Source organism: Dreissena polymorpha, chromosome 13 (genome assembly GCF_020536995.1).
Source record: "Dreissena polymorpha isolate Duluth1 chromosome 13, UMN_Dpol_1.0, whole genome shotgun sequence".
NCBI classification, from domain to species: domain Eukaryota; kingdom Metazoa; phylum Mollusca; class Bivalvia; order Myida; family Dreissenidae; genus Dreissena; species Dreissena polymorpha.
In genome coordinates, this window is record NC_068367.1 from 74,057,212 (window position 1) to 74,178,144 (window position 120,933).

The following is a 120,933-nucleotide window of genomic DNA, read 5'->3' on the forward strand; positions in this document are numbered from 1 at the left end:
AAACATAAAAAGCTTATCGTACAAAATGTCATACCTTTCACTGGAACTAAAATTTTGACGGGGATTTTCACTGGAACTCCAACTGTCTTTACGACTGGAATAAACTGCTTCTGCACAGGTATGGGGACTACAAATAAAGCCCGTGCATACATAAGACATAACAAACCGGACTTGTGTTCAGCAAATTGGATAGTTTGGAACTCAAAAAAATATCCGAAAATTTAGACGTGCATAAATAAAACGATCGGTTAGTTCACATTGTACATTATTAAAAGATTCGGAATATCATTGAGCACGTGTTCCATAAAAAGCTCATTCCTGTGATAATTATTGAGTTTTGATATACAAACATTGGTGCTATGGAATATAAATCAAATGCTAAGTGTCTTAATTTCTATATTTTAAACTCTAAGAATAACAACAAACGTCCAAGTTATAATAGAACCCTAAATGAATCACGATAACAAACGTATTGTTTTCTTCTTAAACAATAACCATTAATACGGAAAGAACAAATGTAATTTCGTTGGGTTTCTTCAAGGACAGAGCGGCATTCTATACTTATAAGTATATGCTTAAGAAAATTTTAGAGAACTGTTTAGAAACACGTTGTATTCAGAAACGCACGTACGTCCTGTGAACGTAATAAATAAGTGCCTAAACGAAATTAGAGCATTTTAAGATCTACTTGCTTATCACGTCACGTCATGTGTAGTTGTGTATCTTAAACAAATCGTTTTTGTAAGATTGTTTTGTTTAAAAAAGGAATTTAAAATAAAGTGTGACTTACCAACAAAGGCCTGGGTAAGTGCTGAAAAACAAGGGATAAAATGTTGTTATAAATGAAAAAACAAACAGAAGCCAAAGAATTCGTTACATAAATAACGTCCATAATGTGTATGAGTATTATATGCGTATTCTAAGCAAACATGATGTTATAACATGCACTGTTGCTTTTTTAATCATGCATCAAACATTGTAAAAAAACACACTGTTTTATGTAACAGTAAATGAGTGTCCTTTTTAAGTCCTTTGAATAATGTTTAGACACATTATCAACATGGACAATTATTGCTTCAGCCATGTATTTATTAAATTAATGAATGCTCCATTTTGAATAAAATAGTTACACTATATTTTGTGTTTTTCTGATGACAGTTAAACATTAAAACATATGTAACCTAGAGAATTATAAAATAAATGCGACTTAAGTTGACGGTATACACAATATGCACGATCTCTAAACATTTACAAATATCAAAAGATAGCTTCACAAGAAGAACTGAACGGGTGATTTTTTAGCGTGTTGTAAGTCAACAAAATATTTATATCAGATCCAAGAAACAACAGCGTAAAGTCACTTACCAGCAAGGCACAGAAGACCGAGTACTTTCACGAACATTGTTGCGACAGAAAGGCTTACTTATTCCGAACTGGCAAAGAGCGATTTGCAAAATGTACGGCGGGCCTTATATACCCGTTCCTTTCCCGACCCAGACGGGTCTTGACCGGCCCCTGTCTCATGAGTCACGCCGGTCATTTGTCAGTGTCGTATGGTCAATTTATGTATTGTATTGTGTGGTATATTGCTTGAAAAGTACCCTTCTTCTTGTCACGGTAATGTGTTAACTGTCTCTGGAGAAAAGGGTCCGCTGACAGATTGTGGGGACAGCCTCATAAACAAACTGTTGTTCTCATGTCTTCGGGTTGAGTTTTTAATTATAGATTGTATGAGTCAAAAATGCATTCTAATAACTTTCTGTAAATTTGCACCTGTACTGCAGGTAATTGAAAGCAACACATTCTTATTGACTTCTATTGATAGAACCCTTGTAAAAAAATAATCATATAACGAACCAATATTTAGTATATTTTCACATTTTAGACTACAACTTAATTAAAGTAGCAAAACACAATTTGAATATTTAAATGATAAATATCTAAATGTGAAGCATTTTCAGTATAAATGTATTCAAATGCTTAAACAGAAGTATGATTAACGTAAAAAAGTATGTTTAAGTAATCAATGAATATATGTGCATTTATAAAGGAGACCTTTCTTTCAACGGCAAGCATGATTATAAAAGGCTGCGCCAAAACCCAATAAAATTGCCAGCCAGCTAATGCATTTTTTTAACAATATTCACGTTAGGATCACATGCACCATTATATCTAACAACTACTATTAAGTGTTTTGAATGTATTGATGTTACCATATTTGTTTAAAGCTGGAATAGACATATGTATCCGAAAGATATAAATAATCTAGAGTACGGATACAAAAGGTTATTCGTATGTATATACAATATTTTACCGCCACTAACTGATGATAAACATTTCATTATTTATACTAGGACTCCATAAATTATAAATGTTCTGGCTTTTTATGTCCAATTATTGTTCATACACTCCAACCTTACCTGACATTTTTTCGTATCTAATGTCTAAACAAATACGACACAAATGATCAGAAACATGTGTTAATATCAGTTTATAGGGACATATATATTTGTATTTCTGTACCTTGATAAACACATATATTTTTATTATTATCATTCATTGTTAAAACTGCATGCTCAATAATGAAATAATTTTTACGTGCGTACGATTTGGTTTTGACCTTTATATTTTAGATCTGATGCAACGAAGGCCTGTGGCTTTTAGAGACACTTTTGAGTCCATTACCTGGGTAGAACCAGATGTGTCTGTCTAAATAATTCTGCCAGATTTATTTTGAGCTCAGGACTGAATTTTTAAATTCCTGTGCATTTGATAGAAACATAAACATCGCAAACATATATAACATATCTATATAATTTACCGCATGCGTTTTTTTGTAACTCACTAGTTTTCGTCGCTCTGGTGATATTCCGTTCAATTAACATATTAACGAATAATTTGAATTGCGTAAATCAATGGAACATATGGGCTGGCTATGCAATAATACCAAAAAAAACTATAATTATCGAAATCATCATCATCATCATCATCATCATCATCATCATCATCATCATCATCATCATCATCATCATCATCATCATCATCATCATCCATTTATCAACATCATGAAATTATCATCATCGCCATTATCATCATCAGCTGCATCACTACCACCACCACCACCGACATCATCATCATCATCATCATCATCATCATCATCATCATCATCATCATCATCATCATCATCAAATTATCATTATTATTATCAATATAATAATAATCATATCAAAGAATGGATTAATGTCATTAGTGAAATATCAGTGCATCAGTCGAACGGATACATGATATTCTGATGGAATGATGTCTGTTAATATGCATACTACAAAGTCATCGTAGAAACACGTGACTTAAAGTTGTATAAATAAAGCATATATTTTCTCCTCCGTGTCAGCGTGTGCCATATTTCTTTTATTCCCAAGTTATTATGAAATATACAGTATTTTATAACATAAAAATAGACATCAAAGAGGGCTTTAAAGGGATGTTAAGCGATTTATTTGCACTGTCATTTCGACTATTAACAACAAAGCGTGTCAAACAATTTCGCTACAGGCCAGTCAGTCGCATGCACACACAAGTACACGTCATTAGTCACAGAGAATTGGTACTATGCGTTTGCATTTGGAAAGTGTATAATCATATGAGTCGTGTTCTGAGAAAACTGGGCATAATGCATGAGCGGAAAGTGTCGTCCTAGATTAGCCTGCGCAGCCCGCACAGGCTAATCAGGGACGAGGAAAGTGTCGTCCCAGATTAGCCTGTGCAGCCCGCACAGGCTAATCAGGGACGAGGAAAGTGTCGTCCCAGATTAGCCTGTGCAGCCCGCACAGGCTAATCAGGGACGACACTTTCCGCCTAAATTGGATTTTTGCTAAGAAGAGACTTCATTCAAATGAAAAATATCATAAAAGCGGAAAGTGTCGTTCCTGAGTAGCCTGTGCGGACTGCACAGGATAATCCTGGACGACACTTCACGCACATGCATTATGCCCAGTTTTCTCAGACCACGACTCAAATTACCAATTGTTGTTACAGATTCCAAAAAAAAAAAAAACTTATATAAAATGTGACGGAATAACCATACGCGCATTATAAGTATACTTTATATAAAGGATATATAAGTAAACTATTTTTATATTACTATTTACCACTTGCAATATTGTAAATTTTGACGGGTTTGCAACCCAACACGATACTAGCGCTTCATTTATGTTGTTTGGTTTATAAGTGAAACACGTACACGTTCTTATTATTTTATACAAATGGATTTTGATTTGTATCAATCGGACAGACCGATTGATATAGACATTAGCCTTCCAATCAACAGGTCCCCGGTTTGAACTGAGATGAAAACAACAACACATTTATTTCTCGCTGATATAATGAAGCTATTTAGTACCGGTATTGAACTGTGTCGAATTACGCGTATATTGCTATACTTAAAACGTATGAAAAAAGTTATAAGACTCTTAAATTCGACATTTTACATACAACCACATGTTCGTAAGTTCTTGAGCGTATGTTTTATCTTAGAAACTAATTCTCAATATATCGTTGATAATTCCACGTATGACTGAATATTAATATATATTTGTACAAAATGCAATGTTGATAGAATATTTGTTTACATGGTTATTACTAAAAACATTACACAGTCTATGATGTACATATTTGTACACCGATTTTTCGCTGTTTTTCATGTACAATTTATTACAGTAATACAATTTCAGCCACACACTTATTGGATCTTGCGTAGCCAATAATCGAAGTAAGTAGTAAATGCACGTAATTAAGCTCGGACTTTAAAACTGCATAACTTGTATCAGGGGACAGGCTTTAAATAGTTCATCGTCAAACTCTACTTACCCCTCATGTAGTTTATTACCCCGAAATATTTCCTAAAATTAAAGCGGGTATATACGATCTTGTCAAATATTTAGTAATAAATATAAAATGTGTAAAAAACTTATTATACATATATTTCAATATAAACTAAAATAAAAGTTAAGAAGAACATGTGTCGAAAAATGCTAAATAAGCCAGATATTTAATTCTGAAATCGAAAAAGGCTGTACAGCCGAATTCGCCAGCATGTATATCATGCATGTACGATGTGAATCTAAATTTAGTTTAACGGTTCATTTGAAATTTCTGCAGCGATATCGATTCATACGACACATGAACACTTACAAAAAAGACGAATGCATCGGTTATTGTAGGAAAATAATTACGAATTATCTTCGTCACAATCGGCTCGGGGCGCTAATTTGTATTTGCTGTATTTTATGAAATTCGTCTTAAATGTATCATTTTTCTTGCATAGTGTGTGTTATTATAACATATTTGTATCAATATTTTACAATTCAGCACATATAACAATCGTATATACCCGCTTTAAGGCCCTGTACCGCCCAAACTGAACTCACGGGTTCGATCCCCACCGTGGGAGCGTTTTTTAGATCTAAACCTTGACACCAAGTTCTGATGCTAGTCCCAGGAAATGGACTCGAGAGTGTTTCAATATGCCACAGCCTTTAAAAGCAAACGAGCAAGAATAAATAGGTTAAAACTAAACAACTGAATTATATATAAAATATATCGAATTCTAATACGGTACCATACTAAAAAACACATAATATATCAAAACATATACATTAAATGATTGCTTTATAATTATTAGTATGTATGTTTTGCTTTCATTATGGCTGATGGAAATATTCTTTTGTATCTTTATAAAATGTTGTATCGAGGGCGAGGGAAAATAAGTAAATTTTAACAACTTTGGTGAACATTGAAGAACAATTCTTGCTTTTTCATCAATAAATCATTAACATGTTAACAATAATTACATGCATACATGAGCGGGAATATGAATTGGTTAACGTGTCTATATATTCGGGAAACCGGCGGTATGTCTTAGTTAAGGAAAGTGTAACTACAACAGAAGAATGAGATCTTTTTTGGATGAGTATTTGGTTACTTTTAGGTCAGTTGCCGCTGTCAAACGCGTCGATAAACATGAACTGAATATAGGTCAGTTAGTGCTGTCACATTGTGAGAAATATATGGATCTGTTGCTGTCAAAAGCGTGTCATTTCGTGTCATTGAGTGACATGACCAGCTGCTTTATTTATTTCCGCGCAAGGATGACTTTTATAACGAGTTTCACATAAAGACGGCGTAAAAATCGACATCTTTGTTGCGAGTTTTTTTTACAAGAAACAGACACATTGTAATAAGATGCAAGAAATACGTCTTTTGTTGCGTCCAAAAGGAGAGCTGACAAATGTTTGGGCTGTACAAATGATTACCCTGTTCTCTTATTCGCCTTTTTTACATTTTTTAATCAACATCATCATCATCATCATCATCATCATCATCATCATCAAATGTGCAGTGGTAACAAAGAATTGAAAATTCAGACACAGGCATTGTTCGGCGCTTAAAGCGGGTATATACGATTGTTATATGTGCTGAATTGTAAAATATTGATACAAATATGTTATAATAACACACACTATGCAAGAAAAATGATACATTTAAGACGAATTTCATAAAATACAGCAAATACAAATTAGCGCCCCGAGCCGATTGTGACGAAGATAATTCGTAATTATTTTCCTACAATAACCGATGCATTCGTCTTTTTTGTAAGTGTTCATGTGTCGTATGAAGGTTATATTACACTAATTCCGATTCCCATAGGGTCCCATTATAAAACTGACAACTTTCACAGCATTTTTCTTGCCTTTCCGACGTATCAATTTTTCCGAACCTGGTATCATTTTAAAGATGGATCTGTCATCTTCCAATAATTGCAATCAAAAACATACCGTCTCGCAACTTCTAAGAAAGTAAATCGCTGTCGAATGAACCCACCGTAGAAAAACGTGTTTCGGAATCCTAATTTCGACAAAAGCCCCACACAATAGAAAACACACCCTCAAAAGTTCATCTTTTAAGTTAGCTTCCAATCCAAGGCATCAAAGTACTCCAGACACATACAGGATATTACAAATAACCACAAAAGACATGTCTCACATTGTTAAATGGCCTATATTCAAGAAGAGAAAAGGAACTCTTTAGAAATAGGCACTACTTTCGAATGGACCACGGAGGGATACACAATGATTTAGTGTAATGTAACCTTTAAGGGAACTCAACTTTGTCCTATCTTTTTCAAACTTTCTCCACATGAGATTTCAACTATTTCCACAATGAATATGCAATTTCAGTGCATTCGGATGGGGGTAAAGGCCTTAAAATGGCCATTTAAAGCGGTGACTAAATTGGCCGCAGTCAAGTCGGAATGCATGATTTTTAGTCTAAGTGACGACAGCTGATTTTGCGTCTCCAATTATTGTTACGCGTAACTTTCATGGCAAAAACTGGTATCATTGCATGCGAAATTCACCAATATATCAGCAAAAGGCCCAAATAAATGTATTGATTGTGAATCAGTGTACTTTTCTTGATGAAATAGGAGACTTTTTTAAAATTTTAAGCACTTTTTTCAATAAAAAACTCACTGAGAGCATATAAAATCATGTTTTTTAAGAAAATTATTATTAAAAGCTTCACTTACAATCTAAACATACACATTGCAATTACAAAAATTAATGCTATTATGATGAGAGGCATAATTTGCAGCTTTCAAGCCGATACAAGCCGGCTACCCAAAATTAACACTTAAAAAGGCGCAAATCGCTCCGTCAACAGCTTACGACACAAAGTGACACTTAATGCGCATCCAGATAGTCTCTCTCATATAAATAAGTCCTGTTAGCGACATTTTATTAAGTATTCTCTTTAAAATCCAGTGTTGAAAGCGTAAGTTTTGCAAAAATGTCCACAGTCACCATGCAAAAGAGCATGTTTGCTAAGGAATTCCTACGCGAGTGGCCACACTAATGTCGTGGCAGGAAAGTCATTTGGGTGTGATTCCTCTGTAGTTCAGTGAACATTCATTCCACTACCTGGGGATGACTATCAGGATCAATTTTCCCAGCTTGGTGTAGTGTTGACCTTTCAGGATGTTGATGGATCGTCCACAAGCGCTGCACGTCTGCGGCCTCTGTTCAGGACACAGAGTCGGATTGAGGTGTACACAAACCCGCAGTCAGGCAAGGATCATCCAGACCTTTAATAAAATAAAATGTTTAGGCCCCCGAAACTGGCAATTATGTTCAACACTGAGATAAGGAAACACATAGAGGAGACATCATGCCATGGCTTTCTCATTATTGACACGGCAAACTCGAGCAGCCGGGGACTTGGCTCTAAACAAAAACAGGTATGCTCCATCAATGTGAGCAAGATGGCATGTCAGAGTTAAAAAGGGCAAACAAACATACAAAAGAGATATGTATGAAATTAGAAATTAAATGCCAGAAGTAATTTTAAGTATTGTTTTTCTGTCTGCAAGGGTTGCTGTGGAAAATAGTGCTTAACGCATAGTTTGGCCTGTAGGGGTTCTGCTAGCAAGAACAAATCGAAGTCATATCTGCCCGCGAACTGTAAGCTTGAGATAACCATATCTGATGAAGTACTGCTTTGAGAATGCATTCTTATTGTACTTTAACCAGATCGCATTGACAGCACAAGGCTTCAGACCCCCCAAAAGTGTGAGGCTTTCAATAGTGCTTACCTGATACCAGACCGCATTGCCCAAGACAGTGACTTTCTCCCGGAACTGCACAGGCTGCATCCGCAGCACAACCCTTAAGCTCAATCATGGTCTGGCTGACTCTGAAATAGTGAAATCTGAATTTACAGATGCTCATTTGTCTAAAGGTTATGAGTTTATTGCCTATCTTATTAAAAGCAAACACAATGACATGCTTAAGAAGACATGTGCATTTCTGAAAAGACATACAGCTGCCCGATACTTGACTAGGAAAAGGCGCTATGGTCTTCACTCTGAAATTCATTACTCTAAGGGCTTAACAGAACAAAAGCCAGATCTTACAGCTAATTGGCCCCACCTACAGCTAAATATGCTTTATAGGTTGAAAATAAAGTTATTTGTCTGAAGAACTAGTGCTATTAACTCATCAGCTATGTTGCTCCACTGGCCGCAATTCTGTAAACATAGTGTATATATGGAAATACCTAGTCTACCACCTGCAACGCACCACTACGTCCACTGTAAAAATACACAGCTAAGTTAGTACTTTAACGAACAAACTGAAATTCATGTGTTAATTAAACAATCAGTATGATGACTCACATTGAAATCATGTCCAGTGCACCAGTCAGAGCAAGACATCTAGCGGATTGTTGACCATCTACGGCTCAAGGACAAACGGTCAGGCCTACAAACAAAGAGAAAAATGGCATAAATGGGTTGCATGCATGTAATTTTGCATATTTTTCATCTTGCTCTCCACCTGAAACTTCAATCTATGGACATAATAATATTTACATTTAAGATTTGTTGGAAATGTTACCCTTACTTGTCCATACCAGGTCCCCCACCCATCCGGAACAGTCCAAAACCACCTAAAACATCCAATAGGACCAAAATATTGACACCTCTCATCTATTTTAGCACCCAAATCATCAAAACATTCATTAAAATTCATTTTCTACTTGTCTCGCTTGCAGACGAATCCATGTGACCTTGACATTGCAGTAAATGTGCTTTTTAAAGGTTATATTACACTAATTCCGATTCCCATAGGGTCCCATTATAAAACTGACAACTTTCACAGCATTTTTCTTGCCTTTCCGACGTATCAATTTTTCCGAACCTGGTATCATTTTAAAGATGGATCTGTCATCTTCCAATAATTGCAATCAAAAACATACCGTCTCGCAACTTCTAAGAAAGTAAATCGCTGTCGAATGAACCCACCGTAGAAAAACGTGTTTCGGAATCCTAATTTCGACAAAAGCCCCACACAATAGAAAACACACCCTCAAAAGTTCATCTTTTAAGTTAGCTTCCAATCCAAGGCATCAAAGTACTCCAGACACATACAGGATATTACAAATAACCACAAAAGACATGTCTCACATTGTTAAATGGCCTATATTCAAGAAGAGAAAAGGAACTCTTTAGAAATAGGCACTACTTTCGAATGGACCACGGAGGGATACACAATGATTTAGTGTAATGTAACCTATGAATCGATATCGCTGCAGAAATTTCAAATGAACCGTTAAACTAAATTTAGATTCACATCGTACATGCATGATATACATGCAATCGTGATACATCGGCTATCTCGGATTCCTCCGTAAGATAGGCCTCGTGGCTAACGGTCGCCATATTGCCTTGTACTACTACTTTACTACCCAAAAGGTTGTCAGTCTATTGTTATGAGGCTGTATACATGCGCGTTGAACTAGCGCCAAACTTTTTACCGAAACTTTGATATAAATAGCACTGTTAACGTTCATTTGTGTTGCTTTTTGACCTATTATCCAAGTGATTTACTTTTCCATTATTATTTAATCACCCTATCATCCAATTTTTAAGATGAAATTACGGTGTTTACAAAACCAACCAAACCGAAAGTGAAACTGGATGCATTACGTTTCGCGATGTAAACATTAAATATTTGTTCAGTTTGAGGAAGCGAATCAATAATAGACGTTGGAATATGTATGCAATACAGACTATCATTGCCGATTGTAGTACTGGCTAAAAAATACCTTTTATGACAGGTCATGTATAGAACGTTAATCAATTGTTACCATAAATCACTACAAATGTCTGCGTTGTTCATTAATATAATTAATGCACGTTTCTGATCTAATTGCCTGTATCTAGTTGTAATTAACACGATATTGATAAAATTAAAACGTTTTTTTCATAAATTAACATTACGTGTTTTATTTTTATCATTTAGGGAATATATAATTGTATCATTATCATCATTAAATATTCTGAAAATGATCTAAATTATCATGATTACTTTAAAGTAGAATTTTTAAATTTTACTCATTGTTTTTAATGAATTTGCACATTTGCTTGATTCAAAATAAAATGTATTAATAAGGGTTTCAGTTGTTAGTTTTAACCCATTTTTAGTTCGATTAAATTTAAAGTACTAACTACGTACATGTATGTGAAATGCTCTCGAGTTCGTTTCCTGGGTGTCCAGTCATTACACCCCCTGGACGTTACACCCCTGGTCATTACACCCACCAAGCCTGGTCATTACACCCACCAAGCCTGGACATTACACCCACTCTTGAGATTAGTGAGTAGGTTGTACGGTGCGGCTGAATATAAAGTATAGAAATTGTCTAGAATCGTGAAATCTCACTAGTAGGAAGTGTATATACTGTTTAAAGTGAAATGGGATTTCTTGGCAATATTATTTTAGTTTTGTTATTTCTGTCTGTATATTCCTGAAAAAAAGTATTAATGATTTAGATGCATATTATTACATTTTGGTGAAATAAAAAGAAATGTATAAATTTAAGATTGTGTTTTGTTTATTCTTAATATTTTTTTTATTTATCATTTTTTGAAATTTATTTTCAAAGTTTTTTCTGTCTGATTATTCTTGAAAAAATTATTTATGATTTAGATGCATATTATAACATTATGGTAACATAAAAATAAATGTATATGAATTAAGATTGTGTTTTGTTTATTCTAAATAATTATTGTATTTATCATTATTTTATTGTGTTTTCAAAGTTTTTTCTGTCTGTATATTCTTGAAAAAATTATTTATGATGTAGATGCATATTATTACATTATGGTGAAATAAAAATAAATGTATATGAATTAAGATTGTGTTTTGTTTATTCTAAATATTTATTTAATTTATCTTTATTTTTATTTCTTCAAGTTTTTTTGTCTGTATATTCTTGAAAAAAGTATTTATTATTTAGATGCATATTGTTACAATCATTAAATAATTTGAGCAACCATTAATCTCATCAGTGTCATCTTACATGACAAATCCAATTAGTGGTTCATAAGTTGATAACACCTTTCTAATCTAATCAATATCTTGGTGGGTGTAATGTCCAGGCTTAGTGGGTGTAATGACCAGGCTTGGTGGGTGTAATGACCAGGGGTGTAACGTCCAGGGGGTGTAACGACTGGAAACCGTTTCCTGGGCCTAGAACCAGTACTTGGGTGTCTCTTGGAGATTTCTTAAGAATGCTCCCACACTGGGGATCAAACCAGTGACCTCCAGATCATTAGGTGGACACCACATCCATTACACATCAGCGACCTTTAATTAGTAAATTACTTTAGTATTGCAGCATTATATAATGTAATGTTGCTACATATTTTTGGAAAATGATTAATGTGCAGTACTAAATAAATCTAAATGCATACAATTTTAATTGTGTATATTGTGTGATTATTAGTTACAAATTCCCTTTTTACAGGTATACTGGATTATGAAAGACTGATAAACATAAAATTGACAACTCATCTCCCCAACGATACTTTGTGTGGCTCATTCTCGGAACAAACCCATAGTCAGTGAGAAAACTACAGTGTAAAAACCCCACTTGATTGTGACAATTATGGCTGACCAAGCAAATGTTATCATTTAAAATAAAGAAAACTTCCAGTTCAATATACATTTTATACCAATTTATATGACATTGGCCAACACAGAAAATAATTATAAGGTTGATTTTCTCAAAATTGACTGTTACAATTGGATACTGTTTTAAGCTTCACTCTACTTTGTCTGAAAATAAAAGTCCTAAATGATGTAATAGAAACATACATATTTAATTTTTAGTTTTACAAGGATATATATATATATATATACATATATTATAATATCTTTTTATCGATGGTCAATCAATTTAAGTTTAACTAATATATACATACACATTTTATACATGTGTATGCTTTGATTTTTTTCTATTGAAGCCAAATTTATATCCTATTAGATAGATAGATAATATCACAGCAGTATTCCTAGTTTGTCTGCAAGTACTGCAGAAATCATGGATTATTATTTTACTGAGTCAGCCTTAATCTTTATATTATAATTGTTAAAACAGATTAAGATGTGCATTATACAATTGAGGATGCATCAAGATTAAAAAATGGTACATGTATAAATTAATAAAGAATTAATAACAATCAGAAACTGTGCATTTTTTTCAGTATTGTGTGAAAGGATTTGAAGTAATTATGTGTTTTTGAAATATGATTTATGTGAATTTGAATAAATATATAAAATTTAGTTATTTTCTCCGACAAAACTTTTAATTACATACTAAAGTATTCAGAATGTATTATTGTAATATTCATTCGAATTTTTTAGTACAAAAAGCACTTTTCCCTGGCATTTGTATTTATAGTAATTGCATATTTTATAATTCTGACAGCATTTATAAACTGTGTTCATGCAAGCATGAAACCGGTTTCATTTTTTGAGTATTTAAACAAGAGGGCCATGATGGGCCTGTATCGCTCCACTGCTGAAAAAGGCTGAAACAAATTTCTCTGCATGTGCAAATACTTAAATATAGGCCCTATTTAAGCACATGTACACTTTTGTGACCTTCTGGGCTAAGTTAAATTTAACCCCAGGGGCATAATTTGAGCAAATTTTGTAGAGGACTACTATATCTCACTACATACAATATGTGGTAGCCCTAGGTCCTAGAGTTAAGGACAAGAATATTTTTAAAGTTTTCACAAAATAAGCAAGATATAAGCGTATATAATGTTCAATTTTGTGACATGCGGGTCAGGATCAAATTTGACCCAAAGGGCATAATTTGAACAAACTTGGTAGAGGACTATAAGATGTTACTGAATACCAAATTTGATAGCCATAGTCCAAATGGTTTTCGACAAGAAGATTTTTAAAGATTTCACAAAATAGGCGCTTTAAAAGCGTTTATTCAATTGTGTGACCCCCGGGGCAGGGTCAAAGTTGACCCCAGAGGCATTATTTGAACAAATTTGGTAGAGGTTTATTAGATGTCACTACATACCAAATTTGGTAGCCCTAGGCCCAATGGTTATGGACAACAAGATTTTTAAAGTTTTCACAAAATAGGCCCCATATAAGTGTATGTTCAGTTTTGTGACCCCGGGCAGGGTCAAATTTGACCCAAGGGGCATAATTTGAACAAACTTGGTAGAGAACTATAACATGTCACTACATACCAAATTTGGTAGCCCTATGCCTTATGGTTAAGGACAAGAAGAGTTATAAAATTTTCACAAAATAGGCACTATATAAGCATATAATTGATTTTGTGGCCCCCGGGGCAGGGTCAAATTTGACCCCTGGGGCATAATTTGAACAAACTAAGTAGAGGACTATACAATGTCACTACATACCAAATTGTGTAGCCCTAGGCCTAATGGTTATGGACAAGATTTTTTTTTAAGTTATCACAAAATAGGCATTATATAAGCATATGTTCAATTTTGTGACCCCCGGGGCAGGGTCAAATTTGACCCAAGGGATTAAATTTGAACAAATTTGGTAGAGGACTATTAGATGTCACTATATACCAAATTTGATAGCCCTAGGCCGGATTGTTATGGACAAGAATTTTTTTGAAGTTTTCACAAAATAGGCCTTATATAAGCATATGTTCAATTTTGTGACCCTCGGGGCAGGGTCAAACTTGACCCTAGGGGCATAATTTGAACAAACTTGGTAGAGGACTATAAGATGCCACTACATACCAAATTTGGTAGCCCTAGGCCCAATGGTTATGGACGAGAGGATTTGTAAAGTTTTCACAAAATATACCCTATATAAGCATATGTTCAATTTTGTGACCCCCGGGGCAGGGTCAAATTTGACCCCAAGGGTATAATTTGAACAAATTTGGTAGAGGACTATTAGATGTCTCTACATACCAAATTTGAAAGCCCTAGGCCCAATGGTTATGGACGGGAGATTTTGAAAGTTTTCACAAAATAGGCCTTATTTAAGCAAATTTTCAATTTTGTGACCCCCAGGGCAGAGTCAAATTTGACCCCAGGGGCATAATTTGAACAAATTTGAAAGAGGTTCACCCCAGGAACATTCTTAAGAAATTTAATCAGAATTGGATCAGTAGTTTAGGAGAAGATGTTTAAAGGAAAAGTTTATGCATGGATGCACAATGGACACAGGACCTTTGGCCAGTGGAGCTAAAATTCAAATTAAACATTTAGTTTTGATGTAAAATCAGTTTTTATATGCAAGTGTCTATTTCACTTATAAATTAAAACAACATATTATTCATTATTGAAAAGATTATTCCAAGCTTGATGTTATATTTCAACTTTGCATAGTGTAGTTAATTGAACATTGTATTGAACTGTATGGGCAGCTATATTTTTTAATTTATGTATGTTGTATTATACAAAATGCATTATTTCTACCACAAGTAGACCATATAAGGCCTACTGCTACTAAATAGGCACTGGTATGAATTTGACACTGTTTTTGATGCTCATACAAAACTTTAATTATTACTACACTTTAGTATATTAAATATTTTCAAGTTTTTGTTCAACATTTTTTGCAAAAGAAAAGAGTGTCTTAATGCATTTGAAAATATACTTAAAACAAACTAAAAATGCATTTTAACATACCTTTTTCCTGGTAAAGTGTATTTGGGATGATAAAAAATACACTTGAAGAGTATTTATGCTGGAAAAATGCAGAAAAAAAATACATTTGTTTCTGTTAGAAGTGTGTCTTGTCTGCATTTTTAAGTGTATTAAATGCACATCAAATGCAGATAAATACAATGCCAATACTGTTACATGTATTGTAATGGACATAAAATGCACTTGTTCTTGTAATTAAATGCTTTAGTGAATTGAAATAACCTTTTATAACGTTTTAACAATTAATAATACCTTTTTATATAAATTTTCTTTTGAAATGTGACACTTAAATGATTTTTGCACCACTAGTAAGAGGTATAATTTGTGCTCATAATGCTTTATCATTACACTATATAATATCATTTGTTGTATGAAAATTGCCCGTAAAATTCATGTGAAAGCTCAAGAGATCAATAGCAGCGTGCTATACCCTGCTCCTTTTTACATGACTTGATGGTATTTAGTCCCCAATTCTACATGGCTAAGGGAAAATTAATGTGCAGATTTGACAAATAAGTCTTAACTGGGATCCAATAGGCAGACTTTCATATTACTTGTATTTAATTTAAATCATGATCTGAATTGCTCTTTGGCAAATCTTTGTTGGTCACAGTATTCAACTGAATTTTGTTCACTTTGTAGTGATTATATTTTCTATATTTATCAGACAACATCTTTCTTCAAAAGTTTAACATGATTGCTTGGTTAATTTAGAAACAAGATCAATGCATCATAACATAAACTGAAAATATGTGTAATAGTAAAAATGGCAGCAAAAAAGCACTAGATTATCTGCCTTAAATCTGAGACGATATGTTGATGTATTGGAATTTCTCATAAATAATGTGTTCCATAGTTGTATAATTGTATAGTCGCATGCATGAGTGGTGTCAATGTCACAATACCAATTAAAGCCTATAATTTACTAAAACAATTTGAAGTTTGATGTGTGTTTTTTTCAAGATCTGTTATGTATAATTATATATACATGTATATATATATTGTTGAAAAGTTAACATGCAATAAGTTTACTGTAATTAAGTGACAAATAGTTTTACTGATTTGGTTGGATGCATATATGCAGATATATCATGGTTTGTGCAGAGGACAGTAGCAAAAACAAGAGCTGTCTCCGTAGGATGACATATGCCCCCGATAAACGCTTTAATAAAAGTTATGAGCATTTTTCAAAACCTAAACGCCGACCCTTAGTTCAAGGTCAAAGGGGTCAAAATTTGTGTGTGTATGAGAAGGCCTTGTCCATATACACATGCATACCAAATATGAATGTTACATCTGAAGCGACATAGAAGTTATGAGCATTTTTTCGAAACCTAAATGCAAAGTGTGACGGATAGACAGACGGACAGTGCGATCACTATATGCCCTCCTTTGGGGGCATAAAAATGTGTTTCACATTGTTTTGGTAAATTAGTTATGCAGTTAAAAGAACAGAATCATCAATTATAAAGTTATTGATTATAAAGTGTTGCTGGCATATTTGATGCATTCATTTAGCTATAAGAAGGTCCCTGTTTTATCCCCACTGGCACCGAGTGAGGGTTCTCAAAATCTTTAAACAATATGAATAACTACATATAGGGTCAAGAGCCTTGTTGATATGGGGGCTAAACACCTGAAATCAAAGCGACCCAGGTTAAAGGCCGAGGCCAAATAAATAAACCAGAGGCCGCATGAGCCTGCTATACTCTGAACAAGTATTGTTTCTTCTCAGAAAACTGGCTTAAGTGTCTTACTAAGCTTTAGACTTTGAGTTTCAGTGCAATCAATCTAAAATAAATTGGTCAAATTAAATAATAATTTGTAAAAAATAAACATTCTGCACAAATTCAATTATTTACTTTACCTGTGTGCATGAATCATTTCAGTCTTGATGGTTAGTGAACTATGTCAAAAGCACCATAGCTATGAAACACTTGTATTTTGAATAGTGCAATGTTCCACAGAAATGATGCTGATGATAATTCTACACGATGATGAATTATTAGATATATTTCTAAATTCCATTTCCACCAACAAATCGGTTATTCCACTACCAGTTCACATGCTTCATACACAGTTGAAAATAACACTATTTCACTCAACAACCGTGACACATGTACTCAATTTTTCAACTTTTCGCAATTAAACTTGTCTCCTACTGTTATTGTTGTTGTTGTACTTTTTAAAGTAGTTCGAAAGATGGCGACCATTAACCCAGAGATTGATTTATGAAATAAATCGTCTGCTGATCCAGAGTGGATATACATGCTGGCGAATTCGGCTGTACAGCCTTTTTCGATTTCAGAATTAAATATCTGGCTTATTTAGCATTTTTCGACACATGTTCTTCTTAACTTTTATTTTAGTTTATATTGAAATATATGTATAATAAGTTTTTTACACATTTTATATTTATTACTAAATATTTGACAAGATCGTATATACCCGCTTTAAAGGCACCTGTTGAGAAAAACTTGACATGTACTTTAACGGTGGACTACCTTATGATTAATTATTTTTTGAATGATATGTGTTATTTTAATTGGCAGATGGTTTTTTATTCCATGTTTACGGATATTTGAACAAAAACAGAACTTGCAAACCATTTAGCTACATGCTCCCAAAACCCTTAAAATGTAGTTTTTTTCCATACCTGAATAGTGAATTAGTCATACATGTGTAATCACACGTGTATAAAAGACGGAGCAAAATGCACGTGAAGGTCATCGTATTATTCCTCCTGTACACTTTGAGACTTTTCTAACGCAACACGTAATGAAATCAATATAGCTCACTTATTTTCAAATGGATTTTGTCGAGGTTTCGACTCAGACTTATTCAAAACATATATAATACTAAATGTAAATTTAAATGTAAATTGATTAAAAAATAAAATATCAAGCATAACAAATTTGAAAAAATCACTATAAAACTAAAATTCTCAAAATCTTACAACGTAAAATAATAATGTGAAAAGTAAAACGCATTAACTTACACGTCTTAATGACGGATTGCAACATTGCGCTCCTGAATATGTATACGAGTCATATTTTTTTAATTAATGTTATGTTTTCCTGGTGTAAAAACCCACCTAGAATGATGAAATTGAAATTAAATTGGATGTATATAGCGTTGTACAACACTTGATGACTTTTCTAATGCAACATTTTCAAACTTAAATATCTCAGTTACAAATAAATATTTTGATTTAAAAGTGTACAAGTGATCAGTATACTACAGTATGCGCAAGCAAACGATACAGTCATTCATCCGGGACGATCGGATGCTTGAGCAAGTGGGAAAGGTAGCCTGCAACATGCCGATATCGCGGTTGAGCTCCTAAATTTGTATACGAAATGATTTTATTTTAAAATTATTTTTATGTTTTCCTGGTGTACCAAACCACCTTAAATGAATAAATTGAAATAAAATTATAATCATAAAGCGTTTCACCATTTCCACGTGCAAAGATGAAACCATACCTACCCCGTGTGCAAAGCGTCCGATTGTCAAGGATGAATGCTTAAAATAATCGTTATATTGCGAAGAAAATAGTAATATGATTACATATGTAATTTTAAATCAAAATCTTAACTCATTAATTAGATATTTAAGTTTCAAAAGAGTTGCGTTAGAAAAGTCTCCAAGTGTATTGTAACATTATTATGCTACTATAACTTCTAACATTTCAGTTTTACCATGATCACAGCTGTTGCCAGCGGACTAAGCAGAGGCAACAAAAAGTGTTGACTACATTCCACACACTTGCAGTTCATGTGTTGCGCGTGTAAATCTACCTATTTCCTAATGCGCTAGTGGTGGTAAATGGCGAAATAATCTAAGATGAAGAAATGAAACCATATTGGACCTTGTCATAGAGTCGTTTCATACTTTTCAAAGAAAGGGACGAAAGAGAGTATGTTTCATAAGTCAGTGCCAAGAAGCAATGATTGCTTGACAATCAAATCAAAGGGATCATGATTATGTCATCATTGAGCAGAAAAAACGAAATCCTTGATCTTAAAAACATGTCATAAAATCTGTTCGGTTCTGTTAAGCCTGTCATGTGATATTCTCCGACAAAGTTCACTTTTGTAAATTCAGACGTGTGTGGCTCGTTACCACAGCGGGTTGAAATCAAAGTAGAGTTTTATCTGTATTGTATGATGTTGCACCTACTGATGATTTTCCTTCTTTTTTAACATAGATATTGACCTAACTGGCCGCAACTGTAATGCCAACCAAGGTGTGCATGTAAGCAATATTCAAACGACACCTCCGCCAAAACTCAACTTATTGAGTGTGAAATAGGTTTTTATTAAATTTCTAGTAAAAGTGACCTTGACCGTATTTGCCCACAAATGCAAATCATTGATCCGCATGTAACCTACCTTCACCTTATATGTTCATTCTTACTGAATTTTATAAACGCATGTTTTTTGGCGTAGTTGTCTAATCCAGCTTTTCACCTTAAATGACCGTTTAAAACAGCCTATACACTATTGGTGAAATTTCCTGCCAGTACACCGGAATGAATAGATCCGAATATGTCATTGGCTGATTTGAGAGAAGTCCTCGAGAAGATTTACCATACTGCGTCTTTGTAGAGCGCAAAGTTCAGTACAGGGAAATCCGGACTACTCTCTGCATTTTCAAACGACACATAGACACAAATTTTGACAAAGGTACAGTTACATATTAAATTTCATCTTGTAGAATTACCCTAAATATCCGTAAATGCCACTTATTTGCATTGTGAGAAAAAAACTACCGAAATAGTAGTATCATGATAAGTTGTTTTCGTTGAAACATCTAACTATACATGTTTGATATACGCGGTCAGCCTGTCTGGAATTGTTTCCTGAAACTAGAACAGGCTACCAACATGTGCAAGTTTGCTATTAATAACACCGTCTGACTTCAATTATATATCGAAAAGTATCGTGGTGAGATGTTCCATTTTCAAGTCGCAACAAGATATTTATAAAGATTTAGTTCGTGTTATGCGAACATGGGTACTGGCATATGCGTCTAGCGTAGCTCCAGCTTAGCCTGTGAGACCACAAACCATTATAGTCGCGTTCTGATAAAACTGGGCATACTGCATGTGCGTAAAGTGTCGTCCCAGATTAGCCTGTGCAGTCCGCTAATAGATAGAGATATAAAGTAGTTGCACTCAAACGCTGACCAGAATTGTACTAAAAGGCCATAATTCTGCTAAACTGCAGGTGCACGTTTTATGACTTGGTCAGTTACACCACAAAATTATGAAGAACACATGTGACAGCGTTTACATTTTATATATGTAGTAGAAACAGTGATGTAGGGATGTTTTCCTTAACTCATTTATATCTAGCGTCTAGAAAAAAAGGCCTTGGCAAACAGCGTAGACCCAAATGAGACGCCGCATGATGCATGATCTCATCAGGGTCTACGCTGATTGCTTAAAAGAATTTCTGTAAGAAATATTCTAAATATAGAAATAAATATACTAGACATCCCTAATTTTGGAAGTGTTGTTGATTTATATGACAGGGGCATTTAATTTGGCCCTGGCATAAAAAACATGTACTTTAAAGTTACGGTCACCCACAAGTGTAAAATTACATGACCCTGTGATCAATATGTTAACTGTCAGTAGCTTATGACAGCTCGGCTACGATTTTGTCTTTATTGTCAAATGCTCAGACCGGCTGTCAAAACATATTTGTTTTGCACGATTTGACCACGGAATTCGGTGTAATTGCAGGCCTTTTTTGTCACGAGAAGAATATTCAATCAATCGTGCACGTTTTTTATCAGATGAATGAGATATTTTATGCACATTCTTTCGCACTTAATTACAACGTCGTGGAAATTCTACTTGCATAGAATACAACTACTTTTTGCATTGACAACAAATACCATCAGTGAAAGAAATTTAAACGTAGACATAAACGTTTTATCGTTTTTCTGGTTTAATTTAACAAAATTACATTTCATGGGGACAGTTTCAAAAAGTGTACACTTCAAATTGGCAAACTTTTAGAGTGCAGTAGGAGCAAAATAGCAGATATAAATAGAGTTGTGATTATTTAATGTTTTACAGAAACGGCTGTTACAGTCATAAATCCTTCTTTTTAATGGATGGCATCTCTGCATGACATTAAAGGCAATCTCAGTTTGTTTTTTTATTTCATGAGCGGAATCCTTTGTTTCTATAATAAGATATTTAAACATTGTCCCAAATTCGCCTCAAGTTCAATCCAAACTTAAGTGTTAATACAATCTATCGATGTTCACAGATTCATGAAAACACCCTTACCATACCGCGGTACGTGAACAGGAAGTAACACTTACATAGACCACAGCCACTCCAATCGCACTCCCCGGTAAGTTCAGAATCCCATCCGTCCATGTGCAATCCCAATCCATTTAATAATATAAGGTATCAAAATGAAGTTCCATTAAATAGCCCAATCTGCTATCAATATATTAAGCACCAACAATTTGTTCATGAACTTGATCCCCCCTCCCAACCCATATAAAATATCATGCTTAGTTTGAATATCATAATTGAGCCGCGCTCTGTGAAAAGGGGGTTTAATGCATGTGGTTTAATGCAAGTGTCGTCCCAGATTAGCCTTTGCAGCGCACAAGCTAATCAGGGACGACAATCTCCGCTTAAACTGGATTTTTTGCGAAGAAATGACACTGTGTAAACGAAAATATCATAAAAGCGGAATGTGTCGTCCCTGATCCCTGATTAGCCTGTGCGGACTGGGACCACACTTTACGCACATGCATTTACCCCCTTCTCACAGCTCATATATAATTGCACGGAGTAATCTTACATTAAAACACGTTCTTCTCGAATTATTATGCGGGAACCATTAGGCATAAACTACTTAAGTAAACGTGACTTTGAACCTGTCCGTTCCACACTAAATCATGCGGGTTAATAAAAAGTAATTTGAACGTAAAGTTTGATTGACATGCTCACATTTGTTCTTTAGAAATTGAGAGCAAACATCAGTCTCAAAAATCCTTAATCAGTCTATATAGCTTCTAAGTAAGTGTGGGAATGGCCTTAATTTAGATTATTTTCTGTGAAATATTTCCAAATATGGCCGATGTATTAAATTTAATATGGAAGTTACACAAAAATCTTATGATGACGCGAGTATGCGAGTATTATTTTCCGCCTTTTGTTTAACAAATCCAACTTAACATTTAGAACATGCTTTGCATAACATTATATTATAAGCATACATTTGTGCAGATTATTCGACTTTAAAAGACATATAATGATTTAAGATTGAGGTAGTGATGACTGAATACAATTGAACATTACCTCAAGTCGCATTCAAAGGTTTAACCTTTTGCACAAAGCCATTAAGTCATGTTTTGTTCCCAAAAATGTCAAAAAATTGACAATGGCGTCTTCAATATGTCATAATTATAACCAAATGAGAGATCATCTAGAGGGAATAAGCATTAAGTCCGGTTTACACAACGTTGTCCATGATTAAGCGAGTGCTTGTATTTTTAAACTGTTCGCGTGTATGGAATGTATGTGTACTCATTGATATCTTGTTCACCGGAATTTCCCATGTTTATATCGTCCCCAGCTGGGTTGACCCATTTATGCCTAGTGGACTCTCCCATCCTTCTAATTAAATTGGATCAATTTATTTCCAATATTAGGGATTTTTAGTATATGTATTTCTATATTTAGAACATTTCTTACATAACTTCTTTGAAGCAAACAGCGCAGACCCTGATGAGACGCCGCATCATGACCTTTTTTCTAGATGCTAGGCACAAATGGGTTAAAGTTCAAAGTGCAGGAGACGTCCCTTCTAGAGACGACCCTTGGTCTTTCCAGTGTCCGGGGTAAAGCACCTAGTGTACTGCTGCATGGCTATCGACACAAGAAAGACGTCAGGAGCTCTGAGCCCATTGTGAAAGTACTAGACCACGAGTTATCTCCCTTATATAATACGTGAAGTAAGTCTCATAAAACAGCAAAGATGTGAATGACAACTGAGCGTGACAGCATGGACGTAAAATAATGAAATGCATGTTCAGAGTATAAAAGTATGTTTGCTTCAAATCAGAATTAAGTAAACAATGAATCTTAATTCAATGACGTTCAATCATGTTGAACGATTTTCATTGTTAAACATAACACACGTTAAATGTATATTTTCCAGTTTATTACGTTATCCCATGCATGTACATATTACAATTCATGGAAAGAACTACAACACATTTGCAATGATATTGCACATTAAGTTTTCAAATTATAATTCATTCTAGTAACAGCAAGTGTCGAATATATAAGATACGATTTAATGCCACCAAACATAAGCATGGTTTTCTTATAAACGTTGTGTTCAGAAAAAATACATGGTATTCTTTGAAAAAGTTTGATTACTAGGACAAATCAACTATAGAGCACAGACCCCATCCCTTGGGTGCCTTATGACAGAATATCCAAAACACAGTACCTAAATTTCAAAAACAGGTGTACTCATGTGCCTTAAATTCAAAAATAAAATGCTCAGTGGTTTAAGTTTGAAGAAATTTTTATCATAGACAATTTACATTTTAAAAAATCAACCCATTTCCAACTGCAGGCTTTGTTCTTGTGCATTCAAAACATCCTAAAGGCAAGGCCTGGGGCATGCTTGGGTGTTATTTTGATAAAAAAATCGTCCATGAATATTCGACAGAACATTTATTTAATAGATGTAGATTTCAGGAATTAATTAGATTCTTATATATAGATATGAAAAATGATGATGTACAATATTGAATTAAAAATTACTATGTTACAAAACCAGAAATTTAGGCGATTATCTTCAGCAAAAGATATAGAGATATCCAGACATGTGAATCAAAAAATGTCCCCCTGATAAATCTTGACATTGGCATTTTACAGAAGTTTGTAATGTTGTGGAAATCTTAAACCATTCTTAATTGACACCATAACATTATTGTTGGACATCATATGTTTCTGTGATTGATAAAATGAAGATAGTTACACATCCTTGATGTTACAACAGTCATTCACAGTTTCTACTTCTCTCTTATTTCACAGTTTCAAGACTGTTGGAACGACTTCAGTCAGCATGTCTTGAAGATGTTGAGAAAAGGTTCATCAGTTTTTCCACTTGGTATGTAGACAATTCACAATTTCAACTATGTATACAGGTATTGGTTATAATGCGACGCCACCTCCGGACCACTCAATTCTCTGAAAACACAAGCGTACACACAATGTGTATCTTAATTCAAGTTTATTTTTCTCACTATCATGCAGTCCAAAGGAAGGCAATATACCCTGACTTGATCCTTTTCACCTTTCAGAGTGACCTTGACCTTGGTTCATATCGCATGACTGCCTCATTCTACTGCACATTGCCACAATGGGATAAACATTTGATGAACGTTTGATGACATTCATAAAGGGCAAGGCCATATAAATTAGACACAAAAATACTGGCTCAAACATTGAACTTTAGTTTCGTTTTAACCTATTTTTGTATTAATTGCATCGAAAGCCTCAGGCTTATTGATACGCTCTCAGATCTGTTTCCAGGGCCTAAAACAAGTACTTGGTGTCTTTTGGGGAGATCTAAAGAAAGCTCCCAGTGGGGATCAAACCCGTGACCGCCCCATCGCTAGTCAGACACCATATCCATTACACCACCTTGACACTGAACATTGAACTTTCAAGTGTGACATTCAGCTGGACTGAGTGCCTCCTGCATTTTAATGGCCTAAACATTTGAGCTAAGTTTCATGACAATCCTTCAGAGCGTTAAAGGGACCGTCAACCAGATTGAAGAAACAAAGAAAAGTTCTAAACTACCGTATTTTTTACAATTATTAGTTTTTATTGATTAAAATAGCACGACTGGTAAATTACATTACTTGAAAAAATTTCATATTATCAGTATATTCCATAATAAAAATTTTCTATGTGAAACTAAAAGTACATCGTGAAAATAGGTGACATAACCATAAACACACTATAAATAATGCAAGTAGATTGATCATTTTATATATAAAATATATACAACTCACTATGCATGCACAATTTGCATTCCTGGGTTTACCATGTGACAATGATGATCAATCTACTTGCGTTATTTAAAGTTAACTGGTAGTTACCTGGTACACATACTCAGTAAAATTTTATTACAGAATATACTGAAAATATGAAAACTTAGCAAATTTTTCAAGTAATGTAATATACCAGTCGTGATATTTTAATCAATATCAACTAATAATTGTAAAAAAAATATGGTATATTAGAACTTTTCTTTTTTTCGTCAATTTGGTTGACGGTCCCTTTAACAAGATATTGAGCTGACCAAACAATGGAGGCTTAAAGCATGTTACCTTCTCCGACAGCCTAAGTGACTTTCCCTAATGCATATTGACTCAATAAACTTACCTTTAACTCAACTCTACTCAACTCAGTTTATTAAGTAAATAAAGACCATTAGCAATGTACACAGTATTTGACACAAAAGATAACATATTTTTGTAGTTGCAAACGCATTTACTTACTTATAAAATATATCAACCTATAACATTGTGTTAATGTTAATATAAAATATATCAGCTTATTAAATTTTGATGATACACATACAAACATAATTTCAAAAGTTTTTCATTATCTGTTATGCTCTTCAAAATTATTAAAGTCATATACAGTATTTCCACCAATATACCAGTTACATGTACAGAGAAATTTTCTACGGACCACTTCATATTTACTTTTTACAATTTCATGAAAGTCCTGGTAAAGATATAAGGCATATGAAGCTGGCACTAAAATATTTAAGATTAACAGAATAAAGCATTCCCATATGAAGGCATTATAAAGTCAGACTCAATCTCATTTAAACTCATGACACTTTATGCAAATGATCCCTTCACCACTTAGATACGTATTTTGATGCATTTGTAGTCCCTGAGAAGGTTAAATTTAATCAAAGACCTTTCTTACTAGATTCAAGTTTTTAAGGCTTCATTTCCAACCCTAAGACACTGATGAGCATCAAAAAGCATAAAAACCTGAACATACTGCAAGTTACTCGCAGGCTGTTCTGGTTTTAAGCTGTTTGCACATAGCCATTTTCACTTTGCTTCTGAGTGGGAAAGGGTTAATGCAAATACAACTTTACTTCACAGTTTTGGAAATAGTTTATCCATATCATTAAATGATAAAGATATCAAGACATTTACTGATATTAAACTGTGAAAAATTAACACACTCAATCCACCATTGCATAATGGTTACCTTGACAGATTGAATTTACCCATATTTGTTTTTCGTCTTTGGGGGGAAAGGTGGCCAGGCCTTTAAGAATGGGAAGTTCTTGACAAAAGTGCTTTTTTTTCTTAATAATGATAAGTTTTTTCCTTTAAAAAATAAATTAACATAATTTGATTGATCTGCTACAATGCTAAACTAGTTCTTAATCAGACTGGTTAGAAGAAATTGTTTGAATCATGTACAAAAAAGCTTCTTATTTATTCATGTTTGTCTTAGTTTAGTTTTCTTTTTTTTCATAATAAATCATTCACTGTGGTGGGGAATTATTAGGCATTACAGTGAAAAAAAATATTTTGAGCAGGGCAGTGGGCTAACATTTCAACCCCAAATAAGAATTAGAACAAGTGCACCGCATAACAGGTGCCAACGCTCAGCTACGGGTGCAGTTTTGAATAAATAAAAGCCTGTCAGATTTTTTTTAGAGGTCACAGTGCCCTTGACTTTTGACCTAGTGACCCAAAAATAGGTGTGGCGTGAAGAACTCATATAGGTGCATCTACATATGAACTTTCAAAGTTGTAGGTGGAAGCACTTTGATATAAGTGCAAAATGTCATGGTTTAAGCACAACGCCGGCGGACGACGACACCACAAGCTGGCTATTACAATAACTCGGGTTTTCTCACTGCAACAATTGCATAATGCTAAGCTTTCAGGTACCTTTTGTGCTTCCAAGAAAGCCAGCCAATCAGAAGACGTAGTTGGTAAAAGTCCCATGGTCTGACACTTGTATACGGCCAGTCCGAGACAGACCACATTGCCCAGTATGTAAACAAACTTCTGTATGAGATGCTGTGGTCCTTCTATCATCTTAAAGATTGCTGGAGGAAAGAGGGGGAAATAGTAAAACATGTCATAACTGTTAAATCTAATAAAACACTGATGAATGTTCTTCCATTAAGTTGTCAACCAACATAAGCTCTTTAACATCTCACAATTCTCTCCCTTGCATTCACAACAAGACTGGAGGAGTATTTCCCCTTACATTGTGAATAATATATTAAACTGTACAAAGTTAACAATAAATTCAAAAATAACAACATGAGGGGAAAGATCTCAGATCACTAGAATGTAGAATCACTAAGATCAAGGTTCACTTGCATTTCCGATATCTAGAATCTAGAATCACTAGGATCTGATTCACATGCATTACCAATATCTAGAATCAAGAATCACTAAGATCTGATTCACTTGCATTTTGGATCACTAGGATCTAGGATCATTAGAATCCAAAAAAGTACAAGGTGCTGATTAAAAAGGGGCAGGTTGGATAGTCAAACAGACGGTGAATATTTTTTTGCTTATTTCATTTGAATTTCTTAGCTGTTCTTGCACGCAACAGTGTAATATAATATTAATGATAGGCAATTTTATTTTTGCAAAATATATAGCTTCTTTTTCATATGTTAACATTCAATAGCCTAGAAAAACGTGACGGGATGACCAACAAGAGCTGTCAGAAGACAGAGGGCTCGACTATTCCAGTGCTTGACAGTATAACGTAAGCCATCATGGGGAAATTGTTCATATTTAATAAGGTCATGGTAATATAGTCATATTTTAAGTGGAAGAGGACCATAATTGAAACATATTGATCGCTTATGTTTTAAAGAAGTTGTACTTTATAGACGATTCTGAGTTCAGGTATATTTTCCACAATCTATTGAACATTTGTTAAGACATAAAACAAAGTAATAAGATTTTATTTCAAGTTTGATAGCAATAGCTTGGGTGGGATGGTCCTTCAAAAATGAAATAAACAAGGCTATTGTCAAGCAGTATTGTCCCCTACCGGCTCCACCATTGTCAGAAATTCCACCATTTTCAGATTTTTTGTTTGGTTTTTGGTTGCCATAGCAACCACAATTTTTGACGTAGGAACGAAATGAAATGACGTGCATAATGTCCATATTGCCATCTATCCATGTTGCAAGTTTCATGACAAAATATTAAGAACTTTTAAAGTTATTGCAGGATCCAGAAAACCACCATTTTCAGCAGTATTTCTAGTCTATTTGTTGCCATAGCAACCAGAATTTTTGACGTAGGAACAAAATAAAATGACTTGCATAATGTCCATATTGCCATCTATCCATGTTTTAAGTTTCATGAAAAAATATTAAGAACATTTAAAGTTATCGCAGGATCCAGAAAAGTGTGACAGACAGACTCACAGACAGACAGACGGACACACAGAGCGCAAACCATAAGTCCCCTCCGGTGAAACCGGTAGGGGACAATAAATATTTGTTTGTTTTTTAACCATGTTTCAAAAAAAATAATCTTTTAAAGTGGGGGGTGGGGGGTGGAGAGGGGGGTATAATGTGGAGAGGGTGGTAATTTATTAGATTATCTTTCTAAAATAAGAAAAAAAAGGAAAACAAAAACTTTTTTGGGGGGGGGGATTCTAGGGTGGGGCGTGGAGGATGGTTTGAGTGGAGTCCATTGTGGTATGTCAGGTAAGCGTTGTTTTGTCAAAGTATGAATCAAATCTGATCATAAATAAAGAAGTTAAGGCAATTTAAGCAAAATTCAACTTGCCAGGTACAGTACCCTCATGATAATAAGAAAGTATTTGAAGTTTGAAAGCAATAGTCTTGATACTTTAGAAGTAAAGTGAATCTAAACACAAAATTAAAAAAAAATATTCAAAGTGACTAAGTAAAAAAGGGCCATAATTCAAATAAAATGCCAACAAGAGTTATGCAACTTTTCCTGTACAGTCCCCTTATGATAGTAAGCAAGTGTTCCAAGTCTGAAAGCAATTAGAACTTTGTCACAGGCGTGATATATACCCCCACGTGTCGCATTGACACAGACTTTTTTGCATGCTGTCTTCACAAAACAAGAGAATCTAATTTATGGCAATTTTTAAGAATTATTAAATTATTATCATTTATGGCCATTTTTGACCTTTGAACTCAAAGTTTGACCTTGACCTTGGAGATATCGACATAATTCTTTTGTGCGACACACCGTCCAATGATGGTGAACAAATGATTTTAAAATCTCACAATGAACAACATAGTTATGGCCCGGTCAAGCTCATTTGTGGCCATTTTTGACCTTTAAACTCAGTGTGATCTTGACCTTGGAGATATCCACGTAATTCTTTCGCGCAACACACCGTCCAACGGTGATGAACAAATGTGCCAAATGATTTAAAAATCTCACAATGAACGACATAGTTATGGCCCGGACAAGCTAATTTATGGCCATTTTTGACCTTTGAACTCAAAGTATTACCTTGACCTTTGAGATATTGACGTAATTCTTTCGCGCGACATACCGTCCAATGATGGTGAACAAATATGCAAAATGATTTTAAAATCTCACAATGAACAACATAGTTATTGCCCGGACAAGATTTTGGGACAGACTGACCGACAGACAGATTGACAAAGTAACTCCTATATAGCCCCCATTACCAATGGTAATGGGGGAATAATTATAGCTATGATACTTTAAAGAGTAAAATGGACCAACACACAATACTTAACCAAATGTTCAATTATCTAAGTATAAAAGGGGCCATAATTCTGTCAAAATACCAGTCAGAGTAACATAACTTTACCTGCACAGTCCACTTATTATAGTTAATAAGTGTTGCAAGTATGAAAGCAATAGCTTTGATTTTTTAGGAATAAAGTGGACCTGAACACAAAAAATAACCAAATTTTCAATTTTCTGTGAAAAAATGAAAAAAGGGCCATAATCCTTACAAAATACTTGATACACTTGTCTGCTCTTGTTTAAAGATTGGTAAAGAAGTATGCAAAATATAAAAGCAATATGTCTAGGAACATAGAAAATATTTGAGGTGTGAGGTGGTACGCAAACTTTTACATTTCCACGCTCACGCTGACGTGAGTAGGATAGCTCCACTATATATATATATATATATATATATATATATATATATATATATATATATATATATATATATATATATATATATATATATATATATAGCTTATTAGCTTAAAAGGAGCAGGATGCAGAATCTTTACCTAAACATGGTTAGAAGGACATACAGTACATAATCACATTTATATTCAGAATTAACTTACCGTTAATTTGTTTCACTCAGAAAGGAATATATTTATTTTTTTGATTTAATACTGAAATCTCAGTTTGTTTTTTTAACTTGGCCGGAAAACTGCTGAAAATCTTGTAAACAACCATACAGAATCTTTCATTGAGAAACTCATTGTTTTAATTTATTTAAACTATGCCCGGATGTGAGGTGTCAGTCTGTAAAAGGTCATAAGGCAGGGGATCCATTTTTACAACTACTCACGAGAGAACAATATCCTTAAGAGAAATCACCTTAAAGGAGGCATTATCACACCTGTACATATTACAAAACTTGCTGTTTTAACAAGACTTGAAGTATTTCAAGGCAGTTACATAGCCTTATTTCCTGGGTAATCTGCTTTATCAGAACTTAGTGCACATACTTATGCAATGGCCAGATGTGAGTCAGAGGGCGAAGTTAACCCATTTATGCCTAGTGGACTCTCCCATCCTTGTAAATTGGATCAATTTATTTCCAAAATTAGGGATGTCTAGTGTATTTATATCTATATTTAGAATAATTCTTACAAAAATTCCTTTAAGCAAACAGCTTAGACCAAGATGAGAATCTGGGTCTACGCTGTTTGTCAAGGCCTTTGTTCTATTTTTAAAATAGCTGTAGAAAAAGTTTCATGACCAGTCAGGACACAAAGTGCATTGCTTTACCAGGAATCGAACCCTAAAACTCACTCAAGTGCTAGGCTCTTCGCAAAAAAGTAAGCTACAGGATGTTACACTTTAACCAGCTTTTAATACATTGGGAATAGAACTGGTGCTTGGCCATTTGGGAAAACAAGTAGACCATGGACCCTAAGTCGCTCACCTGAGACCTACAGAAACTTGACTATTCTGAAAAAGAATGAGCTGATTCATAAAGATTAGACCAAAAAAGTGACTTCTAGAGTATTAACACGTTTTTTTAATTGACCTAGTGACCTAGTTTTTGAGCTCACATGACCCAGTTTCAATCTGAGATTTCATTGGGACAAATGTTTTGACAAAGTGTCATGAAGATTAGCCATTACATCTGGCAAAATATAGCATCAACAAGTTTTCATTTAAGCCATATAAGAAAAACTGCCCATCCTCCGGGCTGCAATGTCTTTTTTAACAAACCAGAATAATTTTCTTACTTGACATCATTAGAACAAATATTACTGACTAAATTTGATTTAGCACTAAAATGTGACTTCTAGAGTGTTAACAAGGTTTCAATAAAGCCATAAAAGGAAAATGTTCCCAGCCCCTGGCTGCGATGATTTTGAAAAACCATAACCATTTTTGAACACAGCCAAGCTATCATTAGCATGGTTTTACTTAAGCAATTTAAGAAAAAATGCCCCGCCCCTAGGCGGCCATGCTTTTCAACAGGACCAAAAACGTTTTCGAAGTCAGCCAAGATATCATAAGAACAAATGTTTAGTAACTTCTAGAGTGTTAAAAAGGTTTTATTATAGAAATATAACGAACAATGTCCCGCCTCCTGATGGCCATGTTTTGCAACCAACCAAACTATTTTCAAACTAATCAAAGATATCATTTGAACTTATGCTCTGACCAACTCTTCCAAGACATTATTGGGACACGTGTTCTGATCATAAGCATGCTCAGGTGAGCTAAAAATAAACATGAAAAAAAAACATGAATTAGAAAAATTGGCATGGCAAAATCTTTAGAATGGCACAAACCTATGTAAATGTCTACTTCCTTTTTTCTGAAATGTTCAGTTTTAGTGCTCATTTTCTTTGTTTACTTGTTAATAATGCACTTTTGGAACAAAATTGATGCAACTTTCCTTCCTTTTGAGAATGGGGAATTTTGAAATTTTTCCTTGATTCGGAAAGTTCCTTTTGCAGGCACTTTATAACGAAAGAAAAGAGACGCTGTTGACTTACTGTTGGAGGCAGACATAAGGGCCTGAATGGGCCTGAAGAACATCATGCCCACCATCATGATGGGGAAGATAGAGATCGTGTTGCCTGCCATCCACAAGATGAAGAAGTTCATGGGGATCTGTTTAATCGGTCCCAAAGCAATGTTCCAGCCTTTCTGAATGATGAACATTAAATTGTTAACAATTTGATAAGGATCTTTGTCTTCAGTCACATGGCAATATTAACCCTTTCAGTGCGGGAACCGAATTTTGAAGGCCTTTGCAAACAGTTTGGATCCAGATGAGACGCCACAGAACGTGGCGTCTCATCAGGATCCAAACTGTTTGCTATTCGGATACTATTCTTTGAAAAAAACACAAAGAAAATTCTTATTTTAAATTCAGCAGACGACATTTTTAGCTGAAGACAAATTTCCCAGCATGCAAAGGGTTAAAGCCTTTCGGAATGGCAAAAAAAGTTTAAAACATAAGATAATCAATATCAATTTTATTGACCGGACAAGACATAATTCCAACCTTCTTGAATATGAACATTATATTGTTTACAATCTAAGAGCTAATTGACAAGAGCACACTTGACTTTTCATAAACCCGTCAGAATGTCAGGCCTTTTTTCTAAAACAAACTGTTTGTATGGTAGGTAAAATATCTTAGCTATCAAAGAATTATCAATTTTTCTAATTACAAATCCTTGAGAGAAAAAAGCTTGACTTTGAGTGGAAATTATTTTGCTTTATTTACTGACACAGAATGTACCTGGTGACCTTGACTAAATATGAACCATATGCAAACAAAATTTAATTTGTCTTAAAACATAACAAATTATATATGCTTGTATTGAGTAAATGCTAAATTTTGTGCTTATATATGATATTCATGATATTTGTTTAAAGAAGCCGCGCTCTGTGAAAAGGGGGTTAAATGCATGTGTGTAAAGTGTTGTCCCAGATTAGCCTATGCAGTATACACATGCTAATCTGGGACAACTCTTTCATCCTTAATTTGATTTTTGCGAAGAAGAGAATTTCATGAAACAAATAATATCGTAGAGGCGGAAAGTGTTGCCCCTGATTAGTCTGTGCCCACTGACACTTTATGCACACGCATGAAACCCGTTTTTAACGCAGCACATATATTGAGTAACAGTTACCTTGACCTTGATTACTGTCATAGTTTGGAAGATCAAAACATGGATGGATGTAGTCAATATATATTGGTAAAGAAATAAATAGTGCCTTCTATATGGAAATCAGGCCTATCATCACGCTTTCAGCATTTCAACATTTTTATGAATACTCTTTTTGCTTATAAAGGCTTAACTGTTCATTGAAACTATTTTTTCACCTACTTAAGTACATCAAATTCAAGTTAATCCAGAAGAAAATTAACCGTCACTCTAGGAAATGGGCTTTCAAGCATGGGAGTAGTGTCATCCCAGATAAGCCTGTGCAGTCTGCACAGGTTAATCAGGGACAACAGTTTCTGCCTAAACTGGATTTTGTTTAGAAGAGAGAGTGAGGTCCATGAATAGCCGGTGCTGACTGCATAAGCTTATTTGGGACGGCACTTTCCTAATATGCATTAAGCCCAGTATTCCCATAACAAGACTCAGATGGTTGACACTTCAAATAACCTTGATAATGAGATGCTCGTCCTGTTCCTGCCTCTCTGTTTCCTTCCTGCTGCTTAGCTCTGAGTACCCGTAGGGATTCTGGACAGTGGTGTGAGACAATGAGATCTGCTTCTCCCCTTTCATCCTGCAAATAACATGATGAATCGTTGAAAAATAGTATGAGCAGTGGCACAAATGCTGCTGATGTGGCTCCAGAGAAGCCTGCGCTATTGCAGAGTCTGGTCAGGTGATACCCTGTTTGCTATAAAGACAGCTCTAACGGTCTCATTAGCAGACAAAGTAGCTCTAAATCAGACCATTAGAATGAGCAGGCTGGGCTGGAGCAATCATGGCCACATACATGTGTATGTCATAAGACCTGTTTTGCATAACACGGATCATATCCCCTCAACTTGGTCATGTTAGGGGAGAAGTTGTGTGGCGGCCTGGTTAGCTCAGGCGGGAGAGCACTCGCCCTGTTAGAGAGGTGTCCCGGATTCGTGTTCCGGACTGGCCGTACAATTTTCTCACCCTGTAACATATAAAACTTAAAATATTTAGATGTTTTCATTAATAGGGCTGATACTAAGGTAGTCCATATAAACGGACTCCCAGAGCCTTTGATAATTTTTGCTATGGCGGCTCTGGCAGTCCATATGCACCCCTTCATAAACATGGGTGCAGTTCAGCGCACGGAATCCGTGCGCTTCACTAAACAGACGTCCTTCAAGATAAATTGAGGAAAATAACGAATAAACTTCATAAACATGTTAAATTTACCTGAATGGCAACCTACGGAGGTTATCCTTTGCATGCACCCTATAAAAACACGACGATGTTTCAACACACTTTTCTCGCTGACATTATTATATTTAAATTTGAAACAGTGTATTCTGTATCAAAAACCACATCGTTATCGACTTTAATAGGCTCCATCACATAACCCGACGTGCAAAATATTGGTGTATACTGCGACCTAACCAATATTGGGTCAATTTTCCTATATGGCCAATACAGCGTACAAAAGAAAAACTAAGTCAATAAAAAACAATTATTTCTTGCTTTAATGGTACCATTTGGATGAGATTGTGGTTTAGACAGGTAAACTTTAATAAGTTCTTGCAGTTTCAGTGTTCCTTAACCCTTGCATTGTTGATAACATTTTGTACCCATGCACAAAAGAGAGCGCATTGCAACTCTTAGCAACCCATTGTGTTATAAAGCTGAGAGTTGAATTATTGCAACTAATACTATGGATGCCCAAGGATGCTACTACTTAGCAATCATTAACACGCTGTTTTTTTAACTGTATAAGTTTGATGGAGATCCAGCCATAAGTTAAATAGGAGTTTAAAACACAAGCTTGGGGACTAGAGCGATTAATGCATCCCTCTCCGTGAGTAAGGGTGTCACGGTACTCCGTCGGACGGTATATCCTTATAGTCTCCCCTCGGTACGGTTCACGATACGCCTCCGAGTCTGTACGGTACGGCATTTTCCATGACGCATTTCAAGGGAAGTAACTGTAATTCACCCAAAAAATGGCGGAAGTTGAATTAAAATTACCTCCAGCAAGCTTCTAATAAAAAATATGGAATCTTTTTGTGTTATCAGTAAGAAAGTGGTAGGCCTTTATTTCGTATAAACATTTGCTTTATATCACGACTTTAGTCGCTACGAGTTTCCTAAGCAGGAGCTGTAATTGTGTGATTCCGCTGAGAATTTCGCAAATTCTTTGAAACCATTAAAATTAATTTTCAATCACTCAAAAATGTACTGTCTTGCCTACGTCATGAAACAAGGTGCACTATTCGACTGGTTCTATGAATTGCGCTTGGAGTTTTTTACGGCACAAGCAAAGATAGCCAGTTTCACTAGTTGGTAAGGTTAACAGTCAACTCGTACCTAAGTCAACTTGCACGGTAGTCAACTCGCACGTTGTTTGGTTAACTCGCACGGAAGTCAACTCGTACCTAAGTCAACTCGCATGGTAGTCAAACTATTGATGTGTTATTGGGTTCTAAATGAGTTATTTATGCATAAAAACAAATGAGAAATACTTTCAGAGTTTAGTTCAATACTTTTTATTGCAATATTTTCACAAAATAACAACAACAAAAATTCACAAAATATTGTTTACACCATAGTTACATTATCGGCACATTAAAACAGATAGTAAAAGTTCTTTTCTTTTAACTATTATTATTAATTAGTCTATTATGTGAAGTTGGAAAACGACATTAATTCTAGAATGGACTGTTTCAGCTTCATTTGCTTTGTTTTGACCATGCAAATGTCAGTGGTCATAAAAACAAAGATTAAAGCCATAGAGTACAGAGTTCTCTATTAAAAATAGATGGACCTTTGCTCATGCACTGTATGGGCAAACCCTCTTTGCTCATACACAGCATGGGCATATCCCATTTGCTCATGCACCGTATGGGCAAATCCCCTTTGCTCATACACCTTCTGGGCAAACCCTCTTTGCTCATACACCGCATGGGCATACCCCCTTTGCTCATACACCGTCTGGGCAAACACCCTTTGCTCATACACCGTCTGGGCAAACCTTCTTTGCTCGACACTAAACATGCATGGATCAGGCTCCATTAGCAATAGTTGCTCATATATGTATGAACAAACAATATGCAATTGATTTATGCTGAATGATTATGTGAAATAAAGATAGGATATTTGTTGTTTTTTGGTAAAGAGATCACAGAAACAGAAATTATTCTTTTCGTGAGTGGCGAAGCAACAAGTGAAAGTATTTACTTTCAATGATCACGAGTTAATAAAATTAGATAGTCTATTGAAACTAACACATTTTCTTAGTATTTTATGCCAAGTTGACAAACTTACTGCTATAAAATCCATGTTTATCAGAAAATTCTGCGGGAATCTGAATTATATGACGCTACGTCATTTCACAATTTTGCATTTACTGTAACAAAAAACAATGAAAAATTACAGTGAGAAATAATGATATTTTTCACTGTTTGAACAGTGAAATATACAGTTTTTGTCACACATATTTCACTGTAAATCATCAAAGAGCATAAATTGATATGCTGTTATTGTATAATTTGTTAACACATCTGGATGTGTTATTTAAAAAATAAGAACAACAATTTTCAATTTTCAAAGTCATATTTTATTGTTTTCCCTGGTTTATTTCATTTGGAAAGTTTTTGACATGTATGGAGACTTGTACATTAGGTTTAATTTTTTGAAATTTTTTTTTTAAAGAACAACATGCACTCTTCGAAGTAAGTTTTTTATTTTTGGTTGTAATAGATGACCATTTTTTTCATCAACAATCATTAATACAGTTTATTCCATTTTATGTGCATTTAATTGATGAAAAAAAGAAAGCAATTCAAATTTTAAACAATTCTATAAGCATGCTTTTAACCATTATTTTCTATAATTCATGATGAAAATTACTGGAAAACCGATAATTTCATAGGATGAAAAATATTTTTTTTCATAATACATAAAATAACACAGAAACAGAAAAATTAATTAACAGTCTTGCAATGTTAACAATGATGTACAATTCATTGTGTTTTTAAATAATGAAATTTTTGTATGAAAATTGACATTTGTCTCACTCAGGTTTGATAAAGACTTCAAATTTAATAATGTAAAAAAATTACTGTTAATGCACTGCGTAATTTGACCTATAATTAGTAAATTCACCAAAAAGATATTTTAAGCAGATTAGTATGTAAATGTGACAAACATATTGTAAGGTAGACAAATCTGTTTAAAATAATAAAAATACATAGATTATATATGACATTATCAACATGTACAGTCGTTTACAGTCATTCCAATAAAATATTAAAATCTATTTCAGGAACTTGACGGTAGAATGTATATTAAAAAAATCACACATGTGATTGTTTTAAAGCAAAACCATAATAAATTTATATATAGCACATACACATTAATTATAGAAAAACCAACAAGTTAAAATAAATAGATTGAAATATATAACAATATTGATTGGAAGTTCACATATAACTTTGTTTTTAAAAACTCCAAAGATACATTATATACAATGGCTTCAAACTAGAATTGTACACAGAATCGTGGGTACAAAATATCTGTTATTTAATAATATTGATTAGAAATTTACACATAACTTTGTTTTTTAAAACTCCAGAGATACATATATACAATTTCTTCAAACTAGAATTGTACACAGAATCTTTGGTACAAAATCTCTGTTATATATGAAATGAAAAGTTTAAATGACAATCTATCATGTTATTTTTGTAAAAAACATGAGGAAACCTTAACTCATCTCTTCAATCCATTTTCAACTATATAAAACATTCAATGATTCTGAACAACATCAATTTGCCCAACAGTTCTTGCCAACATGTGCTCGTTGGAATTTTTTTATGAAGAATTGACCCCATCATTATTTTATTTTATTCTTGAAATAAAATGGTATGTTTTTATTTGTAAAAAAAATAGTAAAATCCCAACATGTCCAGGGCTAGGAAAGACTTTTCAACTAGCATGGGAAATTCAAAAGCACACCATTTCCCTAGACTCGGAATTTCCAAATTGGTCAGTTGTTGCATTATTTATGCTATGGACCCATAACGAAAAAATGTCCTTGTGTTAAATTGATGTGCACTGAAATGAATATTTGAACTATACACTGTGGTGTTGGTATCACATTTTCTTTTCAAATCTGTATTTACCATTTACACGAGAAAACAGTGATTGTATTACAAATTTCCATATTATGTTACTATAATTAAGATCCCTGTCTTATATAGAAAGTATAGTTACTACATGTTGTACTTGTATTTTTTGTGCTTTTACAAAGATTTACTAAGTACACATGCATACATTGTACACTTCTTATAAACTTGCATTCTGTTTATAAACTTGCAAACCATGTAGCTGTATACAAACACAACAGTTTCTGTATTCAAATACTACTTGTTTGTAAGGTATGAAGTAGGATCGACCACTCCTTCACAAAGTTTATCCTATTTCTACATAAAAACCGATAGAATAACTACTGATACTATAAACTTGAGCTCTAAACTATTGATATTTGTTGAGCATGTTTTTTTGCGATCTCTACTTTTAAAACACTGTATGATACAACATGATGTCATAACAAATGATGATGTTTAAAGTAAACAAATAGCTCATTGCAAATATTGGGAAAGCATTGCTATTGCTTTGATTTTAGGGCGATAAACGACCACAAATTAATCGGATAAATATAATATTATGTGAGGGTCGGATAGAGATCAAGATTATAACGCTTGGCTTGAAGCTTGCACGATAAACTTGATCTCTATTGGACACTCACATAATATACCCTATTTATTATGCAAGACAGACACCATAACCACTACACCACTGCCACCACATGCAGAGGTTGATATGCACACACTTAATCACACTTCTATCATTACTTTTATTTCCTCTGCTCTTATGCTTTTGTTGGTGTGAAACAAATAAACTATTATCATAAATCCATGTTTGACACAAAGTGTTTTCTTTAAAAGATTGAGGAATTTTTTTTGCTTTTGAATTTCATTAACCAGTTAAGGCATACAATTATTAACCTTGCATACCACGGTAATCAATTATCATTATGAAAACAGAAATCCATGTTTTCAGATGATACTCTTATTAGTTTAAGGCGAATGACCAATTGCCACAAAAAAATGTTTCTATGTTTTGCATTTTTTCACGCCACTTGTTTTCTATATACAGAAATCAAGTGTGGGTTATTCTGCAATAATTATGTATTTAATTGCTATTAACACATTATGTTTGTAAGATGTGGAGTAGGAAGGCCTCGACATACGCATACTTATTGAGGATGTAAATAAAGTTTGTTTAAATAAAAATAAACATTTTAAGTAAAACAAACTTGCTGTTTGCCATTGCCTTAAAAAGAAAAAAAGAAAGTATATCCTATTTTTTATTTGTTATGAAACGTAATTAAAAAACATTAAGAGCATATCAGCTTGTCAGTAGCATCAATAAACATGACTTCATTTAGTTTCTACGATGTTTGTTCTGAATTAAAGTTAAGTCATGAGCAAAATATTTATGAATGAAAACAACTTCATATGTTAGTACAATTCAATGACGTCACTAAAAAGGGAACTTTGTACTTAGAAGGGCGAAGCATTGAAAACTATAGTTTATGTTCAAAAGCTTGAACCAATCAATCTGAATCATGTTAGAATCTAATTAATATTTTTTTATGAGTGTTTGTTGTTGAATAACCCACAGTAAGGAGTATAGATGCATGTTATCAAATCGCTCGTGCTGTGGGTTATTCGACAAAAAATCATCATAGAAAATTGTATTTCTTAATAAGAAGTGTGATTAAGTGTTTGTAGATGCTCTAGTCAAAATAAACATCTACCTGATCCTTAATGTGTTTGGGCAAGTGCCCAGAAGGGGTAAGACTGAACCCTCTGCACCAGATGACATTGGTGTTCACAGTTTCAACAAAGGGTTCAGTCTTACCACCTTTGCAGCCTTTCATTCTCCTACTTGCAGGAGTCCAGGCCACCACAGAGCATATTTTTCCACTCTTCAACCTCCAAAAATATTATTATTTGACACTTTCAAGGAGGTTCGTTTTACGGCCTTACATAAAAAGCAGGTAAAATCCCTGCCTCAAAATACAAAACCTGGTGACGTTCTAAATTTTGACCCTCATTATTTGTTTGATATTTCTTCAAAAGGCATGAAGGAATAAAAAGAAAATTTGTTTGATTCAGTGTAAGATTGCATTTTATCCCATTTTATACTGGCATTGACTGTATAACACAGCATGGAATAAACTAGGCTGTATACCACCTTGATACACAAAAAAAGGCTCATGCTCCCTGTGTTCTAAGCCTCGCGACATAAACTTCTCTCTATATTCAACGCTAACCTAGTATTCTATATATATTTCATTCTTGGTATCAGAAACTAGATACAGAAACTTATATAAAACAATTGTTTGTATGAAACATGTAAATTAACACAAATTAAGATGAAAATGATGATTATAAAAATAATATAAAACCATAATTCTATACATGTACATGCAACTGTGAAATTACTAAGATTATACTGTTTTGATACAGGAAGGTGGATGTAGAAGTTTATGTTGGGCTTACGCCCAGAGAAGCCATGTTTGTTGGATCATGGCACAACATACAATGTTCACAGAAGCCAATGAACTTCCAGGTAAATAAAGAAATTACATAGTGATGAGTACAATTGTTCACAGGAAAGTCCGTGCGCTTTACATTTTCTTAGGTTGGCAAAATAAGAAAGATAAACAATATTAAAAAAATACCGGGCTTAGGTTAATGGAAGTTTTTTTTAGGAGCACTTCTAGCTTTGGTCTCAAAACTTCTAATATTCAACACTTAGATTTCGAAATCAGCCCAGTTTTAATTATATCAAATCATTCAGTGATTATAATTCATATCAACCAAATATAAGGCAACAAAAATACATATGCAAAACCATGACTGTACATAAAAATAGCTTTTGTAAAGTTACACGAATTTATGTTAACTTCAGCTGAAAACATTAAATAATTAATGAACTTTCATATCAAAGCAAACTTCCAAAATAAAAGACCATTAAGTTGAGAATCCCAGTATTCATAAATTAATGTAAGCCCTGTAAAAAAATAATATTAGTGATCAAGATGTAGTCGCAGTTAAAAGTGTAACCTTACAAGAAACACAAAAGTTCGCATATAGTAATGGTGTTTTTTCCATTAACTAGCAATTGTCTTTCTAATCGTTATATATATTTGATATCATTTTTAAAATTTTCTTTTAATCTTGAAATGAGTTTGAATATTTCTTTTTGTTATAGTATAAACAAATATGTATTCACAAAACTCATCTTTAAATGTCCTAAATAATATTCAATTCATTTTTTTCTATTAAAATATTCAATGAAAAAGTAAAAAAGTAATAATAAAATGGAATTTCAGAAGGTTTAAAATACAATTAACAGTGTACTCTTTCCATCATAAATAGGGTTACATATAAAACATAATCCTGACCAGCATGCTTTCAGGACAAAGTACGCATGGCGCGGAAAATATATGAAAGTAGAAGTACGTGTAGCAGCAATTGGAAGGGGGAAGTAATGGTGGCCCTTGGTTCTTTGGACAAAAAGGCATGTATCTAAATGTAAATGTACCAGTAAGCTGAGAACTTAGTCATTTTATAAGTGTTGAATTTTCAATTATTAAAGTAAAAACAATCCTGAATCGTATATCTAAAACAGGTGTGGGTTGTACAAACAGCAAGTCAGTTACTGACTTAGCATGAACAAAACATCAATTAAAAAAAATGATTCCATTATAATATATTAATGTTACAAGGAAATAATATTGGAAAAAAAACATTAAGATTTGTGCTGATTAATGCCAGTCATGTGTCTATAAACATAATCTTTTAAAACAAATAACAAATATAATGCTTTGTTACTTAAATAATTTAATAACAGGTTTACAAGCTTGAGGGCCTGGGCCCAGTTCTCTCAGTAGCTGCCTACAGCCAAGAAAACTGGGCAGCAGTAGAACGCATTTTCCAGTCCCACTCGCAAGAGTCATTCCCTCAAAACGTAAGAATCTGTGCATCTTACATTTTCTGTTCCCTTAAATAATTGACATACATGTATGTTAGTATGATTTGGTCAGTTCAGAGTTGTATCCTTTAAGTGATGGTGAAGGATATCAGTTAATTAAATGTTCTTGTTTAATTTTTAGTTATTCAGACAGCTGCAGGGTGTCCAAGACAAATCCAGGACACCCTACTTAATAAAGGCAATTGGCACTTCTGGATTAAAAGTTGCCAGAGAAATTGCAGAAGATAAAAGAAAGTAAGGTTATGTCAACATTGAAGTCCATCAGTTTTTAAGTTTTATTAACCAAGCTGAAGTTTGGGCATATTGTTATGGCCTTGGAAATCTTTATGTCATCTGGAGCTGCTCATGTGTCAATATCAATATTGAAATAAGGAGTTTTGCCCCATAACTTAGCAGTTGGTAATATTTTTGTCATAAACTTTACCACACTTGCAATTCATGTATGCACAGTTGATTCAAAGACTATTAAATACATAATGGTGAAATACATGTTTTTACACTAAACACAAACTAAAACACACCTTTAATTAATTTCATTGTTTTAGATTTTAAATAGCCAGCCACTCAGATATTTGTGTCAATACTTGAAATCCCATTTCAACCACCAATGTTTTTTTCATAAGAGACCACATGAAGCAATTAGCTGTGGCCACATTAAAGATGGGGACATGGGAAGACATTGAGGAGACATATACGTTGTCAGACAAGATGTTAGAGTTCACTGGTATGCTTATTTATTAAAGGTTATAATTTGGAGAAAAAATAGCCTATTAAAAATAATGGCTTATTTTCAATTATTAATCATGGATTTTATAGCAGTGAGTTTTTCAACTGGGGCATAAAATAATAAGAAAATTTATTAGTTTCAATAGACTGTCGATTTGTATTCGCTGGTGATCATAAAAAGTATATATTTTCACTTCCCCACACACAAAAAGAACAATTTCAATTTCTATGATCACTTCACCAAACCAAAAAATATCCTACCTATATTTCACATAATCATTCAGCATAAATCAATTGCATATTGTTTGTTCATACATATATGAGCAAATATTGCTACTGGAGCCTGATCCATGCATGTTTAGTGTCAAGCAAAGGCTAGTTTGCCCATGCGGTGCATGAGCAAAGGGGTTTGCCCAGACGGTGTATGAGCAAAGGGGGTATGCCCATGCGGTGTATGAGCAAAGAGGGTTTGCCCAGACGGTGTATGAGCAAAGGGGATTTGCCCATACGGTGCATGAGCAAAGGGGATATGCCCATGCGGTGTATGAGCAAAGGGAGTTTGCCCATACGGTGTATGAGCAAAGAAGGTATGCCCATGCGGTGCATGAGCAAAGAGGGTTTTAATCTTTGTTTTTATGACCACTGACATTTGCATGGTCAAAACAAAGCAAATGAAGCTGAAACAGTCCATTCTAGAATTAATGTCGTTTTCCAACTTCACATAATAGACTGTTTAATATTTTAATTTTGCAACACTGTGCGTTCATTAACATTAATTAAATATTAAATTGTATAGCATGAACAATTAAAATATTTATTTAAGTGTTCCATACTACAGCCTTATCTCTAGGCAACCCATATCAGTAATAGTCTTATCTACCCCTTGATTATCAGTACCCTTATCAGCTGAATGACTGACAGATTAGCTGTTTATTGTAATTTTAGTGGTGAGAAATAGAAGTGTAAGACATTAGCCCTCTGGGACATTAGCCCCTCTGGGACATTAGCCCCTAGGACATTAGCCCCTAGGACATTAGCCCCATAGGACATTAGCCCCTAGGACATTAGCCCCTAGGACATTAACCCCTAGGACATTAGCCCCTAGGACATTAGCCCCTAGGACATTAGCCTCTAGGACATTAGCCTCTAGGACATTAGCCCCTAGGACATTAGCCCCTAGGACATTAGCCCCATAGGACAATTGCCCCTAGGACATTAGCCCCTAGGACATTAGCCTCTAGGACATTAGCCCCTAGGACATTAGCCCCATAGGACAATTGCCCCTTAGGACATTAGCCCCTACTTACTTTAACATTTATTTTTAGGCATTTAATTTCATCTTTTTTTATTAATGGAATTAATGGGTTATTTTTTTCTAAAACAGCAACAACAACACAATATGTTACTTATGTATCTAATTGTAAGGTACTTTTAGACTTCTGGATGGTGTCAGATAGCAAAATGTTTGCAAAATAAATAGAGTTCAAAGAAAAAAATAGTAAAGAAATTGTAAAAAAAAAACAACACTGAAATGTACGCGTGTGGTACAAGCTATATATTGTTTGTATTTACATATGAAATTAAAGAAATGGAATAAAAATGCCTACTTTAAATAAAAAAGTTTTGAACGTTTTACATGTAAAACACCGGGGGGCTAATGTCCTAGCGTGCACTTTTTGAAGGGGCTTTTGTCCTAGGGGCTTTTGTCCTAGGGGCTAGTGTCCTAGAGGGCTAATGTCCGTACCCCGAGAAATAGGATATGGTGTTTTCAGGTTTTGTTACTTTGTTGACTGATTAGGTGACAGATGTTTTATTATTACATTTCCAATTTAACAATTAACATAGTAACGTATGAAAATTTCATAATCTTTCATAGCTTATTAAAAAAGTAAAAAATAAGCTTATATTAAATTTACAACAATTAAATAGAAATTAGAATACAAATAATTAAAAAACAAAAAACATGAACGCGGAAATAGAGCTCTACATAGACTTCTCACTATTATAAATCAAAATAGGCTTTTTCTTAAGTTATGAAATATTAAGTATATAATGAAATGCATGGTACTTACCGGTTTCCCATGTTCTGTGTCTTTACAACAATATCCGTTTTGTGACAAACATTAAAGTATCACTGATTAATTATCATACCAATTAAGTTTAATTGATTAATGTTTTGCCATTTAAATTGTTTTTGTTGTATACATGTACAAGACTTTCACACCTCTTACACACATTCATATAACCCGTGAAAAACACCGACCACAAGTGTAAAAGAGCCATTAAATGTGACAACCATATATTCAGATTATTAAAAAAGGACAAATTTACTATTGTTAATACATATAAACTACTTATAAACTACTGAAAATATTACATAAGGCCTCAACAAAAATTATGTTTGTTTCCACTGACATGGCCAGGCCTTTTCCGCCCTATGCCACGGGTCCGAATTTTGGCCCCATTCCCAATTGAGCCAGTTTTGCGATTATTATTTTTTCCCACAATGTGATTTTTTACGACGCGAAATTCCCAAAATTCCAGTGTGGCGTTTTCCCAAAATGGAGCGGAAAAGGCCTGATGGCCTAAAAAATTAGGGAAGGTAGGTAGGCAAATAATTTTATTTTTAAAAATATTGTTTTTTTTAGAAAATGTCGTACATGGTGCATCTTCTTCTCATTTTTGTGTGTACAACTGTATGAACAATAAATTTGATGATGTATGTAATGCTATATGGCTTTATTTAAATGATTTTTGAAATAAAAACTTGCTGTTCATTAATTTTGCATTTGTTGCTTTCCTTATTTCCGAGTTTAATGTTTTTTTGTTTTATTTTATTCAATATAATACATGTACATACAATGTATACATGTATCATACAACAAAGTGATTGTACAAAGCAATAAAGTTCAGACATGTTATACAAGATATGCTAATATGTATACTTTTTTTGGTTTCCTTAAGATTAAAAAAAACAAGAAAAAAAAAAAAACTGGGTTAATATGTTTTTTCTTTGGTTGTTTGCAAGGTGTTTTTTTTAAAAGAGAAAAAAAAGAACAACAGAAGAATAGTTATGAAAACTGATGAGTTGTATAAAGTGGGAAGAAAGCATACTGGACTTTGTTTTGTTGTATATTCACAATTATCTTATAAGGTTGAAAAAAAATATACAAAATTATTTTAGAAAGATAAACTAACATTAGAGTGAAATGTATATAAGTGGACAAACATTATGAGAATTTAATCCAATTCCATTTATGTTCAAAGATTTGTAATGTGTCATTACTGAGATCTATTTCTTTCTCAATCTGGATTTTTAGTTTAAGACTATAGAAAAAATAATTAAAATTTGGTACTTGTTTTTTGTACTTCATGTTAAAGATAAAATATTTCATCAATATAAGAATAAAGTTCACAATATTATTACAGTTTATTGATTTCAATGAGTAAATTCCGAAACAAACATTTAAGAAAGATAGTTTAACGTTTAGTTGCTGTTGTTCAAGAAAAGATACTAATTGATTCCAAATAGGCTGGATGTGTTTGCACTCCCAAAAAAGCTGTTCTATAGTTTTGATGTTTTCACCGCAGAAGTCACACAGATTTGAGTTAGATAATTTGCATTTAAAGAGATATTTATTTGTAGCTATAATTCTATGGATGTATTTATATTGAAAATTTCTCAGTGTGCTTTCAATAGTTGCTTTACATGGCATGGTAAATATGTGTTTCCAATTAAGTTCATGTTCTCCGAAAAGGACTTGCCATTTATTTTGGGTTTTGGAGTTTTCTGTAGGGTTCTTAATTTGTAGTGTGTTAAATATTTTATTCGTTTTGTTTTTTCTTCCAAGTATGTTTTCTACGAATGTTGTTTGAGTACATGGTGTATTATTTGTATTGATTTCAGATTTAATATGTATGGGTATGCTTTTGATTAGTGTGTAGTACTTCAGAAAATTATTTGAAGGTATTCCGTATATGTAGCATATATCATCAAAAGAGTAGAAATCCTTAATTCTGTAGTCATATAATTGGTTGACATATTTAATGCTTTAATTGTTCAAACCAGTCTTTATAGAAAAACGTCTTATTGTTTAAAGTTATGTCTTTATTGTTCCATAAAATAGTTTTACTGCTGGTTTGGGTTTCTAGGTTATGAGTGACATCACTCCATGCTGATAGAACATCAGACAGAAATATGTTTTCGTTTGCAATTTCATGTAAGATAGTATTGCTGATGTTACATTCAAAGAGTAAGGAGTCACCATATTTTTTTAGGATTTTCTGGTAGAATAATTTCCATTTACTTGTATTGGTGTTATCTAGGTATCTTTTAACCCAGCTGCATTTGATTGCATTCAAGAATGAGTCAATGTTTGTTAATTGGATACCTCCATTTTCTACAGATTGGATTAACTGAGTTCGTTTTATTTTATCAGGCTTACCATCCCATATGAAATTAAATATTGCTGATTTCATATCGTTAATAACATCATTTGGTGGATTTGGGAGAACTGTTAATACATAAATTAATTTAGGAAGTGCAAACGTTTTCAATACTGTGTTTTTTCTGATTAGTTAAGTTTACGGTGATGCCATGATTTTAAGCAGTTTTTAAAATTCTGTAATTTAGGTAGTATGTTTTTAAGAACTGTATCCTTTTCATTATTTGTGAAAGTAATTCCTAACGTTGTGGCTTCATCGGATGTCCAATTAAATTTCATTTCTTTTTTATATTGGACATTACTTTGTTTTAATTTACCTACTCGTAGCACAGTACATTTAGTTTTGTTTAGTTTAAGACCCGATGTCATTCTGTAAAGGGTTAGCGACTCTATTAGGTTATGGAAAGAATCGTAACTGTCGTTTAAAAAATAAGTTGCATCGTCAGCAAATAGGGACTGTTTGATTTCTTCGTCAGGTTCTAGTGATATGCCTTTTATGTGTTTATTTGATTGGATGTGATGTGATAGATACTCGATGCAAATAATAAATAGCGATGATGAGAGTGGACATCCTTGTCAAACCCCTCATTCGATATTAAAACTGTTTAAAGCGGGTATATACGATTTTTATATGTGCTGAATTGTAAAATATTGATACAAATATGTTATAATAACACACACTATGCAAGAAAAATGATACATTTATGACGAATTTCATAAAATACAGCAAATACAAATTAGCGCCCCGAGCCGATTGTGACGAAGATAATTCGTAATTATTTTCCTACAATAACCGACGCATTCGTCATTTTTGTAAGTGTTCATGTGTCGTATGAATCGATATCGCTGCAGAAATTTCAAATGAACCGTTAAACTAAATTTAGATTCACATCGTACATGCATGATATATATGCCGGCGAATTCGGCTGTACAGCCTTTTTCGATTTCAGAATTAAATATCTGGCTTATTTAGCATTTTTCGACACATGTTCTTCTTAACTTTTATTTTAGTTTATATTGAAATATATGTATAATACGTTTATTACACATTTTATATTTATTACTAAATATTTGACAAGATCGTATATACCCGCTTTAAAAAGAAGTTTAATGTTGACTTCTGGCAATGTCTTTAATAGTCCATATTATGACCAATATAAGGCATAACTAAAATCGCAGTAAGCTTGACCCTCAGTGTCTATAGGGATTCAGTGTTGTTATACTTTCTGTTCCTTTGGGATCATGGAGTGTATACTATATTATTTATAATTTATAACATATTAAATAGCCCAAAAGCCTTGCTAGGGGGACGGGAGTGGTGTTGCATGTAACATTATCACCATGAACAGACCCAATCAAACTGGGTGTGCTATTATATTTCTTAGATGCAGTTTATGCTTCCAAAGGACCACATTTTCAGATTATATTATGTACTGGTGTCGTGGGGTCTATCTACCAGGGCTAGCGCTGTCCCAAAATTTCTTTGAGCCAACCAGGTTTTTGTTTTTCGATGCCCGAAAACTGGTTTTGAAATAATTATATATACATGTACTATAAACTTGTTTATATTTCTTTTAATGACAACAAGGGCATATCACATATCATAATGTAACATACAGTTTTCAATATAGAAATAATAAGTATGGTACTTGTCAAAGTACAAACATAAGTTATTTTATAGATGTACATTTAATAGGGGTGTCGATTGTTCTAAATTTGAAATTCTGAAAATTAGGCCGGGGGTCTTGGAACCGCAGCCGCTGGAACCCAACAGGAATAAAGGGCAGATCCCCCACCCCATCCAGAGCCCTTACTAATTGTTCTTTTTTATAGTCTTTCCAATTGTATTTTCAGGTGAATACAATTTAAAATATTATAAACCACACCGTCCGTATCACCGCATGTGTATTTGTCATTCTATTTCTTCTATAAAGAACTTCGAAAATAAATTATAATCGACGAAAAATAATGTAAAACGACAGTCCGAAAAATTGTACGCTTTTTTCACATTAAATAAAATGGGTTATTGTTTGACTGCAGACATTGCAAAACCTCGCAAATATACAATTTGGTTGACATATTGCTTTACCATAGCATTTTTTGTGGGTAAAAAACAACTTAATTATCACCTTTTAATTTCAAACAATAATCGGCAGAAAGGTGTAACATCGTCGAAATAGAACTAATTATTTAATTATCATCCTTTAATACAGATCGATAGTCGGGAGAAAGGTTTTAAGTAATCAGCTTAGAAATAATTTATTTGTTGTTACGCTTCTTTTGATTTGTTAATCTTTAAATACGACGTTTGCCATCGGCCGCTATATTGTTGGCAGACGATAAGATCAACTGTGTATTCCAAGAGTACAGTGTCTGCGCATAAAGGACCCAATATTATGTGTGAGCAAACTCAATGCTGATTGGCCAGCTACCACGTGCGCTTCAATAACAATAAAAATAATATGCGGATAACGTAGAAAAGTTTATTGAGCGTCGCCGAAAAATACGCGGTCCGATTTTTTTTGAATTTTGGGCTCAAAAAAGATTAGGACAGGCGGCAAAAAATTAGGTAGGGTCAGGCCACCGGAAACAAACAATTATTTTTTTACGCCTTATTCATCTTTTTCTTTATATATTTTTGGGGGGTGCGAGTTGACTTCATTAAGTGCGAGTTGACCAGAAATGCCGTGCGAGTTGACCAAAAAAGGTGCGAGTTGACTACCGTGCGAGTTGACCGGCACCCGTTGGTAAACATGTTTAATTTTTAACTTAAATAATCTATCGAAGTAAAAGAAACATAAAGCAGTCCGTATTTTTTTTAAATATTCATTATTTGTGTTCATATTTAATCAAAGTTTTAGATTTGTAAATAATAATAACATATTGTTAATTCGTGTACTTTCATGACATTATATGGTATTTTGTATGACACATATGTAGAGGTCTTTAAATAAAATAAAAAATGGTTTTAAATGGTTTGCATGTTGTTTCCATCAGGGGTCTCGCGAGTGGGCAAAGTGGGCGATTTCTTCGCCAAATTAATCTTCACTTCGCACATTGATTTCATGAAGGGGAAGTGACTTCTCCTCTTTTTATGATTAAGTTTGTGCCAGTGATTGACTGATTAAAATCAATTTGATGTGGAAAATTGACACAGAAGGATTCTCAGCCATAAGTTGCCCCATGTGCAGGTCATGCATAGTTGAACATTCAAAAGAACAGTCTGGAGCTATTACACTCCTTGAAATTGTTAATAGATGATGCCTTGATTAATTGCCTTGTGCTGGCTACCAATAACTATGATTCAGCAAAGTTAAATGGCCCATTAAAACTATACTCCAAAATGATCAAATGCGAAGAGGTAACCTAGCATTGGCAATACATATGGGGCTCGCTTACAGGTCTTATTTGTTATCTCTGCTGTAAAATGAGATTTTAAATGAATTTTTAATGTAAAGCAAATAATTGTAACAAAATATAAATTTGATTTAATGTTGATTTGTTCAAAATTTACAAGGAAGTAAAAAGATTCTGAACATTTCTGGTTTTGTTACAATTGAAGTTTTAATTGATACACCTCTACACGAAAAAAAAAAATGTTAAAATTACCATCATAATTTACAATCAATGACAAAGAAGAAAAATGTAGGTTTTATACACATGTCTTATTATAAATGAAATGCAGCCTTTTGAAATCCACCATCCATTTCAGTCTCTATTATAGAAATTATTTCAGCAGTAATGGACTTACCAGTTATTACATAAATAACATGTGAATTAAGTGTTAAATTTATTAGTTAAATTCGGTTTAATACATCAATAACACAACATTAAGTGTGTGTGTTTGTATTTGTAATTGTCCCCAAAAGTGCGAAATGAAGTGGTTTTTGATTAATGATAACTGGCATGGTGTAATGAGACTCAGAGGTATACAATAAGTGGAAAGTTGATTGAACGCTGAACAGAAATCATTTTTTCTTTGAGGCTCACTTGTCCCTAATTTTAGCTGAAGGAAAATTCACTTCTCCCTCAAATTTGAACCTAGGCTGAGCCCTGAATCTATCTTTTGAAGCAAACTATACGTAAAACTAAGATCTATTATGCAAATGTACCATTTCTTCAAAAGATGTTACAACTTCTCGCTACTTTGGCCTAGCTAGACCACTGTTCCATCTAACGATACGTATCGCGATACGTATTGTATCGTACACACTGTACCGCGATACGTATCGTATCGTAAGGTGAGCGTATCGTGACACCCTTATCCGTGAGCATAATTAACCATGGTAGTAGCTAAAGAAACTTCAGCTTACAGTTTATATAGTATTGACAGACCTGTACGCTGAAGCGAACCCGTATCGAAAGTCAACCAGAGTCGTAATATATTTATGTCACGCTGTAAATCAAAGAAAGCTCATTTTCTTGGATACATTTCTACATATATTAGTGAATTAATATAAATAACTGCATCTGGGAATATTTTAAGGTTCAAATATTTCAAATGCATCTTACAATAGATAAAAATAACTCTCACAGGGCTTTTTTTCCTTCTTTGCGAGTGGCCCTGGAAGGACATTTCACAATTTTGATAGGGACAATTCACAAACCTAACAGGGCCGTGAATTTTTACAAAATTGGCCGTTTTTCACAATTTCAACAATTTCACAGCTCGGTTTTTCACAATTTTAAGAAGTTCGCAACTCAATTTGTCACAATTTTGAATAGTTAGCGACTCAATTTTTCACAATTTTGAAAAGTTCACGACTCATTTTTTCACAATTTTTAAAAGTTCATGACTCATTTTTTCACAAAGTGAGGGTGCCAGGGCCGCTTCACAAAGTCAGGAAAAAAAGCCCTGTCTCATCAGTCTGAAATTCACAATTTTGACGCCATTGTCGCTTTGTCACGTGACGAGTTTTCATTTGGATACTTTCGGATCAACCTTGACATTTTTTGCTGAAATTGTAAACATAACTTTCGTTTTCTGAAATCTATTATTTGTGATTAACAACTTACGTATGGTGGATTATAAGACTGATTTCAGTGTGAATCAGGTAGTTTTAAATAATATTTACTTTGAGTTTGTATTAACACTACAATTTGTTTACAAAACAATCCAGAATAATCTAAAATACCTGGAAATGTCATTCTGAATTTGAAAACACTTAAGCACATGGTATGTTACTAAAAAAGAAATAACGTCATATGACCGTGAAATCTCAGGAGATTTGCATTTCAAGAAAGTCTGTCACATCGCTGTTTTTCTCGATATGTAAAAGCAGAATAGATAAATTTTAAATGATTAAGATATTATTTGGTGAAAGAATATATCAGTTTAATGTGAAAAATGTTAATCTTTCCGATCAAGTGGTTGATTTGGGCCAATATGGCAATAACGGCATATAAAAGCTGTTTTGGACCGGTCTTAGCTGAAATAATTCGCGTTCAGAATAAATCTGAACGCTGAAACTCCGGTCTGCAAAAACCATAACGAAAATTAAATACAATACTATTATATCAATATGCTTAGAATTGCAAAAGAACATAACCAACTCATAAAGTTTTAGTTAATTAGTCCATTTTTACCTCAAATAGCGTCGAATTGAAGTTAAAAGGCATAATTTGTTTCAGTTAAATTTCTGCTTATATCGCAATACAATCACTGACCTCTCGCCATGTTATGAAATATTTAAATATCAACCAATCAGAAGAAGGCATACGGTGTAATAGGCTGCGTTATCGATTAAAATCTACCTGCCGTATACAGCGGGCACAGCGATTGGAATTGAAAATGTGAGTAGTGTGTTGATTTAAATTGGTCAGGCGTGCAAAATTGAAAGAGTCATTACATAATTCTTACGGAACATTATTGAGAAATGAATTATCTACACAGGTATGTAAATATTATTGCAATCCGTTGATATTAACTGTCTGATATCGGGGCTTGAATGTTGCGCAACAAATTCCTTGCGCATCAATATAGACAAAGAAGGAAAACTCTCGCTATTAAAAAGATAGAGTGGACTATTGACGCCAAGAGTCTGCCAAAGAAAAAATCATCAAAAGACTCTTAAGGCGGCAATTTATATTGACTAGGACCGGTCTTTGTTAACTGTCAACTTTTCGGGAATTTCTGGTTGACTTTCCTAATGGGGTTGGTCCATAACTATAAAGTCGCGGAAGTCAAAAATCATTACAAGCGACATTTAAAGTTATGGTAGCCAGAACTACCATGGTAGTTGCTAAGTTGGTACGGAATGTGCGTGGTACGAAGGCAATTTGATTTATTGAAATAGTATGCCCCATCGTAATATGATAAATATAATGACGAAAAACTACTTAAATCATCCGTGAATTCGCATTAAATTTGCGTTCCGATTGTTACCTATTTGCCCCAGTGAAGTCCATGGTCCATTTGTGAAATTTCTTTCCACCTTTTGCTGACATTTTGTTTTTATTAACCGGTTACGAGGCTACACTCCACAAGAAAAGTATCGGGATAAATAATTGCCTGGTTCCCTGTAAATGATGTCTGACGTTTGTGTGTTTTTCGAAGTTTATGATGTCATTTCCCGCCAGAGGCTGTATAATGTGAGAACCCGGAGCTTGTTCCAACCTTTGCAGCTAATAAAATTTATACAAGAAAGTTGTGACTTTGGAGAATTCTTATTCTCATCGATCCGTCCCTTCTCATTGGTATGGTACTGTCACTAATCAACTTCAGGATTACCGTATAGAAATGCACAAAATATGAAGTTTTGCCATTATTAGGATTTTTCATTTATTATTTTTTATTTATTAATGATAATTAGCGTCTGATTTTATAATATGCAAGAAAATATTTATGTTCATAATGTCGTACATTGTCGCGACCTTACACAAGTGAACAATGTTGATAACCATTAACATTAATCTATGCGTTCAAGTATTATTAAACATATAGCAACGAGAGTTAAGAACTGCAATGCTTAGTTCTTATACTAGTAATGCAGTTAAAACTATTCATTGATGACAACGTCGTTTAAATAGCGGTTTAATAATGTCCAAATGAAAAAGGTCGACAAAAAGGCGACGACTGTTTGCCATGTTTACCCGAGCCTGCTGCTATGATAGTTTGCCTCACAAACACCATACCAGTTCTTGTATCTGTATTTATGATTTATCAATAAGTTTAACAAATGAAATATACATCTGTGAGCAATAAGGTTAAACGTTCGGTAACAACGTTAATATATTTTGGTTGCATTTTCCCGTTAGAAACTATCTAGATAATAAGCACGTGCGTATTGTAAGTTGTAACAAACCTTGGCAACTAATCAGAAGGACCGGACCGACGGCATATTTCATAAATCATCAAGGGAGCTACACATTTGTCAAAAAATAATATAAATGCCCCCACTCTCACACCCACTACATAAATATCAGTACAGGGCAGAAACGACTGAAATACCAATTAAGCTGCCTTTGCAAGTTATTAATTTGTTATGGGTAGGCATTAACGTTTTGCGTAACCTTGAGATGTGAGGTGTGTGTGCAGGGGGGGGGGAGGGGGGGTTAAGTTAAGATACTCGGAACACATGTCCAGAAAGGAGTCCACCAACATACATAATTCGTGAGCGGTTATCGAACCTGGGTCGGATAGGTGAGAAGCTCGTGTACAAACCACTGCGCAAACCGGCTGTAGTGCTGCGACAATAACTTCATTACACGGTTTTCCACGCAACGGAGTTGAAGCGTTGAGAAGCGTCTTGTTGACGCAGGCAAAATTTATTGTGAAAAAAAGTGTACGTTTTAGATGGTTTAAATACATAACCCTTAAGCAAAACATTAAAATCCCAACCATAAACGTGAGAAAATATGTATGTCTGTACCGATTGTTATGATGTTCTTCATCGAATAAGTTTTCATTTTGTGAGCACACGGAATGTGTCCAAAAACTCGCAAGTAAATATTGAGTTCCAAAAAGTAGATTTACTGCATTTTAGATGTATAGCTTCCTTTGTGAGAACCATGGTAATTGTACTAACTGGAGAGCATTTTCTATTATGTGATGCTTCAAGGAACTTGTTCACAAACTGGCCTGATAACTATTTGAAAGGTAAAAGAACAAAGGAATATTTTAATTCAAACGTGAAAAATAACACAAAAGTCTTTAAAACAAAATTCCATTTAATGGTTCTGTTAATTAATAATCATTAATTGGAAAACATCGTTTTAAAGACACTCGTTTATTCGAACAATGTGTGAAGTGCTAAAATAGCATCTTAAGTTTATTACAAAGCTCTGACCCCTGACACTTCTTGTGAAAAAGGAAATCCGATATTTTTAACTGATCTTTTGACGTACGTTTTCATCGACAATCTTGTACAGTATTTTGCGTTATATGTTTTCATGTTCCACTACACAGCTGAATAGGTATAATAAGAATTAATTTAGTCCGTCCGTCCGGCCGTCAGATCGTCCATCCGTCAGTCCGTCAGTCTGTTCGTATAACGTCCTCAATGAAACGTTAATGTTATTCAGAAGATGTTCAGAAGTCTCAAGTCAATCACGCTGAATCTAAGTGATAGTCGCCGCATCAAGGTAAAAGAATATAAAAATGGGACAAAACTGTCGCTTGAACGGACTTCTACAATCTGCAAGCTTTGAATAGTTCATCGTTTTAATTTAACTTCCATTAGTTGTCGATTTGAATTTCTAATCAAACAGTACTGACAGACTCTTAGTTATCATACAAATCTTAACAAAAAAGTAAGGACGATAATGGTTATCTCCAAAATTATGTGAGCAACAGGAAAATAGGACGGGGAAAACGGATTCCCATACGTAGAAGTCATTTAACATAAAAGATGCTTGCGATTAAAGGGGATTAATAAAACATTATTTTGATGGACTGTGTGTTATACCATTATTAGCCGTGGTGATAAGATGACAATTGAAAAGTGGAAAATCACCATAAAAAGTTCTTTTTTCGAATTTTGTGGTACTAAATACACATACTGAGATATTTTCGGCAACAAAAAGACACGGTCGAAAAACAAAGAATCTCATGTACGGATTAAAATGCACGTACAGGTAGTAAATTTTCAAACAAATGTATAACTCGGAAAACAAGAAGTTATTTTGTTATCCATGACAGGTCGAACGTGAATCTCTCAACAACCCTTCTGTTCTATATAACTCTGATCATAGTCGTTGCACAGCCCTATTGCATAGAACGTTAAGGCATCTGTCTTTCCTGTTTTGCTACAAGATTGGGAATTAAACCCACAAACTCTGAATATGAAATCAGTTCTAATGAAAGTAAATGATGTTTCTTTCGTTGAAATTATTTCGCTCGTTAAGAAATGCGAGCATTTTTTTTGACACCAGTCAGCCACCTCTCTGAAGACGTTGTTGATAACGCCGTTTTTATCTTTCTTGTGACAGAGCTGTAGGGGAGCACGAAATAATAGGTTTTAGAGTGGTTGGGCGAGCACAAAGTTTTCATTTAGGATCTGGTATGAGTACCCAACGATTGAGAATTGCCGGGGATGGTAGAAGGTCATAAACTGACCTAAAGAGGAAGGAACGTCTAATGGATTCATACTCCCAGATGTCAACCCAGGTCATTTTCTTTATAGTGTATTTCATGTTGTCAATTTTCTCTGTGCTTCCATTTCTAGCTATCTAGTTTTTTTCTTGCTTTCCTATGCTTTTCTGGCTTCTACATTGATCATGGCGCGCTTCTTTTTCATTATGTTCGGCTCCAAAGAAGTGTTTCTGTCGCTCCAATCCTCTGACGTCAGACAGCAGTCAATCCTAACAATGCCTGGTTCTCGGATCTGTTCATAAGGAGTGTCTTTAAGTGTGAGTACCAGTCTCGTCCTGGCTGTCTTGAATATCTCCACCAGTGAAGATAGTGGGAGTTGAAGCCTGTTGCTCTTTCCGTAGAGTCCTACGCTGGAGAAACTAGGGATATTCCTTGTCACTTCTTTAGATCCTCTCTAAGGCGTCTATCACTGAGCTCAACCTTATAAAGCATCATTGGCAAGATTAGCCTCAGTAGTAAGTCATGCAGGTGTAGCCAGGCTTAGAACTTTCCAGAAAGGTTGCTGACGTCTATCTTCTTCATCACCTCTTCTACACACGTGTTTCAAGCTTTATGACGTTAACGCTGTCCTGTTAGCTTGATTCAAATAATTTCCCAAGACATTTGATGGACTCTAAATTATCTATGGTAGCTCCTCGTTCTGTACTTGGAGGATGAATCTATCTGTCGGTAACCTTCTTGGTGATCTGAGATCTTGACTTTACTGTCACGAATTTAATTTTGGCGAATGAAGCGACGTCTGTATGGACAGTTAACATCCATCTCGCCTGTCCATGGGTAGTAGTGGTAAGAGTGAGGTCATCCATGAAGCCTCGACTCGTTGGCTAGTAGATCCCTGATTCCGACTCTGGTCCGCGTTTCTGCTTTGATAAGAAAAAGATTAATTCCCATGATGAAGAGTACGACATAAACTGTGCATCCGGCGACAAAGCATTCCCAGTCCGTTATAGGGGTATTCCACTACGACCCGATTCCCCACGATTTGTCCCGATTTCCAATATTTTGAGGTCGGGGACATTCGTAACTCAATCGGCGGAGATCCTAAATCATTCGTAGCTAGTCGCGGGCGAGTCGTGAGCTCCCAAAAAATCGCGGCCAGTTTTTAAACGTGTTTAAAATTTGACCAAGACCTCCAAGACTGAATTTAATCGAAGTTGACTCGTAACAGTGTCATAGTGCGTTCTTGGGCGTCGTAATGGAATCTTAGGTCATTCGTGACTCAATCGGGGAATCGGTGATCACGTGATCTGTCTACGAATCATTTACGACCTTGTCAAGACTCTCAAGAGTTCACCCCGATTGAGTTGCGAGCCCGCTAAGATTCCCGCGATTTAGTTACGAAACAGTTACGATTTCGTAAATATGATAAAGAAATAATATTTTTCCATCATGTTTTGTTGTCGAATAACCCACAGTAAGGAGTATAGATGCGTAAGAATTAAATCACGAATGCGGAGCACGAGTGCTTTGATAACACGAATCTTTACTCCTTACTGTGGGTTATTCGACAACAAGCCATCATAGAAAAATATTATTTCTATTCTTACATGATTCTGATTGATTTTCTTCAAGCTATTGGACGTGAACTATATTTTTCAATACTCCGCCCTTCTTAGTACAAAGTTCACTATTTAGTGACGTCATTGAATTGTACACACATTTGACGTCGTTTTCATTCATTAATATTTTGCAAATTACGTCACTTTCATTGAGAACAACACTCATAGAAACTAAATGAGGTTAATTCTTCTAAAAAGCTGACATGCTATAAATGTTTTTTTAATTACGTTTCTTAACAAACAAATTCTTAGCAGGCGTGGTCATGCCACTTATCACCAAATATACAATTTGTTGTTTCATTACATTTATATACGTGCTACATTTTTTACATTTCTTTAAGAGCGAGATTTAAGCACGTGCATTTTACTGCTATAGTTTCTTTATTTATTCGGAACCTTTTTCGAAACATTAAGCTCCGCCTATAATTTATTGCAGAATAGCCCACACTTTTTTTCCTTCTTTGTCAATAGAAAACAAGTCGCGTGCCGTGTTAGAATTAATATCAGTAGATATTGGCGCCGAATTCATGGGTGCGTTCGATGAGGTCCTAGCTTAGTCGTGACCGATCTGCATCGTTCGTAGTACAGTCGCAGTAGATTCTTACACATCGTAGTGAAGTCGCGACACTATTCGCAAGACTTCAATGTAGTTTTGGTGGGCTCTTAAAATCGACTGGTGATGGATGGAACTTTATGCAATGTCGAGGTCGAGCACGGCCACTGTCTGTGAGGTCCTTCTTACCTGCCTTTGCTTCTCTAGACGTTCCAGAGATGAATTCTTTATGTATCGTCGTTTTCCTCGTATCCGGTTCTCAATGAGGGTTTGCCGTCTGATGGATCTCGGAGGCTCATAGCCTTCCTCAGCATTCTCTAGTCTAAAAAGATCATTTGCTACAGAGTTGACTATGATGGTGAGAGTTTGAAGCTTCCGGTCCGCTTGGCCTTGCATGGATAGCTTCCTGGTCCCCCTCTATCCATAGATGACATGGACCACTTGATCATTGGTTTTTTGTGTCAAGTAGCCGGGTCTAGCTTGGTCTATCCAGAAAAGCTCTTTATCGTTTTTCCTGACTGTGCTCAAGCTCAAGTAGCCCTATAAAGTGGTTCTCTTCATCCATATTTGGTTCCCGGAAGACATCGTGCTTTGCCTCGAAGACTGAGAGTTCCTCCGTACCGTAGGTTGACTCCTGACTGGGATATTACTGCGTCTCACTAATCAAAGCGACTAAGCACCGTATTGGCGGCTTCACACGTTGACATCTAGATTTCCTTGGTGGATTCGCAGACCGTGTTTGTTTGTGAAGACCTCTCCGCCTGATCAGGTCACTGTTCCTGGTGATGACTGGTACATTAGCAGTCGATTGGGTATTATGTCCGTCCAAATGAATTTGTCATAGTCCCCCGTTACCGATAGACTTTGGGGGTGTCTTTTTTGTTGGGGTCTGTAGCTGGGTGGTGGATGTCCTCTCATGAAAACTACACTTCGGGCTTTTCAATTGATTGCCCCGGTGCCAGTCTGTTCCTGGTGGTCATCTGTCTGTCCAGTGTCACCAATCTATTCTCGGTTGTCATCCCGTCTTTGCTCGTAGTAACTGGTTAAACAGTCATCGAATTAGTTGAATACAATCGCACACACACCCTTGAATCTACTGTAGACCAAAGTGCTATGTTTGTTGTGGATTGCGGATCGACGTTCATCATCGGCATGGAGTCCTAGTTACATCTTATTATTTCGCCGATTTCATTGGAGTTTTCGTATTGTTTTTTTTCCATCAGAAGCAAAGTCTTCAGGTCTGACCGATGATTTAATACAAAATTCGTAAAATGTCACCCCTAATAAGTCTACAATCCGTCCGCATTTATTGGTCCGGTAAAACTAGTTTTTGAATACAGAGTGTTCATGGTAAGATGATTCTAACTGACACGGAAAAATATCGTTTTGGGCCAGCGTTTGTAAAGGCGATCCTAATGGTATTTATAAAGCTTATTCGACACCACCCTGATCTATTTAGTACGTCACCAAATATCATTTGTTCTAGTTCTTCAGATGTGCGTTTGAGCTATGAACTTTATCATATAAAATATTTGTCAATTCTTTCTTTATTACGACATTGTATTATCAAGTAACGTAATTGCCTTAAAATTTTCACATTGCAATTAAATATTTCACTAACATGAATGACATGTTTAATTGCACAAAATACAAACAAATGAGCTATGTCGATTCGTTAGGACTAGGGCTTATAACCGAATTCAATATATTGTCTTCAACACAAACATATGTGTCTGCCAAACGGCTTGTTAAGCCTTACAAGTAATTGTTTATAACAAGTATGTCATCCGCCTTATCACTTTTGTTTTTAAGGTCACTTATAGACCAGTTGTTTTAATGCTGATCTTTGTGTTCTCTAATAAAAAATAGGTCACCAGAACAATTATGAACATCAAATCAATATGTCGATTACAAACAAACAAATTCAATAGCTAACTAGATTTTTGTGTTCGCCAGCATGCATCACTGCTCGGTAACCTAGCTAATTACACCGCGCACAAAAAGGTTTTGCTTGTTACATTAGTTTTGCTCGTTTGTTTGTGATGGCTGCCTTATACGTCCTAATCGTCGGCCACCATAAAAACAGTGCACACAGCACCGTTTTATCATTTTCACGGACACAACGCACTTCATTAATTCGAATCGTTTAGAAAGAAAAATGACGGAGCACAGAGCTTCAACACATTTTAATGCGTCTCAAGAAAACATCCCAATTTACTTAATTAAATGATAGCCACATCACCCCTATGTGTTTATGTCGCAGTACGGTGTATAACATAACAATCCCGTCAGTGAATGGAAGGACTTTCTCTTAAAGACAATGGTAGATTAAATTAATTTAAATTAAATTAAATTAGACAATGGCAGTGTTTAATGTACACAAATATTTTTAAGTCCATCGGAGAATATCTCCTTCATATAAGCAACCGTGTTACAAAAAACACAAACGCACACACAACGGTAAACACAATAATATGTGCAATTGCTATTGTGATCAACATATATAATATTCTTAAAACTTTTCGACCATTGTGTACGTCACCAGTGAATTTGCCACATTTCTTTCGGAAGAATTAGTGTTGCTGTCGCTAGTCGTACTGGTCCATTTTGCGCACCACGAGTAAAACTTTGTTCCCTCAAGCGGATTTCGAAAAGCGATCAACACAATTATGAAAGCCGACGACAATTCCTCGAGTCGAAGAAGTGTTTGTAGAATCCACCAATCCCAGGCGTCCACGTATGTGACGTCATTGTATATTCCAAACTCGCTGGACGCTGCGTAGATGTGCGTGACCGCTACGGCAAAGGCAATAACGGAGGCGGCGTAAGAAATTTTGACAATACGGGCTACTTTCTTGTGCTCATCTGAAAAAAAAGATATTGACTAAGAACTCAAATTCACATAACGTAAATGCACGACGTTTATTCGTTCTGCATTTGTTGCTCTCGCTCATGTGTTAACAACTCTCTATTGCATGTTTGAAACAAAGTAGAAAAGACAGAATATAATAAGCCGACATCTGCATTTGCTATATACTAGGTCCATAATGTCGCAAGCATCATGGAATAATTGTAACCCAGTTATTAGTTTTAGTTATGCCAAAAGGTCTTTCTGCTAAGAGAAAAAACATATTTTTGTTTCTAACACAATAAAGAGCAATATCTCATCAAAGTTATACAGTTGTAATATTTTGAGGATTCTATCATTTTATTTTATACACTGTTGTAGATTGAATCAATACTACACGAGATGCTCTCCGGACAATTAATCTTTCGACACAATTCCATTAATGCAAAAGTTATTTCGATACATTTTTGTTTGTTAATAGACCTCTTAATGTTATTGATGATTTACAAATAGAGAGCGCGGGTTGATATTGGCTTCTTGTTGTGGTCGACTAAATAACTAATTGTTGTTGTCATTTAGACGTCCTTGTTAGAGGTGTATTGTATTAAAAACATTTTGTCATAACAATCAACTAATTGACTTTGGACGTTCAATGTTCAATTTGTCGCGTTAATTGCACATTTGAAGATTCTGCGTATATTGGTACTCGACTACTCGCCATAAAGCGCCGTCACCGATACAAACACAGAAATAAGTTCGATTGATTGTTCCTTTATGAGCGTTAAATAACAAAAATGCAAAACGAGAATGAAAATGACATGAACAGAGATTTTTTTATGCGTTTACAATTGTTTAGAACAAAACATTTTACGATGCTTCGCGCAAAATCATGACTACTTCTGTTGTTAATCGGGCTTTTCTACAATAATACATTTCTTAAGAGGTATCAACTGTAGGCAATTTATGTTATTTTTATAATAATAACTCTGGTTACGATACGACGATTGTTCACTGATCTAATTGAAATAAATTACCAACAAGCGGCTGAGTAACACTTCGTTACGTATATTCAAATTTTAGTTTAGTTTAAACGTATTTATATTTGCTCGTTTGCATCAAAAGCAAATGTCTTATTGAGACGCTCTAAAGTCCTGTTTTTCAAGTAGAACACATTTTCGGCGTCTTTGGATAGATCTCAAGAACAAACCAACAATGGGGATCGAAACCGTTACCCCCGTCGCTAGACGGACACTGTATGCTCTACGCCGCGGTGACATTTGATTCAATGCATGACAGAAACAATTGCATCACTCAAAGCTAGACTTACCATGTAATACCTCGCTCGAGCATTTCTTCGTGACGACTATTGCAGTATACAAATAGCCTACCCCAAGCAAAAGTCCGTATAAAATAAATAAACACTGACAAAACATCAACATTGGTTTGCATGCGGAGGATTCGAAAAAACAGACAATGTCAGATGTCATTACGACCACAAAATGCGCCGCCGTAATGCCGAGGAGCACCGACAAGCGTTGAAACATCGGTGGTCCAAGAGTCATTTTGGTCGTGTCCAGGAACACCAGTAGAAGCACGCTGTATGAAGCTGTAAGGCCCGGAAGCGCGAATGTCCACATGAAAACCAGACCGGGACTGTCATTACCATGCACGGTCTGGTACGGGTTTATGAACAGTGACAGGGACCGTAGAAGAGTGAATGTCAACAGGAGGCACTGTAACGTGAACGTCAAGATTCCCTGCCGTAACCTCCGCCTGTCTCGTAGATAAAACGTCATACTCGCGCAGGTGACAATGGCGATGGATAAAAACAGTGAAGCAAACATGTACACATGGAGGTGCCAGGCTGGGCCCCATTCATTGAAAGCTTCCGGCCAATTGGGTTCTGCTTCTGCAAGACTGGATTCCTGGCCTTCAGGTTCAGGGTTATGTGTTCCCTCAGCTTCCGCATTCCCTTCGACTTCCGGTTCAGGGCGTGATTCCGCTGCGGTAGTATGACTCTCTGGCTCCGGTTCGGTGGTAACTTCCGCTTCTGGTTCGCTGGTAACTTCAGCTTCCGGCTCACTGGTTACTTCAGCCTCCGATTCACTGGTAACATTAGCTTCAGGTTCGCTGATTACTTCAGCTTCCGGCTCTCCTTTTACTAGAGATCCTAGTTCACTGATTACTTCCGGTTCCCCTCCGACTGAGAATTGTTCCATTTGCTGGTATGTTTTCATACACCAAAAACATGACACCTTCACACACAAATCATCGTCTCCAATTATGACATTAACTTTTTAATGTATTTTTTAAAATATGTTCTGAGAAATTCAGGATAGTTAGTACTTTATAGTTAATAAATATCTTGAACAATTTAAGATAAATATTTATAACTATAATGTCAGTAATTTTATCTTGATCAAGTTACTTAGTTATCCTCGATAATAGAACATAATCCAGTTTCACCCACAAGCAGTGATGGTGTGATACTAAGCGTTATACTCTGTCAAGTTATCGTAGATATCTGGTCGCAGAACACCGGTTTAACAATAGAACCTGTTGTTTCCTAGCAAGCGCGAACATATGCTACACTGTTTGGTGTAGCGGGATAATTTATCTGGTGATTGACGCACTGACACATCGAAATATCCATAAAGTTACCAACTATCCAGGCATATGTCTCCGATTAGCCTTTCTAATTCGTAGTCTTTTAAGAAAATGATGATTTAATTTGTATTAATGTTGATATTATTGAAGAAAACAAACAGTATTAGGCCCTGTTACACCACACTTTCCTGTCAGTATTTGTATTTAACTCTGCAGTAAATATGTTAGACCTTATTTGGTTTCAACCTGACTTTGGTATTGAACGCCGGTATATATATATATATATATATTATTTTAAATATAATTTAAAAATACTGCGTTTTAATGCGACTTAATTACAACGTTGCACATTTTTTTTTTAAATTACGGATGCCGCGTTGTGACAACGTTAATTAAAATTTCTTCCATCTCTTAAAAATCTTATAAAAATACACGTGTTTTTATATTAACACATAAATGCAAACAACACATCTATTTTACATGTATTTTTGTTAGTGTTTATGGTTGTCTATCATAGGCCCTAAGTACTATCCCTACCACATATAGAGCGCGAAGCGCGACACGTATTATTGATTGTAACAATGAGTTGTGATAAAGGAAGCAGCCGCTTATCAAGGAGGAGCTGTGTCCCAGCAACCCGTTTCCATAGAGTCAAGCACTCCTCGGAGTTTTTTTTTAAGAACCACATATAGAGTGCGAAGCGCGACACGTATTACTATCCAGGTGGTATGGACCCTTTGGTATGGACTTTTTTAGGTGACACTATCAATGCGCGTTTTGTGAGATGAAGCAGATTTTTTAAAACCTACACAGTTCTGTTCCATTAATGAAAATTGCATACGGATGCCAGTAAAAAAAGGAAACCAATTTTAATAAAATGAACTATGGAATATTTGGGGGTTACAACACAAAATCATAGATAATGGTTATTTGGGGGTTGTAACACAACATCATAGAAAATGATTATTTTTGGGTAATTTTTCTATTTTGATTAAAATAATCGGCCAATATAATAGTATTTACAGTAGAAAAAAAATCGTTTCATGTAACTTCATTGAGTGCCTTTTACACTGAAATTCCCGACGCCCTTTGATGCTTTGCATCAATACTCATCTTGTCTCATATTGGAATATACATGTACATATTAATTGGATCACAGACGCCCATACGCTCTTTCCAGTCTATAATGTACAGAGCGTTTGTATAAAATCAACGTAATTAACGTAATCGGTTGATGCCATGGTATTTAGTGGTGTGAACTTGATGTCTAACGCTTCAACATATGAATCTTTAGCCACTATGACATGTAACATTGAATTTGTATTGCTATTATAGGTTGGTGAATTATTGGACAGTGTCTGTCCGTTGTTGTGTATACAGTATGTTAAATTGGATGAAATTAAGCGTAATCTCCTGATGTAATTTCTTTCGATCGAAAGATAATCTTTTGCAGACGACAGTTGCATCTGGGTTATGACTTTCGGGATGGAAAATGAAACTACATAATAGACAGAAATACACACGTTATTGCGTTGTAGATGGTTGAATATTGGAAGTTTATTGAATTTGTGCCCATATTCACACAACTAGTTAGGGCAAACTGACGACAATCTTAAATTCAATATCGATATTTTATGTCTAGGTCTCCTTACAATTACCTAGTTGGAACTAGTAAATTATATTGAATCATGTATGAGTTAACATTCTGTAAGCAGAAAACACTTGATTTCAAAAATAAAGTTTAATTATTTTAATGGAACTCTGTTATTCTGGCTCAGGTTATAAAGACAAATTCCTAAAACATCGGGTGCAATTACAATTTCAAAGACATTTTTATCATGATAAATACAGAGTCGCAAAATATCGGTGAGAATCACCGCGACAAAGACGACAAAAGCCTTTCATCATCTTGATTTCGCTGGAATACAATCATTGCTGCTTTAAACTCGCAACTAACAGCATTGTAAAGATACTCTGAGAGATCACAGAAACTGAAGGGAGCTCTAATGTTAAAAATGTTATTCGCATGCACACAATTCCTCATATCAAGAAGTAACAAGTATTGTGCACGGCTTCCATGTGCAACATGCGTCTTGTGTGTGCATTTTGCATTATTTGGCGGTCTGGGTTTTTTAAAGAGCTCCACGCAAACTAAGTGACTAGACGGACGAACGTTTGGCCGATAGCTCTAATTTCTAGCTTTTGTTCAAAATTTATTCTAATTTGACTTGGTATTTTTCAGTGCTTGGAAAGTCGGGTAACTGCCGGATTTTATTGGAATTGTGACCAATCGTTGGGCGTTAAAGAACACATGAGTAAATTATGCACGCTCAGAGTCCATTTTTGACTTCACTGGTTTGAGCCGACTCCATTTTGGTGTCCCATTCATATCCTCTATATGACTTGATGGATTTCCATGACATGTAAATGGTATCGGGCTAATGTGGAGAAGACTTTAGTCAATTAAGCCGGTACAAGGCCAAGGTCGTTCTTAGAAGATAAATTACTTGACTCCCCAATATCTTCTTGCAAGAAAAAATAATGTCTTGCAGAAAGTAATGGTCACAATTTCAAAGTAAATATATTCTTCGCGTGTGATATACCTGTCTCTTGAACTGCCTCAGACACTTTGCCTCTTGTGCTGTGAGTTTAATGTACTTGTAACTTTTTGGACAAAGCTGACGTCTAAGTGGTCAACAAATAACCACCTAATGACTTAATGTGTTCTTAAAACGACATGAAGTACTAAGCAAACAGTACTGACAAACGTTTGCCGCTTTGTTATCAGAATGAACTCTTTATGAAAACGCGAGGACGTTAATAGTTGTCGCAAAGTAATGTGAACAACAGGTCAATTTGCATGGGAAAAATGGCTTCCCAGAAAAGTTATCAAATACTTCATTATAACAACATATGTTAACAAATATATTTGAAGAATAAAACGATTGCATAATATCGGGGTACAAATTCGTTAACCTACGGATTAATAATTAATTATTAAAAAGAGAACAGAAAATTAAGAATGCCTTTGGAAGTGAACGTCATTCAAACAAAACTTTGCCATTTTATATTTCGCTTAATGATAACTACGGCTATGCATTATACCATAATTCGCCGTGGTGATACGGTAACTGAAAAGTGAAATCACCCGGAAAAGTCTCAAGTTTAAATTTACTATTATTAAATGCATGGACTTACATGTTCTTTGGCAATAAAAGGACCGCATCGCAAAGCAAAGAAACTTTTTCCAATTGAAAGGGGCCTTTTCACGTTTTGGTAAATCGACACAATTAAAACAATTCGCAAAATTTAGTTGTAGTTATGATATTTGTAAGGATACAGTAATACTGAAAATTTACCATGCTCTAAAATATCTATTATATGCATCTTTGTGGCGATTTAAAAACCTGAAAATCATAAAGCGTTGCAACGCGAAACGATTGAATAATTTGGTTCTGTTGTTGTGACACAACGAGGATTGATTATATAAAGTACAAGATAAGTATTGATGCAAAGCATCAAAGGGCGTCGGGAATTTCAGTGTAAAAGGCACTCAATGAAGTTACATGGAACGATTTTTTTTTCTACTGTAAATATTAATATATTGGCCGATTATTTTAAACAAAATAGAAAAAGATACTGGTATAACCATTATCTATAATTTTGTGTTATAACCCTCAAATAACCATTATTTATGATGTTGTGTTATAACCCCCAAATAACCATTATCTATGATTTTGTGTTGTAACCCCGAAATATTTCATAGTTCATTTTATTTACATTGGTTTCCTTTTTATTACTGGCATCCGTGTGCAGTTTTCATTAATGGAACAGAACTGTGTAGGTTTTAAAAAATCTGCTTCATCTTGTAAGCGTAATTTCATATTTTTCTCAACTTCAAGGGGAGATGATTCTGAACTTATTCTTACGATGCTCATTTACGATAGGGGTTGAGTACTCATTGATATGAAAACACTGTAAAAGTTTGGAAAAAATAAATGAAAACTGTAAATTGCATAAAGAAGCTGCATTTCACAATACTTTCAAATTCAGTAAAGGATCATAATAGATTTTTGCTCCGATAGTCATCATTTTCAATAGGGTTCGAGTAATACCGACATAAAAACACTTAACAAGCTTGGAAAGATTCAGACGAAAGCTGTGAAATCTTTTAAACAAGTGGAAATTGTTTATTTTGTCAAATTTAATAGAAAAAAATTCTGGACTTATTGTCCCGATGTTTCTCATTTTAAATGAGGTAAAAATGCTCATTGATATGAAGACACTGTAAGTTTGGAAAGAAGGTGATGAAAAATGTTGACATAATCACCTAACCAAGCAGTTTTTCACTTTTATTTTTAAATTCAAAGAGACATAATTCTGGACTTATGGTCCGATTTTGCTCATATAGAGTTTGGGTTGGGTCCTCATTGATTAAAAAACCTGTGCAAGTTTGGGAACAATCGGATGAAAATTTTGGACTTCGAACAAGGATTTCAAAATTTCTCAAATTCTAAGGAAGATAACTATGGACGTAATGGTCGGATAATGGTAAAGGGCCCATACCACCTGGATAGTAATACGTGTCGCGCTTCGCGCTCTATATGTGGTTCTTAAAAAAAAAAATCCGAGGAGTGCTTGACTCTAGGGAAACGGGTTGCTGGGACACAGCTCCTCCTTGATAAGCGGCTGCTTCCTTTATCGCAACTCATTGTTACAATCAATAATACGTGTCGCGCTTCGCGCTCTATATGTGGTAGGGATAGTACTAAGGGCTTGTGATAGACAGCCATAAAAATACATGGATAATAGATGTGTTGTTTGCATATATAGAGTTTGGGTTGGGTCCTCATTGATTAAAAAACCTGTGCAAGTTTGGGAACAATCGGATGAAAATTTTGGACTTCGAACAAGGATTTCAAAATTTCTCAAATTCTAAGGAAGATAACTATGGACGTAATGGTCGGATAATGGTAAAGGGCCCATACCACCTGGATAGTAATACGTGTCGCGCTTCGCGCTCTATATGTGGTTCTTAAAAAAACAAACTCCGAGGAGTGCTTGACTCTAGGGAAACGGGTTGCTGGGACACAGCTCCTCCTTGATAAGCGGCTGCTTCCTTTATCGCAACTCATTGTTACAATCAATAATACGTGTCGCGCTTTGCGCTCTATATGTGGTAGGGATAGTACTAAGGGCCTGTGATAGACAGCCATAAAAATACATGGATAATAGATGTGTTGTTTGCATTTATTTGTTAATATAAAAACACGTGTCTTTTTTTAATAAGATATTTAAGTGATGTAAGAAATTTTAATTAACTTTGTCACCACGCGGCATCCATTAATTTTGATAAAAATGTCCGATTGTAGTAAAATGGATTATACAATGTCTACATAAAATAAAGCTTTATTGTATTTATTAACCTGACTGAAAAAAATGTCAGCCGCCGAACTGTTCCGTTCGTGCCGGAACCCGGGATTGAACCGGGGGCCTTTAGATGATTGTTGCGTACACAACTTCAGTCTGATTTCCAATTGAGCTATTCCGGCTGACATCATTTATGTACTGCTATTTAGTGAAGTTGTGTATAGCGATCGTTCTTTATATGTCTACTACTAAACTAATACATTGTACGTTTTCGTACCACTACGACTTCCAATAAACTTGCTTGCGCGTTAGGTCGTCAAATATCGTGCTACATTGATTCTCCACTAAATAAGCAAATTAGAAAAAAACACAAATAAATATATTTTGATTATGTTTTGTTTTTATACAAAACCAGAAAGTTTCGCGTATTTGCCCAGTCCCTGTGATCTTTCCCCTGTGATCAGTTATTAATTAAAACCATTAGCTTTGCATTATTGGCAATAAATGTTGTAATAAATGTAATAAGCACAAATGAAGTACTTATTTACACTTATTTACACAAAAAATCACCACTATGCAAGATATTCTTAAAACAAAAATATATACATTGATCCGTAAAATAACTTCTCCTTCCATAAGCGAAGACAAAAGCATTACATACTAGTCGCCGCTCTCCAGAGCGAAGCCAATAAAATACTTCATTGAATATATCAGCACTGATATTTTTTACCTACTTTGGCTAAACATTAAATATTTTCCCCTGATAGGTCACTGGGGCAGGTCAGCACATTAAGTAGTCGTGAAGACTCATCGATGACAGGTTAATAAACTCTGACATACACACACATCAGCACGGGGGTCAGTGGTTCGAGCCCAGTTGAGGGTAACTTTTTTCTATTTTTACTGTTATTCTTGTTTCTTACTGGAGCTTTCTAGATCCAATGTTTACATTTACCAATGTAAAGCATTTAATGACAAACTTCAATATCTGCCAAAGTCTGTGAAAAGGCCCCTTTACTGTGTAACTCGGAAAACTGTAAGGCCGTACATGAAGTATTTCAAATACGATCTGTCCTAAAGAATCATGATAATTCTGATCTAAGTCGTTGCATGACCCAAGCGCATTCAGCGTAATTAAATGCAGTTAATGGGGATTCCGTGCTAATGAAAGTTAATGACGGTAGTTTCGCTGGAAACTATTTCGATTGTAAATGCTTTTAATTATGTATTTTAAAAAACACGCTGGGTGGGAATAATAGATACAGAAAAAATATATACGATTAAGATGGTGAAATATATTTATTTCACCGATTTATTTCGAGTTTTGTATTGTTGTTTGAAAGAACTCATTAGAAGCCATATCTGCCGAGCGTTGTTTTTTTAACCATAATAATCGAGGATTTAATACACTTGTGTAATATATCTTCTCTGATCATGCCGTTCTCATTGGTTGATCTTTTTTGAAACAGTGGGTTAAGGATTAGATGATATTAACTGATGCAGACAAATACAACTAAAGCGGAAAATGTCGTCCCTTGAAAGCTTTTGTATAGGAGCTTCTCAATTAATTTATAAAATATATGTGTTACCACACTGTATTAGATATGTATACATGTATTTCATATCTTATACTAATATATCAGATTTTCAGTTGAGGAATGTTCTTTGACACATTCAATATTTGCCAATACTTTCTTTATTTCGACACTGTGACATCAAGTAACTCACTTGACTTAATAGTACGCGAAACGTTTAACTAACATACATTAAATTTATGTATTGCACTTAATACAGATGCCTTTAGCATAAGGGATAAATCAATGGGTTTTGTCTATACGTTTATACTAGAAATTGTCAAAAGTCAATATAACTTCTACTACAAAAATATGTATCTTCCAAACAGTTTGATAACGGCTGAAGTCATTGTCTACACATAAATATGTCATCCGCCTATTCGTCGTTGTTATTAACGTCATTTTCCAATCAGTTTTTTATGTGTCTCGATTTGTTCTTTTATTGAAAAAAAATCATGGTACCAGAACTATAAGTAACATCAAATCAATATATCGAATACAAACAAACTACTTAAAAAAACTAATTTGATTTTCGTGTTTGCCAGCATGTATCATCGCTCGGTAACCTTGTTAATTATACCACGGTACAAAACGGTGTTGCTGGTAACACTGATTGTGTTCGTAATTGCTAACTGATGCGCACCAATGGTCAGCCACCAGAAAAAGCATTACAAACAGTACCACTCTAGCATTTTGATCTCCAATAACATGTTAGCATAATTTTCACAATCACAAAGCACTTGATTAGTTCGGATCGGTTAGAAAGAAAAATGACGGAGCAAAAAGCGTCAGCACTTTTTAATTCATATCAAGAAAACATTCCATTTTAGTAAATTAAGGGATCGCCACATCACGCAATACGGTGTGTGATTTTGCAATCACGCCAGTTAAGCCATGAAAGCTATATTAATGACGATGGCAGGGAAGAATGTACACAGCTCTGTTACAGATCTTTTTACCCTTTACCACTTAGATACCTATTTTTTACGCATTTGTGGTCTCTTAGAAAGTTAAATTAAATTAAAGACCTTTCTTACTAGATTCAAGTTTTAAAGGCGTCATATCTATCCCTTAGAAACTGATTATCAGCAAACAGCATAAAACCTCAACAGATTACTGGGTTTTTGCTGGTTGCAAAAGCCATTCTCACTTCGCTTCTTATGTGCGAAAGGGTTAAATTGGTATAATGATTCAAGTTGAAGTGCACTTTGCACACAGATAACCAGTTTAACTCTTTCAGTGCTGAAACCGACTTTTGAAGGCCTTTGCAAACAGTTTGGATCCAGATGAGACGCCACAGAACGTGACGTCTCATCATGATCCAAACTGTTTGCTATTCTGATAGTATTCTTTTCGAAGAAAGTGCTAATCTTAGAAATTCAGCAGACGACATTTTAGCAGACGACAAATTTCCCAGCATGCAAAGGGTTAATCGATGCAGGAGTTTGAGCTCCTGGACGTAAGTGTGGCCGCAAAGTTCTGGAGCCGTATTCATCAATAATAAACTCAAACTTGGACTCAAACTCAGACTTTGACTCAGACTTAGACTTACTAAAGACAGACTCAGGATTCGTATTCACGAACGCGTTTGGAAATAGACTTCAATAAGATTGTTTTTTTTTCTGACGTCACGTCTAAGCGAGCACTCTAGTAGAGAAAACGCGCCAAATAGTGTCATAAATTGCAGAAGACATTTCTGATACAAATTATATTATAAGATGGAGTGTTTGTCTGAGGAAAATGTTATGAAGCGTCAGAAGGCTCCAGATTGGACCGAGCCAGCAGAAATTGTGTTGAATGCGCTGGTTCGGGACCACTGGAACCTTCTATTCGGCGATTATAAGGGGATAGGAGCGGAAAAAATTTCGGTACTCAGAAGAAAGAAATGGGACGAGATTGGGAGCAGGTTGTCATTGTAAGTTAAATGTTATTTTTGTTATCTGCCTTATATTTTTATATTATATTTAATAGCATATGATTGGATTTGCTACCGATATCGTTTTTGATAGCGCCGCATAATACACTATGTAAATAAGGGGCATAACCACTCAACAAATTGTACTTACGGATTTCGGATGTGATTGTGAAATGTGTTTTAGTTTCAAACACATGTTATGAGTATGGTGCAGTTGCACGTTCTTTGTTTCCTAAATTTGCACACGTGAATTATTATTTTAGTATTAATAATGAATATTTGTGCAATAACGGATAAATGTACCATTTAAGAAGGGCTATTGTTTTACTTTTCATCTCGTACCCTGTTAGATCCGTACCCATGTGTGTTTTATTCGTACCCGTAAACAATCTTCACATTTCTTAATGAACTTTTCATTTACTACAAGTTTACATCGATTTCTAAAACCCTGTATCTCGTGTATATTTAACTAATCAACAGCCATGATGGTAAACATGAAGTGTAGTGTGCACTACTAATGTATTTACTATAATATCTACACACATACCATTGTATTTATTGAAATTTTTAGAGAATTCGGAGTCGCAAGAACTGGCGAACAGTGCCGGAAGAAATTCCAAAATTCAAAAGCTCGGTGTAAGTTGTCATAAATTTCTTTTTTTTATGCTTTCATCTCATGTTTGTGTATTTAATTTGTTGAAAAAGTATTAATACATGAAACTTGCAGTTTGTTTCAATATTACTACATGTTGAACCTAATATGCATTTTCTATGTGATAAAATCATAATGAATATTTTTAAAAATCGACTTTTATTGTTAAATGTAACATAAATATTAATATTCTTTTTGTAATTGAAAAAATGTGGTAAAAAGATCTGACACTTAATTATTCATATGATTATTAATTAAACTTCTCCATAAAGTATATTAGTTTACAGTGCGAATTTCATGGTACACTGATTCAGTTATTACTGGATCGCTTAGGTCTTTATCGGATTACATGTGTATGGTGTTATTTCTTAAAATTTTACCCAGCATTTGTGAAAAATATTGAAAGATATGCACATTTCCAGAAAGGTAAATTATTTCTGCGTTCAATTAGACTAAGTTCATAAAAATCGCTGCATATTTGATGAAGTAATGGTTGTTAAAAGGGATGCACCCTATATTCGGGTTATTTTGTGTTGATTACCTTGTTATAAATAAATTTCATAGTGAAAAATATGTATTCAGAGAACTCAACTTTTCAAAATAATTTGATTATTTTACATTTGAAATGATGTTTTTACTAATAAATATCATAGCCACACGCTAACCACCTGTGTATTGGACATCTTCAATTGAGTTTTTATGTATTTTGAGACAATCCCCATATTCCTGAATATGTGTCACAAGTTCACCACATGTACATTATTCACTAAATCACAAGTTGCAGCTTTCATGCTTATTGTATATGGTACACATCAATTTGGTGCATACATAACATGACCTTGTTTTGCTTTCCAAAAAAGAAACAGTTGTTAATATTGACACAGGTCAACAACAACATGAATCGACTGAACAATGATAGGCTTTTAACATTAATAAACGTAAATAAAAGTATTTTGCAATTAACTGTTAACCTATCCGTTACTAACTTCTTCCAATGTAGACATAAAAAAGGTCGGAGAAATGAGGCACCCAACAACAGGCGGTGGCGATGCAGTTCAATTAACATCGTCGGAGGAGGTGCTTGCCTCCACGATGCAAGGCCACCCTGTTGTTCAGGGCCTAACAGGGGGTGTAGACTCAGACGGTAACCATTTATTATTTAAAAATGAAGTTATTATTTAAAAATGAAGTTAAGTAATGGACAGTAATTATTATCCTGCCAAAGGCGGAGGGATATTGTTTTTGCGTGGTACGTCCGTCCTTCTGTCCGTCCTTCCGTCCGTTTGTTTATCTCTTATACGTCAAAGTGTCAACCATTTTAGGCTGCAAGGGCTGAGTTTGTTTGATATCTGAGATATGTTTGGGAATAGTTCTGAGTCTATGTGTCTGACTCTGTTTATATATGATTAATATTATTTAATATTTTTATTTTATTTTCAAAGCCTTAAACAAGTAGATTTTTCATAATTTATATACTACATAGTATTGCAATAACTGTGTATGACTGTATTGAAATGATGTATCTTTGGCTATCATTATTAATAATTTATTAATATTTTGTAGCATTTTATATATTCTGAGTTGGTGATATATACCGGTAGCCAGTATTTTGTAACATGTTCACTGAGCTGACTGTTAAAGCGACTCTTTGAAATAATAAATCCACTTTTTTGTAACAAAATGCATTGTCATTTAATGCCACACCTAAAGTAACAACACAAATAAACATAATAATCAACTTATTATATCTTTTTATTGATCATATATATGTTTTTTTAGTTGTTGCATCACAGACAAGGATTTGGGCACTGGCAACCGGGAGCAATCCGGAACAGAAAGGTACATTAAAAAATCACCATATACCAAACCATACATGTACATAACATTAATTGCAGATTACGCTTCTATTTAAATCCGTGCATTCAATAATTTATCATTGTTTGTATTATAAACTGTTATTACTTTAAATCAAATTTAAAAAACAACAGCAGCGATAAAATACCAAAAAATTCATCATGTTCCTTATTATTAACAACAAATAACACACAATGCTGCAATAACTGTTTTCTTTATCAACAAATAATAACATCATTATTTTGTCCATATTAAATAATCTTTGCATTTACTGTTGTCACAGATGCATCATATCTATGCATAGTTGTAACTGTACAAATATTATTAATGAGAATAAGTGTATGCTTTTTTAGCTGAGTGTCAAATGTAACACTTTTGTGTCCAGAAGCATATTGGCGGGGAATATCAATTCAACAAATTTGCTTGATAAAACTTGCAATTGCATACTTTCTTAGTTTAGTAAAAAACTATAATTATAGAAACAGCCATCTGCTATTTCTGTATTGTAATTTTTAATGAATGTAGTCATGAACTAGGATTAATCATTTGTATTATGTATAATTTCAGAACAAATGACCGTGGACACACAACTGGAGAACAAAAACGATTGTAAGTTATAACATTTTCTTTTTAATGCATTGCATTATTTCATTACTAAATTACACCAGAATTTAAATACATTTATTTCAAAAAAATGAATAATCATAACTTTATTAGCTCATCTAAGTTTTGCGTTTAGGTCCACTTTTATCAGAAAGTATCAATGCTATTGCATTCAAACTTGGTACAATTACTTACTATCATGAGTGGACTGGGCAGGCAAAGTTAGATAACTCTGGCGTGCATTTTGACAGAATTATGTGCCCTTTTTATACTTAGAAAATTGACAATTTTGGTTAAGTTTTGTGTTTAGGTTGATTTCATTCCTAAAGCATCAAAGCTATTGCTTTCATACTTGCAGCACTTACTAACTATCATAAGGGGACTGTGCAGGCAAAGTAATGTAACTCTGACTGGCATTTTGACAGAATTATGTGCCCTTTTTATACTTAGAATACTTTTATACCCCCCCACCCCACCACCCACAATTTTTTTTTTTTTTTTTTTTTAATTTTTTTAAGATCATCTCACAAATTACCACCACACCCTCACACTATACCCCCCCCCATTTTTTTTTAAAACGGTTATGTTTGAAATACCGTCCAACTATCGCACCCAAACCCCCCCCCCCCCCCATCGCCCCCCAAACCCCCCCCCCCCCCGCGCTTTTTTTTTTTTCGCTTTTTTGGAAGATAATGTAATAAATGTCCACAACCCCACACTATACACCCCTCTTCACTCCACTCCTCCCTCCTTTGTGATTGAAAATGAGAGTCCCTTCACCTTTAAAAAGAAAATAGATGAGCGGTCTGCACCCGCAAGGCGGTGCTCTTGTTTTTAATTTGTCTTCATGACTGAAAATATGAGATTTTCATGTTCGTGATAGCCCGCCAAATTCGTCCGTCCGTCAGTCGCCCGTTCATGTTTCAATTATATCCCATTCAGGGGTAAATGTGTGCTAACACGTTAATATTGAAAAAAAATCTCTGATACGGTAAGGAATAGAGTATCAGTCTGTAGAAAAAAACATGAGTCAAGTTAGCGATATAGAACCATCGTAGCCCTCTTGTGATTTGAATAACATTGTTCATGTTGTGTTTCAGTGGAAAACGACGGTAAAGAACATGGAGAAAAGGAAGGTGTGTTACAGTGTACATACAATTGCTCAGTCAAACATGTTGCAATAACCTGTAAATAAAATACAACTTCCTCATTCCGCAAAGAAAGCGCCCTATGTTAATCAATCTGTCTGTTCGTCTGTGTTGTCACCTTACAACCATTGTCCTAGCCTTATATAAAAATTAATGTTACGAGCGTTATTCCATTTGAAAACGTAACTTCATTATAGGCTGTCCGGCTAGCGCAGTGGTTGGCACACTCGCTTCTCATCTAGGCGACCCTGGTTCGAACTTCGCTGCCGGCGCATGTTAGTTTGATTGGTGGCGGAGAGGTGGGGTTTATTTTCAGTAAAAAAACTTTATACCACAATAACTCTAATTGTAACGATTACATAGTTGTATTTAATTTCATCATTCAACATACACATATTTTTATCATTTACACAGGACGCACTGAACCAGTCGAACGTGGACTGAAAAGAAAGGAATGTAAGATTTTCATATAAATATAGATTTAAGAGATTGATTAAATGATTTTCAAACTTTAGTAAGTCATGAAACAATTTAAATATCAATAACTTTTAACTTATGAAAACATTGCAGTCAACAAGTCAAAATTAAAAAAAAACATCAAACAATATCTTATGAACAGTGAAAATGCATGACAATGTAACATCATGTTTAAAATCCTATATCATTTACAGCATTCTCAAAGAAGTCGGACAAGAGGCGCACCATAACTGAGAGCAGCATCGACTGTCTAACGTCTGAAGATCTGCGAGTAGACATTAAGAAAATTAACATAGAAATTGAGAAACTAAATCATGAAATTGAGAAAATTATACTGGAAAAGCAACTTGTTAAGTTAAAAATCAAAAACGAGGAAAATTATGCCATTTATCTACAGTCTAAGACCATGTATTACAATGCAAAGGTGTTAGGTAACTTATAGAATTCGATTTGACTTAAGGCGTAAAAAGTTGTTTGTAAAGTTAAAAAGTTAAAAAAAAGTGTAAGGATTTTATTATTATTAAATGATTGATTGACTCACGTCATTTATTTATTATGCCCCTCTTCGAGGCTGTTTGATTAAAAATATTGCAAACTTGTTTTAGTTAAATATTTATCTGTATATCATGAAACACATTCGATACACCCCTTGAACAGTTTTCATATAATGTATGAAGGTACTTTGAAAAGGAGAATGTTACACATTTTACATGTATAGTGTTTCTTAAACAGTATGACTGCAAAAAATACATTTACAGGTAATAAAAGGAAAATGAATAGCTAATTATGCAATAAGCATATTTAGTTCATCTTCAGTTTCTTTCCTTTCTTACAATCTACTGAAACATGTTTCAGTAATGAAATGCCGCATAGCGCGTCCGTCCACATTGTCAGGCGGATTGGCTACAGGTTGTGCTGCTTCATAGGCATCAATTTCAGGGATCTCGACTGAGTCGTTGCGCGCAATTCCAATATTGTGCAGAACGATGCATGCACTAATGTGCTGTACAGCCCTTGTTGGTGTTGCGCGGATCTTGCGTCCCAATATTCCGAATCGGTTCTTTAACATCCCGAATGTCTGTTCAATCATCACTCTTGTTCTACAGAGTGACCTGTTGAATCTGTCTTCGGACTGGTTCACTGGTCGTAAATAGGGTGTCAGCAAATAGCGAGAACAACCATACCCGCTGTCTCCGATGAGTAGGCCAGCATGTTGTCCTGTATTAAATAGATTAAGACGGGTTAATTACTATCATTAAAGTTAAATCGATATACTTGACTACGACACGGAACATCACACAATAATACAGTACGCATATACGGCACATCTTTTAGCTAGTCCATTGGCTTCAACGCCTGAACGAAACTTCTTTAATATAGAAAATAATAGACATGCTTAGCACTCGACAAGCCTCGTTCGTTGTCCTTATTTGCACAATATGTACACTACCAGACGAACTTTCTATGTAATATGATTTCATAAAACATATATGCGAAAAGAAACGGGGCGAATGTTTAAAAGCTGACCGTTTTCAAACTGGTTCCGGAGTTCACAATTCCTCCATATCCTTGCGTCGTGTGTTCTTCCCGGCCAGTTCGCTGTGAAACTTGTTATCTTGTAGTCTGCATCACAGATCGCCTGAAACAAAATAAATGCATACGAATTCGACTATCGCATCCAGGGGACCGGACCTTACATTATTTTCAATAGAAACAAGTACTTTTTATCTCATGATATTTTTTAATTGACAATTTTAAATCACAAAAATAACTATATTATACATAACCAAACAGAAAATACCTAAATCAAGTTAACAAATGCCATGACCGTGACGTTCAACTTTGAATATCGAAGTTTAACGACTTTAATGCATTATCTTGATGTGTACTGCACCTGTACGTTATTGGTCGGGATCCCTTTCCGTCCAATGAAATCTTCTACATTTTCATTTGGTTTCTTTATGTTTATGTGCGTGCAGTCTATGCATCCAAGCGCATTAGGGAAACCTGAAATTTGTTTTTATTAAAATTAATGTTAAAAAATGAACTTTGACATAAATGTAAATGAAATCAATTTAAAAAATAGCCGACAACGACCGATTTAGCGTTAAATTTCCCTGGTACGGTAATGTAAGTATACTCGGGGTACATGTAAGTAGTACCCGAGCCGACAATGACCAAGCGAGCATCAGTAACTAAAGTTCCGGTTTCAATATTTATTTATTCAGAAATTTCGAGGTAAAATGCTTAAACAGAAAATAAAAATTAATTTATAAAATTACTATTTATTTATTTAATGAAATTATTGTCATTTCGATCCATTAAAGCACAGTCAAAACTTTCGCAGAAAATACAGTCTAACTGAAACCACTTACGACTGACTTATTTACGAACCGACTGACTCGCGACAAAATGGTCCAAAATAATATAAATTATACTCATAATTAAGTTTAACAACAATAAAAACCAAAACTTACAACATGTGGGGGGGGGGGGGGTTTAAGATTAAATTTGGACATTGTTCAACAAAACGCTATCCTTGCTTGCCACAATCTCCCAGTTATATTTGGTTATATCATACTTAAATGTGTGGGCATTTTAACACTGACAAACAACATGAGTTTTGAAAACATGCAATCAATCGTTGAATACACGATTTTTACTTAATTTCCAAGAACCTCTAACCATAATTAGCGTTTGCTTTAAAAACCATTGCTAAATCATTTCATATTATAAATATATACGAACAATCATATAAAAAAATATAAACCGCCGCGGGGAGCGAACTACCAAAAGAGGAACTTGTCAACAATGTAGATCTGACGCTGTACCAACTGCGCTATAACATTTCCAATAATTATTGGAAATTATTAACGTTTAGTATTTGAAAGTTAAGTGAATTGAATACACACAATCTTAAAATAGATTGTAAGTAGTCTTTAAATCAAACTATAAATTGTGTAATATTTCATATTATAACAAAATTCGCATGTTGTGTTATGTCAATTAATTGAAAAATCTAAGGATACAGTAAAATGGGATTAAAACATGCATAAATCTAGTTCATTTGAAAGAATTGAAACTTTAAAATATCAATAGCGTTGGAGGCTATAAATATAAATGTTTGTAAACAAAAACAGGACGCTAGCTAACTGAATGGATGACCACTAAAATGTTTTTTTCCTTCACATACCGGCTATGGCTCCAAGCCCTTGCTTCACACGGGCGGCGTCTATTCCAGTCGGGAACTTGACGAAGTCCGACACTTTTGCGGCCAATATAGCACTGACCTGTGCACAGACCCTACAAACTGTAGCCTGTGACAGACCAGTGCTGTCAGCCACGGTGAGCTGCAGGTCCCCGCTAGCAACGTACCGCAGGTAGGTGTACACCGATAGTGCCACTGGGATCGGCAAACTTCGATTTGTGTGTCTCTCTACGTCAAAGCAAATTTCGCATATGAATTGGAGAGTGTCTCTCGTAAATCGAAAACGCTTGTAAAGTTCGACATCTCTGTATATTTCCAGCGGATTTGTACGATCTAAAAACACTCTCTCTACTCGCAAGCGCCGATTATTTCTACACCGACGTAGATTCCTATGGGCAGCGGCCATGTTGGTTTAGCTACGTGCTTAGAACGTTACGTCGCGACTACACGTACGTAAGTCTACAAATAGTAGACTCAGAATTTTAGACTCAGCTTATGAGTCTGAGTCTAAAACTGGGATGATTTCAGTTTCGTGAATTAACTTTTTTTAAACTGAGTCTGAGTCTGAAACTTAGCGTAAGTCTAAAAAAATAGACTTACGGATATTGGTGAATACGGCTCCTGGTAAGTTTTTGTGTTTTGCGTAAGGACGATAGTTGGATACCTTGTATAGCTAGGCAGACTATTAATGGTACATAGTCATTTACAAGTGATTGTATATCTTTGAACTTTTTGAGTCATAACGAAATAAAAAAAGACCGAATATGTTGTTCTATACACAAGGTATATTTGTCGCAAGTATCACACACGAATAACAAGCAAATAAAGCATGCTAATGTTATTTTGGTGAATAAAAAAGTATAAATATTATTTCTTAACAGAATAAGGACAAATTCCTAATCAAAACCATACATTATTATTAAGAAGAGTCTTTAACTGTGTTGTATTAATACTGAAAACGTCGGTTCATTTTAAGTGAATATACACGCAACTTAATGAATTTCCCCTTTTCTTATTCATCATAAGTCTTGGCCACGTGTATAAGTATAGGTTCATACTTCACTCAATCATCAATGCTACTTGTATTGCTCTCTGGACATAAATCTTGAAACACAAATCCATTAAAGCAACATATATATCAATCAACATAGTTGTGTTAATAGACATCTGATTGCTTTTATTGATGATTTACAAATAAAAGGCGCGGGTTAATATTTGCTTCTTGTGGTGGTCGACTGAATGACTAATTGTTTTGCTCATTATTACGTCCTTGTTAGAGGTGCATTGAATCAAATATGTTTTTGTCATAACAATCAACTTATTGACTTTGGACGTACGGTGTTCCTTTTTGTCTGGTTAATTGCACGTTTGAAAATCATGTAAATATTGGTACTCGTCAAAAAGTGCCTTCACCGATACAAACACAGAAATAAGTTCGATGTTACGATGTTTTATGAGTTTTTTTATTTATTTTATTTACATATCATCAACACTATACATTATACAAATCACATATATATAAAATCATCATAAAAGTGTTGCCAATCAATATTTCTATTTACAAGAAATGATAAAAGCATCAAATTAACTTTCATAATTACACGACTAGTATTATACAGTTAGATAAAACCGTTGATTTGATCATATGACATAAGGGATGCATGGAATATGTTCTCATTTGGTCACTATAGTAACCACATATACTGTATATGGCATAAAATCAAAACAACACATAATATCCAACTGGTTAAAATGTTAACTGAAGTGTCACACCCGGAAGACCTCACACATCTATCATCACTATTACTTTAATAATAATAACACAACAAAAACCCTGGGTTAACCCCATCGAAAGAAAAAGCGTGATGTGTGACATCCCCTGCATGCAAGCCAACAGTTACGAAGTCTACAAGTATTATCCTAAAATATCATGATGCATTCGAGAGTAAGAACGAAGAGAGGACTGTTATACCTAGGTTCTCTATCAGCATAAAAATAGTCATAAAAGAAACTAAAAGAGATAAAAATGTAACTAAACCTTTAAAAACTGACCATCCCCCAATAATTTATAGACTGTTACCTTGGTTAACAATAGTCTCTCCTTCTTACCTTTTAAAAACATAATATAATTATATACAAAGTCATATAGAGCTATGTAATTAAGAAGAACTTATATATATAATATTTCAAATCTAATTAGAAGTATGTTAAAGTATTGGGCTGTTACTTTAGCTAAATCTAAGTTGGAGAGAACAAATACACATTTTTGTTCATCTGACAAGTGAACAAAATCTCTATTAATTTGAAAAGCTTTATCATATAAAACAGTTCATAATGCCTCATAGGTTGGACACTGTGTCAAGACATGTTTCAGTTTCAACGCCTTACTTACAAAAAGGACATATACGTTCATTTAATGTAATGTTCTCATATCTCCCCGTCTCTAATCTAAGAGGGGCAACGCCACGTCTGAATTTTGACAATGCCGCTCTATGCTTAAAAGGCATTGCTATGCATACATATTTCTCTGTTTCAAATTCATGTTTAAACAACTGATAGGTACGTAACTTATTTCTATATATCCTATTAGAGAAGGTGTGACTTGATACTTTGTCTTCCCAGTCGTTTATGAACATATGCATTCATTTCTCTGAAACAATTTCACAAAAAATTGTACTTGACAATTCAGAGCTGGTTTCTTAAACATGAGACAAATTCGACAAATGCATATGTTGTACAAAGTTAGGCTGCCAATTTTAACAAACATTACTACTTTTTGATTTATAAAATGCAAACACTTTATAATTAAGTCTATCATTATTCATTTTTTGAAACCTATGCCTCTGACGAGCGACACAATCTCATCGTTTCGCATGTAGCGGTTGCCAACCAAGCTCACCAAACAATGCTGCTGTTGGTGTATATTTACCAAGACCCAAATAAAAACGCATTGCTCTATTTTTGTATTGCAAGAATGGGACTTGTTTTCACAAGCGCCATATGAAATTATAGGCCAAATTTTGCTATCAAATAATTTGGTGAATATGGGTGTTAAGCAACGAAAATGCAAATGGAAATGTTAACGCTAAATAGTGTCGTTTTTGGTGCGAGAGATATTGGGCGTGGTGGAAATCACAGTTTGCCTATTTGTGAACTGATAATTGTTCTACTTCTTTTCATATCAAAAGTGAGTTAATAAGGACGCGACCAGAAGCTAGAGAGAGAAAGAAACGCAGAGAGAGAGAGAGAGAGAGAGAGAGAAGAGAGCGCGAGGAGAGAGAGAGAGAGCGAGAGAGAGAGAGCGAGAGAATAGAGAGCGAGAGACGAGAGAGAAGAGTCTAGATAGAGACTCGCTATCGCCCGGGCGAGATATAATCTTAAGCAGCTTCGCTAATCTCTCTCTCTCTCTCTATCTCTCTCTCTCTCCTCCTTCTCTCTCTCTCTCTTCCTCTTTCTCTCTCTCTCCATCACACTCACTCACTCACTCACTCACTCACTGTCTCGCTCCCTCTTGCACATTACACTTATTGTATAAAAATGTGTATCGATAGTTTAAAACACAGTAGCTTCTTCGTCGATTAATAGCTAAGATAATCAATGTGCGCATCATCAACACTTGTAATAAATCAGCAGCTTTCTACTGTGTTCGAAACCTCGTTTTACTTAACCAATCTTCATTTCAAATTACTAACATTTCTAAAAATGAAATCATTGTACGACACATTGTAAATAGTAAATAAATGTGTTCTAAAAGAGCCTGTCATTTTTGCATTAAATTTTAATGTCAGTTTATATTACTGAAAATAACAACAACAGCTGTATTGAGCCTTGTTTGACAATACTTTGCTGTCAACACTGGTATTTAACTCTAAAGTAACTAACTGAAATGATTTGTTTGGTGTCAATCTGACTTAGGTATTTTGTTCGAAGTTTGTTTGTAATCATAAAATAAAAGTGGAATGTAGTGGTACATTATATCCATAAAAAATTACTATTTTATGCTTATACTAATCCACCTTACCACCCTCATCGGCCGCAGAACATCACGATCATCATCATCAACAACAACAAAAACCACCCAAACCATCATTATAATAGTTATAAACGCCACAAGTTGTTTATGGTTGGATCTTTTAAACGTTTTGCAGAGACTGCCGGTTCTCTTAACCCATTTATGCCTAGTGGACTCTCCCATCCTTCTAAATTGGATCAATTTATTTCCAAAATTAGGGATTTCTAGTATGCTTATTTCTATATTTAGAATATTACTTACAGAAATTGCTTAAAGCAAACAGCGCAGACCCTGCATGTTGCGGCGTCTCATCCGAGTCTACGCTGTTTGCCAAGGCCTTTTTTCTAGACGCTAGGCATCAATGGGTTAATCAGGGGGTAGATCGTACGCAAAGTAACTGTAATTTTTAACTTGCCGCATAACAACACCGTCCGTGTCTTTCGATGATATTCAACTACTTCTTACACAGCTTCGAACCTTTAAATCGGTTCAAATCTTCCAACGAATCCTTGTGAAGTCTTAAAAACAACAGTAGAAGAAAAAAACAAGAGCTGTCACCATAGGATGACATATGCCCCCTATAAACGCTTTGATAGATGTTATGAGCATTTCTCGAAACCTAAACGCAGATTTCAAAACCTAAACGCGGACCCTAAGTTCAATGTCAAGGTCACATGGGTCAAAGTATTTGTGCGCATGAAAGGCCTTGTCCATATACACATGCATACCAAATATGAAGGTTATATATCAAGGGACATAGAAGATATGAGCATTTTTCGAAACCTGAACACATATTTTGAAACCTAAACGCTGACCCTAAGTTCAAGGTCAAGGTCACATGGGTCAAAATTTGTGTGCGTATGGAAAGGACTTGTCCATTTACACATGCATACCTAATATGAAGGTTAAAGCTCAAGGGATAAAGAAGTTATGAGCATTTTTCGAAACCTACACGCAGATTTTGAAACCTAAACGCGGACCCTAAGTTCAAGGGTAAGGTCACAGGGGTCAAAATTTGTGTGCGTATGGAAATCCTTTGTCCATTTACACATGCATACCAAATATGAAGGTTATAGCTCAAGGGACATACAAGTTCTGAGCTTTTTTCGAAACCTAAACGCAGATTTCGAAACCTAAACGCGGACCCTTAGTTCAAGGTCACATGGGTCAAAATTTGTGTGCATATGGAAAGGCCTTGTCCATATGCACATGCATGCCAAATATGAAATTGCTGTCTGAAGCGACATAGAAGTTATGAGCATTTTTCCAAACCTAAACGCAAAGTGTAACGGACAGACGGACAGACGGACGGTCAGAAGAACGGGCATACAAATTACTTTAGTGCTTTTACTTTCTTTGTTTTTAGTAATGCAAGTAGCAAGTAAAAAAAAAAGAAATTTAAAATAGGCCAATAGTAAAGAGGAAGATAATAGTATATTTTAACATACCATTTTTTTGTTAAAAAGACAATAGATACTATTTCAACATTGTGGTATATTTAATACTAAAGTTCATTTAAAAATAAATCAGTTTGAAAAAAAAACAATTAATTATGTATTCAATCCTCTAATATTTGGTTAGATTGTATATGGATATAATTTTAGTACACAAGAAAAATTCATATACTTGCAAGAAATGGCAAAATAAGCTTTTTAAAATAACTTTATATTGTTTAATCCCCTACCAGTCTCTGGTCGTTTCAGGTTAAGCTCATTTGAAAATAAAGTATTTTAGACTAGTAAACAGAGTTGAAGTATTTATATTTAAATCATTTTGTAATCTGAAAACACTTGAATTTAGAAAGAAATTAAATCTGAATTCTACTGATGTATTGTGAAAACTGTCACAGGTAAAACCAGACAAAGTAGCAAAATATAGGGTAAAAAATAACGTCAAAGACGATAGAGACCTTTTATCCAGGTACTTACAGATAAAGTCGGTAAAAATTCCAAAGTCAAAGACGAGAGAAACCTGTAATCATCTTGATACCTCTGAAATGCATTAAATACTGCTTTTAACTCGGAACTACGACCATTTTGAAAATACTGCGGAAGATCACACGATCGGAAGAGCTCTTCAATATTGAAACATGGAATGCGCATGCGTTGGCGTGGCGAAACTAATTGCACAATCGGGTTAACTTTTATTAAGTACAACGTACTTCATGAACTTATGTTGTTTTCTGTAATAAGAACTTTTAAAATATTGAACATCTCATTAATATATGTATGGTACATTGTACTCAATTCATCTTGCAATACGATTTATCATAACCTGATATACATTTAATTAGGCTTTTGTCCACCATGCTTTGTGTGTTTTTTCCGTAGATTTTAAGGTTTTCCTCGTATGATGCTACATTATTTGGGGTTCCTTGAATAACTCTTAACAAACTTACTTACTAGACCTACGAACGTTGTACTGATAGCTGCAATGCCCATCTGTTTAGTTTTTTAACCCATTTATGCCTAGCGTCCAGAAAAAAAGGCCTTGGCAAACAGCGTAGACCCAGATGAGACGCCGCATGATGCATTTCGCTCAGTAGTAACTATGGCATATAGCGTGTGTTATAGAAAACCCCATCGAAGTGGTAACTAAGACGACCTATAGGTGTTAAATCACCATGAACAATTCTTGGTTTAAATTAATCAATACCTAAACATGATGTCACACAATCTTTCACAACACAAATTAATTGTGAGACATGTTATTAATGTATCACTGACAGGCCGTGCAGTAAGCACTCAAAAACTCATGTATCCTATAGAAACTGCACAATTCTCATCTGAGCCCAAGTGCACAGAAAATACGAAAATACAGATTACATGGCATCGGTTCTAATTAAAGTTAATGAAGATTGTATCGCTTAAAACTTTTGCATTTGTAAAAATGCTTTTAATTATGTTTATAATTAAGCACGACCAGTGGGAATGGATTATACATAAATAATACTTTAACATGATACAATCATATTGTTTTAGCGCTTCCATTTGATTTATTGTATTTTGGTTTGAAGAATGTCCATTTAAAGCAATGTTTAACGAATATTGATTTTTAATGATAATGACCGATGCTTAAATACAATTGCTAAATGGCACCCTAATCACTATACATGCCGTTAACATTTATTGATCCTGTACAAGCAGTTTTCATATACTGTAACAGAAGGTGTATGGTTGCACGGAACATATTCTAGTGTCCCGGATATGCAATTTAGCTATGTGCTTTGAAACATACAATTCTTGTCAAACTTTCTCTATTGTGGATTTTTGTAACATCAAGTAACGCATTTTTCTTCACAGGTTTGAGATTGAGATTTGAGATTGCACTGAAATGTGAAACTAACATAAATAAATGAATGTGTATGCCCCCGGATCGAAAGATCGGGGTAAATTGTTTTTGGCCTGTCTGTCTGTCATTCATTCATTCATTCATTCATTGTGTGTGTCCCAAAACTTCAACCTTGGTTAAAGTTTGATAACTTTTGCATTATTGAAGATAGCAACTTCATATTTGGCATGCATTTGTATCTCACGGAGTTGAACATTTTGAGTGGTGAAAGTCAAGGTCAAAGTCATCCTTCAAGGTCCAAGGTCAAATATCATTGTATTTTTCTTTCCTAAAACTTTAACCTTCGTTAAAATTTGGTCATAACTTGTTTAATATTGAAGATAGCAACTTGATATTTGACATGCATGTGTATCTCATGGAGCTGCATGTTTTGAGTGGTGAAAGGTCAAGGTCAATGTCATTGTTCAAGGTCAAAGGTCAAATGTATGGCTTCAAAGCGGCGCAATAGGGGGCATTGTGTTTCTGACAAACACATCTCTTGTTTGTATTTATTTTTCATAATATAGGTTACTTAAACATAGGCGCATTACCGATTTCAACATAATTTCTTTTATATACAAATATGGTTCTGCCAAACGGTTTGTAAACTGCTTAAAAGTCATTTTTTACAACTATTTAGTTTTGAGGGTCCATTACCATTCATTGGCATCTTACTCTATTTATTCTTTTATATGAACAAAATCATGGTACTAGAGCAAGTATGAACCTATAATCAATATATCGATTAAAAACAATTTCAAAGCAACTAATTAAATGTCTGTGTTTGCAAGCGTGTGTCGCTTCTCGGTTTCCTAGTTAATAACACCGCGGCATAAACAGGTACATCTTGTACTTTTTGTAGGATCAATTGTGCTCATTTGTTCGTGATTGCTGACTGATACGCTCCAAAGGGCGGCCACCATAAAAAAAGCACTACACAGACTATAAAATGTTGTCATCATTGTCACTATCACGACGATCTTCATGAAGTCTAATCATTTAGACATGAAATAAAGGGGCATTAGGCGTATAAAAACAATATCATAACTAAGTGATCGCCGCATGACCCCTATACGGTTGTGTATATGTCGCAGTAATATCGGGCAAAGCAATTACGTTCATAAAACGACGAGCGATATTCTTTTGAAATTGGCGTTCGTACACTATGTTGAATGAAAACATATCTGGTGTACCGCTAAATGATTGAAGTGAGCCGCACTCGGTGAAAAGGGAGTTAAATGCGTGTGCGTAAAGTGTCGTCCCAGACTAGCCTGTGCAGTCCGCACAGGCTAATCAGGGACGAGACTTTCCGCAAAAACTTGATTTTGGGCTAAGAAGAGACAAACAAAAATTAAAAAAATATCATAAAAGCGGAACGTGGCGACCCTGATTAGCCTGTACGGACCGCACATGCTAATCTGGGGCGGCACTTTACGGACATGCATTACATAAAACACGGTCCTAGTGGAAGATGATTTTTCGCTGGAATAATCAGAGAACGCTTTGATAAATGAGTGAGATTTCCTGGTAATAAATGTGATCCCTATGTTTGTCACATTTTTCCAGTGTATGGATGATGGTTTGAAACCTTATATGGCTTTGCAGTAAATAACATGATGATTGATGTAAAATATGAATTCGTTAGAGATTGTGTACCTTCATGTGTCAAGTACTTTCTCATCTGATCAATCTGGGGCATGTGGGCATAAAATCACTTCAAGCAGGATGTCAAAGCTGGCCAATGTCCATCATCGCATACAATAAATGTTGATGACACAAACGATATATTTTATATGCGAATAGGATGATTTTACAGTGTACAGCACTAAATGTCTTTGATGAGCTTGGCATTGTCTGATGATGAAAGCATAACTATGTCCTGTTTTATTACCGTGTATTATTGTTGTTCTTAGGGTGGTGATCGATGTGCATTCAAAAGTAAACCTAATGCGTTTGCAAACGAGTTCAAAAGTATGTTTCCCGATAATACTCTTAATCACAATTCTCTTTAACGTGTTGGGGAAGGCGTGAAGTAGCGTTGCAAATGGGTTAGGCATTCGCCAGAAACAAATATCAAATGTGATCTGATTTGCTGACTACCACCAGAAAATATTACTCGTATTTGATTGGCTACATGGTAGTATCAAATGAATACTGGCTACAGTTGTATTCGAAAGTTTCATGATCGATGATATTAAAAGCTTAATGCGTTCATAGCCAAAGGTTATTCAAATAGCGAAATTGGAAAATGATGTTTGGTATCGTCTACCTATGATCGATATATCAAGATCTACCCTTTTTGTTTTAAATTTAAACTGGGACATTTGAAAACACTTATAAATCTTCAAAACATGGCTACTGCTCCACTTTACGAAATATCTTAAATCGGGCACACATATTGAGTACTTAGTTAATAAGGCCTACACAAGAATAAACGTAATGAAAAAGTTAAAATTTAATGTATACCGTTCCTCGTTGGAAACAATCTACGTATCATGTATTATTACTTGCTCGAATACAGCGATGTCGTTTACGACAGCTGCACATTTAAAGGGGCCTTTTCACAGATTTTGGCATTTTTTTTAACTTATTCATTAAATGCTTTATATCGATAAATGTAAACATTGGATCGTAAAAGCTCCAGTAAAAAATCAAGAATAAAATTTAAAAAAGGAAAAGAACATTGCCCGGACCAGGTTTCGAACCAGTGACCCCTGGAGTCCTGAAGTAAAAACGCTTTAGCCTACTGAGCTATACCGCCGAGTACATACACTTGAAGTATTTTATACCTTATATAAGCAATCTTCGTAGTTTCACAAAATTTAACGACAAAAACAGAACTCTCCAAATTATTCAATCGTTTCGCGTTGCAACGCTTTATAATTTTTAGGTTTTAAAATCGTCAAAAGATGCATATAATGGCTATATTAGACCATGGTAAATGTTCAGTATTACTGTTTCCTCACAAATATCATAACTAAAACGAAAATTTGCGAATCTGAAACAACTTTTTTCAATTTTGTCAATTTTCCAAAGCGTGAAAAGATCCCTTTTATGACCAAGAAAGATTAGAAAACGCCCAACATGTGTCTGCACGAATATTTACACGAAATAAATCTCTATTCAAAAGCTTTCGAAAGAAGTCGGATGGGAAACTTTTAGTTATCGTAGAGCTAAACATATACTCACTCTTTTTTACTAAATGACTAACAAACTAACCCCAACCTTTCTTTCCATTCACGAATACCAACGACCGCTATAATTTAAGGAATACTCAATCACTGTATTTTCCAAGAGCTAGAACTGCTATCAAATACAACTCTTTTATCCCATTTCGAAGAAGGCGTTTCTCCCTTTTTTTGGTCGGTCGGATCCACGCTTCTGTTAGGTTAAGTTCCAACAAGTAGTTTGTTTTCCTCTTACCCGACCGAAGTTAATTTTTGATAGCAACTCTAATCTTGTATGTTTTGTTATGGTATTCCAGTTGAAGATTTTAATCGTTTTCGTCTCAAATTTGCAATATAAACAATAACATACAAGAAGGATATTTTACAAAGAGATTATGGTGATTTATGTCATTGAATATTCTTACTAATTTGGGGAATAACTTTTTGTAGTAAAAAACGTCAACGAAAATGTTTTTGGAGCTTTTTGGACTTATGTTCCTCCATTTGAAAAAAGAAATATTATATTACGTTTCATATTAAAAAAAAAAAATTTTAACACGCACGCGACCATTGACACGTTGTGCTTCATGTTATTTCTTTCTTTGCTTGCAATTTAGAGTTATGTAATATAATTTCATATACCAACATATAATCAAATACATAAGCTTTAAACACCACTAAAATCTTAATTACGTCCTGTAAACCAGTTGTTCACACCGTAACGTTTGGAAACATTTCAATAGCACCCTAACATATATCAATAGACACTCACAGTTTAAAAACGTAATTATCTGCAAACTCTGTGTAGATTGTTGGCCATGTTTTTCAAGTTAGTAACCGTAACTCCTATCGAAATCGTCCAAGATATCATGAGAACAAGTGTTCTGACCAAGTTTTATGAAGATTGGACCATTCATGTTACCTCTAGGGGTTTTAACAAGCTTTCACTTTAGCTGTATAAGGAAAACTGACCCGCCCCCTGGCGACCATGATCTTCATCGGACCGGAACCACTTGAATTTCGAACTTTACCCGTGATATCATAAACACAACCGTTTTGAACAAGTTTAATGAAGTTTAGACTATAAATAAGACTTCTAGAGCGTTAATAAGGTTTTACTATAATGAAAACTGCCCCGTCCCTGGTGGCAATATTTTTCAACGGACCGGGACCATTTTCGAGCTCAGCTGAGATATCATAAGAGCAAAAGTTCTACTGTGAGTGTAATGAACTGTTTATTTTGAAGTCAGAACGAACGACTGAGTAGTCAACAAATAACCACCTGATGGCAATTTACATGCATTCTTAAATCGACATGAACACGTAAACAAACCATACTGACAGCCTTCTATCGCTACTGGGATTCAATCTTCAGAAATACTTAAAGACTAAAGATTATGGTTGTCGGCAAAAAAACGTGAACAACAGGAAATTTGCTATATAAGCAATCCTCGTAGTTTCCCAACGACAGCAATTACACGGTTTATTGCTTTATTGATAACCGTTACACTACAGTCACTTATAAATATCTTAGTTAGAAGGCGATTTTTCAAGCGGTTCCGTAGTGTAGTGGTTACACGCTCGCTTTACATGTGAGAGCCCCAAGATTCGAGCCCCAGAAGATTCAAATTATTTTATTTGTGTTCTATGTTAACTTTTTGTTTTGATGTAGACATTTTAAAATCCATTTTACTACAATTGGACATTTTTATTAAAATTAATGGATGCCGCGTGGTGACAACGTTAATTAAAATTTCTTACATCACTTAAATATCTTATTAAAAAAATACACGTGTTTTTATATTAACAAAAAATGCAAACATATCTATAATCCATGTAATTTTATGGTTGTCTATCACAGGCCCTAAGTACTATCCCTACCACATATAGAGCGCGAAGCGCGGCACGTATTATTGATTGTAACAATGAGTTGCGATAAAGGAAGCAGCCGCTTATTAAGGAGGAGATGTGTCCCAGCAACCCGTTTCCCTAGAGTCAAGCACTCCTCGGAGTTTGTTTTTTAAGGACCACATATAGAGCGCGAAGCGCGACACGTATTACTATCCAGGTGGTATGGACCCTTTAGCATTATCCGACCATTACGTCCATAGTTATCTTCCTTAGAATTTGAGAAATTTTGAAATCCTTGTTCAAAGTCCAAAATTTTCATCCGATTCTTCCCAAACTTGCACAGGTTTTTTTTTTGTCAATGAGGATCCAACCCAAACCCTATATGAGCAATATCGGACCATAAGTCCAGAATTATGTCTCTTTGAATTTAAAAATAAAAGTGAAAAACTGCTTGGTTAGGTGATTATGTCAACATTTTCATCAGATTCTTTCCAAACTTACAGTGTCTTCATATCAATGAGCATTTTTACCTCATTTAAAATGAGAAACATCGGGACAATAAGTCCAGAATTTTTTCTATTAAATTTGAGCAAATGAGGAATTTTCACTTGTTTAAAAGATTTCACAACTTTCGTCTGAATCTTTCCAAACTTGTTAAGTGTTTTTATATCAGTATTACTCGAACCCTATTGAACATGATGAATATCGGAGAAATAAATCTATTATGATCTTTTACTGAATTTGAAAGTATTGTGAAATGCAGCTTCTTTATGCAATTTACAGTTTTCATTCATTTTTTTCCCAAACTTTTACAGTGTTTTCATATCAATGAGTACTTAACCCCTATCGTAAATGAGCATCGTAAGAATAAGTTCAGAATCATCTCCTCTTGTAGTTGAGAAAAATATGAAATTAAGCTTACAAGATGAAGCAGATTTTTTAAAACCTACACAGTTCTGTTCCATTAATGAAAACTGCACACGGATGCCAGTAATAAAAAGGAAACCAATGTAAATAAAATGAACTATGAAATAGTTGGGGGTTACAACACAAAATCATAGATAATGGTTATTTGGGGGTTATAACACAACATCATAGATAATGGTTATTTGAGGGTTATAACACAAAATCATAGATAATGGTTATACCAGTATCTTTTTCTATTTTGTTCAAAATAATCGGCCAATATATTAATCTTTACAGTAGAAAAAAAATCGTTCAATGTAACTTCATTGAGTGCCTTTTACACTGAAATTCCCGACGCCCTTTGATGCTTTGCATCAATACTTATCTTGTACAGACTATAAAATGCTTTCATAATTGTCACTGTCACAACGATCTTTTAGACAGAAAACAACGGGGCGTTAGGCGTATAAAAAACAATATCATAATTAAGTGATCGCCGCATGACCCCTATACAGCTGTGTAAAGCACGGCCGTTAATCACGCGCGCCACCTCTTTTTTGAGATGCATTAATAAATGAGCCAATGCTACTTCCGAGGTGGCGCTCAGGCCCAGATGTTTTGAATTTAACGGATAATTTTACAGGGTGATTAGGTTTTTCAACATATTTCGCATTATTTTTTAAAATCAGCCAATGTAGTGCGATTCAGCAATTATAAATTCATCCAAAGATGTACAGACGCAAACAATCACAATCCATTTGGAAACGTGAGGACCTTTATAAGTTGTGGCATGGTAGAATTCGTAAAAGCAAATCGATGTATTTTGCCTGTGTGACGAGCAAATTCCCAGCTAATTAAAACGCTTATTACATAATACTTTTTGCTTGGAACCTTAACAAGTTAATGCGTGAATAAAAACATCAGCTTCTAACCGATCTAATAGATAAGTTTGCATTTTTCAAAAAGATGGAGCCAATGCCAAGGAGGTGGCGCTCAGATTAGGGGGTGGCGCCAATGCAGTGTTTTCTAATAATGTCTTGATGTTTTAAACGTTCGTCTTTGTAAGATAAGAACACTTAAAGGGACCGTCAACAGCAATTGACGAAAAAAGAAAAGTTCTAAATTACCGTATTTTTTACAATTATTAGTTTATATTGATTAAAATATCACGACTGATATAATGATGACATTACTTGAAAAAAGTTGTTAAGCTTTCATATTTTCAGTATATTCGGTAATAAATTTTATTGGGTACAGGTACCAGGTAACTACCAGTTAACTATAAATAACGCAAGTAGATTGATCATCATCGTCACGTGGTAAACCCAGGAATGCAAATTGTACATGCTAGTGAAATGTATATATTTTATATATGAAATGATCAATCAACTTGCGTTATTTATAGTGTTTATATCGTTATGTCACCTATTTTCGCGATGTACTTTCGATTTCACATCGCGAAAATATACTGAAAATATGAACGTTTTTCAAGTAATGTATTATACCAGTCGTGATATTTTAATCAATATAAACGAAAAATGATTGAAAAAAATACAGTATTTTAGAACTTTTATTTTTTCGTCAATCGCGGTTGACGGTCCATTTAACATGTATTAATTATATACAGCTTAATTGGTGAAGTATTTGTGAGGAACATGCATATATACCGTATTTATGAGTCTTTCAGTCTTCACAGTTGTCATGGAAACGTCTACAAATATTTACATTATTAATCATCTCTTTTTCCAATACAATTTGTGCAAAATACGAATTGTCTATCAATTATAGTCATATAGCTCTTGCAAATTGTTGATGATTAATTTTAAATGTATTTTGTGTAACGATCAAATGAATTTCACTAACGGTCCAGAGGCATGGTCCGTCACTGAACCGCTTGAAGCGTGACCTTGAAGATTAACGCGAACGCTGGACGCATTATTGACGTCACTGTGCCATTATGACGTCATAAAGTCTGACAACTCAGCATTGCTCGCTGCGTCGCATCCTATACACGAAGCGATACGAATAGTGCATAATGTATTTCATTTGTGTAAAGTTTATTACATTTGTACATATGCACATTAAGCAATAATTATATAAGTAACAAAAACACCAGAATTTAAACAATTAAACCATCAATCAACACAATAATATTAACACCCTTAAAAGGCGTGTTTCAGCTGACCCGACCGATCATTTTTGTATTTTATAAATGCTAAGGTTGTTGAATGGCAAGCTAAATTATATATTTTCTGTATATGTAAACAAAGTCACATTTTGAAAGTAAAATAATGGACAATAATGTACTTGGAGTATGTGAAATAGCCCCACCATAAACAGACAAAAACATTAATTAGAAATGGTTTGTAACACGAATGAATTTTCCTAGTCGGTGTACAGCTTAAAGCAAGCAAGCAAACAACCACCCACGCATATATCGATAAAGAAAGCAATACATTCAAACTAAAAAGGTTACCTATTGCAACTGAAATCAAAGGCATGAACTTGAGACCTCCGGCCATGCTTGGTCGATCCACTGCCACTGCCATGATTTACTGCCATAATGGACAGCCGAACATAGCCACCTCTTGTCACAGGACATCACGCTGTTCCAAATGTAGTCCGTATTTACATCTTAGATGTAACATACAACGTTAAATGATCAGTTAGAAAAGATCATTATATGAAATTGAAATGTAGTGCCATCTACACTATATAATTGCTAATTGCGCTTTATACGTTTTAACACTTAGGTGACACAAACGGGCAATATTTTGTAATACTCATGGTTTTCCTTTGGTATATCGCCCTCATCGACTACAACTACTACTACTACTTCTTCTACTACTACTACTGCTGCTACTGCTACTGCTGCTGCTACTACTACTTCTATTATTACTACTACTACTGCTGCTACTGCTGCTGCTGCCGCCGCCACGACCACGACCACTACCAAAGAAAAAATATTAAAGTCGTATATTCTATATTAAGCGATCTGGTTATAAATTCCAAAATTTATTATTTCATGCGACAAATCAGTTATATATAATGTGTGTAAATATATCTAACAAGCTATTAGTAAAAGAAATACGATACTAAATAATACTGTTCGATAAATTTCATTGCCGCCTTGATTGTTTGTTGGTATTTGTATTCTTACTTGTGTATTCTATGTTATGTTGTTATACCTAGTTACGTTAAAGAAAATATGGTGAATTGTTAATAATGCTTCGATTGGTCATTTGCCTGATCGGGTAGTACTTAAATGTACCCCGGGTACGGAAAATATACTAACGCGTACACTGTAAATTTATACTGTACCCGAGTTTCATTTCCGCCCAAAATCCGATGTTGTAAAACGCCCAACGGAAAATTATCTTTGAAAAAAAATCCTCAACATGCTTTTTTGAGCAGGAATTTCGATAATAATAGAGGCGTTTAGACAGAATATTAATATAAATTTGAACATAATTAATTTGAAAAAAAATGCCGACAACGACCAATTTAGCGTGAAAATTCCTGGGTTCGTTGCAGTATATTTTTCTTACCCGGGGTACATTTATGCATACTTAAGAGTACTCGGGATACATTTAAGTAGTACCCGAGCCGAAAAAACTTAATTATACACACTGTTTTATGTAACCTAACTACGTATAGTAAGATAACATTAAATAACATAAAATACACATTTAAGAATGAAAAAAAAAACGTAACATCCGCTTTCTGTTATTATTTGTATTATCCTGATGAAGGCGTAAGCCGAAACGTTGATAAAAAAGGAAAGAAAAATATGTGTTTTTGTTGGATTTATCATACTACATTTAAGAATGCACATACCTATAAACCATCAATACATAGCGTTTTCTTCTGTCGATCATAACGGAAGTAAATACAAAAATATAAATAAATGACGTAACGTTACCCGACGTGAACGTGACGTTACGCGCCAATACTCAGAAGTCGCTACATATTATGAATTATATGCTGTGTATATATTATTATATAGATATTATACACATATACCCACATATACGCATATACACATATATATACATATATACATATACATACATACACACATACATAGATATATATACATATATAACATATATACATAACACATATATACATATACACACATACACATATACACACATACATACATATATACACATACACATATACATGTTCACAATATACATAATATATATAATGTTTATAAAATAAACATAAATAATATTATTTATTATACGCATTATATGCTGTCTATTAATGTTGTCGACTGGAACACACTGTCTTTTACATTACATCCGAACGGTTTCATAGTTTTTAGTCTCTTTATCCACAACGCTTCTCTAATTACACGCTCTTGGCGTCCAGTGATATTTAGCGTCTCCAGGACCGAGAAGTACATATTGTCATCACAGTGGCTCGAATCGAAGTGGGTAGTGATGGGCTTTTCTTTATGCAGGCGGACGTCTCGCAAGTGTTCACTCATGCGCTCTCGGATTTGCCTCTCCGTCTCCCCAACATAAACAACACACTCGCACTTGTTGCACCCTATACCGTATATCACGTTTCTCGTGCGACAAGTTACATTATTTACTTCCGTTATGATCGACAGAAGAAAACGCTATGTAAAGTTGTCGTAATAATCGTTTACTGAAGAAGGCCTTTGGCCGAAATATTTAATAAAAGAGTAAATGTATGAAGTTTTTACAAATTTATATGTTCACGAAAAAGTCATGAAACACGAAATATAAATGAATTTTGAGTATTTTATAAGGTGAGCCATGGTGAAAGGCATTTTAACCCATTTATGCCTAGCGTCCTGAAAAAAGGACATTGTAAACAGCGTAGACCCAGATGAGACGCCGCATAATGCGGCGTCTCATCTGGATCTGCGCTGTTTTCCTAAAGGAATTTTTGTAAGAAATATTCTCAATATAGAAATAAATATACTAGACAGCCCAAATTTTAGAAATAAATTAATCCAATTTAGAAGGATGGGATAGAGAGTCCACTTGGCATAAATGGGTTAATGTATACTTGTGAAATCAACCCAATGTCTACCTCCTCAAATTGTATTTCAGAACATGTGTTTGTATTTTGTTGATTGTTAGTCTTTCAAAAGCAGATTGTAATACTGCCATATTGTATGCGGCATCGCCTTCAAGAAATATCAACTTCAAGGTGTCAAGAAACCTCATCAAAAAGATAATCAGATGCTAAGTTTCATCAAAACGGTTATTCAATATTACACATAACTGAAAAATAACATAATATAACTTCAATTTCCACTGATGCATTTGGGTATGAAGTATGAAGAAGAATATACAGTATGTTACACGCAAATTTTTGAAAAGGGGCATCACGGTTAACAATGTGTATTCTATTAGTATAGAATATTATTAGTGGGGGATCTTAAACTTGCAACTTACGCTGAGTAACCATGCTAGACATAACAATTTTTTTTCGACGTAATCTACTTACTCTTCCTGGGTAAGTTAATATGCAAATTGCACGGGCTGGGGATCGAATCCGCGATTCTTAGATTTGTTGACCATTTCTCCACCAACTAATATAGCCGTCTGTACACATTTGGGAAATAATGATTATATTGACATATGGACGGGGTTATGGTAAAATTTAATGTTTATTATGTTTCAGTAGTAATCCATTTTAGTACTATTTTTAACGACCCACCAAATACATAAGTAACATAAATTAAAGCCTAATTCGAATGTTGTATCAGTTTTCTTGCTCAGTATTTTTGTGGAACAAATCTTCAACATTTAGGGAAAAATATAAATCAGTGTGTGGTGAGTGAAGAAAGAAACTGCCATGAGAAAATAATTTTGAAATTTGTATACTAACATAATTATGTAAGTTTATTTGATCTGGGTTTAAACGGCTGTTCCAGTTTTTACCCCTTACTGTAGATTACTAATGATGATGATTTCAATGAAGCTGATATTTGCTTAAAATCAGCTGACAAAGCATTCATTTGACTACATGCACATTATTATGTACAACTGGACCATTTATAAAAGAGCCATTGCCTTTGTATTTTAAACAATCACATAATTACAGCAATATCTTGGGATTGATGACTTCAAATATTCGCGCCGTGGTTATTCACATTACGTTTGCCGCAACTTACACATTCTTTCCAATAATAATAAGAAAGGAGAACGCTGATTGGTCGGGGGAAAAGTAACAATTTATTTTATTGGTAGATGTCGGATAAGACGGTCATGTGACATAGCAACGTGTTCAGTAGCAACAAGGTGCAAATCTGTATGAAACGCAATTTTAGCAGAGCATTATTTTCATCACAAAAAATTAGTTACGGAAAGAGGTTTATCAAAACGGATGTTAACATAATTTCGTAAGTACACTATACTTCGAATATTGGTGACATTGTTATTTATGTTTTATCAGATATTGAAGAAAATGATTTATTATTTATTAATATAAGCGGGTGGGGTGATGGTTAAACGATGATTTCCATTATGGTAAATCGATGATTTTCATTATAAATATCCAAATATTTTGTTTGTAAATGGCAGTTGATTTCTCGCATATAACGCACAGTTATAATAGATGCTAATTTTGTTTAATCTGGTGATAAATAAATTGCTTAAATAAAAACTTAAAACATCTTTTAAAATATCGTTATCGATCATACTTTTATTATTTTCGTTTAATAATTATAATTCTTCTTCATATTATTATTATTCGTATTATTAATATTGTCATTATTATTATGTGCTGATCGATTAACGATTCTAATATCAGTTGATTTACGGTTCAACTGACCAATTCAAATGGATTGATGCGTACACACGGATTAAATTTATGGTGCAAACACGTCGTCATAGATTTTAAAATTTACAAATGAAACCACGTTAAAATAATTCGAAATCTATACAAAAAGTTCATCGCATATAGCAGTTGCTTAGAAACATAGTTACGACAGTAGTTGTTTTATTAATAACATGAATAAGAAAACTACCATAAGACAGTTTTAGATCAGTAGTGTCAGGGGACATGCTTACGCAGAGCTGCTTTATTTAAATTAGGTTATTTGTAACTGGCTGAATTGTTGGCGTTAATATTTTCCACTTTCTGTTTATATTATCTTAAAAAAGAAGCTTATTTGTGTCTACGATGTTCGTCTCTTTCTGTTTTTTTTATGTCTCACGATGGTACAAGTCGGAAAAAAAGTTATTGACGGAAAACCTTCCACTATTGTTTTGTTTACTCACGTGACCTTCGAGAAATTAGATATTCAAATATCATTTTGTCTCTTAATACACAGTAGTCGGAATAAAAAAGTTATTGACGGAAAACCTTCCACAATTGTTTTGTTTACTCTCGATACCTTCGAGAAATTAGATATTTAAATAAAATTATGTCTCATAATACACAGCATTTATGCATAAGTAAAATATGACAGAAAAACCGATACTTTATTTTCATGAGACTATTTAATATGTTAAAAGAATAATCAATTGCGAAAGAATTATGTTTAACCAATATTTTGTTACCCGACTTTTTAGCACATTTTGAGACTTGATTTTCAAATAGCAACTACATCTCTTACATATTGCCATCTCCCGAACATGTGGCTATTCTATATGTGTAATCAATTTCATTGAAATATGTTAATTGGTCTTTCAAGCACGAATTCCGTAGCGCCAAATGCATGTTCATTAAAAGAAAAAAATATATACAGGGGCTCGCCGGGTGAAAATATGCGTCCTTTTTGCAACAAAAACCTGAAAATGACACACATTGTCAGTAAGAAACACATTAGTTTACTTTAACACACACAGTCGTTCTTTGTACACATAACTACCGTGTTTTACGCCTCTTTTTTCTTTTGTGAATATTAAACCTATTCGCGCGCCGGAAACTAGTTGTTGCTCATTACGAGCCGCATTGTTGCGTTGCCTAAATGTTTTCGTAAGGAGAATTCTGATTGGTCGCCTAAAGTTACACTCAATATGATTCGTTAACATCATAATAATGATCACATGACATAACAACAGCTTCAGTAGCAACGAGCTGCAAATATTGTGAAAGCGTACACTTAACGGCTGAGAAGATATATAAAAAAAAATGGGTTACGGACACGTGTTAAGTTACGGAAATGTGTCTAAAGCTTCGTGAGTAAACGCTTTTTAGTATTATTAGCTTGTTAGGAATTATTTTTGTCGAATTTTAAAAGAAATAAGTTCTTTTTGTTGTAATAAGTGGGTGGGGTAATGTTCCAAAAATGATGCAAAGCCAATAACGGCCCGAAATTGTGTTCATAAGAAAAGACAACAACAAACTCTACAACAACAATGCAGTAGAAAGTTTTTTTTACATATATACATGCAAAAAAAAACAAATATAAACACATTAAAACCTCAAAAGACTCATAAACTTACAGAGAATGGTATTTTCAATCGACTTTAATACCTCCCCATGTACATGTGGCAGCAACAGTGGAGATTTTGACTAGATTGCACTTTACCGGTACGCAGTTGTTTACTACTATCGCAAAAGCGGGGTTTTGGGGGGTAGCCCCCGATACTAAGGAACTATATAGGATAAAACAGATTATTAGGTGTTAAGTTTGTTGTTAGGTGTTAGGTATTAGGTGTTATGCGGTAGGTGTTGGGTGGTGCGTACCGGTAAAGTTCAATTGCCCTGAGATTTTCATAACCAATTCTCCTGTGTCTGTCATTGTCCTCCTCACAGGCCTGTAGACATGTGCCATGTTAATAATTTTAAACTATTAACACCATTACAATTTACAGCTATTTAGTTGTTACTGAAATATGTTCATTTTGGTGTGGTCTTATGCTGTGGGGCCCGGAGGTCTGAGTACCTGGAGGAAACCCAACTGTGCGGTATGGTGACCACCTACCAAACTTACATTCATCGGAAAGGGGATTGAACATGGGTTGCAGAAGTGAGAAGTGCGCTTAGTAAGCACTTAGATAACCAAACAGCCGCAAAAACAACAACACTATCTGTCATTCGTATTTATCATAGGGTATTAACTTGCTTAAAGATTGCACTATATATTGAATCCAACATGGATAAAGAAATATCTGACATAGCATCAAAATCAATATTCAATGAAGTTTATATCTGTGTATAAAAAAGTACTTAAGGTACATAGGTAAATCAATATCACAGTTACTTTCAAGCATTTAAAGAAACAATTTAACACCTAAACTTCAAACACTGTCGAGTCTGACTGCAAAATATTCAAAATAAGGCTAGATTGCTCTTTACTGGTACGCAGTTGTTTACCACTATCGACAAAGCGGGGGTTTAATTGGGGGCAGTAGCCCCTGATACTAAGAAAATATATTGGATAGAAAGGATTATTAGGTGTTGCGTTAGTTGTTATGTGTTAGGTGTTAAGGGTTAGGGTTACGCTGTTTGGTGTTAAGTGTTGCGTACAGGTAAAGTGCAATTGCCCCCAAAATAAATATGGAGTGCGCAAACCCAAGAATTTTAACAATATTAATAATGTCTGACCCAAGATCCAGCAAGCAGACATACTACCAACCAAAAAAATGTGAAGAATTAAAATGAAAAATTTCATTGATTGATTTTAAGTATATTTTGGCTTGAAATGATGTTTCCCATCTTTTTTTTTACATTTTATCACAGAGAATAAATTGATAGTGGCAGAGAGAGAGAGAGATGTTTTCTTGCAGATTAAACATATTTGTTTATAATAGGGATTCAAAAGGTTTACCTGTTAACCTTCCCTAACCACCAGTAAACCATGCAGTTACATTTTCGGGAAAAGGTTAACCTGATCTTTTTATTATGCTTTTTTCATGAAATAATTCATGCGATTTTATGTTTTGTGGATGACATACTGCCAACATTCGCTGGCAATTAGTTAGAACAACATGCCGCACCAGCATGGTAATAAATGTCAACAAATAAAGCAATTAATCAGTACTTTTGTGGTTTCAAACAGGGGGTAAGTTTTGATAATTGGCGCTGCTGTGTTGTTTTACTTGCAAACATTTAACTAGCAAACTCCGGGGACTGGGGGCTATCAGCTAATAAATTGACACATTTATCTAACTCACAATAATAATCAGTAGAGACAATGGACAGCTTATTTTGATATTTTATTAACCAATACTCAACACAGATTTCTGGCAAAAATAACGTGTTTATAAGCAACAGACCAATAACTGAATGAAGTAATGCAGTCCATGCAATTGGGAAATATTAAACATTATTAATATGATTATAAATTACAGCATACCATTATTTTATAAATGCATGCTTTCTAAAATTTATATTATAAAGTGCTAGGGAATTATAAAATTGCTGTATAATAAACTCAAAACATCAATTATTGAGTTTATTTAAAGAGTTTGGGCTATTTTGGGGGGAACTTTGGTCAGAACATTTTGAAAAAATGCTAGTCTTTTTTCAATTGGGAAACAGCCTTTTTCTACTTTTTATATAACTGCCCCTGGATCAAATGATCGGGGGTGCCGGTCTATGGTTTTTGGCCTGTCTTTCTGTCATTGTATGTGTCTGTATTTCACAAAACTTCAACCTTGATCAGAACTTTTGCAATATTAAAGATATCAACTTGATATTTGGCATGCATGTGTATCTCATGGAGCTGCACATTTTGAGTGGTGAAAGGTCAAAGTCATCCTTCAAGATCAAAGGTCAAATATGTGGCTTCAAAGCAGCGCAGTAGGGGGCATTGTGTTTCTGACAAACTCAGCTCTTGTTGCTATTGGGAAACAGCCTGTAATAGGCTGTAATTTTGGGCAAAAAAAATCATTGTAAGGGGTTATACAATATTTTTGCAAGTTTAAAAATGCATTTAATTTGATATAGAAACGTTTGCCTTCGAATGTTTAACATTTGTATATGTTTATTATAAGTCTTTATAAAAATGCATAAGTTGTTTGCTTTTGTTGACCTATTTTAATTGGTATTAAATTGTTTCAGTTACCAGTACAGGCCAAGCCAGCCTGTCTGGAGACCTGTCCCAAACTGGAATGCTCCCTCTAGCTACAGACCTAACCCCTATAAGTGGGTCAACCCCAGTCTGAGGTCACGCTCTGACCAATTTAAGGCTGATCTTCAGCTGGTAAGGTCTGAGCCAAGAGCAGGGCCTAGTTATTCTGCCACTAACAGTGGTAGGCCTGCAGATAAATCAATTCCTATGGAGAGATACAGGTCTGCTGAACCGGCATGCCTTCAGCGGGCAGACAGATCTGAGAGGTCTAGTGAGTCTCATAGATATAGAGAGAGATCCCAAGCCTCAAGGTCTAAGGAACAATCTCCTCCTCCCAAGAGATTCAGGAGAGATTTCATTGTGCTGGATGAGTACAGCAGTGAAAGTGATACCTCCTTGGCCAACAGTTCTGGCAGTGGATCTTCTTTAGCAAGCAGCTCTGAGACTGGTAGTGACACATCTCTGAGTTGGAGCTCCTCTAGCAGTAGCACTGTCCTGTATAGCCCTGGCAGTGAATCATCCCTAGATGATGAAAGTGACTGCAGTGTGGCTGAAACAGCTGTGGAGGCAGGGGGCAATGAACCCAAAGAGACACCAGAGCTGTGGGGAACTTAGTAAGTTTCTGTTTTTATATTGAGAACTCTATCAGTCATTCAAAGTACATATTCATTCAATACACTATTTGCTATGTTTTAAATAAACATTTGGCACTTGCAGAATACATTCTTGTGGCTTCAAACTCTATTATGATGTCGGATTGTTTTGATAGCTATGTTCACACTGCCATTGTCAGATGTACCATGTCTTCTCTCTGAACATTTCATTATCTGCAACTAACATTTCTATTTATTTAACATTCTTGTATTCACTCTCTGTATCCTCTGTCTCCCTTTGTTCCCTTCTTAGTCTGAGTGATGATATGGAAAGGCAGCTTGAGTCCTGGGCCTCGGAGAAACCTGTGGACTTTGTTTCTGTGACCCCAAAACTCAGGGGAAACAGTGACAAAGGTAGCTGTGAATATAAGTTATTCATGATGTAATAGGACTCGAATAGTGTCACTGTCACGAGTGTTAAGCCCTCTGGGTACAAATTCAAAAGTCATCCTGGCAGTGTTTATTTTTTAAGTTTCACATGAGCATTCAACAATTCGCTTAAATTATTGGAACTAACTTGCCTTTGGACTTTATAACACTAACAGTGAATGCATATGTCATAGATTTTGTCATCCACAGAAGACTTTTACAGGCATGAACTTGAGTTCTTATTTGTTAAGTTAATAAAAGCTCCCTAAATGCCTTTCAGGCCAGGCGATCTCACTAGAGTAGTTCTAATTTGGTGAACCTTCATGTTAGACTGATTATTCAGGGACTAAAACTTATAATGTTTTCATTTAGATTGTGCACTATTCATTGGTAGTTTTCAGTTTAACTTTTTCCCAGAAATTTACAATGTTGCAGATTAAACCTCTAATAATTTGTGATACTTTGCAGGTATTGAACAGGTCACCCTGAGCCTCATCAAGAAGCCTCAGCCTATTCCCTTGGTTACAGCTGACAGACTGTCCACTCCAGTGGTCATTCCCAAAGCAAGTTTCAGTGGTCAAGTTAAACCTCCACAGTTTGAGAACCATGCCCCAGCTGAACTGCCAGAGCTTTGGGGATGCTAGTAAGTGGTCTTATAGGTTAATTATTTGATGCAGGCTACCATTATCAGAACCATCATTTACGCCAATAAGCCATGATTTTTGTTTGATTGTGATCACTTATTAATTCAAGCATTCATTTTTAAATGAATCTGCAATATAATTAAGGGTTTATGGTTTTAAATGAAATAATAACCTACCCATTCAGTGTGAATGCTAATATATTTTACAGAATTTAGCCCCTGGTAAAGTGGATGATTCCCTCCACTTTCAGTGTGCCTTCTGCTGTATTATTCATGATTTTATCTCCCTTTTATTGTCAAATAAATCAAACAATATTATTTCCCCTTAAGTGTGCCTGCTGTTTAATACTTCATGATCATCTCCCTTACATATATGATAAAACATAGGATGCAAGAGGTTACAAAAACCTTAAGTAAAATAATATTTTAGTATACTTTAAACATGTCATACTGCTCGTACATGTACTCTCTACAGAAAGGAAAGTAATTTAAGATCGCTTGCTTTGATAACATATCAGTTTCTTAATAAAAATATATTATAACATTTATTTTAATAATTTTGTAAATGAATGCTTTATTTTGTATTTATTTTTAACCAGGTTTTCCGAAGGAAAAAACTGGTTATTAGATTGGCGAATGCGGGCGGCTGGCTGGCTGGCTGGCTGGCTGGCTGGCTGGCTGGCTGGCGGGCGGGTGGAACAAGCTTGTCCGGGCCATAACTATGTCGTTCATTGTCAGATTTTAAAATCATTTGGCACATTTGTTTACCATCATTGGACGGTGTGTCACGCGAAATAATTACGTCGATATCTCCAAGGTCAAGGTCACACTTTGAGTTCAAAGGTAAAAAATGGCCATAAATTAGCTTGTCCTGGCCATAACTATGTCATTCATTGTGAGATTTTAAAATCATTTGGCACATTTGTTCACCATCATGGGACGGTGTGTCGCATGAAAGAATCACGTCAATATCTCCAATGTCAAGGTCGCCACGACTAAAAATAGATTTAAAAAAAAAAAAAAAACTTACAAAGGGGGTTAATTTTTTTTGTTCATTTCAAAAGTTCAGTTTGAGTTTTCTCCCTTTATCAGATTTTTTTTTCACAATGAAAACCTGGTTTTGTGACAATTTTGTCCCTTGTTCCTGCGTAAAACCATATAAGTTAAAAGTTATAAAAACTACACATAAAAACTACACAATGTTCATTTTCAAGTGTCATTAACCCTTTCAGTGCGGGAACCGAATTTTAAAGGCCTTTGCAAACAGTTTGGATCCAGATGAGACGCCACAGAACGTGGCGTCTCATCTGGATCCAAACTGTTTGCTATTCTGATAGTATTCTTTGAAAAAAATGAAGAAAATGCTTATTTTACAAATTCAGCAGACAACATTTTAGCAGACGACAAATTTCCCAGCATGCAAAGGGGTAATTAATGTTTGGTTGGGCTGCTTATATATTATGTTTGCCTCGTATTGTTCACAATAGTGTTGTGTTGCTTGGTTCATTCTGTTTTATTTAAAAAAAAAAACTAAAATTACCTTAATATAAACGAGTTTTTAAATAATTGCTTAACTAGTGCAACCCTGCAGCCTCACAATTCAAACAAATCAGCAAGCATACATATGCAGAACATGCACAAAACAACAATGTTCATTTGATAAAAAAGGACTATTTCCACTTGCTTGTGGCTGATACGGTCGCAAGCATTGGTAATAAGACAACCTGTTTGTCAAGCACACTCGCCCTGATGGCACGGATGTTGATGGCTCGGAAAAAATCTTCTGGGCAACATGCACAACTGTTGGGAAACGTTTATTATCACACCACCATGTCAACCGAACACCATCGGGTTCACAATTAACACGCATGTTTGTTAACATAACATACTGCGCAACTTTTAAGCAATTAAACACATACTAAATTTAATCATTTTATTTTTAAAATGTACTTTTTAGTTGATGTTATTAATTAAATGAGTTAAAAAACTGCTTTCTTAAATAAAACTTTCCTCAGATGGTGGTGGTGGAATTGTTTGTCACGTAAATTACTACTATATTAATTTGTGTCAAAACAAAAACGACATTTAACTCCACAAGTTTTCAACTAAAAATCCAAAATTTGATAAAATTGTTTCTTATAAACACTTTATTTTTGCGAACAATCAGTGTTGGATATTGGTTAACAAAGCATTTAAATAAGCCGACCAATGTCTCGAGTAATTTTTATCACGAGTTAGATAAATGTGTCAATTAATTATGTCACATAATTATGTCGCTAATTATCAAAACGAACCTCCTGGTTGTAACCACAAAGCCAATGATTTATTGCTGTATTACTTTGTTTGTTGACAAGTTATTTATAACCATTGATGGTGCAGCATGTTTTTCTAACTAGTCGCCTGGGCAAGGTGGTAGTATGTTGCAGGCAAAACGTAAAATCCTACAAATTATTTAATGGAAAAAGCATAATAATTTTCATCAGGTTAACCTTTTCCTGAAAATGAAACCGGTTAACTGGTGGTTTCTGTAGATTAACTGGTTAACCTCTTGCATCACTAAAAATCCATGTATTGCCCCCTACTAGTGTTTAGGGTCCTATATAGTACATGATTAGTTCCTTGTAAATGTGATGTAAATCCCATTATCCCCTCCCTTTTCAATGTTGTACATTATTATCTCCCTTGTATATATGATGTGTATCCAATGATTGCCTCACCTTTCAGTGTGAGTGCTGCAATGCAGAGGCAGATGGACCAGTGGGAGAGAGAGGCTAATGGCCTGAACATCAAGGCTCTATCCAGCACTGGTATGAATATATAGTTCATCATTCCATTACAGGGTAGATACAAAAAAAATATGAGCTATTGTCATCACCTTGGCATCTGCGTTGGCATTGGCGTCGGCGTCCGGTTAAGTTTTGCGTTTAGGTCCACTTTTCTCAGAAAGTATCAATGCTATTGCATTCAAACTTGGTACACTTACTTACTATCATGAGGGGACTGGGCAGGCAAAGTTAGATAACTCTGGCATGCATTTTGACAGAATTATGTGCCCTTTTTATACTTAGAAAATTGAAAATTTTGGATAAGTTTTGTGTTAAGGTCCATTTTATTCCTTAAGTATCAAAGCTATTGCTTTCATACTTGCAACACTTACTTACTATCATAAGGGGACTGTGCAGGCAAAGTTATGTAACTCTGACTGGCATTTTGACAGAATTATGTGCCCTTTTTATACTAAGAAAATTGAAAATTTGGTTAAGTTTTGTGTTTAGGTCCACTTTATTCCTACAGTATCAAAGCTATTGCTTTCATACTTGCAACACTTATTAACTATCATAAGGGGACTGTGCAGGCAAAGTTATGTAACTCTGACTGGCATTTGGACGGAATTATGGGCCCTTTATACTTAGAAAATTGAAAATTTGGTTTAGTTTTGTGTTTTGGTCCACTTTACCCCTAAAGTATCATAGATATTGCTTTCATACTTGGAACACTCGCAAACTATCATAAGGGGACAGTAAAAGGACAAGTTGCATAACTTTGGTTGTCATTTTTACGGAATTATGGCCATTTTTTGACTTTGTAACTTTGAAAATATGGTTAAATTTTGTGTTTCGATCCACTTTACTTCTAAAGTATCAAGGCTATTGCTTTCAAACTTCAAATACTTTCATGCTATCATGAGGTTACTGTACCTGGCAAGTTGAATTTTACCTTGACCTTTGAATGACCTTGACTCTCAAGGTTTAATTATAAAATTTTGCTAAAATTGCCATAACTTCTTTATTTATGATTAGATTTGATTGATACTTTGACAAAACTACTCTTACCTGACATACCACAATAGACTCCACCCAAACCATCCCCCGTGCCCTCCCCCCCGAATACCCCCCCTAATATATTGTTATTTTTTATTTTTTTTAAGATTATCTCACAAATGACCACCACACCCTCACACTATACCCCCCCCACCCCACCCCCCCAGTTTTTTTTTAAACGGTTTAAAACACAAATATTTATTTTTATTATTTCATTTTTGAAATACCGTCCAACAGTCGCACCCAAGAATCCCCCCCCCCACCCACCCCCCCCCCCTAATTTTTTTTTCTTTTAAGATGATCTCACAAATGACCACCACACCCTCGCACTTATTATACCACCCCCACCCCATGCCCCCCCAATTTTTTTTTGAAACGGGTTAAAAAAACACAAATATATTTATTTTTATTATTTTATTTTTGAAATACAGTCCAACAATCGTACCCAAGAATCCCGTCCCCCCCCCCCCCCCTCCCCCCCCCCCCCCTCCCGATTATTTGTTTTCCTGCATTTTTGGAAGATAATGTAATGTGCTCTTGTTTCTTTTTAAGTTGCATTATATAATTAATATTTGTCTGAAATATATCTTTCATTTATATTAACTAAGTAAAATAGTTCTGTTTATAAATATGATCAATGCATGTTTCAGGTCAGTGTCCTCTGACATATATTTTTCCTTTTTCATAAACTAAGTTAAATAGTTCTGTTTATAAATATGAAAATTGCATTTTTCAGGTCAGAGTCCTTTGACAAAACCTGGGTCTGCATCTAATCCATTTTTGCAGTCTAGTGTGGTTGCTAATCAGCAAGTCACTTGGTGTGCTCCCAAGCCCTGCCTTCAGTCTGGTGTGGTTGCTAGGCCAGTTGTCGTGCCAACCCAGCCAGCACTGCAGTCAGCTGTGGGTGCCTGGACCACCCCTGTCCAGATGAACAGATGGGGCCCCAGCCCTTACCCACAGTCCTCTGTGTGGTATTCAGTTGCTAGGAAACGGCCACTGGAGGAGTATGAGAATGAGGCTGCTCCCTCAGCCAAGATTCACATTAATAAGAACCACCCAAGGTTCAGACATTTGTTCCAGTAAACAAGTGTGGGTAAAGGATAAGTATGTTTTTTATCATTTACTAGAGTTGCGACACCTTAAGGGTTTCGCGGGATGGAATGAGTGGAGAGTTCACATCAAATTGAAAATCGATTATTTCTATAAAAAAAAATTGGTACGAAAAAATATGTAGGCAGTGGGTACGAAAAAAAAATAATTTGGGTACGAAAACAAATTTGAGTACGAAAAAAAAAGTATGTTTTTTATCATTTACAAAAATAGAAAAATGAAGCATATGCTTCACAAAAAAAATACAAAAAAAATATATGAAGCTATGCTTCGCCAAAAAAAGTATAAAAAAACAAAAACACAAAATACCAAAAAAAGATGTAGCCTAGATTTTGTAGTGTAGTTATCCTATTAAAATTGTGTTGTAGAGTAGTTTACTGTTTTTTTGTATGATCCTTCTTTGTTCAACCATGCACAGCATGTTCATGGTTAGCTATTGGGATACCGTGATTTCTGTATGTGGTAGCATTAATGTTGCCTTCTTTTGTTTCTCGTCTTTTTCTCATAAACTACCAAATTTGATATAACTTCATAGGGATGTTGCTCGGATGGGAAATGTTCAATGAGATCCAATCAACTGCATAAAATTATTTTGGTTACCAGAGCAACTATAGATTTTTAAAGAAACAAATATTATGTTTGTAATATTGTACTTTGATCATTAATCAAGTATTTTGTAGCATTTCTTTGGGGTAAAAACAAGCCATATCCTGTTACTTAAAATAAAAAAAGTTTTTGCTCAATCACTTTAGTTGGGATGAAGGTATTTGGCAGATGTGTAGCTTACATGCAGACCATGCTTTTGGATGGATCAATTATTTAAATATTAAATTCAAATGTTTAAATGTTGAAAACCTGGTTTTGTGGTATTGCCATGTTTCTTGTTAATATAGACTATGTGCACTTTAACATTCTTCCAAGTAGATCTTTGCTTTTCAGTATTTTTCATCAGGTGGTGAAGTATATTGAAATCATGCGTCAGGGGTGAAAACTGAATGCACTAGGGGTCACACTTATGATTCATGTATTGATTTTGGTAGTAAAATAACTTTTGAAATATTTTCTAAATACACAAGGCCCAGAGCTTTTTTAGTTGGTATTCGAAAGTAAGTAGTGGTCCTCAACAAAGTAAGGTCAAATTATGCAGCTGAATTCAAAACGTGTCATTCCCCACGGGTCCCATTTTTAAGCTTTTGTGATCACCTTTTGTCCTTCGTGCGTTGTCTGTCGCCCGGCGTCAACATTTGCCTTGTTAACACTCTAGAGGCCACATTTATTGTCCAATCTTCATGAAATTTGGTCAGCAGATTGGTCTCAATTATATCTTGGATGAGTTTGAAAATGGTTACGTTTGCTTGAAAAACATGGCTGCCAAGGGGCGGGGCATTTTTCTATATATATGGCTATTGTAAAATCTTGTTAACACTCTAGAGGCCACATTTATTGTCTAATCTTTATGAAACTTAGTCAGAAGATTCATCCCAATGATATCTTGGACGAGTTGGAAAATAATGCCGGTTGGTTGAAAAACGTGGCCTCCGGGGGGCGGGGCATTTTTCCTTATATGGCTATGGTAAAACCTTGTTAACACTCTAGAGGCCTCATTTATTTTCCGATCTTCATGAAACTTGCTCAGAAGATTTGTCTCAATGATATCTTGGATGAGTTTAAAAATGGTAACCTTTGCTTGAAAATCATGGCTGCCAAGGGGCGGGGCATTTTTCCTTATATGGCTATAGTAAAATCTTGTTAACACTCTAGAGGCCACATTTATTGTCCAATCTTCATGAAACTTGGTCAGAAGAATTTTGTTATTGATATCTTGTATGAGTTCAAAAATGGTTACGTTTGCTTGAAAAACATGGCTGCCAATGAGCGGGGCATTTTTCCTTATATGGGCTATATATGGCTATAGTAAAATCTTGTTAACACTCTAGAGGCCACATTTATAGTCCGATCTTCATGAAACTCAGTCAAAGGATTTATCCCAATAATATCTTGGACGAGTTCAAAAATAATGCAAGTTGGTTGAAAAACATGGCCACCACGGGGGCGGGGCATTTTTCCTTATTTGGCTACATGTATAGTAAAACCTTGTTAACACTCTAGAGGTTACATTTATTTTCGGATCATCGTGAAACTTGGTCAGAAGATTTGTCCCAATGATATCTTGGATGAGTTCGAAAATGGTCTTGGTTGCTTTAAAAACATGGCCACCAGGGGGCGGGGCATTTTTCCTTATAAGGCTATAGTAAAACCTTGTTAACACTTTAGTTATTTTGGAAACACAATAACTTCATAAGTGTTATGTTTTGCATGTACCATCTGAAAGCAGTCCTCTTCAAGTTATGATCAAATTGTGTTCTTCAAGGCAAAGCTGGTCACACCCTCGGGGCCAAATACTTAATATGCACTTAATTAGCAACATGCTTTTCTTGTCTCATTTCAAATTTGAAACATAATTTGGGTGAGAGATCAAGAGCCATTTTGGCCTTGTTGTTTGTTAGTTTGCATTATTTATTGCCTGTTTGTTGTCTATACATTTGGTTTGGTTTATTTGAGATTTTGGCATAATCACTTAATTCAGAAAAACTGATAATAATAATTATAATAAGTTAATGTAACTTAAAAGTTTGTGTGAAGAGTTTTCAAAAAGTTGATACTGAGTTAAAACTCTAAACTAGTAATAACAGTATCCTGTTTGGGACTTAAACGTAAAAAGGCAAAACTTTTACATGTTCTTATTTTATGTATGCTTATGAAATGTGTTTTTGTTTTAATTGTTAATTAAGAAGAAAGTTCTGAAGATCACAGTTGCTTTTTCGATATTATTTTTTAAATAAATAATGTCAGTCAAATTGACTTAGAGAGATGGCCACTATTTTGATATTTGGCAATGAGGCTTTACAAGTCTATATCATGTTTGTTTATTAAGAAAAATTACAACATGAAAATAAAAGGCAAACATTTTCTTCCCAAGTTGAGACCTATTTAATTTTTTCATATGTGTTGCGTAACTTCAATCCAGGCCATCCAGTAAAGCCTCCTAATGCTGCCAAGCTTGACAAGGGCGCCAGCTTCAGTAGCAGTGAGCACCGAGTCAAGCTTGAAGGTCCCAAGCCCTTGGAAAAGCAGAGGGGGGGGGGGGGGGGGGGGGTAGCAGATGCAATGAAGATGGCATCCACAATGGAACTATGTTAAGTATGTGATGCTTGTGGGATGTTTGTAGATGTGATTAGTTTTTCCTAAGCCTGTGATTAACAATGTTTTGGCAGTTAGAAATTTGAAAACATTGTTAAATTTGTTAAAATTCACATGTTTATACCATGATCAGGCTGAGTTTCTGTGGTGGTGTTTTGTCCATCTTGAAGTGTGCTTAAACTTTGAATTCAAACAAAATCGTATGGCATTTTACGATTTTATAAAATGTATTCAGTTTACAAAGTTAGTTCGAATCATGCCACTTGGGTCAAAACTGGCAAACATTTGATGCAGGCTACCACATGCCACTTGGCAAAATAACTTATATTAATAATATTGCTAAAGTGACATCCTGTAATGGAACTCTATAAAGTGTATTCAGATCATGCCCCTGCTTTCAAAACTAACAAAACAAATATGAGCGTCATATGGTTAATATTGGCTTTGTTAGCAAAAATAATTCTCTTGAAATGTTACTCAGGCAAGAACTGTAGGGCCAGCTGGGCAATTATTTCATGTTTATCCAATACTTGATTTTTAAAGTGATTTAAAAGATAATAAACATACCACTTAACCTATACAAATATAACAGTAAAACACTATCTATCACAATGTTGTCATCACAACAGAACTCAATACCCATGCAGTCATCACAACGGGAATGAGTCGTTATTCAGTTATCACAACAGGACTCTTTCACTATGCAGTCATCACAATAGGACTTCAACAGCATGCAGTTATCACAATTGGACTCCATCAACATGCAGTCATCAAGACTTGACTCAATCTGAATCACCATGCAGTCATCCCAACAGGAATCCAACACCATGCAGTCATCACAACAGGAATCCATCACCATGCAGTCATTTCAACATGACTTCACAACCATGCAGTCATCACAACAGGAATCCATCACCATGCAGTCATTTCAACATTACTTCACAACCATGCAGTCATCACAACAGGAATCCATCACCATGCAGTCATTTCAACTCGACTTCACAACCATGCAGATATCACAACAGGAATCAATCACCATGCAGTAATCTAAATATGACTTCAAAACCATGCAGTCATCACAAAAGGATACCATCACCATGCAGTCATCACAACAGGACTCCATCACTATGCAGTCATCACAACAGGACTCAATCACCATGCAGTCATTACAACTGGACTTCATCACCATGCAGGCATGACAACAGGACTCCATCACTATGCAGTCATCACAACAGGACACCACCACCATGCAGTCATCACAATAGGACTCCATCACAATGCAGTAATCTCAACTGGACTCCATTTTCATCTAGTCATCACAATTGGACTCCATCACCATGCAATAATCTAAATATGACTTCATAACCATGCAGTCATCACAAAAGGATACCATCACCATGCAGTCATCACAATTGGACACCACCACCATACAGTCATCACAATAGGACATCTTCACCATGCAGTCATCACAACAGGAATTCATCAGCATGCAGTCATCACACCTGGACTCCATCACCATGCAGTCATCACAACAGGACTCCATCAACATGCAATCATAGCAGTTGGACACCATCACCATGCAGTCATCTAAACTGGATTACATTATCATGCAGTCATCACAATTGGACTCCATCACCATGCAGTCATCACAACAGGACTCTATCACCATGCAATTATCACAACAGGACTCCATCACCATGCATACATCACAGTTGGACGATATTACCATACAGTCATCACAACAGGACCCCATCACCACCAGTTATCACAACAGGACTCCATCGCAATGCAGTTGTCACAACATGACTCCATCACCATGCAGTCATCACAATAGGACTCCATCACCATGCAGTCATCTCAACTGGACTCCATTTTCATCTAGTCATCACAATTGGACTCCATCACCATGCAGTCTTCAAGACAGGACTCCATCACCATGCAGTCTTCAAGACAGGACTCCATCACCATGCAGTTATCACAACTGGATTAAATCGTCATGCATTCATCACAACAGGACTCTATCCCCATGCAGTCATCACAACTGGACTGCATCAACATGCAGTCATCACAACTGGACACCATTAACATGCAGCCATCACAATAGGACTCCATTACCATGCATAGATCACAACAGGACTTCATAATCATGTAGTCATGACAACTGGACTCCATCACCATGCAGTCATCACAATATGACTTCATCACCATGCAGTCATCACAACAGGACTCAATCATCATGCAGTCATCACAACAGGACTCAATCACCATGCAGCCATTACAACTGGACTTCATCACCACACAGTCATCACAACAGGAATCCATCACAATGCAGTCATCACAACAGGAATCCATCACCATACAGTCATTTCAACGTGACTAAACAACCATGCAGTCATCACAAAAGGAATCAATCACCATGCAGTCCTTTCAACTCGACTCCACAACCATGCAGATATCACAACAGGAATCCATCATCATGCAGTCATTTTAACGTGACTTCACAACTTATACAAAAAAGTTAACGGAAAAAGGCCGAGCTATCTTCATTTTTTGGAGTTGATAGTGGGAAAAACAACAAATATGAGCCTACTTAAGATTTGTTGACCGTGGCCTTTTATTAAATTAAGCATTTGGATTAAGGGACACAAATCATCGTTTCAAGAAGAAGTATAATCTTATATTTATTTCATACTGTATACAAATATTGCTGTCAATGAATTATTTTTATAATGTTGAACATTAAGTTATTGGTTTTACTGAGTATTACAAATTTTTGGTATATATTGTACAATATGTTTAATTCATATTAGTTACTTCTTAATTGAGTTGATCACTTATATATTATAAAAAATCTTATTTATTATAGAATTTGTTAATGTCCTGTAAAGATTTGGGCCTTCGTATGTACGTTGAAAAATAAATTAAATATAACTCATAACATTATCTATCGAATGTATCTCATGGGATACCAGGTAATGTCATTGCGATACGACTGTTAATTGATACATCCTGCATTGGCGTCACCTCCTATCATTAGCGCCACCTCCTAAGCATTGGCTCCATCTCTTTTGGAAAAATGCAAAATTATATACTACGTCAGCAAGAAGACAGTATTTTTGTGCAGGCAGCACCTAATGTATATTGTGCGCAATTGTTTGATGCCGTCAGTGATTTTATTGGATGGAAATTTTCTAGTCATACAGACTCCACCATACCACAACTTATATTAAGGTTCTCACGTTTTAAAATGGGTTGAGAATAAATGGCTCACTTATTAATGAATCTCAAAAAAGAGGTGGCGTGCCTGATTAACAGCCGTGTATAGTTCGCAGTAATATCGGACATAAAATTACGTTCATGAAACGACAAGCGATATCCTTTTGAAATTGGCAATTAAGTTCGAACACTGTGTTGAATGAAAATATAATATTATCTGGTGTACCGGTAAATGATTGAAGTGAGCTGCGCTCTGTGAAAAGGGAGTTTAATGCATGTGTGTAAAGTGTCGTCCCAGACTAGCCTGTGCAGTCTGCACAGGCTAATCAGGGACGACACTTTCCGCCAAAACTTGATTTTGGGCTTAGAAGAGACGTACTTTCTTAAAATTAAAAATACGGACCGCACAGGCTAATCTTGGACGGCACTTTACGGACATGCATTTAATAGAGCATGGCCCAAGTGGAAGTGGATTTTTTGCTGGAATAATCAGAGAGCGCTTTGCTAATGAGTGAGATTTCCAGGCAATAAATGTGATCCCTATGTTTGTGACTTTTTTCCACTGTATGGATGATGGTTTAATTGAAACCTTGTGTAGCTTCATGTGTCAAGTACTTTCTCATCTCATCATTCATGGGAGCATAAAATAATTTCAAGCAGAATGTCAAAGCTGGCCCATGTCCATCATCGCATAAAATAAATGTTGATAACACAAACGATATATTTTATATGCGAATACGATGATTTTACAGTGTACAACACTAAATGTCTTTGATGAGCTTGGCATTGCCTGATGATGAAAGCATAACTATGTCCTGTTTTACTACCGTGTATTACCGGTATTGTTGTTCTTAGGGTGGTGATCGATGTGCATTCAAAAGTAAACATAATGCGTTTGTTAACGAGTTAAAAAGTGTGTTTCCCGATAATGCTCTTAATAAAAATTCTCTTTAATTTTAACCCATTTATGCCTAATGGACTCTCCCATTCTTCTAAGTTGGATCAATTTATTTTCAAAATTAGGGATGTCTTGTATATTTATTTATATATTTAGAATATGTCTTACAGAAATTCCTTTTAGCAAACATCGCAGACCCATGGCGTCTCATCTGGGTCTACGCTGTTTGCCAAGGCCTTTTTTCTAGACACTAGGCATAAATGGGTCAACGTGTTGGAGTGTTGGGAAAGGCGTGAAGTAGTGTAGCAAATGGGTTAGACATCCGTCTGAAACAAATATCAAATGTGATCTGATTTGCTGACTAACACCAGGCAATATTGCTTGTATTTGATTGGCTATATGGTTATATCTAACGAATACTGGCTAAAGTTGTACTTGAGAATTTCATGATCAATGATA

At 34.9% G+C, this 120,933-nt stretch overlaps 5 protein-coding genes and 1 long non-coding RNA gene across 11 annotated transcripts; 2 read left to right on the top strand and 4 right to left on the bottom strand.

Moving 5' to 3' along the window:
- Window positions 1–7,037: 7,037 nt before the first annotated feature.
- On the bottom strand, window positions 7,038–10,119 carry LOC127856154 (uncharacterized). Of its 2 annotated transcripts, XR_008037869.1 has the most exons (4): window positions 9,456–10,119; window positions 9,230–9,314; window positions 8,648–8,748; window positions 7,038–8,140 (listed from the first exon to the last, which is right to left on the bottom strand). It is a non-coding gene; the product is annotated as an uncharacterized LOC127856154 (long non-coding RNA). The 2 variants fall into 2 exon arrangements; XR_008037868.1 differs by having other exon boundaries at window positions 9,230–10,119.
- Window positions 10,120–23,744: 13,625 nt separating this feature from the next.
- LOC127856150 (ER membrane protein complex subunit 4-like) lies at window positions 23,745–54,815 on the bottom strand. Its single transcript, XM_052392186.1, has 5 exons — window positions 54,709–54,815; window positions 34,507–34,630; window positions 32,875–33,028; window positions 27,563–27,723; window positions 23,745–24,809 (listed from the first exon to the last, which is right to left on the bottom strand). The coding sequence occupies exons 1-5, from the start codon at window positions 54,768–54,770 to the stop codon at window positions 24,774–24,776; spliced, it is 537 nt and encodes a 178-aa protein (XP_052248146.1). The 5' UTR covers window positions 54,771–54,815; the 3' UTR covers window positions 23,745–24,773.
- Window positions 54,816–62,228: 7,413 nt separating this feature from the next.
- On the bottom strand, window positions 62,229–99,435 carry LOC127856151 (uncharacterized). 3 transcript variants are annotated; one of them, XM_052392188.1, is made up of 3 exons: window positions 99,387–99,435; window positions 98,026–98,155; window positions 62,229–62,892 (listed from the first exon to the last, which is right to left on the bottom strand). In XM_052392188.1, exons 2-3 carry the CDS (start codon window positions 98,096–98,098, stop codon window positions 62,540–62,542), a joined length of 426 nt encoding a protein of 141 aa, XP_052248148.1. In that variant the 5' UTR covers window positions 98,099–98,155; window positions 99,387–99,435; the 3' UTR covers window positions 62,229–62,539. The 3 variants fall into 3 exon arrangements, 2 of the variants coding, with proteins under 2 accessions (XP_052248148.1, XP_052248147.1); XM_052392187.1 differs by having other exon boundaries at window positions 98,026–98,183; window positions 99,387–99,431; XR_008037865.1 differs by lacking the exon at window positions 62,229–62,892 and adding an exon at window positions 97,233–97,554 and having other exon boundaries at window positions 98,026–98,183; window positions 99,387–99,431.
- LOC127856148 (myb-related transcription factor, partner of profilin-like) lies at window positions 74,101–79,673 on the top strand. Its single transcript, XM_052392184.1, has 8 exons — window positions 74,101–74,341; window positions 74,913–74,977; window positions 75,994–76,137; window positions 76,773–76,832; window positions 77,415–77,456; window positions 78,551–78,586; window positions 79,013–79,054; window positions 79,270–79,673. Exons 1-8 carry the CDS (start codon window positions 74,145–74,147, stop codon window positions 79,515–79,517), a joined length of 834 nt encoding a protein of 277 aa, XP_052248144.1. The 5' UTR covers window positions 74,101–74,144; the 3' UTR covers window positions 79,518–79,673.
- LOC127856146 (putative nuclease HARBI1) lies at window positions 74,334–82,729 on the bottom strand. 2 transcript variants are annotated; one of them, XM_052392179.1, is made up of 5 exons: window positions 82,269–82,729; window positions 80,970–81,082; window positions 80,603–80,714; window positions 80,061–80,293; window positions 74,334–74,932 (listed from the first exon to the last, which is right to left on the bottom strand). In XM_052392179.1, exons 1-5 carry the CDS (start codon window positions 82,687–82,689, stop codon window positions 74,909–74,911), a joined length of 903 nt encoding a protein of 300 aa, XP_052248139.1. In that variant the 5' UTR covers window positions 82,690–82,729; the 3' UTR covers window positions 74,334–74,908. The 2 variants fall into 2 exon arrangements, 1 of the variants encoding a protein (XP_052248139.1); XR_008037864.1 differs by lacking the exons at window positions 80,970–81,082; window positions 82,269–82,729 and adding an exon at window positions 80,877–80,892.
- A 2,363-nt stretch (window positions 99,436–101,798) lies between the features above and the next one.
- On the top strand, window positions 101,799–116,099 carry LOC127856141 (uncharacterized). Of its 2 annotated transcripts, none has more exons than XM_052392169.1 (6): window positions 101,799–101,940; window positions 106,554–107,177; window positions 107,470–107,570; window positions 108,054–108,228; window positions 110,953–111,035; window positions 112,786–116,099. In XM_052392169.1, exons 1-6 carry the CDS (start codon window positions 101,852–101,854, stop codon window positions 113,130–113,132), a joined length of 1,419 nt encoding a protein of 472 aa, XP_052248129.1. In that variant the 5' UTR covers window positions 101,799–101,851; the 3' UTR covers window positions 113,133–116,099. The 2 variants fall into 2 exon arrangements, with proteins under 2 accessions (XP_052248129.1, XP_052248131.1); XM_052392171.1 differs by lacking the exon at window positions 101,799–101,940 and adding an exon at window positions 103,323–103,723.
- The last annotated feature ends 4,834 nt before the right edge of the window (window positions 116,100–120,933 follow it).

Excerpts from the sequence above, each read along its gene's own strand:
- LOC127856141 (XM_052392169.1), top strand. The coding sequence starts at position 101,852 with ATGAAACGCAATTTTAGCAGAGCATTATTTTCATCACAAAAAATTAGT. Across the intron at positions 101,941-106,553 it reads ACGGATGTTAACATAATTTC|TTACCAGTACAGGCCAAGCC; the intron begins GTAAGTACACTA and ends AAATTGTTTCAG. Across the intron at positions 107,178-107,469 it reads CCAGAGCTGTGGGGAACTTA|TCTGAGTGATGATATGGAAA; the intron begins GTAAGTTTCTGT and ends TTCCCTTCTTAG.
- LOC127856150 (XM_052392186.1), bottom strand. The coding sequence starts at position 54,770 with ATGTCAGCAAAAGGTGGAAAGAAATTTCACAAATGGACCATGGACTTC. Across the intron at positions 34,631-54,708 it reads GACTTCACTGGGGCAAATAG|GATGAAAGGGGAGAAGCAGA; the intron begins GTAACAATCGGA and ends TGTTATTTGCAG. Across the intron at positions 27,724-32,874 it reads CCTTATGTCTGCCTCCAACA|CAATCTTTAAGATGATAGAA; the intron begins GTAAGTCAACAG and ends TCTTTCCTCCAG.
- LOC127856151 (XM_052392188.1), bottom strand. The coding sequence starts at position 98,098 with ATGGCAGTGGCAGTGGATCGACCAAGCATGGCCGGAGGTCTCAAGTTC. Across the intron at positions 62,893-98,025 it reads TTTGATTTCAGTTGCAATAG|ATGAGCACAAGAAAGTAGCC; the intron begins GTAACCTTTTTA and ends CTTTTTTTTCAG.
- LOC127856148 (XM_052392184.1), top strand. The coding sequence starts at position 74,145 with ATGGAGTGTTTGTCTGAGGAAAATGTTATGAAGCGTCAGAAGGCTCCA. Across the intron at positions 77,457-78,550 it reads ACTGGAGAACAAAAACGATT|TGGAAAACGACGGTAAAGAA; the intron begins GTAAGTTATAAC and ends GTTGTGTTTCAG. Across the intron at positions 78,587-79,012 it reads AGAACATGGAGAAAAGGAAG|GACGCACTGAACCAGTCGAA; the intron begins GTGTGTTACAGT and ends TCATTTACACAG.
- LOC127856146 (XM_052392179.1), bottom strand. The coding sequence starts at position 82,689 with ATGGCCGCTGCCCATAGGAATCTACGTCGGTGTAGAAATAATCGGCGC. Across the intron at positions 81,083-82,268 it reads AGGGCTTGGAGCCATAGCCG|GTTTCCCTAATGCGCTTGGA; the intron begins GTATGTGAAGGA and ends AACAAATTTCAG. Across the intron at positions 80,294-80,602 it reads CCGGAACCAGTTTGAAAACG|GACAACATGCTGGCCTACTC; the intron begins GTCAGCTTTTAA and ends TATTTAATACAG.